A 144,179-nucleotide genomic window follows, 5' to 3' on the forward strand; every position below is an offset into this window, starting at 1 on the left:
CAAGATGACTGGCTCTTCTTACTTACTATGCTTTGAACCTTTCCTGTGAGACCGGTATTAGATTCCGATGCTTCACGTCTGGTTTACTGTATCCCCTGGACCTTCTTATTGACGACGAAACACAGAAATTTCATCGGAATTAAATAGAAAAGGCACAATGCCGACTTCTGTACAAGAAGACTGACTCTTCTTACAGACTATGCTTTGAACATTTCCTGTGAGACCAGATTTAGATTCCGATGCTTCACTATATGTTTACTGTATATCTTGGACCTTCTTATTGACGATGAAACACAGAAATTGCATCGGAATTAAATAGAAAAGGCACAATGCCGACTTAAGTACAAGAAGACTGTCTCTTCCCACCGTCTATGTTTTGAACCATTCCTGTGACACTAGTTATAGATTCCGATGCCTCACTTCAGGTTTACTGTATCCATTGCACCTTCTTTTTGACGATGAAAGACAGAAATTGCATCGGAATTAAATAGAAAAGGCACAATGCCGACTTCTGTACAAGAAGACTGACTCTTCTTACTGTCTACGTTTTGAACCATCCCTGTGACACTAGTTATAGATTCCGATGCTTCACTTCAGGTTTACTGTATCCCTCTGACCTTCTTATTGACGATGAAACACAGAAATTGCATAGGAATTAGATAGAAAAGGCACAATGCCGACATAAGTACATGAGGACTGACTCTTCTTACTGTCTATGATTTGAACCATTCCTGTGACACTAGTTATAGATTCCGATGCTTCACTTCAAGTTAACTGTATCCCTCTGACCTTATTGACGATAAAACACAGAAAATTCATCGGAATTAAATAGAAAAGGCACAATGCCGACTCAAGTACAAGAAGACTGACTCTTCTTACTGACTATGTTTTGAACCATTCCTGTGACACTAGTTATAGATTCCGATGCCTCACTTCAGGTTTACTGTATCCCATGGACCCTCGTATTGATGATGAAACACTGAAATTGCATCGGAATTAAATACAAAAGGCAGAATGCCGAGTTAAGTACAAGATGACTGACTATTCTTACTGTCTATGTTTCGAACCATTCCTGTGACACTAGTTATAGATTCCGATGCCTCACTTCAGGTTTACTGTATCCTTTGGACCTTCTTATTGACGATGAAACACAGAAATTGCATCGGAATTAAATACAAAAGGCACAATGCCGACTTAAGTACAAGAAGAATGACTCCTCCTACTGTCTATTTTTTGAACCATTCCTGTGACACTTGTTATAGATTCCGATGCTTCACTTTAGGTTTACTGTATCCCTCTGACCTTCTTATTGACGATGAAACACAGAAATTGCATCGGAATTAAATACAAAAGGCACAATGCCGACTCAAGTACAAGACGACTGACTCTTCCTACAGTCTATATTTTGAACAATTCCTGTGACACTAGTTATACATTCCGATGCTTCACTTCAGAATTACTGTATCCCTTTGACCTTCTTCTTGATGATGAAACACAGAAATTGCATCGGAATTAAATAGAAAAGGCACAATGCCGACTTAAGTACAAGAAGACTGACTGTTCTTAATGTCTACGATTTGAACCACTCCTGTGACACTAGTTATAGATTCCGATGCTTCCCTTCAGGTGTATTGTATCCCTTGGACCTTCGTATTGTCTATGAAACACAGAAATTGCATCGGGATTAAATACAAAAGGCACAATGCCGACTTAAGTACAAGTAGACTGACTCTTCTTACTGTCTATGTTTTGAACCATTCCTGTGACACTAGTTATAGATTCTGATGCTTCACTTCAGTTTTACTGTATCCCTCTGACCTTCTTATTGACGATGAAACACAGAAATTGCATCGGAATGAAATACAAAAGGCACTATGCCGACTTAAGTACAAGAAGACTGTCTCTTCCTACTGTCTATGTTTTGAACCATTCCTGTTACACTAGTTATAGATTCCGATGCCTCACTTCAGGTTTACTGTATCCCTTGGACCTTCTTATTGACGATGAAAGACAGAAATTGCATCGGAATTAAATAGAAAATGCACAATGCCGACTTCTGTACAAGAAGACTGACTCTTCTTACTGTCTACGTTTTGAACCATCCCTGTGACACTAGTTATAGATTCCGATGCTTCACTTCAGGTTTACTGTATCCCTCTGACCTTCGTATTGACGATGAAACACAGAAACTGCATAGGAATTAAATAAAAAAGGCACAATGCCGACATAAGTACAAGAAGACTGACTCTTCTTACTGTCTATTATTTGAACCATTCCTGTGACACAAGTTATAGATTCCGATGCTTCACTTCAAGTTAACTGTATCCCTCTGACCTTATTGACGATAAAACACAGAAATTGCATCGGAATAAAAATAGAAAAGGCACAATGCCGACTTAAGTACAAGAAGACTGACTCTTCCTACTGTCTATGCTTTGAACCAATCCTGTGACACTAGGTATAGATTCCGATGCCTCACTTAAGGTTCACTGAGTCCCTCTGACCCTCTTATTGACGATGAAACACAGAAATTGCATCGGAATTAAATACAAAAATCACAATGCCGACTCAAGTACAAGAAGACTGACTCTTCCTACAGTCTATGTTTTGAACCAATCCTGTGACACTAGTTATAGATTTCGATGATTCACGTCAGGTTTTCTGTATCCCTCTGACCTTCTTATTGACGATGAAACACAGAAATTGAATCGGATTTAAATAGAAAAGGCACAATGCCGACATAAGTACAAGAAGACTGACTCTTCTCACTGTCTATGATTTGAGCCATTCCTGTGACACTAGTTATAGATTCCGATTCTTCACTTCAGGTGTGCTGTATCCCTTGGACCTTCCTATTGACGATGAAACACAAAAATTGCATCGGAATTAAATACAAAAGGCACAATGCCGACTTAAGTACAAGTAGACTGACTCTTCTTACTGTCTATGTTTTGAACCATTCCTGTGACACTAGTTATAGATTCCGATGCCTCACTTCAGGTTTACTGTATCCCTCTGACCCTCTTATTGACGATGAAACACAGAAATTGCATCGGAAATTAATAGAAAAGGCACAATGCTGACTTATGTACAAGAAGACTGACTCTTCTTACTGTCTATGTTGTGAACCATTCCTGTGACAGTAGTAACAGATTCCGATGCCTCACTTCAGGTTTACTGTATCCCTTGGACCTTTTATTGACGATGAAACACAGAAGTTGCATCGAAATTAAATACAAAAGGCACAATGCCGGCTTAAGTACAAGAAGACTGACTCTTCCTACTGTCTATGTTGTGAACCATTCCTGTGACACTAGTTATAGATTCCGATGCTTAACATCAGATTTACTGTATCCCTCTGAACTTCGTATTGACGATGAAAGATAGAAATTGCATCGGAATTAAATAGAAAAGGGACAATGCCGAATTAAGTACAAGAAGACTGACTCTTCCTACCGTCTATGGTTAGAACCATTCCTGTGACACTAATTATAGATTTCGATGATTCACTTCATGATTACTGTATCCCTCTAACCTTCTTATTGACGTTGAAACTCAGAAATTGCATCGGAACTAAATAGAAAAGGCACAATGCCGACATAAGTACAAGAAGACTGACTCTTCTTACTGTCTATGATTTGAACCATTCCTGTGACACTAGTTATAGATTCCGATGCTTCACTTCAAGTTTACAGTATCCCCCTGACCTTCTTATTGACGATAAAACACAGAAATTGCATCGGAATTAAATAGAAAAGGCTCATTGCCGACTTAAGTACAAGAAGACTGATTCTTCTTACTTACTACGCTTTGAACATTTCCTGTGAGACCAGTTTTAGATTCCGATGCTTCACTGTATGTTTACTGTATCCCTTGGACCTTCTTATTGACGATGAAACACAGAAATTGCATCGGAATTAAATACAAAAGGCACTGAGGTACAAGAAGACTGACTCTTCTTACTGACTATGTTTTGAACCATTCCTGTGACACTTGTATTGGATTCCGATGCTTCACTTCAGGTTTACTGTATCCCTCTGACTTTCTTATTGACGATGAAACAGAGATATTGAATCGGAATTAAATAGAAAAGGCACAATGCCGACTTAAGTACAAGAAGACTGACTCTTCCTACTGTCAATGTTTTTGAACTATACCTGTGACACTAGTTATAGATTCCGATGGTTCACTTCAGGTTTACTGTATCCCTCTGACATTCTTATTGACGATGAAACACAGAAATTGCATTGGAATTAAATACAAAAGGCACAATGCCGACTAAAGTACAAGAAGACTGACTCTTCCTACTGTCTATGTTTTGAACCATTCCTGTGAGACTAGTTATACATTCCGATGCTTCACTTCAGGTTTACTGTAACCCTCTGACCTTCTTCTTGATGATGAAACCCAGAAATTGCATCGGAATTAAATAGAAAAGGCACAATGCCGACTTAAGTACAAGAAGACTGACTCTTCTTACTGTCTATGTTTTGAACCATTCCTGTGACATTAGTTATAGATTCTGATGCTTCACTTCAGTTTTACTGTATGCCTCTGACCTTCTTATTGACGACGAAACACAGAAATTGCATCGGAATTTAATACAAAAGGCACATTGCCGACATAAGTACAAGAAGACTGTCTCTTCCTACTGTCTATGTATTGAAACATGCCTGTGACACTAGTTATAGATTCTGATGCATTCACATCAGGTTTACTGTATCCCCTGACCTTCTTATTGACGATGAAACTTAGAAATTGCATCGGAATTAAATACAAAAGGCACAATGCTGACTCAAATACAAGATGACTGGCTCATCTTACTTACTATGCTTTAAACCTTTCCTGTGAGACCGGTATTAGATTCCAATGCTTCACTTCTGGGTTACTGTATCCCTTGGACCTTCTTATTGACGACGAAACACAGAAATTTCATCGGAATTAAATAGAAAAGGCACGATGCCGACTTACGTACAAGAAGACTGACTCTTCTTACTGACTATGCTTTGAACATTTCCTGTGAGACCAGATTTAGATTCCGATGCTTCACTATATGTTTACTGTATATCTTGGACCTTCTTATTGACGATGAAACACAGAAATTGCATTGGAATTAAATACAAAAGGCACAATGCCGACTAAAGTACAAGAAGACTGACTCTTCCTACTGTCTATGTTTTGAACCATTCCTGTGAGACTAGTTATAGATTCCGATGGTTCACTTCAGGTTTACTGTATCCCTCTGACATTCTTATTGACGATGAAACACAGAAATTGCATTGGAATTAAATACAAAAGGCACAATGCCGACTAAAGTACAAGAAGACTGACTCTTCTTACTGTCTATGATTTGAACCACTCCTGTGACACTAGTTGTAGATTCCGATGCTTCACTTCAGGTGTATTGTATCCCTTGGACCTTCGTATTGACTATGAAACACAGAAATTGCATCGGGATTAAATACAAAAGGCACAATGCCGACTTAAGTACAAGTAGACTGACTCTTCTTACTGTCTATGTTTTGAACCATTCCTGTGACACTAGTTATAGATTCTGATGCTTCACTTCAGTTTTACTGAATCCCTCTGACCTCCTTATTGACGATGGAACACAGAAATTGCATCGGAATGAAATACAAAAGGCACAATGCCGACTTAAGTACAAGAAGACTGTCTCTTCCTACTGTCTATGTTTTGAACCATTCCTGTGACTCTAGTTATAGATTCCGATGCCTTACTTCAGGTTTACTGTATCCCTTGGACCTTCTTATTGACGATGAAAGACAGAAATTGAATAGGAATTAAATAGAAAAGGCACAATGCCGACATAAGTACAAGAAGACTGACTCTTCTTACTGTCTATGATTTGAACCATTCCTGTGACACTAGTTATAGATTCCGATGCTTCACTTCAAGTTAACTGTATCCCTCTGACCTTATTGACGATAAAACACAGAAATTTCATCGGAATTAAATAGAAAAGGCACAATGCCGACTCAAGTACAAGAAGACTGACTCTTCTTACTGACTATGTTTTGAACCATTCCTGTAACACTAGTTATAGATTCCGATGGTTCACTTCAGGTTTACTGTATCCCTCTGACATTCTTATTGACGATGAAACACAGAAATTGCATCGGAATAAAATACAAAAGGCACAATGCCGACTAAAGTACAAGAAGACTGACTCTTCCTACTGTCTATGATTTGAACCATTCCTGTGAGACTAGTTATACATTCCGATGCTTCACTTCAGGTTTACTGTATCCCTCTGACCTTCTTCTTGATGATGAAACCCAGAAATTGCATCGGAATTAAATAGAAAAAGCACAATGCCGACTTAAGTACAAGAAGACTGACTCTTCTTACTGTCTATGTTTTGAACCATTCCTGTGACACTAGTTATAGATTCTGAAGCTTCACTTCAGTTTTACTGTATGCCTCTGACCTTCTTATTGACGACGAAACACAGAAATTGCATCGGAATTAAATACAAAAGGCACATTGCCGACTTAAGTACAAGAAGACTGTCTCTTCCTACTGTCTATGTATTGAACCATTCCTGTGACACTAGTTATAGATTCCGATGCTTCACATCAGGTTTACGGTATCCCCTGACCTTCTTATTGACGATGAAACTTAGAAATTGCATCGGAATTAAATACAAAAGGCACAATGCCGACTCAAATACAAGATGACTGGCCCTTCTTACTTACTATGCTTTGAACCTTTCCTGTGAGACCGGTATTAGATTCCGATGCTTCACTTCTGGTTTACTGTATCCCTTGGACCTTCTTATGGACGACGAAACACAGAAATTTCATCGGAATTAAATAGAAAAGGCACGATGCCGACTTACGTACAAGAAGACTGACTCTTCTTACTGACTATGCTTTGAACATTTCCTGTGAGACCAGATTTAGATTCCGATGCTTCACTATATGTTTACTGTATATCTTGGACCTTCTTATTGACGATGAAACACAGAAATTGCATCGGAATTAAATAGAAAAGGCACAATGCCGACTTAAGTACAAGAAGACTGTCTCTTCCTACTGTCTATGTTTTAAACCATTCCTGTGACACTAGTTATAGATTCCGATGCCTCACTTCAGGTTTACTGTATCCCTTGGACCTTCTTATTGACGATGAAAGACAGAAATTGCATCGGAATTAAATAGAAAAGGCACAATGCCGACTTCTGTACAAGAAGACTGACTCTTCTTACTGTCTACGTTTTGAACCATCCCTGTGACACTAGTTATAGATTCCGATGCTTCACTTCAGGTTTACTGTATCCCTCTGACCTTCTTATTGACGATGAAACACAGAAATTGCATAGGAATTAAATAGAAAAGGCACAATGCCGACATAAGTACATGAAGACTGACTGTTCTTACTGTCTATGATTTGAACCATTCCTGTGACACTAGTTATAGATTCCGATGCTTCACTTCAAGTTAACTGTATCCCTCTGACCTTATTGACGATAAAACACAGAAATTTCATCGTAATTAAATAGAAAAAGCACAATGCCGACTCAAGTACAAGAAGACTGACTCTTCTTACTGACTATGTTTTGAACCATTCCTGTGACACTAGTTATAGATTCCGATGCCTCACTTCAGGTTTACTGTATCCCATGGACCCTCGTATTGATGATGAAACACTGAAATTGCATCGGAATTAAATACAAAAGGCAGAATGCCGAGTTAAGTACAAGAAGACTGACTATTCTTACTGTTTATGTTTCGAACCATTCCTGTGACACTAGTTATAGATTCCGATGCCCTACTTCAGGTTTACTGTATCCTTTGGACCTTCTTATTGACGATGAAACACAGAAATTGCATCGGAATTAAATACAAAAGGCACAATGCCGACTTAAGTACAAGAAGAATGACTCCTCCTACTGTCTATTTTTTGAACCATTCCAGTGACACTTGTTATAGATTCCGATGCTTCACTTCAGGTATACTGTATCCCTCTGACCTTCTTATTGACGATGAAACACATAAATTGCATCGGAATTAAATACAAAAGGCACAATGCCGACTCAAGTACAAGACGACTGACTCTTCCTACAGTCTATATTTTGAACAATTCCTGTGACACTAGTTATACATTCCGATGCTTCACTTCAGGTTTACTGTATCCCTTTGAGCTTCTTCTTGATGATGAAACACAGAAATTGCATCGGAATTAAATAGAAAAGGCACAATGCCGACTTAAGTACAAGAAGACTGACTGTTCTTACCGTCTATGATTTGAACCACTCCTGTGACACTAGTTATAGATTCCGATGCTTCACTTCAGGTGTATTGTATCCCTTGGACCTTCGTATTGACTATGAAACACAGAAATTGCATCGGGATTAAATACAAAAGGCACAATGCCGACTTAAGTACAAGTAGACTGACTCTTCTTACTGTCTATGTTTTGAACCATTCCTGTGACACTAGTTATAGATTCTGATGCTTCACTTGAGTTTTACTGTATCCCTCTGACCTTCTTATTGACGATGAAACACAGAAATTGCATCGGAATGAAATACAAAAGGCACAATGCCGACTTAAGTACAAGAAGACTGTCTCTTCCTACTGTCTATGTTTTGAACCATTCCTGTGACACTAGTTATAGATTCCGATGCCTCACTTCGGGTTTACTGTATCCCTTGGACCTTCTTATTGACGATGAATGACAGAAATTGCATCGGAATTAAATAGAAAAGGCACAATGCCGACTTCTGTACAAGAAGACTGACTCTTCTTACTGTCTACGTTTTGAACCATCCCTGTGACACTAGTTATAGATTCCGATGCTTCACTTCAGGTTTACTGTATCCCTCTGACCTTCTTATTGACGATGAAACACAGAAATTGCATAGGAATTAAATAGAAAAGGCACAATGCCGACATAAGTACAAGAAGACTGACTCTTCTTACTGTCTATGATTTGAACCATTCCTGTGACACTAGTTATAGATTCCGATGCTTCACTTCAAGTTAACTGTATCCCTCTGACCTTATTGACGATAAAACACAGAAATTTCATCGGAATTAAATAGAAAAGGCACAATGCCGACTCAAGTACAAGAAGACTGACTCTTCTTACTGACTATGTTTTGACCCATTCCTGTGACACTAGTTATAGATTCCGATGCCTCACTTCAGGTTTACTGTATCCCATGCACCCTCGTATTGATGATGAAACACAGAAATTGCATCGGAATTAAATACAAAAGGCAGAATGCAGACTTAAGTACAAGAAGACTGACTATTCTTACTGTCTATGTTTCGAACCATTCCTGTGACACTAGTTATAGATTCCCATGCCACACTTCTGGTTTACTGTATCCTTTGGACCTTCTTATTGACGATGAAACACAGAAATTGCATCGGAATTAAATAGAAAAGGCACAATGCCGACTTAAGTACAAGAAGAATGACTCCTCCTACTGTCTATTTTTTGGATCATTCCTGTGACACTTGTTACAGATTCCGATGCTACACTTCAGGTTTACTGTATCCCTCTGACCTTCTTATTGACGATGAAACACAGAAATTGCATCGGAATTAAATAAAAAAGGCACAATGTCGACTCAAGTACAAGAAGACTGACTCTTCATACAGTCTATATTTTGAACAATTCCTGTGACACCAGTTATACATTCCCATGCTTCGCTTCAGGTTTACTGTATCCCTTTGACCTTCTTCTTGATGATGAAACACAGAAATTGCATCGGAATTAAATAGAAAAGGCACAATACCGACTTAAGTACAAAAAGACTGACTCTTCTTACTGTCTATGATTTGAACTATTCCTGTGACACTAGTTATAGATTCCGATGCTTCACTTCAGGTGTACTGTATCCCTTGGACCTTCGTATTGACTATGAAACACAGAAATTGCACCGGGATTAAATACAAAAGGCACAATGCCGACTTAAGTACAAGCAGACTGACTCTTCTTACTGTCTATGTTTGAACCATTCCTGTGACACTAGATACAGATTCTGATGCTTCACTTCAGTTTTACTGTATCCCTCCGACCTTCTTATTGATGATGAAACACAGAAATTGCATCGGAATAAAATACAAAAGGCACAATGCCGACTTAAGTACAAGAAGACTGTCTCTTCCTACTGTCTATGCTTTGAACCATTCCTGTGACACTAGTTATAGATTCCGATGCCTCACTTCAGGTTTACTGTATCACTTGGACCTTCTTATTGACGATGAAAGACAGAAATTGCATCGGAATTAAATAGAAAAGGCACAATGCCGACTTCAGTACAAGAAGACTGACTCTTCCTACTGTCTACGTTTTGAACCATCCCTGTGACACTAGCTATAGATTCCGATGCTTCACTTCAGGTTTACTGTATCCCTCTGACCATCTTATTGACGATGAAACACAGAAATTGCATCGGAATTAAATAGAAAAGGCACAATGCTGTCTTAAGTACAAGAAGACTGACTCTTCTTACTGTCTATGTTTTGAACCATTCCTGTGACACTAGTTATAGATTCCGATGCCTCACTTCAGGTTTACTGTATCCCTTGGACCTTCTTATTGAAGATGAAACACAGAAGTTGCATCGGAATTAAATACAAAAGGCACAATGCCGACTTAAGTACAAGAAGACTGACTCTTCCTACTGTCTATGCTTTGAACCAATCCTGTGACAATAGGTATAGATTCTGATGCCTCACTTAAGGTTCACTGTGTCCCTCTGACCCTCTTATTGACGATGAAACACAGAAATTGCATCGGAATTAAATACAAAAATCACAATGCCGACTCAAGTACAAGAAGACTGACTCTTCCTACAGTCTATGTTTTGAACCAATCCTGTGACACTAGTTATAGATTTCGATGATTCACTTCAGGTGTGCTGTATCCCTTGGACCTTCCTATTGACGATGAAACACAAAAATTGCATCGGAATTAAATACAAAAGGCACAATGCCGACTTAAGTACAAGTAGACTGACTCTTCTTACTGTCTATGTTTTGAACCATTCCTGTGACACTAGTTATAGATTCCGATGCCTCACTTCAGGTTTACTGTATCCCTCTGACCCTCTTATTGACGATGAAACACAGAAATTGCATCGGAAATTAATAGAAAAGGCACAATGCTGACTTATGTACAAGAAGACTGACTCTTCTTACTGTCTATGTTGTGAACCATTCCTGTGACAGTAGTAACAGATTCCGATGCCTCACTTCAGGTTTACTGTATCCCTTGGACCTTTTATTGACGATGAAACACAGAAGTTGCATCGGAATTAAATACAAAAGGCACAATGCCGGCTTAAGTACAAGAAGACTGACTCTTCCTACTGTCTATGTTGTGAGCCATTCCTGTGACACTAGTTATAGATTCCGATACTTAACATCAGATTTACTGTATCCCTCTGAACTTCGTATTGACGATGAAAGATAGAAATTGCATCGGAATTAAATAGAAAAGGGACAATGCCGAATTAAGTACAAGAAGACTGACTCTTCCTACCGTCTATGGTTAGAACCATTCCTGTGACACTAATTATAGATTTCGATGATTCACTTCATGATTACTGTATCCCTCTAACCTTCTTATTGACGATGAAACACAGAAATTGCATCGGAATTAAATAGAAAAGGCACAATGCCGACATAAGTACAAGAAGAATGACTCTTCTTACTGTCTATGATTTGAACCATTCCTGTGACACTAGTTATAGATTCCGATGCTTCACTTCAAGTTTACTGTATCCCCCTGACCTGCTTATTGACGATAAAACACAGAAATTGCATCGGAATTAAATAGAAAAGGCACATTGCCGACTTAAGTACAAGAAGACTGATTCTTCTTACTTACTACGCTTTGAACATTTCCTGTGAGACCAGTTTTAGATTCCGATGCTTCACTGTATGTTTACTGTATCCCTTGGACCTTCTTATTGACGATGAAACACAGAAATTTGCATCGGAATTAAATACAAAAGGCACTTAGGTACAAGAAGACTGACTCTTTTTACTGACTATGTTTTGAACCATTCCTGTGACACTTGTTATGGATTCCGATGCTTCACTTCAGGTTTACTGTATCCCTCTGACTTTCTTATTGACGATGAAACAGAGATATTGAATCGGAATTAAATAGAAAAGGCACAATGCCGACTTAAGTACAAGAAGACTGACTCTTCCTACTGTCAATGTTTTGAACCATACCTGTGACACTAGTTATAGATTCCGATGGTTCACTTCAGGTTTACTGTATCCCTCTGACATTCTTATTGACGATGAAACACAGAAATTGCATTGGAATTAAATACAAAAGGCACAATGCCGACTAAAGTACAAGAAGACTGACTCTTCCTACTGTCTATGTTTTGAACCATTCCTGTGAGACTAGTTATACATTCCGATGCTTCACTTCAGGTTTACTGTATCCCTCTGACCTTCTTCTTGATGATGAAACCCAGAAATTGCATCGGAATTAAATAGAAAAGGCACAATGCCGACTTAAGTACAAGAAGACTGTCTCTTGCTACTGTCTATGTATTGAAACATGCCTGTGACACTAGTTATAGATTCTGATGCTTCACATCAGGTTTACTGTATCCCCTGACCTTCTTATTGACGATGAAACTTAGAAATTGCATCGGAATTGAATACAAAAGGCACAATGCAGATTCAAATACAAGATGACTGGCTCATCTTACTAACTATGCTTTTAACCTTTCCTGTGAGACCGGTATTAGATTCCAATGCTTCACTTCTGGTTTACTGTATCCCTTGGACCTTCTTATTGACGACGAAACACAGAAATTTCATCGGAATTAAATAGAAAAGGCACGATGCCGACTTACGTACAAGAAGACTGACTCCTCTTACTGACAATTCTTTGAACATTTCCTGTGAGACCAGATTTAGATTCCGATGCTTCACTATAAGTTTACTGTATATCTTGGACCTTCTTATTGACGGTGCAACACAGAAATTGCATCGGAATTAAATACAAAAGGCACCATGCCGACTTAAGTGCAAGAAGACTGACTCTTCTTACTGACTATGTTTTGAACCATTACTATAACACTAGTTATAGATTCCGATGCCTCACTTCAGGTTTACTGAATCCTATGGCCCTTCGTATTGATGATGAAACACAGATATTGCATCGGAATTAAATACAAAAGGCATAATGCCGACTTAAGTACAAGAAGACTGACTCTTCTTACTGTCTATGATTTGAACCACTCCTGTGACACTAGTTATAGATTCCGATGCTTCACTTCAGGTGTATTGTATCCCTTGGACCTTCGTATTGACTATGAAACACAGAAATTGCATCGGGATTAAATACAAAAGGCACAATGCCGACTTAAGTACAAGTAGACTGACTCTTCTTACTGTCTATGTTTTGAACCATTCCTGTGACACTAGTTATAGATTCTGATGCTTCACTTCAGTTTTACTGTATCCCTCTGACATCCTTATTGACGATGAAACACAGAAATTGCATCGGAATGAAATACAAAAGGCACAATGCCGACTTAAGTACAAGAAGACTGTCTCTTCCTACTGTCTATGTTTTGAACCATTCCTGTGACACTAGTTATAGATTCCGATGCCTCACTTCAGGTTTACTGTATCCCTTGGACCTTCGTATTGACGATGAAAGACAGAAATTGCATCGGAATGAAATAGAAAAGGCACAATGCCGACTTATGTACAAGAAGACTGACTCTTCTTACTGTCTACGTTTTGAACCATCCCTGTGACACTAGTTATAGATTCCGATGCTTCACTTCAGGTTTACTGTATCCCTCTGACCTTCTTATTGACGATGAAACACAGAAATTGAATAGGAATTAAATAGAAAAGGCACAATGCCGACATAAGTACAAGAAGACTGACTCTTCTTACAGTCTATGATTTGAACCATTCCTGTGACACTAGTTATAGATTCCGATGCTTCACTTCAAGTTAACTGTATCCCTCTGACCTTATTGACGATAAAACACAGAAATTTCATCGGAATTAAATAGAAAAGGCACAATGCCGACTTAAGTACAAGAAGACTGACTCTTCTTACTGACTATGTTTTGAACCATTCCTGTGACACTAGTTATAGATTCCGATGCCTCACTTCAGGTTTACTGTATCCCATGGACCCTCGTATTGATGATGAAGCACAGAAATTGCATCGGAATTAAATACAAAAGGCAGAATGCCGACTTAAGTACAAGAAGGCCGACTATTCTTACTGTCTATGTTTCGAACCATTCCTTTGACACTAGTTATAGATTCCGATGCCTCACTTCAGGTTTACTGTATCCTTTGGACCTTCTTATTGACGATGAAACACAGAAATTGCATCGGAATTAAATACAAAAAGCACAATGCCGTCTTAAGTACAAGAAGAATGACTCCTCCTACTGTCTATTTTTTGAACCATTCCTGTGACACTTGTTATAGATTCCGATGCTTCACTTCAGGTTTACTCTATCCCTCTGACCTTCTTATTGACGATGAAACACAGAAATTACATCGGAATTAAATACAAAAGGCACAATGCCGACTCAAGTACAAGAAGACTGACTCTTCCTACAGTCTATATTTTGAACAATTCCTGTGAGACTAGTTATACATTCCGATGCTTCACTTCAGGTTTACTGTATCCCTTTGACCTTCTTCTTGATGATGAAACACAGAAATTGCATCGGAATTAAATAGAAAAGGCACAATGCCGACTTAAGTACAAAAAGACTGACTCTTCTTACTGTCTATGATTTGAACCACTCCTGTGACACTAGTTATAGATTCCGATGCTTCACTTCAGGTGTATTGTATCCCTTGGACCTTCGTATTGACTATGAAACACAGAAATTGCATCGGGATTAAATACAAAAGGCACAATGCCGACTTAAGTACAAGTAGACTGACTCTTCTTACTGTCTATGTTTTGAACCATTCCTGTGACACTAGCTATAGATTCCGATGCTTAACTTCAGGTTTACTGTATCCCTCTGACCATCTTATTGACGATTAAACACAGAAATTGCATCGGAATTAAATAGAAAAGGCACAAAGCTGTCTTAAGTACAAGAAGACTGACTCGTCTTACTGTCTATGTTTAAACCATTCCTGTGACACTAGTTATAGATTCCGATGCCTCACTTCAGGATTACTGTATCCCTTGGACCTTCTTATTGAAGATGAAACACAGAAGTTGCATCGGAATTAAATACAAAAGGCACAATGCCGACTTAAGTACAAGAAGATTGACTCTTCCTACTGTCTATGCTTTGAACCAATCCTGTGACACTAGGTATAGATTCTGATGCCTCACTTAAGGTTCACTGTGTCCCTCTGACCCTCTTATTGACGATGAAACACAGAAATTGCATCGGAATTAAATACAAAAGTCACAATGCCGACTCAAGTACAAGAAGACTGACTCTTCCTACTGTCTATGTTTTGAACCAATCCTGTGACACTAGTTATAGATTCCGATGATTCACGTCAGGTTTTCTGTATCCCTCTGACCCTCTTATTGATGATGAAACACAGAAATTGAATCGGATTTAAATAGAAAAGGCACAATGCCGACATAAGAACAAGAAGACTGACTCTTCTCACTGTCTATGATTTGAACCATTCCTGTGACACTAGTTATAGATTCCGATTCTTCACTTCAGGTGTGCTGTATCCCTTGGACCTTCCTATTGACGATGAAACACAAAAATTGCATCGGAATTAAATACAAAAGGCACAATGCCGACTTAAGTACAAGTAGACTGACTCTTCTTAATGTCTATGTTTTGAACCATTCCTGTGACACTAGTTATAGATTCCGATGCCTCACTTCAGGTTTACTGTATCCCTCTGACCCTCTTATTGACGATGAAACACAGAAATTGCATCGGAAAGTAACAGAAAAGGCACAATGCTGACTTATGTACAAGAAGACTGACTCTTCTTACTGTCTATGTTGTGAACCATTCCTGTGACAGTAGTAACAGATTCCGATGCCTCACTTCAGGTTTACTGTATCCCTTGGACTTTTTATTGACGATGAAACACAGAAGTTGCATCGGAATTAAATACAAAAGGCACAATGCCGGCTTAAGTACAAGAAGACTGACTCTTCCTACTGTCTATGTTGTGAACCATTCCTGTGACACTAGTTGTAGATTCCGATGCTTCACATCAGGTTTACTGTATCCCTCTGACCTTCTTATTGACGATGAAAGATAGAAATTGCATCGGAATTAAATAGAAAAGGCACAATGCCGAATTAAGTACAAGAAGACTGACTCTTCCTACCGTCAATGGTTAGAACCATTCCTGTGACACTAATTATAGATTCCGATGATTCATTTCATGATTACTGTATCCCTCTAACCTTCTTATTGACGATGAAACACAGAAATTGCATCGAAATTAAATAGAAAAGGCACAATGCCGACGTAAGTACAAGAAGACTGACTCTTCTTACAGTCAATGATTTGAACCATTCCTGTGACACTAGTTATAGATTCCGATGCTTCACTTCAAGTTTACTGTATCCCCCTGACCTTCTTATTGACGATAAAACACAGAAATTGCATCGGAATTGAATAGAAATGGCACAATGCTGACTTAAGTACAAGAAGACTGGCTCTTCTTACTCTCTATGTTTTGAACCTTTCCTGTGAGACCGGTTTTAGATTCCGATGCTTCACTTCAGGTTTACTGTATCCCTTGGACCTTCTTATTGACGACGATACACAGATATTGCATCGGAATTAAATAGAAAAGGCACATTGCCGACTTAAGTACAAGAAGACTGCCTCTTCTTACTTACTATGCTTTGAACATTTCCTGTGAGACCAGTTTTAGATTCCGATGCTTCACTCTATGTTTACTGTACCCCTTGGACCTTCTTATTGACGATGAAACACAGAAATTGCATCGGAATTAAATACAAAAGGCACCATGCCGACTTAGGTACAAGAAGACTGACTCTTCTTACTGACTATGTTTTGAACCATTCCTGTGACACTTGTTATAGATTCCGATGCTTCACTTCAGGTTTACTGTATCCCTCTGACTTTCTTATTGACGATGAAACAGAGATATTGCATCGGAATTAAATAGAAAAGGCACAATGCCGACTTAAGTACGAGAAATCTGACTCTTCCTACTGTCAACGTTTTGACCCATACCCGTGACACTAGTTATAGATTCCGATGGTTTACTTCAGGTTTACTGTATCCCTCTGACCTTCTTATTGACGATGAAACACAGAAATTGCATCGGAATTAAATACAAAAGGCACAATGCCGACTAAAGTACAAGAAGACTGACTCTTCGTACTGTCTATGCTTGAACCATTCCTGTGAGACTAGTTATACATTCCGATGCTTCACTTCAGGTTTACTGTATCCCTCTGACCTTCTTCTTAATGATGAAACAAAGAAATTGGATCGGAATTAAATAGAAAAGGCACAATGCCGACTTAAGTACAAGAAGACTGACTCTTCTTACTGTCTATTATTTGAACCATTCCTGTGACACTAGTTATAGATTCCGATGCTTCACTTCAGGTGTAGTGTATCCCTTGGACCTTCTTATTGACGATGAAACACAGAAATTGCATAGGGATTAAATACAAAAGGCACAATGCCGACTTAAGTACAAGTAGACTAACTCTTCTTACTGTCTATGGTTTGAACCATTCCTGTGACACTAATTATAGATTCTGATGCCTCACTTCAGTTTTACTGTATGCCTCTGACCTTCTTTTTGGCGATGATACACAGAAATTGCATCGGAATTAAATACAAAGTGCACATTGCCGACTTAAGTACAAGAAGACTGACTCTTCATACTGTCTATGTATTGAACCACTCCTGTGACACTAGTTATAGATTCCAATGCTTCACTTCAGGTTTACTGTATCCCCCTGACCTTCTTATTGACGATGAAACTTAGAAATTGCATCGGAATTAAATACAAAAGGCACAATGCCGACTCAATTACAAGATGACTGGCCCTTGTTACTCACTATGCATTAAACCTTTCCTGTGAGACCGGTATTAGATTCCGATGCTTCACTTCTGGTTTACTGTATCCCTTTGTACCTTCTTATTGCTGACGAAACACAGAAATTGCATCGGAAATTAATAGAAAAGGCACAATGCTGACTTATGTACAAGAAGAGTGACTCTTCTTACTGTCTATGTTTTGAACCATTCCTGTGACACTAGTTATAGATTCCGATGCTTCACATCAGGTTTACTGTATCCCTGTGACCTTCTTATTGACGATGAAACATAGAAATTGCATCGGAATTAAATAGAAAAGTCACAATGCCGAATTAAGTACAAGAAGACTGACTCTTCCTACTGTCTATGTTTAGAACCATTCCTGTGACACTAATTATAGATTCCGATGATTCACTTCATAATTACTGTATCCCTCTAACCTTCTTATTGACGATGAAACACAGAAATTGCATCGGAATTAAATAGAAAAGGCACAATGCCAACATAAGTGCAAGAAGACTGACGCTTCTTACAGTCTATGATTTGTACCATTCCTGTGACACTAGTTATAAATTCTGATTCTTCACTTCAGGTTTACTGTATCCATCTGACCTTCTTATTGACGATAAAACACAGAAATTGCATCGGAATTAAATAGAAAAGGCACAATGCTGACTTAAGTACAAGAAGACTGACTCTTCTTACTGACTATGTTTTGAACCATTCCTGTGACACTAGTTATAGATTCCGATGCTTCACTTTAGGTTTACTGTATCTGTCTGACCCTCTAATTGACGATGAAACACAGAAATTGCATCGGAAATAAATACAAAAATCGCAATGCCGACTTACGTACAAGAAGACTGACTCTTCCTACTGTCTACGTTTTGAACCATCCCTGTGACACTAGTTATAGATTCCGAATTTTCACTTCAAGTTTACTATATCCCTCTGACTTTCTTATTGACGATAAAACACAGAAATTGCATCGGAATTAAATAGAAAAGGCACAATGCTGACTTAAGTACAAGAAGACTGACTCTTCTTACTGACTATGTTTTGAACTATTCCTGTGACACTAGTTATAGATTCCGATGCTTCACTTTAGGTTTACTGTATCACTTGGACCTTCTTATTGACGATGAAACACAGAAATTGCATCGGAATTAAATAGAAAAGGCACAATGCCGACTTAAGTACAAGAAGACTGACTCTTCTTACTGTCAATGTTTTTAACCATTCCTGTGACACTAGTTATAGATTCCGATGCTTTACTTCATGTTTACTGTATCCCACTGACATTCTTATTGACGATGAAACTTAGAAATTACATCGGCATTAAATACTAAAGGCACAATGCCGACTTAAGTACAAGAAGATTGACTCTTCCTACTGTCAATGTTTTGAACCATTCCTGAGACACTAGTTATAGATTCCAATGCTTCACTTCAAGTTTACTGTATCCCTCTGACCTTCTTATTGACGATAAAACACAGAAATTGCATCGGAAGTAAATAGAAAAGGCACAATGCTGACTTAAGTACAAGAAGACTGGCTCTTTTTACTCTCTATGTTTTGAAGCTTTCCTGTGAGACGGTTTTAGATTCCGATGCTTCACTTCAAGTTTACTGTATCCCTTGGACCTTCTTACTGACGACGAAACAGAGAAATTGCATCGGAATTAAATAGAAAAGGCACATTGCCGACTTAAGTACAAGAAGACTGACTCTTCTTACTTACTATGTTTTGAACATTTCCTGTGAGACAGGTTTTAGATTCCGATGCTTCACTGTATGTTTACTGTATCCCTTGGACCTTCTTATTGACGATGAAACACAGAAATTGCATCGGAAATAAATACAAAAGGCACAATGCCGACTCAAGTACAAGAAGACTGACTCTTCCTACTGTCTATGTTTTGAACCATTCCTGTGACACTAGTTACACATTCCGATGCTTCACTTCTGGTTTACTGTATCCCTCTGACCTTCTACTTGATGATGAAACACAGAAATTGCATCGGAATTGAATAGAAAAGGCACAATGCCGACTTAAGTACAAGAAGACTAACTCTTCTTACTGTCTATGATTTGAACCATTCCTGTGACACTAGTTATAGATTCCGATTCTTCACTTCAGGTGTGCTGTATCCCTTGGACCTTCTTATTGACGGTGATACACAGAAATTGCATCGGAATTAAATACAAAAGGCACAATGCCGACCTAAGTACAAGTAGACTGACTCTTCTTACTGTCTATGTTTGAACCATTCCTGTGACACTAGATATAGATTCTGATGCTTCACTTCAGTCTTACTGTATCCCTCTGACCTTCTTATTGATGATGAAACACGGAAATTGCATCGGAATAAAATACAAAAGGCACAATGCCGACTTAAATACAAGAAGACTGTCTCTTCTTACTGTCTATGCTTTGAACCATTCCTGTGACACTAGTTATAGATTCCGATGCCTCACTTCAGGTTTACTGTATCACTTGGACCTTCTTATTGACGATGAAAGACAGAAATTGTATCGGAATTAAATAGAAAAGGCACAATGCCGACTTCAGTACAAGAAGACTGACTCTTCCTACTGTCTACGTTTTGAACCATCCCTGTGACACTAGCTATAGATTCCGAAGCTTCACTTCAGGTTTACTGTATCCCTTGGACCTTCTTATTGAAGATGAAACACAGAAGTTGCATCGGAATTAAATACAAAAGGCACAATGCCGACTTAAGTACAAGAAGACTGACTCTTCCTACTGTCTATGCTTTGAACCAATCCTGTGACACTAGGTATAGATTCTGATGCCTCACTTAAGGTTCACTGTGTACCTCCGACCCTCTTATTGACGATGAGACACAGAAATTGCATCGGAATTAAATACAAAAATCACAATGCCGACTCAAGTACAAGAAGACTGACTCTTCCTACTGTCTATGTTTTGAACCAATCCTGTGACACTAGTTATAGATTCCGATGATTCACGTCAGGTTTTCTGTATCCCTCTGACCTTCTTATTGACGATGAAACACAGAAATTGAATCGGATTTAAATAGAAAAGGCACAATGCCGACATAAGAACAAGAAGACTGACTCTTCTCACTGTCTATGATTTGAACCATTCCTGTGACACTAGTTACAGATTCCGATTCTTCACTTCAGGTGTGCTGTATCCCTTGGACCTTCCTATTGACGATGAAACACAAAAATTGCATCGGAATTAAATACAAAAGGCACAATGCCGACTTAAGTACAAGTAGACTGACTCTTCTTACTGTCTATGTTTTGAACCATTCCTGTGACACTAGTTATAGATTCCGATGCCTCACTTCAGGTTTACTGTATCCCTCTGACCCTCTTATTGACGATGAAACACAGAAATTGCATTTGAAATTAACAGAAAAGGCACAACGCTGACTTATGTACAAGAAGACTGACTCTTCTTACTGTCTATGTTGTGAACCATTCCTGTGACAGTAGTAACAGATTCCGATGCCTCACTTCAGGTTTACTGTATCCCTTGGACCTTTTATTGACGATGAAACACAGAAGTTGCATCGGAATGAAATACAAAAGGCACAACGCCGGCTTAAGTACAAGAAGACTGACTCTTCCTACTGTCTATGTTGTGAACCATTCCTGTGACACTAGTTATAGATTCCGATGCTTCACATCAGGTTTACTCTATCCCTCTGACCTTCTTATTGACGATGAAACACAGAAATTGCATCGGAATTAAATAGAAAAGGCACAATGCCGACATAAGTACAAGAAGACTGACGCTTCTTACAGTCAATGATTTGTACCATTCCTGTGACACTAGTTATAGATTCTGATTCTTCACTTCAGGTTTACTGTATCCATCTGACCTTCTTATTGACGATAAAACACAGAAATTGCATCGGATTCAAATAGAAAAGGCACAATGCTGACTTAAGTACAAGAAGACTGACTCTTCTTACAGACTATGTTTTGAACCATTCCTGTGACACTAGTTATAGATTCCGATGCTTCACTTTAGGTTTACTGTATCTGTCTGACCCTCTAATTGACGATGAAACACAGAAATTGCATCGGAAATAAATACAAAAATCGCAATGCCGACTTACGTACAAGAAGACTGACTCTTCCTACTGTCTACGTTTAGAACCATCCCTGTGACACTAGTTATAGATTCCGATGCTTTACTTCAAGTTTACTATATCCCTCTGACTTTCTTATTGACGATAAAACACAGAAATTGCATCGGAATGAAATAGAAAAGGCACAATGCCGACTTAAGTACAAGAAGACTGACTCTTCTTACTGACTATGTTTTGAACTATTCCTGTGACACTAGTTATAGATTCCGATGCTTCACTTTAGGTTTACTGTATCACTTGGACCTTCTTATTGACGATGAAACACAGAAATTGAATCGGATTTAAATAGAAAAGGCACAATGCCGACATAAGAACAAGAAGACTGACTCTTCTCACTGTCAATGATTTGAACCATTCCTGTGACACTAGTTATAGATTCCGATTCTTCACTTCAGGTGTGCTGTATCCCTTGGACCTTCCTATTGACGATGAAACACAAAAATTGCATCGGAATTAAATACAAAAGGCACAATGCCGACTTAAGTACAAGTAGACTGACTCTTCTTACTGTCTATGTTTTGAACCATTCCTGTGACACTAGTTATAGATTCCGATGCCTCACTTCAGGTTTACTGTATCCCTCTGACCCTCTTATTGACGATGAAACACAGAAATTGCATTTGAAATTATCAGAAAAGGCACAATGCTGACTTATGTACAAGAAGACTGACTCTTCTTACTGTCTATGTTGTGAACCATTCCTGTGACAGTAGTAACATATTCCGATGCCTCACTTCAGGTTTACTGTATCCCTTGGATCTTTTATTGACGATGAAACACAGAAGTTGCATCGGAATTAAATACAAAAGGCACAATGCCGGCTTAAGTACAAGAAGACTGACTCTTCCTACTGTCTATGCTTTGAACCATTCCTGTGACACTAGTTATAGATTCCGATGCTTCACATCAGGTTTACTGTATCCCTCTGACCTTCTTATTGACGATGAAAGATAGAAATTGCATCGGAATTAAACAGAAAAGGCACAATGCCGAATTAAGTACAAGAAGACTGACTCTTCCTACCGTCTATGGTTAGAACCATTCCTGTGACACTAATTATAGATTCCGATGATTCACTTCATGATTACTGTATCCCTCGAACATTCTTATTGACGATGAAACACAGAAATTGCATCGGAATTAAATAAAAAAGGCACAATGCCGACATAAGTACAAGAAGACTGACTCTTCTTACTGTCTATGATTTGAACCATTCCTGTGACACTAGTTATAGATTCCGATGCTTCACTTCAAGTTTACTGTATCCCCCTGACCTTCTTATTGACGATAAAACACAGAAATTGCATCGGAATTGAATAGAAATGGCACAATGCTGACTTAAGTACAGGAAGACTGGCTCTTCTTACTCTCTATGTTCTGAACCTTTCCTGTGAGACCGGTTTTAGATTCCGATGCTTCACTTCAGGTTTACTGTATCCCTTGGACCTTCTTATGGACGACGAAACACAGATATTGCATCGGAATTAAATAGAAAAGGCACATTGCCGACTTAAGTACAGGAAGACTGACTCTTCTTACTTACTATGCTTTGAACATTTCCTGTGAGACCAGTTTTAGATTCCGATGCTTCACTCTATGTTTACTGTACCCCTTGGACCTTCTTATTGACGATGAAACACAGAAATTGCATCGGAATTAAATACAAAAGGCACCATGCCGACTTAGGTACAAGAAGACTGACTCTTCTTACTGACTATGTTTTGACCATTCCTGTGACACTTGTCATAGATTCCGATGTTTCACTTCAGGTTTACTGTATCCCTCTGACTTTCTTATTGACGATGAAACAGAGATATTGCATCGGAATTAAATAGAAAAGGCACAATGCCGACTTAAGTACGAGAAATCTGACTCTTCCTACTGTCAACGTTTTGAACCATACCTGTGACACTAGTTATAGATTCCGATGGTTCACTTCAGGTTTACTGTATCCCTCTGACTTTCTTATTGACGATGAAACACAGAAATTGCATCGGAATTAAATACAAAAGGCACAATGCCGACTAAAGTACAAGAAGAGTGACTCTTCGCACTGTCTATGCTTGAACCATTCCTGTGAGACTAGTTATACATTCCGATGCTTCACTTCAGGTTTACTGTATCCCTCTGACCTTCTTCTTGATGATGAAACAAAGAAATTGGATCGGAATTAAATAGAAAAGGCACAATGCCGACTTAAGTACAAGAATACTGACTCTTCTTACTGTCTATGGTTTGAACCATTCCTGTGACACTAATTATAGATTCTGATGCCTCACTTCAGTTTTACTGTATGCCTCTGACCTTCTTATTGGCGATGATACACAGAAATTGCATCGGAATTAAATACAAAAGGCACAATGCCAACTCAAATACAAGATGACTGGCTCTTGTTACTCACTATGCTTTAAACCTTTCCTGTGAGACCGGTATTAGATTCCGATGCTTCACTTCTGGTTTATTGTATCCCTTTGTACCTTCTTATTGACGACGAAACACAGAAATTGCATCGGAAATTAATAGAAAAGGCACAATGCTGACTTATATGCAAGAAGAGTGACTCTTCTTACTGTCTATGTTTTGAACCATTCCTGTGACAGTAGTAACAGATTTCGATGCCTCACTTCAGGTTTACTGTATCCGTTGGACCTTCTTATTGACGATGAAACACAGAAGTTGCATCGGAGTTATATACAAAAGGCACAAAGCCGGCTTAAGTACAAGAAGACTGACTCTTCCTACTGTCTATGTTTTGAACCATTCCTGTGACACTAGTTATAGATTCCGATGCTTCACATCAGGTTTACTGTATCCCTCTGACCTTCTTATTGACGAAGAAACATAGAAATTGCATCGGAATTCAATAGAAAAGGCACAATGCCGAATTAAGTACAAGAAGACTGACTCTTCCTACTGTCTATGTTTAGAAATATTCCTGTGACACTAATTATAGATTCCCATGATTCACTTCATGATTACTGTATCCCTCTAAACTTCTTATTGACGATGAAACACAGAAATTGCATCGGAATTAAATAGAAAAGGCACAATGCCGACATAAGTACAAGAAGGCTGACGCTTCTTACAGTCAATGATTTGTACCATTCCTGTGACACTAGTTATAGATTCTGATTCTTCACTTCAGGTTTACTGTATCCATCTGACCTTCTTATTGACGATAAAACACAGAAATTGCATCGGATTTAGATAGAAAAGGCACAATGCTGACTTAAGTACAAGAAGACTGACTCTTCTTACTGACTATGTTTTGAACCATTCCTGTGACACTAGTTATAGATTCCGATGCTTCACTTTAGGTTTACTGTATCTGTCTGACCCTCTAATTGACGATGAAACACAGAAATTGCATCGGAAATAAATACAAAAATCGCAATGCCGACTTACGTACAAGAAGACTGACTCTTCCTACTGTCTACGTTTTGAACCATCCCTGTGACACTAGTTATAGATTCCGATGCTTCACTTCAAGTTTACTATATCCCTCTGACTTTCTTATTGACGATAAAACACAGAAATTGCATCGGAATTAAATAGAAAAGGCACAATGCTGACTTAAGTACAAGAAGACTGACGCTTCTTACAGTATATGATTTGTACCATTCCTGTGACACTAGTTACAGATTCCGATTCTTCACTTCAGGTTTCCTGTATCCCTCTGACCTTCTTATTGACGATGAAACACAGAAATTGCATCGGAATTAAATACAAAAGCACAATGCCGACTAAAGTACAAGAAGATTGACACTTCCTACTGTCTATGTTTTGAACCATTCCTATGAGACTAGTTATACATTCCGATGCTTCACTTCAAGTTTACTGTATCCCTCTGACATTCTTATTGACGATGAAAAACAGAAATTGCATCGGAAGTAAATACAAAGGGCACAATGCCGACTCAAGTACAAGATGACTGATTCTTCCTACTGTCTATGTTTAGAACCGTTCCTGTGACACTAGTTATAGATTCCGATGATGCACTTCATGTATACTGTATCCCTCTAACCTTCTTATTGACGATGAAACACAGAAATTGCATCGGAATTAAATAGAAAAGGCACAATGCCGACATAAGTACCAGAAGACTGACTCTTCTTACTGTCTATGATTTGAACCATTCCTGTGACACTAGTTATTGATTCCGATTCTTCACTTCAGGTGTACTGTATCCCTTGGTCCTTCTTATTGACGATGAAACACAGAAATTGCATCGGAATTAAATACAAAAATCACAATTCCGACTTAAGTACAAGAAGACTGACTCTTCCTACTCTCTACGTTTTGAACCATCCCTTTGACACTAGTTATAGATTCCGATGCTTCACTTCAAGTTTACTGTATCCCTCTGACCTTCTTATTGACGATAAAACACAGAAATTGCACCGGAATTAAATAGAAAAGGCACAATGCTGACTTAAGTACAAGAAGACTGACTCTTCTTACTGACTATGTTTTGAAATATTCCTGTGACACTAGTTATAGATTCCGATGCTTCACTTTAGGTTTACTGTATCACTTGGACCTTCTTACTGACGATGAAACACAGAAATTGCATCGGAATCAAATAGAAAAGGCACAATGCCGACTTAAGTGCAAGATGACTGACTCTTCTTACTGTCAATGTTTTGAACCATTCCTGTGACACTAGTTATAGATTCCGATGCTTCACTTCAAGTTTACTGTATCCCTCAGACCTTCTTATTGACGATAAAACACAGAAATTGCATCGGAATTAAATAGAAAAGGCACAATGCTGACTTAAGTACAAGAAGACTGGCTCTTCTTACTCTCTATGTTTTGAACCTTTCCAGTGAGACCGGTTTTAGATTCCGATGCTTCACTTCAGGTTTACTGTATCCCTTGGACCTTCTTATTGATGACGAAACACAGAAATTGCATCGGAATTAAATAGAAAAGGCACATTGCCGACTTAAGTACAAGAAGACTGACTCTTCTTACTTACTATGTTTTCAACAATTGCTGTGAGACCAGTTTTAGATTCCGATGCTTCAGTGTATGTTTACTGTATCCCTTGGACCTTCTTATTGACGATGAAACACAGAAATTGCATCGGATATAAATACAAATGCACCATGCCGACTTACGTACAAGAAGACTGACTCTTCTTACTGACTATGTTTTGAACCATTCCTGTGACACTTGTTATAGATTCCGATGCTTCACTTCAGGTTTACTGTATCCCTACATCTACATCTACATCTACATTGATACTCCGCAAGCCACCCAACGGTGTGTGGCGGTCGGCACTTTACGTGCCACTGTGATTACCTCCCTTTCCTGTTCCAGTCGCGTATGGTTCGCGGAAAGAACGACTGTCTGAAAGCCTCCGTGCGCGCTCTAATCTCTCTAATTTTACATACGTGATCTCCTCGGAGGTATAAGTAGGGGGAAGCAATATATTCGATACCTCATCCAGAAACGCACCCTCTCGAAACCTGGACAGCAAGCTACACCGCGATGCAGAGCGCCTCTCTTGCAGAGTCTGCCACTTGAGTTTATTAAACATCTCCGTAACGCTATCACGGTTACCAAATAACCCGGTGACGAAACGCGCCGCTCTTCTTTGGATCTTTTCTATCTCCTCCGTCAACCCGACCTGGTACGGATCCCACACTGATGAGCAATACTCAAGTATAGGTCGAACGAGTGTTTTGTAAGCCACCTCCTTTGTTGATGGACTACATTTTCTAAGCACTCTCCCAATGAATCTCAACCTGATACCCGCCTTACCAACCATTAATTTTATATGATCATTCCACATCAAATCGTTCCGTACGCATACTCCCAGATATTTTACAGAAGTAACTGCTACCAGTGTTTGTTCCGCTATCATATAATCATACAATAAAGGATCCTTCTTTCTATGTATTCGCAATACATTACATTTGTCTATGTTAAGGGTCAGTTGCCACTCCCTGCACCAAGTGCCTATCCGCTGCAGATCTTCCTGTATTTCGCTCTGACCTTCTTCTTGATGATGAAACCCAGAAATTGCATCGGAATTAAATAGAAAAGGCACAATGCCGACTTAAGTACAAGAAGACTGACTCTTCTTACTGTCTATGATTTGAACCATTCCTGTGACACTAGTTATAGATTCCGATGCTTCACGTCAGGTGTACTGTATCCCTTGGACCTTCTTATTGACGACGAAACACAGATATTGCATCGGGAATAAATACAAAAGGCACAATGCCGACTTAAGTACAAGTAGACCGACTCTTCTTACTGTCTATGTTTTGAGCCATTCCTGTGACGCTAGTTATAGATTCTGATGCCTCACTTCAGGTTTACTGTATCCCTCTGTCCCTCTTATTGAGGATGAAACACAGAAATTGCATCGGAATTAAATGCAAAAGGCACAATGTCGACTTAACTACAAGAAGACTGACTCTTCATACTGTCTACGTTTTGAAACATCCCTGTGACACTAGTTATAGATTCCGATGCTTCACTTCAGGTTTACTGTATCCCTCTGACCTTCTTATTGACGATAAAACACAGAAATTGCATCGGAATTAAATAGAAAAGGCACAATGCTGACTTAAGTACAAGAAGACTGACACTTCTTACTGACTATGATTTGAACCATTCCTGTGACACTAGATATAGAGTCCGATGCTTCACTTTAGGTTTACTGTAACACTTGGACCTTCTCATTGACGATGAAACACAGAAATTGCATCGGAATTAAATACAAAAGGCACAATGCCGACTTAAGTACAAGAAGACTGTATCTTTTTACTGTCAATGTTTTTAACCATTCCTGTGACACTAGTTATAGATTCCGATGCTTCACTTCAGGTTTACTGTATCCCTCTGACCTTCTTATTGACGATGAAACTTAGAAATTGCATCGGAATGAAATACAAAAGGCACAATGCCGAATGAAATACAAGATGACTGGCTCATCATACTCACAATGCTTTGAACCTTTCCTGTGAGACCGGTATTAGATTCCGATGCTTCACTTCAGGTTTACTGTATCCCTTGGACCTTCTTAGTGACGACGAAACACAGAAATTTCATCGGAATTAAATAGAAAAGGCACAATGGCGACTTAAGCACAAGAAGACTGACTCTTCTTACTGACTATGCTTTGAAAATTTCCTGTGAGACCAGTTTTAGGTTCTGATGCTTCACTATATGTTTACTGTATATCTTGGACCTTCTTATTGACGATGAAACACAGAAATTGCATCGGAATTAAATTCAAAAGGCACCATGCCGACTTATGTACAAGATGACTGACTCTTCTTACTGACTATGTTCTGAACCATTCCTGTGACACTAGTTATAGATTCCGATGCCTCACTTCAGGTTTACTGTATCCCTTGGACCTTCGTATTGATGATGAAACACAGAAATTGCATCGGAATTAAATACAAAAGGCACAATGCCGACTTAAGTACAAGAAGACTGACTCTTCCTACTGTCTATGTTTGAACCATTCCTGTGACACTAGTTATAGATTCCGATGTCTCACTTCAGGTTTACTGTATCCCTTGGACCTTCTTATTGACGATGAGACACAGAAATTGCATCGGAAATAAATACAAAAGGCACAATGCCGACTTAAGTACGAGAAGACTGACTCTTACTACTGTCTATGCTTTGAACCATTCCTGTGACACTAGTTATACATTCTGATGCTTCACTTCAGGTTTACTGTATCCCTCTGACCTTCTTCTTGATGATGAAACACAGACATTGCATCGGAATTAAATAGAAAAGGCACAATGCCGACTTAAGTACAAGAAGACTGACTCCTCTTACTGTCTATGATTTGAACCATCCCTGTCACACTAGATATATATTCCGATGCTTCACTTCAAGTTTACTGTATCCCTCTGACCTTCTCATTGACGATAAAACAAAGAAATTGCATCGGAATTAAATAGAAAAGGCACAATGCTGACTTAAGTACAAGAAGACTGACTCTTCTTACTGACTATATTTTGAACCATTCCTGTGACACTAGTTATATATTCCGATGCTTCACTGTAGGTTTACTGTATCACTTGGACCTTCTTATTGACGATGAGACACAGAAATTGCATCGGAATTAAATAGAAAAATCACAATGCCGACTTAAGTGCAAGAAGACTGACTCTTCTTGCTGTCAAAGTTTTTAACCATTCCTGTGACACTAGTTATTGAGTCGGATGCTTCACTTCAAGTTTACCGTATCCCTCTGACCTTCTTATTGACGATAAAAAACAGAAATTGCATCGGAATTAAATAGAAAAGGCACAATGCTGATTTAAGTACAAGAAGACTGACTCTTCTTACTGACTATGCTTTGAACCATTCCTGTGACACTAGTTATAGATTCCGATGCTTCACTTTTGGTTTACTGTATCACTTGGACCTTCTTATTGACGATGAGACACAGAAATTGCATCGGAATTAAATAGAAAAGTCACAATGCCGACTTAAGTGCAAGAAGACTGACTCTTCTTACTGTCAAAGTTTTTAACCATTCCTGTGACACTAGTTATAGATTCCGATGCTTCACTTCAGGTTTACTTTATCCCACAGACCTTCTTATTGACGATGAAACTTAGAAATTGCATCGGAATTAAATACAAAAGGCACAATGCCGACTTAAGTACAAGAAGACTGACTCTTCCTACTGTCAATCTTTTGAACCATTTCTGTGACACTAGTTATAGATTCCGATGCCTCACTTCAGGTTTACTGTATCCCTCTGACCTTCTTATTGATGATGAAACACAGAAATTGCATCGGAATTAAATACAAAAGGCACAATGCCGACTCAAGTACAAGAAGACTGACTCTTCCTACTGTCTATGTTTGAACCATTCCTGTGATAGTAGTTATACATTCCGATGCTTCACTTCAGGTTTACTGTATCCCTCTGACCTTCTTCTTGATGATGAAACCCAGAAATTGCATCGGAATTAAATAGAAAAGGCACAATGCCGACTTAAGTACAAGAAGACTGACTCTTCTTACTGTCTATGATTTGAACCATTCCTGTGACACTTGTTATAGATCCCGATGCTTCACTTCAGGTGTACTGTATCCCTTGGACCTTCTTATTGTTGACGAAACACAGAAATTGCATCGGAATTAAATAGAAAAGGCACAATGCCGAATCAAATACAAGATGACTGGCTCTTCTTACTCTCTATGCTTTGAACCTTTCCTGTGAGACCGGTTTTAGATTCCGATCCTTCACTTCAGGTTTACTGTATCCCTTGGACCTTCTTATTGATGACGAAACACAGAAATTGCATCGGAATTAAATACAAAAGACACAATGCCGACTGAAATACAAGAAGACTGGCTCTTCTTACTCACTATGCTTTGAACCCGTCCTGTGAGACCGGTATTAGATTCCTATGCTTCACTTCAGGTTTACTGTATCACTTGGACCTTCTTATTGACGACGAAACACAGAAATTTCATCGGAATTAAATAGAAAAGGCTCAATGGCGACGTAAGTACAAGAAGACTGACTCTTCTTACTGACTATGTTTTGAACATTTCCTGTGAGACCAGATTTAGATTCCGATGCTTCACTATATATTTACTGTATCCCTTGGACCTTTTTATTGACGATGAAACACAGAAATTGCATCGGAATTAAATACAAAAGGCACCATGCCGACTTAAGTACAAGAAGGCTGACTCATCTTACTGACTATGTTTTGAACCATTCCTGTGACACTTGTTATAGATTCCGATGCTTCACTTCAAGTTTACTGTATCCCTCTGACATTCTTATTGACGATGAAACAGAGAAATTGCATCGGAATTAATTAGAAAAAGCACAATGCTGACGTAAGTACAAGAAGACTGACTCTTCTTACTGTCTATGTTTTGAACCAAACCTGTGTCACTAGTTATAGGATCCGATGCCTCACTTCAGGATTACTGTATCCCTTGGACCTACTTATTTACGATGAAACACAGAAGTTGCATCGGAATTAAATACAAAAGGCACAATGCCGACTTAAGTACAAGAAGACCAACTCTTCCTACTGTCTATGTTTGAACCATCCCTGTGACACTAGTTATAGATTCCGATGCTTCACTTCAAGTTTACTGTATCCCTCTGACCTTCTTATTGACGATAAAAAACAGAAATTGCATCGGAATTAAATAGAAAAGGCACAATGCTGACTTAAGTACAAGAAGACTGTCTCTTCTTACTGACTATGTTTTGAACCATTCCTGTGACACTAGTTATAGATTCCGATGCTTCACTTTAGGTTTACTGTATCACTTGGACCTTCTTATTGACGATGAGACACAGAAATTGCATCGGAATTAAATAGAAAAGTCACAATGAGGACTTAAGTGCAAGAAGACTGTTTCTTCTTACTGTCAAAGTTTTTAACCATTCCTGTGAAACTAGTTATAGATTCAGATGCTTCGCTTCAGGTTTACTGTATCCCACCGACCTTCTTATTGACGATGAAACTTAGAAATTGCATCGGAATTAAATACAAGAGGCACAATGCCGACTTAAGTACAAGAAGACTGACTCTTCTTACTGACTATGATTTGAACATTTCCTGTGAGACCAGATTTGGATTCCGATGCTTCACTATACATTTACTGTATCCCTTGGACCATCTTATTGACGATGAAACACAGAAATTGCATCGGAATTAAATACAAAAGGCACCATGCCGACTTAAGTACAAGAAGGCTGACTCATCTTACTGACTATGTTTTGAACCATTCCTGTGACACTTGTTATAGATTCCGATGCTTCACTTCAAGTTTACTGTATCCCTCTGACATTCTTATTGACGGTGAAACAGAGAAATTGCATCGGAATTAATTAGAAAAGGCACAATGCTGACTTAAGTACAAGAAGACTGACTCTTCTTACTGTCTATGTTTTGAGCCATTCCTGTGTCACTAGTTATACATTCCGACGCCTCAATTCAGGTTTACTGTATCCCTTGGACCTACTTATTGACGATGAAACACAGACGTTGCATGGGAATTAAATAGAAAAGGCACAATGCCGACTTAAATTCAAGAAGACTGACTCTTCTTACTGACTATGATTTGAACATTTCCTGTGAGACCAGTTTTAGATTCAGATGCTTCACTATATGTTTACTGTATCCCTTGGACTTTCTTATTGACGATGAAACACAGAAATTGCATTGGAAGTAAACAGAAAAGGCACAATGCTGACTTAAGTACAAGAAGACTGACTCTTCTTACTGTCTATGTTTTGAACCATTCTTGTGACACTAGTTATAGATTCCGATGCCACACTTCAGGTTTACTGTATCCCTTGGACCTTCTTATTGCCGATGAAACACAGTAGTTGCATCGGAATTAAATACAAAAGGCACAATGCCGACTTAAGTACAAGAAGACTGACTCTTCTTACTGTCAATGTTTTTAACCATTCCTGTGACACTAGTTATGGATTACGATGCTTAACTTCAGGTTTACTGTATACCTCTGACCTTCTTATTGACGATGAAACTTAGAAATTGCATCGGAATTAAATACAAAAGGCACAATGCCGACTGAAATACAAGATGACTGGCTCTTCTCACTCTCTATGGTTTGAACCTTTCCAGTGAGACCGGTTTTAGAGTCCGATGCTTCACTTTAGGTTTACTGTATCCCGTGGACCCACTTATTGACGACGACACACAGAAATTTCATCGGAATTAAATATAAAAGGCACAATGCCGACTAGAGTACAAGAAGACTGACTCTTCTTACTGACTATGTTTTGAATATTTCCTGTGAGACCAGTTTTAGATTCCGATGCTTCACTATATGTTTACTCTATCCGTCGTCCCTTCTTATTGACGATGAAACACAGAAATTACATCGGAATTAAATGCAAAAGGCACCATGCCACCTTTAGTACAAGAAGACAGACTCTTCTTACTGACTATGATGTGAACCATTCCTGTGACACTTGTTTTAGATTCCGATGCTTCACTTCAGGTTTACTGTATCCCTCTGACCTTTTTATTGACGATGAAACACAGAAATTGCATCGGAATTAAATACAAAAGGCACCATGCCGACTTAAGTACAAGAAGGCTGACTCATCTTACTGACTATGTTTTGAACCATTCCTGTGACACTTGTTATAGATTCCGATGCTTCACTTCAAGTTTACTGTATCCCTCTGACATTCTTATTGACGATGAAACAGAGAAATTGCATCGGAATTAATTAGAAAAAGCACAATGCTGACGTAAGTACAAGAAGACTGACTCTTCTTACTGTCTATGTTTTGAACCAAACCTGTGTCACTAGTTATAGGATCCGATGCCTCACTTCAGGATTACTGTATCCCTTGGACCAACTTATTTACGATGAAACACAGAAGTTGCATCGGAATTAAATACAAAAGGCACAATGCCGACTTAAGTACAAGAAGACCAACTCTTCCTACTGTCTATGTTTGAACCATCCCTGTGACACTAGTTATAGATTCCGATGCTTCACTTCAAGTTTACTGTATCCCTCTGACCTTCTTATTGACGATAAAAAACAGAAATTGCATCGGAATTAAATAGAAAAGGCACAATGATGACTAAAGGACAAGAAGACTGACTCTTCTTACTGACTATGTTTTGAACCATTCCTGTGACACTAGTTATGGATTCCGATGCTTCGCTTTAGGTTTACTGTATCACTTGGACCTTCTTATTGACGATGAAACACAGAAATTGCATCGGAATTAAATACAAAAGGCACAATGCCGTCCTAAGTACAAGAAGACTGACTCTTCTTACTGTCAATGCTTTTAACCATTCCTGTGACACTAGTTATAGATTCCATGCTTCACTTCAGGTTTACTGTATCCCTTGGACCTTCTTATTGCCGATGAAACACAGAAGTTGCATCGGAATTAAATACAAAAGGCACAATGCCGAACTATGTACAAGAAGACTGACTCTTCCTACTGTCTATGTTTTGAACCATTCCTGTGACACTAGATGTAGATTCTGATGCCTCACTTCAGGTTTACTGTATCGCTCTGACCCTCTTATTGACGATGAAGCATAGAAATTGCACCGGAATGAAATACAAAAATCACAATGCCGACTTAAGTGCAAGAAGACTGACTCTTCCTACTGGCTACGTTTTGAACCATCCCTGTGACACTAGTTATGGATTCCGATGCTTCACTTCAAGTTTACTGTATCCCTCTGACCTTCTTATTGACGATAAAACACAGAAATTGCATCGGAATTAAATAGAAAAGGCACAATGCCGACTCAAATACAAGAAGACTGACTCTTCTTACTGACTATGTTTTGAACCATTCCTGGGACACTAGTTATAGATTGCGATGCTTCACTTCATGCTTACTGTATCCCTTGGACCTTCTTATTGATGATGAAACACAGAAATTGCATCGGAGTTAAATACAAAAGGCACATTGCTGACTTAAGTACAAGAAGATTGATTCTTCTTACTGATATGCTTTAAAAACCATTCCTGTGACACTAGTGATAGTTTCCGATGCTTCACTTCAGGTTTACTGCATCCCTCTGACCTTCTTCTTGATGATAAAACACAGACATTGCATCGGAATTAAATCGAAAAGGCACAATGCCGCCCTAAGTACAAGAAGACTGACTCTTCCTACTGTCTATGATTTGAACCATTCCTGTGTCACTAGTTATAGATTCCGATTCTTCACTTCAGGTGTGCTGTATCCCTTAGACCTTCTTATTGACGATGAAACACAGAAATTGCATCGGAATTAAATACAAAAGGCACAATGCCGACTTAAGTACAAGTAGACTGACTCTTCTGTCTGTCTATGTTTTGAACCATTCCTGTGGCACTAGTTATAAATTCTGATGCCTCACTTCAGGTTTACTGTATCCCTCTGACCCTCTTATTGCCGAGGAAACACAGAAATTACATCGGAAGTAAATACAAAAGGCACAATGCCGTCTTAAGGACAAGAATACTGACTCTTCCCACTGTCTACGTTTCGAACCATCCCTGTGACACTAGTTATAGATTCCGATGCTTCACTTCAGGTTTACTGTATCCCTCTGACCTTCTTATTGACGATAAAACACAGAAATTGCATCGGAATTAAATAGAAAAGGCACAATGCTGACTTAAGTACAAGAAGATTGACTCTTCTTACTGACTATGTTTTAAAAAGCATTCCTGTGACACTAGTGATGGATTCCGATGCTTCACTTTAGGTTTACTGTATCACTTGGATCTTCTTATTGACGATGAAAAACAGAAATTGCATCGGAATTAAATACAAAAGGCACAATGCCGACTTAAGTACAAGATGACTGATTTTTTTTACTGTCAATGTTTTTAACCATTCCTGTGACACTAGTTATAGATTCCGATGCTTCACTTCAGTTTCACTGTATCCCTCTGACCTTCATATTGACGATGAAACTTAGAAAATGCATCGGAATTAAATACAAAAGGCACAATGCCGACTCAAATGCAAGATGACTGGCTCTTCTTACTCTCTATGCTATGAACCTTTCCTGTGAGGTCGGTATTAGATTCCGATGCTTCACTTCAGGTTCACTGTTTCCCTTGGACGTTCTTATTGACGACGAAACACAGAAACTGCATCGGGAATTAAATAGAAAAGGCACAATGCCGACTTAAGTACAAGAGGACTGACTCTTCCAACTGACTATGTTTACAACATTTCCTGTGAGACCAGTTTTAGATTCCGATGCTTCACAATATGTTTACTGTATCCCTTGGTCCTTCTTATTGACGATGAAACACAGAAATTGCATCGCAATTAAATACAGAAGGCACCATGCCGAATTAAGTACAAGAAGACTGACTCTTCCAACTTTCTATGTTCTGAACCATTCCTGTGACATTAGTTATAGATTCCGATGCCTCACTTCAGGTTTACTGTATCCCTCTGACCTTCTTATTGTCGATGAAATACATAAATTGCATCGGATTTAAATACAAAAGGCACAATGCCACTCAAATACAAGATGACTGGCTCTTCTTACTCTCTATGCTATGAACCTTTCCTGTGAGACCGGTATTAAATTCCGATGCTTCACTTCAGGTTTACTGTATCCCTTGGACCTTCTTATTGATGATGAAACACAGAAATTGCATCGGAATTAAATACAAAAGGCACAATGCCGACTTAAGTACTAGAAGACTTACTCTTCCTACTGTCTATGTTTTAAACCATTCCTGTGACACTAGTTATAGATTACGATGCCTCACTTCAGGTTTACTGTATCCCTTGTATCTTCTTATTGACGATGAAACACAGAAATTGCATCCGAAGTAAATAAAAAAGGCACAATGCCGCCTTTAGTACAAGAAGACTGACTCATCCTACAGTCTATTTTTTGAACCATTCCTGTGACACTTGTTATAGATTCCGATGCTTCACTTCAGGTTTACTGCATCCCTCTGACCTTCTTCTTGATGATAAAACACAGACATTGCATCGGAATTAAATCGAAAAGGCACAATGCCGCCCTAAGTACAAGAAGACTGACTCTTCCTACTGTCTATGATTTGAACCATTCCTGTGTCACTAGTTATAGATTCCGATTCTTCACTTCAGGTGTGCTGTATCCCTTAGACCTTCTTATTGACGATGAAACACAGAAATTGCATCGGAATTAAATACAAAAGGCACAATGCCGACTTAAGTACAAGTAGACTGACTCTTCTGTCTGTCTATGTTTTGAACCATTCCTGTGGCACTAGTTATAAATTCTGATGCCTCACTTCAGGTTTACTGTATCCCTCTGACCCTCTTATTGCCGAGGAAACACAGAAATTACATCGGAAGTAAATACAAAAGGCACAATGCCGTCTTAAGGACAAGAATACTGACTCTTCCCACTGTCTACGTTTCGAACCATCCCTGTGACACTAGTTATAGATTCCGATGCTTCACTTCAGGTTTACTGTATCCCTCTGACCTTCTTATTGACGATAAAACACAGAAATTGCATCGGAATTAAATAGAAAAGGCACAATGCTGACTTAAGTACAAGAAGATTGACTCTTCTTACTGACTATGTTTTAAAAAGCATTCCTGTGACACTAGTGATGGATTCCGATGCTTCACTTTAGGTTTACTGTATCACTTGGATCTTCTTATTGACGATGAAAAACAGAAATTGCATCGGAATTAAATACAAAAGGCACAATGCCGACTTAAGTACAAGATGACTGATTTTTTTTACTGTCAATGTTTTTAACCATTCCTGTGACACTAGTTATAGATTCCGATGCTTCACTTCAGTTTCACTGTATCCCTCTGACCTTCATATTGACGATGAAACTTAGAAAATGCATCGGAATTAAATACAAAAGGCACAATGCCGACTCAAATGCAAGATGACTGGCTCTTCTTACTCTCTATGCTATGAACCTTTCCTGTGAGGTCGGTATTAGATTCCGATGCTTCACTTCAGGTTCACTGTTTCCCTTGGACGTTCTTATTGACGACGAAACACAGAAACTGCATCGGGAATTAAATAGAAAAGGCACAATGCCGACTTAAGTACAAGAGGACTGACTCTTCCAACTGACTATGTTTACAACATTTCCTGTGAGACCAGTTTTAGATTCCGATGCTTCACAATATGTTTACTGTATCCCTTGGTCCTTCTTATTGACGATGAAACACAGAAATTGCATCGCAATTAAATACAGAAGGCACCATGCCGAATTAAGTACAAGAAGACTGACTCTTCCAACTTTCTATGTTCTGAACCATTCCTGTGACATTAGTTATAGATTCCGATGCCTCACTTCAGGTTTACTGTATCCCTCTGACCTTCTTATTGTCGATGAAATACATAAATTGCATCGGATTTAAATACAAAAGGCACAATGCCACTCAAATACAAGATGACTGGCTCTTCTTACTCTCTATGCTATGAACCTTTCCTGTGAGACCGGTATTAAATTCCGATGCTTCACTTCAGGTTTACTGTATCCCTTGGACCTTCTTATTGATGATGAAACACAGAAATTGCATCGGAATTAAATACAAAAGGCACAATGCCGACTTAAGTACTAGAAGACTTACTCTTCCTACTGTCTATGTTTTAAACCATTCCTGTGACACTAGTTATAGATTACGATGCCTCACTTCAGGTTTACTGTATCCCTTGTATCTTCTTATTGACGATGAAACACAGAAATTGCATCCGAAGTAAATAAAAAAGGCACAATGCCGCCTTTAGTACAAGAAGACTGACTCATCCTACAGTCTATTTTTTGAACCATTCCTGTGACACTTGTTATAGATTCCGATGCTTCACTTCAGGTTTACTGTATCCCTCTGACCTTCTTATTGACGAAGAAACACAGAAATTGCATCGGAATTAAATACAAAAGGCACAATGCCTACTCAAGTACAAGTAAACTGACTCTTCCTACTGTCTATGTTTTGATCCATTAGTGTGACACTAGTTATACATTCCGATGCTTCACTTCAGGTTTACTGTATCCCTCTGACATTCTTCTTGATGATGAAACACAAAAATTGCATCGGAATTAAATACAAAACTCACAATGCCGACTTAAGTACAAGAAGACTGACTCTTCTTACTGTCTATGTTTTGAACCATTCCGGTGACACTAGTTATAGTTTCCGATGCTTCACATTAGGTTTACTGTATCACTTGGACCTTCTTATTGACGATGAAACACAGACATTGCATCGGAATTAAATACAAAAGGCACAATAACGACTCAAGTACTAGGGATCTGACTCTTCCTACTGTCTATGATTCGAACCATTCCTGTGACACTAGTTATACATTCCGATGCTTCACTTCAGGTTTACTGTATCCCTCTGACATTCTTATTGACGATGAAACACAGAAAGTGCACGGAATTAAATACAAAAGGCACAATGCCGACTCAAATACAAGATGACTGGCTCTTCTTACTCTCTATGCTATGAACCTTTCCTGTGAGACCGGTATTAGATTCCGATGCTTCACTTCAGGTTTACTGTATCCCTTGGACCTTCTTATTGATGACGAAACACAGAAATTGCATCGGAATTAAATAGATAAGGCACAATGCCGACTTAAGTACAAGAGGACTGACTCTTCTTACTGGCTATGTTTTGAACATTTCCTGTGAGCCCAGTTATAGATTCCGATGCTTCACAATATGTTTACTGTATCCCTTGGACCTTCTTATTGACGATGAAACACAGAAATTGCATCGGAATTAAATACAAAAGGTACCATGCCGACTTAAGTACAAGAAGACTGACTCTTCTTACTGACTATGATTTGAACAATTCCTGTGACACTAGTTATAGTTTCCGATGCCTCACTTCAGGTTTATTGTATCCCTCTGACCTTCTTATTGATGATGAAACACAGAAATTGCAACCGAATTAAATACAAAAGGTACCATGCCGACTTAAGTACAAGAAGAATGACTCTTCTTACTGACTATGATGTGAACAATTCCTGTGACACTAGTTATGGTTTCCGATGCCTCACTTCAGGTTTATTGTATCCCTCTGACCTTCTTATTGACGAAGAAACACAGAAATTGCATCGGAATTAAATACAAAATGCACAATGCCGACTCAAGTGCAAGAAAACTGACTCTTCCTACTGTCTATGTTTTGATCCATTCCTGTGACACTAGTTATACATTCCGATGCTTCATTTCAGGTTTACTGTATCCCTCTGACCTTCTTCTTGATGATGAAACACAGAAATTGCATCGGCATTAGATAGAAAAGGCACAATGCCGTTTTAAGCACAGGAAGACTGACTTTTCTTACTGTCTATGTTTTGAACCATTCCTGTGGCACTAGTTATAGATTCCGATGCTTCACTTCAGGTATACTGTATTCCTTGGACCTTCTTATTGACGACGAAACACAGAATTGGCATCGGAATGAAATAGAAAAAGCACAATGCCGATTTAGGTACAAGAAGACTGACTCTTCCTACTGTCTCTGTTTTGAACCATTCCTGTGACACTAGCCATAGATTCCGATGCTTCACTTCAGGTATACTGTAGCCCTCTGACCTTCTTATTGACGACGAAACAAAGAAATTGCATCGGAATTAAATACAAATGGCACAATACTGCTTTAAGTACAAGAAGACTGTCTCTTCTTTCTGACTATGCTGTGAACATTTCCTGTGAGTCCAGTTTTAGATTCCGATGCTGCACATTATGTTAATTGTATCCCTTGGACCTTCTTATTGACGATGAAACACAGATATTGCATCGGAATTAAATACAAAAGGCACAATGTCGACTTAAGTACAAGAAGACTGACTCTTTTTACTGTCTATGTTTAGAACCATTCCTGTGACACTAGTTACAGATTCCGGTGCTTCACTTCACGTTTACTGTATCACTTGGACCTTCTTATTGACGATGAAACACAGAAATTGCATCGGAATTGAATACAAAAGGCACAATAACGGCTCAAGTGCAAGAAATCTGACTCTACCTACTGTCTATGATTTGAACCATTCCTGTGACACTAGTTATACATTCCGATGCTTCACTTCAGGTTTACTGTATCCCTCTGACCTTCTTATTGTCAATGAAACACAGAAATTGCATCGGATTTAAATACAAAAGGCGCAATGCCGACTTAAGTACAAGAGGACTGACATTTTTTACTGACTACGTTTTGAACCATTCCTGTGACACTAGCTATAGATTCCGAAGCTTCACTTAGGTTTACTGTAGCCCTCTGACCGTCTTATTGACGACGAAACACAGAAATTGCATCGGAATTAAATACAAAAGGCAAAATGCCGACTTAAGTACAGGAGGAGTGTCTCTTCTTTCTGACTATGTTGTGAACATTTTCAGTGAGTCCAGTTTTAGATTCCGATGCTTCACAATATGTTTATTGTATCCATTGGACCTTCTTATTGACGATGAAACACAGATATTGCATCGTAATTAAATACAAAAGGCACAATGCCGACTTAAGTACAAGAAGACTGACTCTTCTTACTGTTTATGTTTTGAACCATTCCACTGACACTAGCTATAGTTTCCGATGCTTCACTTTAGGTTTACTGTATCACTTGGACCTTATTATTGACGATGAAACACAGAAATTGCATCGGAATTGTATACAAAAGGCACAATAACGACTCAAGTACAAGAAATCTGACTCTTCCTACTGTCTATGATTTGAACCATTCCTGTGACACTAGTTATACATTCCGATGCTTCACTTCAGGTTTACTGTATCCCTCTGACCTTCTAATTGACGATGAAACACAGAAGTTGCATCGGAATTAAATACAAAAGGCACAGTGCCGACTTACGTATAAGAAGATTGACTCTTCCTAATCTCTGCGTTTTGAACCATTTCCGTGATACTAGTTATAGATTCCGATGCTTCACTTCAGGTTTACTGTATCCCTCTGACCTTCTTATTGACGTTGAAACACAGAAATTGCATCGGAATTAAATACAAAAGGCACAATGCCGCATTACATACAAGAAGACTGACTCATCCTTCTGTCTCTGTTTTGAACCATTCCTGTGACACTAGTTATAGATGCCGATGCTTCACTTCAGGTTTCTGTATCCCTTGGACCTTCTCATTGACGACGAAACACAAAAACTGCATCGGAATTAAATAGAAAAGGTACAATGCCGACTTAAGTACAAGAAGACTGACTCTTCCAACTTTCTATGTTTTGAACCGTTCCTGTGACATTAGTTATAGATTCCGATGCTTCACTTCAGGTTTACTGTATCCCTCTGACCTTCTTATTGTCGATGAAACACAGAAATTGCATCGGATTTAAATACAAAAGGCGCAATGCCGACTTAAGTACAAGAGGACTGACTCTTTTTACTGACTATGCTTTGAACCATTCCTGTGACACTAGCTATAGATTCCGAAGCTTCACTTAGGTTTGCTGTAGCCCTCTGACCTTGTTATTGACGACGAAACACAGAAATTGCATCGGAATGATATACAAAAGGCACAATGCCGACTTAAGTACAAGAAGACTGTCTCTTCTTTCTGACTATGTTGTGAACATTTCCTGTGAGTCCAGTTTTAGATTCCGATGCTCCACAATATGTTTATTGTATCCCTTGCACCTTCTTATTGACGATGAAACACAGATACTGCATCGGAATTAAATACAAAAGGCACAATGCCGACTTAAGTACAAGAAGACTGACTCTTCTTACTGTCTATGTTTAGAACCATTCCTGTGACACTAGTTACAGATTCCGATGCTTCACTTCAGGTTTACTGTATCCCTCTGATCTTCTAATTGACGATGAAACAGAGATATTGCATCGAAATTAAATTCAAAAGGCACAGTGCCGACTTGAGTATAGGAAGACTGACTCTTCCTAATCTCTATGTTTTGAACCATTCCCGTGACACTAGTTATAGATTCCGATGCTTCACTTCAGGTTTACTGTATCCCTCTGACCTTCTTATTGACGATGAAACACAGAAATCGCATCGGAATTAAATACAAAAGGCACAATGCCGACTTACGTACAAGAAGACTGACTCATCCTTCTGTCTATGTTTTGAACCATTCCTGTGACACTAGTTATAGATTCCGATGCTTCACTTCAGGTTTACTGTATCCCTTGGACCTTCTCATTGACGACGAAATACAGAAACTGCATCGGAATTAAATAGAAAAGGCACAATGCCGACTTAAGTGCAAGAAGAGTGACTCTTCTTACTGTCTATGTTTTGAACCATTCCTGTGACACTGGTTATAGATTCCGACTCTTCACTTTAGGTTTACTGTATCTCTTGGACTTTTTTCTTGACGATCAAACACAGAAATTGCATCGGAATTAAATACAAAAGGCACAATGCCGACTCAAATACAAGATGACTGGCTCTTCTTACACTCTATGTTTGATCCTTTCCTGTGAGACCGGTTTTAGATTCCGATGCTTCACTTCATGTTTACTGTATCCCTCTGACCTTCTTATTGACGATGAAATACAGAAATTGCATCGGAATTAAATTCAACAGGCACAATGAAGACTCAAGTACAAGAAGACTGACTCTTCCTACTGTCTATGTTTTGAACCATTCCTGTGACACTAGTTATGGATTCCGATGATTCACTTCAGGTTTACTGTATCCCTCTTACCTTCTTATTGACGATGGAACACATTAATTGCATCGGAATTAAATAGAAAAGGCACAATGCCGACATAAGTACAAGAAGACTGACACTTCTTACTGTCTATGATTTGAACCATTCCTGTGACACTAGTTATAGATTCCGATTCTTCACTTCAGGTTTACTATCTCCATTGGACTTTAATATTGACGATGACACACAGAAATTGCATCGGAATTAAAAAGAAAATGCACAATGCCGACTTAAGTACAAGAAGTCTGACTCTTCTTACTGTCTATGTTTTGAACCATTCCTGTGACACTAGTTATAGATTCCGATGCTTCACTTCAGGTTTACTGTATCCCTCTGACCTTCTTATTGACGATGAAACACAGAAATTGCATCGTAATTAAATAGAAAAGGCACAATGCCGACTTATGTACAAGGAGACTGACTCTTCCCACTGTCTATGTTTTGAACCATTCCTGTGACACTAGTTATAGATTCCGATTCTTCACTTCAGGGTTACTGTATCCCTTGGACCTTCTTATTGTCGACGAAACACAGAATTTGCATCTGAATTAAATAGAAAAGGCACAATGCCGACTCAAGTACAAGAACACTGACTCTTCCTACTGTCTATGTTTTGAATCATTCCTGTAACACTAGTTATAGATTCCGATGCTTCAATTCAGGTTTATTGTATCCCTCTGACCTTCTTATTGACGATGAAACTCAGAAATTGCATCAGAATTAAATACAAATGGCACAATGCCGACACAAGTACAAGAAGACTGACTCTTCCTACTGTCTATGTTTGAAACATTCCGGTGACACTAGTTGTACATAGCGATAATTCACTTCAGTTTTACAGTATCGCTCTGACCTTCTTCTTGATGATGAAACACAGAAATTGCATCGGAATAAAGTAGGAAATGCACTATGCCGACTTAAGTACAAGATGATTGACTCTTCTCACTGTCTATGATTTGAACCATTCTTGTGGCACTAGTTATAGATTCCGATGCTTCACTTCAGGTGTACTGTATCCCTTGGAACTTCTTATTGACGATGAAACACAGAAATTGCATCGGAATTAGATAGAAAATGCACAATGCCGACTTAAGTACAAGAAGACTGACTCTTCTTACTGTCTATGTCTTGAACCTTTCCTGTGACACTAGTTATAGATTCCGATGCTTCACTTCAAGTTTACTGTATCCCTCTGACCTTCTTATTGACGATGAAACACAGAAATTGCATCGTAATTAAATAGAAAAGGCACAATGCTAACTTATGTACAAGGAGACTGACTCTTCCCACTGTCTATGTTTTGAACCATTCCTGTGACACTAGTTATAGATTCCGATTCTTCACTTCAGGGTTACTGTATCCCTTGGACCTTCTTATTGTCGACGAAACACAGAATTTGCATCGGAATTAAATAGAAAAGGGACAATGCCGACTCAAGTACAAGAACACTGACTCTTCCTACTGTCTATGTTTTGAATCATTCCTGTAACACTATTTATAGATTCCGATGCTTCAATTCAGGTTTATTGTATCCCTATGACCTTCTTATTGACGTTAAAACACAGAAATTGCATCGGAAGTAAATAGAAAAGGCACAATGCTGACTTACGTACAAGCAGACTGACTCTTCTTACTCACTATGTTTTGAACTATTTCTGAGACACTAGTTATAGATTCGGATGCTACACTTTGGGTTTACTGTATCACTTGGAACTTATTATTGACGATGAAACACAGAAATTGCATCGGAATTAAATACAAAAGGCACAATGCCGACTTAAGTACAAGAAGACTGACTCTTCTTACTGTCAATGTTTTTAACCATTCCTGTGACACTAGTTATAGATTCCGATGCTTCACTTCAGGTTTACTGCATCCCTCGGACATTCTTATTGACGATGAAACTCAGAAATTGCATCGGAATTAAATACAAATGGCACAGTGCCGACACAAGTACAAGGAGACTGACTCTTCCTACTGTCTATGTTTGAAACATTCCTGTGACACTAGTTACGCATTCCGATGCTTCACTTCAGGTTTACAGTATCGCTCTGAAATTCTTCTTGATGATGAAACACAGAAATTGCATCGGAATTAAATAGAAAAGGCACTATGCCGACTTAAGTACAAGAAGACTGACTCTTCTTACTGTCTATGATTTGAACCATTCTTGTGACACTAGTTATGGATTCCGATGCTTCACTTCAGGTGTACTGTATCCCTTGGACCTTCTTATTTACGTTGAAACACAGAAATTGCATCGGGATTACATACAAAAGGCACAATGCCGACTTAAGTACGGGTGGACTGACTCTTCTTACTGTCTATGTTTTGAACCATTCCTGTGACACTAGTTATAGATTCTGATGCTTCACATCAGTTTCACTGTATCCCTCTGACCTTCTCATTGACGATGAAACACAGAAATAGCATCGGAATTAAATACAAAACGCACAATGCCGACTTAAGTACAACGAGACTGACTCTTCGTACTGACTATGCTTTGAACCATCCCTGTGACACTAGTTATAGATTCCGATGCTTTACTTCAGGTTTACTGTATCCCTTGGACCTTCTCGTCGACGATGAAACACAGAAATTGCATCGGAATTAAATACAAAAGGCACAATGCCGACTTAAGTACAACAGGACTGACTCTTCCTACAGTCTATGTTTTGAACCATTCCTGTGACACTAGTTATGGATTCCGATGATTCACTTTACGTTTACTGTATCCCTTTGACCTTCTTATTGACGATGAAACACAGAATTTGCTTCGGAATTAAATAGAAAAGGCAACAATGCCGATTTAAGTACAAGAAGAATGACTCTTCCTACTGTCTATGTTTTGAACAATTCTTGGGACACTAGTTATAGTTTCCGATGCTTCACTTCAGGTTTACTGTATCCCTCTGACCTTCTTATTGACGATGAAACACAGAAATGGCATCGGAAATAAATACAAAAGGCACAACGCCGACACAAGTACAAGAAGACTGACTTTTCCTACTGACTGTGTTTTGAACCATTCCTGTGTCACTAGTTATACATTCCGATGCTTCACTTCAGGTTTACTGTATCCCTCTGACCTTATTAACGATGAAACACAGAAATTGCATGGGAATTAAATACAAAAGGCACAATGCCGACTTACGTACAAGAAGACTGACTCGTCTTACTGTCTATTATTTGAACCGTTCCTGTGACACTAGTTATAGATTCCAATGCTTCACTTCTGGTTTACTCTATCCCTTGGACCTTCTCATTGACGACTAAACACAGAAATTGCATCGGAATTAAATAGAAAAGGCACAATGCAGACTTAAGTACAAGAAGACTGACTCCTCCAACTGTCTATGTTTTGAACCATTCCTGTGACACTAGTTATAGATTCCGATGCTTCACTTCAGGTTTACTGTATCCCTCTGGCCTTTCTTTTTGTCGATGAAACACAGAAATTGCATCGGAATTAAATACAAAAAGCACAATGCCGACTTAAGCACATGTGGACTGACTCTTCCTACTGTCTATGTTTTGAACCATTCCTTTGACACTAGTTATAGATTCCGATGCTTCACTTCAGGTTTACTGCATCCCTTGGACCTTCTTATTGACGACGAAACACAGAAATTGCATCGGAATAAAATAGGAAAGGCACAATGCCGACTTATGTACAAGGAGACTGACTCTTCCCACTGTCTATGTTTTGAACCATTCCTGTGACACTAGTTATAGATTCCGATTCTTCACTTCAGGGTTACTGTATCCCTTGGACCTTCTTATTGTCGACGAAACACAGAATTTGCATCGGAATTAAATAGAAAAGGCACAATGCCGACTCAAGTACAAGAACACTGATTCTTCCTACTGTCTATGTTTTGAATCATTCCTGTAACACTATTTATAGATTCCGATGCTTCTATTCAGGTTTATTGTATCCCTCTGACCTTCTTATTGACGTTAAAACACAGAAATTGCATCGGAATTAAATAGAAAAGGCACAATGCTGACTTACGTACAAGATGACTGACTCTTCTTACTCACTATGTTTTGAACTATTTCTGAGACACTAGTTATAGATTCCGATGCTACGCTTTGGGTTTACTGTATCACTTGGAACTTATTATTGACGATGAAACACAGAAATTGCATCGGAATTAAATACAAAAGGCACAATGCCGACTTAAGTACAAGAAGACTGACTCTTCTTACTGTCAATGTTTTTAACCATTCCTGTGACACTAGTTATAGATTCCGATGCTTCACTTCAGGTTTACTGCATCCCTCGGACCTTCTTATTGACGATGAAACTCAGAAATTGCATCGGAATTAAATACAAATGGCACAGTGCCGACACAAGTACAAGAAGACTGACTCTTCCTACTGTCTATGTTTGAAACATTCCTGTGACACTAGTTACACATTCCGATGCTTCACTTCAGGTTTACAGTATCGCTCTGACCTTCTTCTTGATGATGAAACACAGAAATTGCATCGGAATTAAATAGAAAAGGCACTATGCCGACTTAAGTACAAGAAGACTGACTCTTCTTACTGTCTATGATTTGAACCATTCTTGTGACACTAGTTATGGATTCCGATGCTTCACTTCAGGTGTACTGTATCCCTTGGACCTTCTTATTTACGTTGAAACACAGAAATTGCATCGGGATTACATACAAAAGGCACAATGCCGACTTAAGTACAGGTGGACTGACTCTTCTTACTGTCTATGTTTTGAACCATTCCTGTTTCACTAGTTATAGATTCTGATGCTTCACATCAGTTTCGCTGTATCCCTCTGACCTTCTCATTGACGATGAAACACAGAAATAGCATCGGAATTAAATACAAAACGCACAATGCCGACTTAAGTACAACGAGACTGACTCTTCGTACTGACTATGCTTTGAACCATCCCTGTGACACTAGTTATAGATTCCGATGCTTTACTTCAGGTTTACTGTATCCCTTGGACTTTCTCGTTGACGATGAAACACAGAAATTGCATCGGAATTAAATACAAAAGGCACAATGCCGACTTAAGTACAACAGGACTGACTCTTCCTACAGTCTATGTTTTGAACCATTCCTGTGACACTAGTTATAGATTCCGATGATTCACTTTACGTTTACTGTATCCCTTTGACCTTCTTATTGACGATGAAACACAGAATTTGCTTCGGAATTAAATAGAAAAGGCAACAATGCCGATTTAAGTACAAGAAGAATGACTCTTCCTACTGTCTATGTTTTGAACAATTCTTGTGACACTAGTTATAGTTTCCGATGCTTCACTTCAGGTTTACTGTATCCCTCTGACCTTCTTATTGACGATGAAACACAGAAATGGCATCGGAAATAAATACAAAAGGCACAACGCCGACACAAGTACAAGAAGACTGACTTTTCCTACTGACTATGTTTTGAACCATTCCTGTGTCACTAGTTATAGATTCCGATGCTTCACTTCAGGTTTACTGAATCCCTCTGGCCTTTCTTTTTGTCGATGAAACACAGAAATTGCATCGGAATTAAATACAAAAAGCACAATGCCGACTTAAGTACATGTAGACTGACTCTTCTTACTGTCTATGTTTTGAACCATTCCTTTGACACTAGTTATAGATTCCGATGCTTCACTTCAGGTTTACTGCATCCCTTGGACCTTCTTATTGACGACGAAACACAGAAATTGCATCGGAATAAAATAGGAAAGGCACAATGCCGACTTAAGTGCAAGAAGACTGACCCTTCCTATTGTCTATATTTTGAACGATTCCTGTGACACTAGTTATAGATTCCGATGCTTCACTTCAGGTTTACTGTATCCCTCTGACCTTCTTATTGACGATGAAACACAGAAATTGCATCGGAATTAAATACAAAAGGCACAATGCTCACTTAAGTACAAGAAGACTGACTCTTCTTTCTGACTATGTTGTGAACATTTCCTGTGAGACCAGTTTTACATTCCGATGCTTCACTATATGTTTATTGTATCCCTTGGACATTCTTATTGACGATGAAACACAAAAATTGCATCGGAATTAAATACAAAGGGCACAATGCCGACATTAGTACAAGTAGACTGACTCTTCTCACTGTCTATGTTTAAAACTATTCCTGTGACACTAGTTATAGATTCCGATGCTTCACTTCAGGTTTACTGTATCCCTCTGACATTCTTATTCACGATGAAACACAGAAATTGCATCGGAATTAAATAGAAAAGGCACAATGCCGACTTAAGTACAAGAAGACCGACTCTTCTTACTGTATATGGTTTGAACCATTCCGGTGACACTAGTTATAGTTTCCGATGCTTCACTTCAGGTTTACTGTATCACTTGGACCTTCTTATTGACAATGAAAAACAGAAATTGCATCGGAATTAAATACAAAATGCACAATGCCGACTCAAGTACAAGAAGACTGACTCTTCCTACTGTCTATTTGTTGAACCATCCTGTGACACTAGTTATACATTCCGATGCTTCACTTCAGGTTTACTGTATCCCTCTGACCTTCTTATTGACGATGAAACACAGAAATTGCATCGGAATTAAATACAAAAGGCACAATGCCGAGTTAAGTACAAGAAGACTGTCTCTTCTTTCTGAGTATGTAGTGAACATTTCCTGTGAGACCAGTTTTAGATTCCGATGCTTCACTATATGTTTACTGTATCCCTCTGACCTTCTTATTGACGATGAATCACAGAAATTGCATCGGAATCAAATACTAAGGGCACAATGCCTACTTAAGTACAAGAAGACTGACTCTTCTTACTGTCTATTTTTTAACCATTCCTGTGACACTAGTTATAGATTCCGATGCTTCACTTCAGGTTTACTGTATCCCTCTGACCTTCTTATTGACGATTAAACACAGAAATTGCATCGTAATTAAATAGAAAAGGCACAATGCCGACTTATGTAAAAGGAGACTGACTCTTCCCACTGTCTATGTTTTGAACCATTCCTGTGACACTAGTTATAGATTCCGATTCTTCACTTCAGGTTTACTGTATCCCTTGGACCTTCTTATTGTCGACGAAACACAGAATTTGCATCGGAACTAAATAGAAAAGGCACAATGCCGACTCAAGTACAAGAACACTGACTCTTCCTACTGTCTATGGTTTGAATCATTCCTGTAACACTAGTTATTGATTCCGATGCTTCAATTCAGGTTTATTGTATCCCTCTGACCTTCTTATTGACGTTAAAACACAGAAATTGCATCGGAATTAAATAGAAAGGCACAATGCTGACTTAAGTACAAGCAGACTGACTCTTCTTACTCACTATGTTTTGAACTATTCCTGAGACACTAGTTATAGATTCCGATGCTACACTTTGGGTTTACTGTATCACTTGGAACTTCTTATTGGCGACGAAACACAGAAATTGCATCGGAATTAAATAGAAAAGGCACAATGCCGACTTAAGTACAAGAAGACTGACTCTTCTTACTGTCTATGTTTTGATTCATTCCGGTGACACTAGTTATAGTTTCCGATGCTTCACTTCAGGTTTACTGTATCACTTGGACCTTATTATTGACGATGAAAAACAGAAATTGCATCGGTATTAAATACAATATGCACAATGCCGACTCAAATACAAGAAGACTGACTCTTCCTACTGTCTATGTGTTGAACCATCCTGTGACACTAGTTATACATTCCGATGCTTCACTTCAGGTTTACTGTATCCCTCTGACCTTCTTATTGACGATGAAACACAGAAATTGCGTCGGAATTAAATACAAAAGGCACAATGCCGACGTAAGTACAAGAAGACTGTCTCTTCTTTCTGACTATGTTGTGAACATTTCCTGTGAGACCAGTTTTAGATTCCGATGCTTCACTATATGTTTACTGTATCCCTCTGACCTTCTTATTGACGATGAATCACAAAAATTGCATCGTAATTAAATACAAAAGCACAATGCCGACTTAAGTACAAGAAGACTGACTCTACTTACTGTCTATGTTTAGAACCATTCCTGTGGCACTAGTTATAGATTCCGATGCTTCACTTCAGGTTTACTGTATCCCTCTGACCTTCTTATTGACGATGAAACACAGAAATTGCATCGTAATTGAATAGAAAACGCACAATGCCGACTTATGTACAAGGAGACTGACTCTTCCCACTGTCTATGTTTTGAACCATTCCTGTGACACTAGATATAGATTCCGATTCTTCACTTCAGGTATACTGTATCCCTTGGACTTTCTTATTGTCGACGAAACACAGATATTGCATCGGAATTAAATAGAAAAGGCACAATGCCGACTCAAGTACAAGAACACTGACTCTTCCTACTGTCTGTGTTTTGAACCATTCCTGTGACACTAGTTATAGATTCCGATGCTTCACTTCAAGTTTACTGTATCCCTCTGACCTTCTTATTGACGATGAAACACAGAAATTGCATCGTAATTAAATAGAAAGGGCACAATGCCGACTTATGTACAAGGAGACTGACTCTTCCCACTGTCTATGTTTTGAACCATTCCTGTGACACTAGTTATAGATTTCGATTCTTCACTTCAGGGTTACTGTATCCCTTGGACCTTCTTATTGTCGACGAAACACAGAATTTGCATCGGAATTAAATAGAAAAGGCACAATGCCGACTCAAGTACAAGAACACTGACTCTTCCTGCTGTCTATGCTTTGAATCATTCCTGTAACACTAGTTATAGATTCCGATGCTTCAATTCAGGTTTATTGTATCCCTCTGACCTTCTTATTGACGTTAAAACACAGAAATTGCATCGGAATTAAATAGAAAAGGCACAATGCTGACTTAAGTACAAACAGACTGACTCTTCTTACTCACTATGTTTGAACTATTTCTGAGACACTAGTTATAGATTCCGATGCTACGCTTTGGGTTTACTGTATCACTTGGAACTTATTATTGACGATGAAACACAGAAATTGCATCGGAATTAAATACAAAAGGCACAATGCCGACTTAAGTACAAGAAGACTGACTCTTCTTACTGTCAATGTTTTTAACCATTCCTGTGACACTAGTTATAGATTCCGATGCTTCACTTCAGGTTTACTGTATCCCTCTGACCTTCTTATTGACGATGAAACTTAGAAATTGCATCGGAATTAAATACAAAAGGCACAATGCCGACTCAAATAATAGATGCCTACTTCTTCTTACTCTCTATGCTTTGAACCTTTCCTGTGAGACAAGTTTTAGATTCCGATGCTTCACTTCAGGTTTACTATATCCCTCTGACTTTCTTATTCACGATGATACAGAGAAATTGCATCGGAATTAAATACAAAAGGCACAATGCCGACTTAAGTACAAGAATACTGACTCTTCGTACTGTCTGTGTTTTGAACCATTCCTGTGACACTAGTTATAGATTCCGATGCTTCACTTCAGGTTTACTGCATCCCTCGGACCTTCTTATTGACGATGAAACTCAGAAATTGCATCGGAATTAAATACAAATGGCACAATGCCGACACAAGTACAAGAAGACTGGCTTTTCCTACTGTCTATGTTTGAAACTTTCCTGTGAGACTAGTTATACATTCCGATGCTTCACTTCAGGTTTACAGTATCGCTCTGACCTTCTTCTTGATGATGAAACACAGAAATTGCATCGGAATTAAATAGAAAACGCACTATGCCGACTTAAGTACAAGAAGACTGACTCTTCTTACTGTCTATGATTTGAACCATTCTTGTGACACTAGTTATGGTTTCCGATGCTTCACTTCAGGTGTACTGTATCCCTTGGACCTTCTTATTGCCGTTGAAACACAGAAATTGCATCGGGATTACATACAAAAGGCACAATGCCGACTTAAGTACAGGTGGACTGACTCTTCTTACTGTCTATGCTTTGAACCATTCCTGTGACACTAGTTATAGATTCTGATGGTTCACATCAGTTTCACTGTATCCCTCTGACCTTCTCATTGACGATGAAACACAGAAATAGCATCGGAATTAAATACAAAACGCACAATGCCGACTTAAGTACAACAAGACTGACTCTTCGTACTGACTATGCTTTGAACCATCCCTGTGACACTAGTTATAGATTCCGATGCTTTACTTCAGGTTTACTGTATCCCCTGGACCTTCTTGTTGACGATGAAACACAGAAATTGCATCGGAATTAAATACAAAAGGCACAATAGCGACTTAAGTACTACAGGACTGACTCTTCCTACAGTCTGTATTTTGAACCATTCCTGTGACACTAGTTATAGATTCCGATGATTCACTTTACGCTTACTGTATCCCTTTGACCTTCTTATTAACGAAGAAACACAGAATTTGCTTCGGAATTAAATAGAAAAGGCAACAATGCCGATTTAAGTACAAGAAGAATGACTCTTCCTACTGTCTATGTTTTGAACAATTCTTGTGACACTAGTTATAGATTCCGATGCTTCACTTCAGGTTCACTGTATCCCTCTGACCTTCTTATTGACGATGAAACACAGAAATGGCATCGGAATTAAATACAAAAGGCACAATGCCGACACAAGTACAAGAAGACTGACTCTTAATACTGACTATGTTTTGAACCATTCCTGTGTCACTAGTTATACATTCCGATGCTTCACTTAAGGTTTACTGTATCCCTCTGACCTTCTTATTGACGATGAAACACAGAAATTGCATCGGAATTAAATACAAAAGGCACAATGCCGACTTAAGTACAAGAGGACTGACTCTTCTTACTGTCAGTGTTTTTAACCATTCCTGTGACACTAGTTATAGATTCCGATGCTTCACTTCAGGTTTAATGTATCCCTCTGACCATCTTATTGACGATGAAACACAGAAATTGCATCGGAATTACATACAAAAGGCACAATGCCCACTTCAGTACAAGAAGACTGACTCTTCTTTCTGACTATGTTGTGAACATTTCCTGTGAGACCAGTTTTACATTCCGATGCTTCACTATATGTTTATTGTATCCCTTGGACATTCTTATTGACGATGAAACACAAAAATTGCATCGGAATTAAATACAAAGGGCACAATGCCGACATTAGTACAAGTAGACTGACTCTTCTCACTGTCTATGTTTAAAACTATTCCTGTGACACTAGTTATAGATTCCGATGCTTCACTTCAGGTTTACTGTATCCCTCTGACATTCTTATTCACGATGAAACACAGAAATTGCATCGGAATTAAATAGAAAAGGCACAATGCCGACTTAAGTACAAGAAGACCGACTCTTCTTACTGTATATGTTTTGAACCATTCCGGTGACACTAGTTATAGTTTCCGATGCTTCACTTCAGGTTTACTGTATCACTTGGACCTTCTTATTGACAATGAAAAACAGAAATTGCATCGGAATTAAATACAACATGCACAATGCCGACTCAAGTACAAGAAGACTGACTCTTCCTACTGTCTATTTGTTGAACCATCCTGTGACACTAGTTATACATTCCGATGCTTCACTTCAGGTTTACTGTATCCCTCTGACCTTCTTATTGACGATGAAACACAGAAATTGCATCGGAATTAAATACAAAAGGCACAATGCCGAGTTAAGTACAAGAAGACTGTCTCTTCTTTCTGAGTATGTAGTGAACATTTCCTGTGAGACCAGTTTTAGATTCCGATGCTTTACTATATGTTTACTGTATCCCTCTGACCTTCTTATTGTCGATGAATCACAGAAATTGCATCGGAATCAAATACTAAGGGCACAATGCCTACTTAAGTACAAGAAGACTGACCCCTCTTACTGTCTATTTTTTAACCATTCCTGTGACACTAGTTATAGATTCCGATGCTTCACTTCAGGTTTACTGTATCCCTCTGACCTTCTTATTGACGATGAAACACAGAAATTGCATCGTAATTAAATAGAAAAGGCACAATGCCGACTTATGTACAAGGAGACTGACTCTTCCCACTGTCTATGTTTTGAACCATTCCTGTGACACTAGTTATAGATTCCGATTCTTCACTTCAGGTTTACTGTATCCCTTGGACCTTCTTATTGTCGACGAAACACAGAATATGCATCGGAACTAAATAGAAAAGGCACAATGCCGACTCAAGTACAAGAACACTGACTCTTCCTACTGTCTATGGTTTGAATCATTCCTGTAACACTAGTTATTGATTCCGATGCTTCAATTCAGGTTTATTGTATCCCTCTGACCTTCTTATTGACGTTAAAACACAGAAATTGCATCGGAATTAAATAGAAAGGCACAATGCTGATTTAAGTACAAGCAGACTGACTCTTCTTACTCACTATGTTTTGAACTATTCCTGAGACACTAGTTATAGATTCCGATGCTACACTTTGGGTTTACTGTATCACTTGGAACTTCTTATTGGCGATGAAACACAGAAATTGCATCGGAATTAAATAGAAAAGGCACAATGCCGACTTAAATACAAGAAGACTGACTCTTCTTACTGTCTGTGTTTTGATTCATTCCGGTGACACTAGTTATAGTTTCCGATGCTTCACTTCAGGTTTACTGTATCACTTGGACCTTATTATTGACGATGAAAAACAGAAATTGCATCGGTATTAAATACAAAATGCACAATGCCGACTCAAGCACAAGAAGACTGACTCTTCCTACTGTCTATGTGTTGAACCATCCTGTGACACTAGTTATACATTCCGATGCTTCACTACAGGTTTACTGTATCCCTCTGACCTTCTTATTGACGATGAAACACAGAAATTGCAACGGAATTAAATACAAAAGGCACAATGCCGACGTAAGAACAAGAAGACTGTCTCTTCTTTCTGACTATGTTGTGAACATTTCCTGTGAGACCAGTTTTAGATTCCGATGCTTCACAATATGTTTACTGTATCCCTCTGACCTTCTTATTGACGATGAATCACAAAAATTGCATCGTAATTAAATACAAAAGCACAATGCCGACTTAAGTACAAGAAGACTGACTCTACTTACTGTCAATGTTTAGAACCATTCCTGTGACACTAGTTATAGATTCCGATGCTTCACTTCAGGTTTGCTGTATCCCTCTGACCTTCTTATTGACGATGAAACACAGAAATTGCATCGTAATTGAATAGAAAAGGCACAATGCTGACTTATGTACAAGGAGACTGACTCTTCCCACTGTCTATGTTTTGAACCATTCCTGTGACACTAGATATAGATTCCGATTCTTCACTTCAGGTATACTGTATCCCTTGGACTTTCTTATTGTCGACGAAACACAGATATTGCATCGGAATTAAATAGAAAAGGCACAATGCCGACTCAAGTACAAGAACACTGACTCTTCCTACTGTCTATGTTTTGAATCATTCCTGTAACAGTAGTTATAGATTCCGATGCTTCAATTCAGGTTTATTGTATCCCTCTGACCTTCGTATTGACGTTAAAACACAGAAATTGCATCGGAATTAAATAGAAAGGCACAATGCTGATTTAAGTACAAGCAGACTGACTCTTCTTACTCACTATGTTTTGAACTATTCCTGAGACACTAGTTATAGATTCCGATGCTACACGTTGGGTTTACTGTATCACTTGGAACTTCTTATTGACGATGAAACACAGAAATTGCATCGGAATTAAATACAAAAGGCACAATGCCGACTTAAGTACAAGAAGACTGACTCTTCTTACTGTCAGTGTTTTTAACCATTCCTGTGACACTAGTTATAGATTCCGATGCTTCACTTCAGGTTTAATGTATCCCTCTGACCTTCTTATTGACGATGAAACTTAGAAATTGCATCGGAATTAAATACAAAAGGCACAATGCCGACTCAAATAATAGATGACTATCTCTTCTCACTCACTATGCTTTGAACCATTCCTGTGAGACGAGTTTTAGATTCCGATGCTTCACTTCAGGTTTACTGTATCCCTCTGACTTTCTTATTGACGAAGAAACAGAGAAATTGCATCGGAATTAAATACAAAAGGCACATTGCCAACATAAGTACAAGAATACTGACTCTTCCTACTGTCTGTGTTTTGAACCATTCCTGTGACACTAGTTATAGATTCCGATGCTTCACTTCAGGTTTACTGCATCCCTCTGACCTTCTTATTGACGATGAAACTCAGAAATTGAATCGGAATTAAATACAAATGGCACAATGCGGACACAAGTACAAGAAGACTGACTCTTCCTACTGTCTATGTTTGAAACACTCCGGTGACACTAGTTATACATTCCGATGCTTCACTACACTTTTACAGTATCGCTCTGACCTTCTTCTTGATAATGAAACACAGAAATTGCATCGGAATAAAATAGAAAAGGCACTATGCCGACTTAAGTACAAGAAGATTGACTCTTCTCACTGTCTATGATTTGAACCATTCTTGTGACACTAGTTATAGATTCCGATGCTTCACTTCAGGTGTACTGTATCCCTTGGAACTTCTTATTGACGATGAAACACAGAAATTGCATCGGAATTAAATAGAAAATGCACAATGCCGACTTAAGTACAAGAAGACTGACTCTTCTTACTGTCTATGCTTAGAACCATTCCTGTGACACTAGTTATAGATTCCGATGCTTCACTTCAAGTTTACTGTATCCCTCTGACCTTCTTATTGACGACGAAACACAGAATTTGCATCGGAATTAAATAGAAAAGGCACAATGCCGACTCAAGTACAAAAACACTGACTCTTCCTACTGTCTATGTTTTGAATCATTCCTGTAACACTAGTTATAGATTCCGATGCTTCAATTCAGGTTTATTGTATCCCTCTGACCTTCTTATTGACGTTAAAACACAGAAATAGCATCGGAATTAAATAGAAAAGGCACAATGCTGACTTAAGTACAAGCAGACTGACTCTTCTTACTCACTATGTTTTGAACTATTTCTGAGACACTAGTTATAGATTCCGATGCTACGCTTTGGGTTTACTGTATCACTTGGAACTTATTATTGACGATGAGACACAGAAATTGCATCGGAATTAAATACAAAAGGCACAATGCCGACTTAAGTACAAGAAGACTGACTCTTCTTACTGTCAATGTTTTTAACCATTCCTGTGACACTAGTTATAGATTCCGATGCCTCACTTCAGGTGTACTGTATCCCTCTGACCCTCTTATTGACGATGAAACTTAGAAATTGCATCGGAATTAAATACAAAAGGCACAATGCCGACTCAAATAATAGATGCCTACCTCTTCTTACTCTCTATGCTTTGAACCTTTCCTGTGAGACAAGTTTTAGATTCAGATGCTTCACTTCAGGTTTACTGTATCCCTCTGACTTTCTTATTGACGATGATACAGAGAAATTGCATCGGAATTAAATACAAAAGGCACAATGCCGACTTAAGTACAAGAATACTGACTCTTCGTACTGTCTGTGTTTTGAACCATTCCTGTGACACTAGTTATAGATTCCGATGCTTCACTTCAGGTTTACTGCATCCCTCGGACCTTCTTATTGACGAAGAAACTCAGAAATTGCATCGGAATTAAATACAAATGGCACAATGCCGACACAAGTACAAGAAGACTGACTCTTCCTACTGACTATGTTTTGAACCATTCCTGTGTCACTAGTTATACATTCCGATGCTTCACTTAAGGTTTACTGTATCCCTCTGACCTTCTTATTGACGATGAAACACAGAAATTGCATCGGAATTAAATACAAAGGGCACAGTGCCGACTTAAGTATAAGAAGACTGACTCTTTCTAATCTCTATGATTTGAACCATTCCTGTGACACTAGTTATAGATTCCGATGCTTCACTTCAGGTTTACTGTATCCCTCTGACCTTATTAACGATGAAACACCGAAATTGCATCGGAATTAAATACAAAAGGCACAATGCCGACTTACGTACAAGAAGACTGACTCATCTTACTGTCTATTTTTTGAACCGTTCCTGTGACACTAGTTATAGATTCCAATGCTTCACTTCTGGTTTACTCTATCCCTTGGACCTTCTCATTGACGACGAAACACAGAAATTGCATCGGAATTAAATAGAAAAGGCACAATGCCGACTTAAGTACAAGAAGACTGACTCCTCCAACTGTCTATGTTTTGAACCATTCCTGTGACACTAGTTATAGATTCCGATGCTTCACTTCAGGTTTACTGTATCCCTCTGGCCTTTCTTATTGTCGATGAAACACAGAAATTGCATCGGAATTAAATACAAAAAGCACAATGCCGACTTAAGTACATGAGGACTGACTCTTCTTACTGTCTATGTTTTGAACCATTCCTTTGACATTAGTTATAGATTCCGATGCTTCACTTCAGGTTTACTGCATCCCTTGGACCTTCTTATTGACGACGAAATACAGAAATGGCATCGGAATAAAATAGGAAAGGCACAATGCCGACTTAAGTACAAGAAGACTGACCCTTCCTATTATCTATATTTTGAACGATTCCTGTGACACTAGTTATAGATTCCGATGCTTCACTTCAGGTTTACTGTATCCCTCTGACCTTCTTATTGACGATGAAACACAGAAATTGCATCGGAATTAAATACAAAAGGCACAATGCCCACTTAAGTACAAGAAGACTGACTCTTCTTTCTGACTATGTTGTGAACATTTCCTGTGAGACCAGTTTTACATTCCGATGCTTCACTATATGTTTATTGTATCCCTTGGACATTCTTATTGACGATGAAACACAGAAATTGCATCGGAATTAAATACAAAGGGCACAATGCCGACATTAGTACAAGTAGACTGACTCTTCTCACTGTCTATGTTTAAAACTATTCCTGTGATACTAGTTATAGATTCCGATGCTTCACTTCAGGTTTACTGTATCCCTCTGACATTCTTATTCACGATGAAACACAGACATTGCATCGGAATTAAATAGAAAAGGCACAATGCCGACTTAAGTACAAGCAGACCGACTCTTCTTACTGTATATGTTTTGAACCATTCCGGTGACACTAGTTATAGTTTCCGGTGCTTCACTTCAGGTTTACTGTATCACTTGGACCTTCTTATTGACAATGAAAAACAGAAATTGCATCGGAATTAAATACAAAATGCACAATGCCGACTCAAGTACAAGAAGATTGACTCTTCCTACTGTCTATGTGTTGAACCATCCTGTGACACTAGTTATAGATTCCGATGCTTCACTTCAGGTTTACTGTATCCCTCTGGCCTTTCTTATTGTCGATGAAACACAGAAATTGCATCGGTATTAAATACAAAAGGCACAATGCCGACTTAAGTACAAGAAGACTGTCTCTTCTTTCTGACTATGTAGTGAACATTTCCTGTGAGACCAGTTTTAAATTCCGATGCTTCACTATATGTTTACTGTATCCCTCTGACCTTCTTATTGACGATGAATCACAGAAATTGCATCGGAATCAAATACTAAAGGCACAATGCCTACTTAAGTACAAGAAGACTGACTCTTCTTACTGTCTATTTTTAACCATTCCTGTGACACTAGTTATAGATTCCGATGCTTCACTTCAGGTTTACTGTATCCCTCGGACCTTCTTATTGACGATGAAACACAGAAATTGCATCGTAATTAAATAGAAAAGGAACAATGCCGACTTATCTACAAGGAGACTGACTCTTCCCACTGTCTATGTTTTGAACCATTCCTGTGACACTAGTTATAGATTCCGATTCTTCACTTCAGGTTTACTGTATCCCTTGGACCTTCTTATTGTCGACGAAACACAGAATTTGCATCGGAATTAAATAGAAAAGGCACAATGCCGACTCAAGTACAAGAACACTGACTCTTCTTACTGTCTATGTTTTGATTCATTCCGGAGACACTAGTTATAGTTTCCGATGCTTCACTTCAGGTTTACTGTATCACTTGGACCTTCTTATTGACGATGAAACACAGAAATTGCATCGGAATTAAATACAAAAGGCACAATGCCGACGTAAGTACAAGAAGACTGTCTCTTCTTTCTGACTATGTTGTGAACATTTCCTGTGAGACCAGTTTTAGATTCCGATGCTTCACTATATGTTTACTGTATTCCTCTGACCTTCGTATTGACGATGAATCACAGAAATTGCATCGTAATTAAATACAAAAGCACAATGCCGACTTAAGTACAAGAAGACTGACTCTACTTACTGTCTATGTTTAGAACCATTATTGTGACACTAGTTATAGATTCCGATGTTTCACTTCAGGTTTACTGTATCCCTCTGACCTTCTTGTTGACGATGAAACACAGAAATTGCATCGTAATTAAATAGAAAAGGCACAATGCCCACTTATGTACAAGGAGACTGACTCTTCCCACTGTCTATGTTTTGAACCATTCCTGTGACACTAGTTATAGATTCCGATTCTTCACTTCAGGTTTACTGTATCCCTTGGACCTTCTTATTGTCGACGAGACACAGAATTTGCATCGGAATTAAATAGAAAAGGCACAATGCCTACTCAAGTACAAGAACACTGACCCTTCCTACTTTCTATGTTTTGAATCATTCCTGTAACACTAGTTATAGATTCCGATGCTTCAATTCGGGTTTATTGTATCCCTCTGACCTTCTTATTGACGTTAAAACACAGAAATTGCATCGGAATTAAATAGAAAGGCACAATGCTGACTTAAGTACAAGCAGACTGACTCTTCTTACTCACTATGTTTTGAACTATTCCTGAGACACTATTTATAGATTCCGATGCTACACTTTGGGTTTACTGTATCACTTGGAACTTCTTATTGACGATGAAACACAGAAATTGCCTCCGAATTAAATACAAAAGGCACAATGCCGACTTAAGTACAAGAAGACTGACTCTTCTTACTGTCAATGTTTTCAACCATTCCTGTGACACTAGTTATAGATTCCGATGCTTCACTTCAGGTTTACTGCATCCCTCTAATCTTCTTATTGACGATGAGACTTAGAAATTGCATCGGAAATAAATACAAAGGGCACAATGCCGACTCAAATATTTGATGACTGGCTCTTCTTACTCTCTATGCTTTGAACCTTTCCTGTGAGACCGGTTTTAGATTCCGATGCTTCACTTCAGGTTTACTGTATCCCTCTGACTTTCTTATTGACGATGAAACAGAGAAATTGCATCGGAATTAAATACAAAAGGCACAATGCCGACTTAAGTACAAGAAGACTGACTCTTCTGACTGTCTATGATTTGAACCATTCTAGTGACACTAGTTATAGATTCCGATACTTCATTTCAGGTGTACTGTATCCCTTGGACCATCTTATTGACGATGAAACACAGAAATTGCATCGGGATTAAGTAGAAAAGGCACAATGCCGACTTAAGTACAGGTAGACTGACTCTTCTTACTGTCTATGTTTTGAACCATTCCTGTGACACTACTTATAGATTCTGATGCTTCACATCAGTTTCACTGTATCCCTCTGCCCTCTTATTGACGATGAAACACAGAAATAGCATCGGAATTAAATACAAAACGCACAATGTCGACTTAAATACAACAAGACTGACTCTTCCTACTGACTATGCTTTGAACCATCCCTGTGACACTAGTTATGGATTCCGATGCTCTACTTCCGGTTTACTGTATCCCTTGGACCTTCTTGTTGACAATGAAACACAGAAATCGCATCGGAAATAAATGCAAAAGGCACAATGCCGACTTAAGTACAAGAGGGCTGACTCTTCAAACTGTCTATGTTTTGAACCGTTCCTGTGACACTAGTTATAGATTCCGATGATTCACTTTACATTTACTGTATCCCTTTGACCTTCTTTTTGACGATGAAACACAGAATTTCCTTCGGAATTAAATAGAAAAGGCACAATGCCGATTTAAGTACAAGAAGAATGACTCTTCCTACTGTCTATGTTTTGAACAATTCTTGTGACACTAGTTATAGATTCCGATGCTTCACTTCAGGTTTACTGTATCCCTCTGACCTTCTTCTTGACGATGAAACGCAGAAATGGCATCGGAAATAAATACAAAAGGCACAATGCCGGCTCAAGTACAAGAAGACTGACTCTTCCTACTGTCTATGTTTTGAACCATTCCTGTGACACTAGTTATACATTCCGATGCTTCACTTAAGGTTTACTGTATCCCTCTGACCTTCTTATTGACGATGAAACACAGAAATTGCATCGGAATTAAATACAAAAGGCACGGTGCCGACTTAAGTATAAGAAGACTGACTCTTTCTAAGCTCTATGATTTGAACCATTCCTGTGACACTAGTTATAGATTCCGATGCTCACTTCAGGCTTACTGTATGCCTCTGACCTTATTGACGATGAAACACAGAAATTGCATCGGAATTAAATACAAAAGGCACAATGCCGACTTACGTACAAGAAGACTGACTCATCTTACTGTCTATTTTTTGAGCCATTCCTGTGACTCTAGTTATAGATTCCGATGCTTCACTTCAGGTTTACTGCATCCCTTTGACCTTCTTATTGACGACGAAACGCAGAAATAGCATCGGAATTAAATAGAAAAGGCACAATGCGCAGGTAAGTACAAGAAGACTGACTCTTCCTACTGTCTCTGTTTTGAACCATTCCTGTGACACTAGTTATAGATTCCGATGCTTCACTTCAGGTTTACTGTATCCCTGTGACCTTCTTATTGACGATGAAACACAGAAATAGTATCGGAATTAAATACAAAAGGCACAATGCCCCTTTAAGTACAAGAAGACTGTCTCTTCTTTCTGACTATGTTGTGAACATTTCCTGTGAGACCAGTTTTACATTCCGATGCTTCACTATATGTTTATTGTATCCCTTGGACCTTCTTATTGACGATGAAACACAGAAATTGCATCGGAATTAAATACAAAGGGCACAATGCCGACTTTAGTACAAGAATACTGACTCTTCCTACTGTCTGTGTTTTGAACCATTCCTGTAACACTAGTTATAGATTCCGATGCTTCACTTAAGGTTTACTGCATCCCTCTGACCTTCTTATTGACGATGAAACTCAGAAATTGCATCGGAATTAAATACAAATGGCACAATGCCGACACAAGTACAAGAAGACTGACTCTTCCTACTGTCTATGTTTTGAACAATTCTTGTGACACTAGTTATAGATTCCGACGGTTCACTTCAGGTTTACTGTATCCCTCTGACTTTCTTACTGACGATGAAACACAGAAATGGCATCGGAAATAAATACAAAAGGCACAATGCCGACACAAGTACAAGAAGACTGACTCTTCCTACTGTCTATGTTTTGAACCATTCCTGTGTCACTAGTTATACATCCCGATGCTTCACTTAAGGTTTACTGTATCCCTCCGACCTTCTTATTGACGATGAAACACAGAAATTGCATCGGAATTAAATACAAATGGCACAATGCCGACACAAGTACAAGAAGACTGACTCTACTTACTGTCTATGTTTAGAACCATTCCTGTGACACTAGTTATAGATTCTGATGCTTCACTTCAGATTTACTGTATCCCTCTGACCTTTTTATATACGATGAAACACAGAAATTGCATCGAAATTAAATACAAAAGGCACATTGCCGACTTAAGTACAAGAAGACTGACACTTCTTACTGTCTATGTTTTGAACCATTCCGGTGACACTAGTTATAGTTTCCGATGCTTCACTTCAGGTTTACTGCATCCCTCTGACCTTCTTATTGACGATGAAACTCAGAAATTGAATCGGAATTAAATACAAATGGCACAATGCGGACACAAGTACAAGAAGACTGACTCTTCCTACTGTCTATGTTTGAAACATTCCGGTGACACTAGTTATACATTCCGATGCTTCACTACACTTTTACAGTATCGCTCTGACCTTCTTCTTGATAATGAAACACAGAAATTGCATCGGAATAAAATAGAAAAGGCACTATGCCGACTTAAGTACAAGAAGATTGACTCTTCTCACTGTCTATGATTTGAACCATTCTTGTGACACTAGTTATAGATTCCGATGCTTCACTTCAGGTGTACTGTATCCCTTGGAACTTCTTATTGACGATGAAACACAGAAATTGCATCGGAATTAAATAGAAAATGCACAATGCCGACTTAAGTACAAGAAGACTGACTCTTCTTACTGTCTATGCTTAGAACCATTCCTGTGACACTAGTTATAGATTCCGATGCTTCACTTCAAGTTTACTGTATCCCTCTGACCTCCTTATTGACGACGAAACACAGAATTTGCATCGGAATTAAATAGAAAAGGCACAATGCCGACTCAAGTACAAAAACACTGACTCTTCCTACTGTCTATGTTTTGAATCATTCCTGTAACACTAGTTATAGATTCCGATGCTTCAATTCAGGTTTATTGTATCCCTCTGACCTTCTTATTGACGTTAAAACACAGAAATTGCATCGGAATTAAATAGAAAAGGCACAATGCTGACTTAAGTACAAGCAGACTGACTCTTCTTACTCACTATGTTTTGAACTATTTCTGAGACACTAGTTATAGATTCCGATGCCTCACTTCAGGTGTACTGTATCCCTCTGACCCTCTTATTGACGATGAAACTTAGAAATTGCATCGGAATTAAATACAAAAGGCACAATGCCGACTCAAATAATAGATGCCTACCTCTTCTTACTCTCTATGCTTTGAACCTTTCCTGTGAGACAAGTTTTAGATTCAGATGCTTCACTTCAGGTTTACTGTATCCCTCTGACTTTCTTATTGACGATGATACAGAGAAATTGCATCGGAATTAAATACAAAAGGCACAATGCCGACTTAAGTACAAGAATACTGACTCTTCGTACTGTCTGTGTTTTGAACCATTCCTGTGACACTAGTTATAGATTCCGATGCTTCACTTCAGGTTTACTGCATCCCTCGGACCTTCTTATTGACGATGAAACTCAGAAATTGCATCGGAATTAAATACAAATGGCACAATGCCGTCACAAGTACAAGAAGACTGACTCTTCCTACTGACTATGTTTTGAACCATTCCTGTGTCACTAGTTATACATTCCGATGCTTCACTTAAGGTTTACTGTATCCCTCTGACCTTCTTATTGACGATGAAACACAGAAATTGCATCGGAATTAAATACAAAGGGCACAGTGCCGACTTAAGTATAAGAAGACTGACTCTTTCTAATCTCTATGATTTGAACCATTCCTGTGACACTAGTTATAGATTCCGATGCTTCACTTCAGGTTTACTGTATCCCTCTGACCTTATTAACGATGAAACACCGAAATTGCATCGGAATTAAATACAAAAGGCACAATGCCGACTTACGTACAAGAAGACTGACTCATCTTACTGTCTATTTTTTGAACCGTTCCTGTGACACTAGTTATAGATTCCAATGCTTCACTTCTGGTTTACTCTATCCCTTGGACCTTCTCATTGACGACGAAACACAGAAATTGCATCGGAATTAAATAGAAAAGGCACAATGCCGACTTAAGTACAAGAAGACTGACTCCTCCAACTGTCTATGTTTTGAACCATTCCTGTGACACTAGTTATAGATTCCGATGCTTCACTTCAGGTTTACTGTATCCCTCTGGCCTTTCTTATTGTCGATGAAACACAGAAATTGCATCGGAATTAAATACAAAAAGCACAATGCCGACTTAAGTACATGAGGACTGACTCTTCTTACTGTCTATGTTTTGAACCATTCCTTTGACATTAGTTATAGATTCCGATGCTTCACTTCAGGTTTACTGCATCCCTTGGACCTTCTTATTGACGACGAAATACAGAAATGGCATCGGAATAAAATAGGAAAGGCACAATGCCGACTTAAGTACAAGAAGACTGACCCTTCCTATTATCTATATTTTGAACGATTCCTGTGACACTAGTTATAGATTCCGATGCTTCACTTCAGGTTTACTGTATCCCTCTGACCTTCTTATTGACGATGAAACACAGAAATTGCATCGGAATTAAATACAAAAGGCACAATGCCCACTTAAGTACAAGAAGACTGACTCTTCTTTCTGACTATGTTGTGAACATTTCCTGTGAGACCAGTTTTACATTCCGATGCTTCACTATATGTTTATTGTATCCCTTGGACATTCTTATTGACGATGAAACACAGAAATTGCATCGGAATTAAATACAAAGGGCACAATGCCGACATTAGTACAAGTAGACTGACTCTTCTCACTGTCTATGTTTAAAACTATTCCTGTGATACTAGTTATAGATTCCGATGCTTCACTTCAGGTTTACTGTATCCCTCTGACATTCTTATTCACGATGAAACACAGACATTGCATCGGAATTAAATAGAAAAGGCACAATGCCGACTTAAGTACAAGCAGACCGACTCTTCTTACTGTATATGTTTTGAACCATTCCGGTGACACTAGTTATAGTTTCCGGTGCTTCACTTCAGGTTTACTGTATCACTTGGACCTTCTTATTGACAATGAAAAACAGAAATTGCATCGGAATTAAATACAAAATGCACAATGCCGACTCAAGTACAAGAAGATTGACTCTTCCTACTGTCTATGTGTTGAACCATCCTGTGACACTAGTTATAGATTCCGATGCTTCACTTCAGGTTTACTGTATCCCTCTGGCCTTTCTTATTGTCGATGAAACACAGAAATTGCATCGGTATTAAATACAAAAGGCACAATGCCGACTTAAGTACAAGAAGACTGTCTCTTCTTTCTGACTATGTAGTGAACATTTCCTGTGAGACCAGTTTTAAATTCCGATGCTTCACTATATGTTTACTGTATCCCTCTGACCTTCTTATTGACGATGAATCACAGAAATTGCATCGGAATCAAATACTAAGGGCACAATGCCTACTTAAGTACAAGAAGACTGACTCTTCTTACTGTCTATTTTTAACCATTCCTGTGACACTAGTTATAGATTCCGATGCTTCACTTCAGGTTTACTGTATCCCTCGGACCTTCTTATTGACGATGAAACACAGAAATTGCATCGTAATTAAATAGAAAAGGAACAATGCCGACTTATCTACAAGGAGACTGACTCTTCCCACTGTCTATGATTTGAACCATTCCTGTGACACTAGTTATAGATTCCGATTCTTCACTTCAGGTTTACTGTATCCCTTGGACCTTCTTATTGTCGACGAAACACAGAATTTGCATCGGAATTAAATAGAAAAGGCACAATGCCGACTCAAGTACAAGAACACTGACTCTTCTTACTGTCTATGTTTTGATTCATTCCGGAGACACTAGTTATAGTTTCCGATGCTTCACTTCAGGTTTACTGTATCACTTGGACCTTCTTATTGACGATGAAACACAGAAATTGCATCGGAATTAAATACAAAAGGCACAATGCCGACGTAAGTACAAGAAGACTGTCTCTTCTTTCTGACTATGTTGTGAACATTTCCTGTGAGACCAGTTTTAGATTCCGATGCTTCACTATATGTTTACTGTATTCCTCTGACCTTCGTATTGACGATGAATCACAGAAATTGCATCGTAATTAAATACAAAAGCACAATGCCGACTTAAGTACAAGAAGACTGACTCTACTTACTGTCTATGTTTAGAACCATTATTGTGACACTAGTTATAGATTCCGATGTTTCACTTCAGGTTTACTGTATCCCTCTGACCTTCTTGTTGACGATGAAACACAGAAATTGCATCGTAATTAAATAGAAAAGGCACAATGCCCACTTATGTACAAGGAGACTGACTCTTCCCACTGTCTATGTTTTGAACCATTCCTGTGACACTAGTTATAGATTCCGATTCTTCACTTCAGGTTTACTGTATCCCTTGGACCTTCTTATTGTCGACGAGTCACAGAATTTGCATCGGAATTAAATAGAAAAGGCACAATGCCTACTCAAGTACAAGAACACTGACCCTTCCTACTTTCTATGTTTTGAATCATTCCTGTAACACTAGTTATAGATTCCGATGCTTCAATTCGGGTTTATTGTATCCCTCTGACCTTCTTATTGACGTTAAAACACAGAAATTGCATCGGAATTAAATAGAAAGGCACAATGCTGACTTAAGTACAAGCAGACTGACTCTTCTTACTCACTATGTTTTGAACTATTCCTGAGACACTATTTATAGATTCCGATGCTACACTTTGGGTTTACTGTATCACTTGGAACTTCTTATTGACGATGAAACACAGAAATTGCCTCCGAATTAAATACAAAAGGCACAATGCCGACTTAAGTACAAGAAGACTGACTCTTCTTACTGTCAATGTTTTCAACCATTCCTGTGACACTAGTTATAGATTCCGATGCTTCACTTCAGGTTTACTGCATCCCTCTAATCTTCTTATTGACGATGAGACTTAGAAATTGCATCGGAAATAAATACAAAGGGCACAATGCCGACTCAAATATTTGATGACTGGCTCTTCTTACTCTCTATGCTTTGAACCTTTCCTGTGAGACCGGTTTTAGATTCCGATGCTTCACTTCAGGTTTACTGTATCCCTCTGACTTTCTTATTGACGATGAAACAGAGAAATTGCATCGGAATTAAATACAAAAGGCACAATGCCGACTTAAGTACAAGAAGACTGACTCTTCTGACTGTCTATGATTTGAACCATTCTAGTGACACTAGTTATAGATTCCGATACTTCATTTCAGGTGTACTGTATCCCTTGGACCATCTTATTGACGATGAAACACAGAAATTGCATCGGGATTAAGTAGAAAAGGCACAATGCCGACTTAAGTACAGGTAGACTGACTCTTCTTACTGTCTATGTTTTGAACCATTCCTGTGACACTACTTATAGATTCTGATGCTTCACATCAGTTTCACTGTATCCCTCTGCCCTCTTATTGACGATGAAACACAGAAATAGCATCGGAATTAAATACAAAACGCACAATGCCGACTTAAATACAACAAGACTGACTCTTCCTACTGACTATGCTTTGAACCATCCCTGTGACACTAGTTATGGATTCCGATGCTCTACTTCCGGTTTACTGTATCCCTTGGACCTTCTTGTTGACAATGAAACACAGAAATCGCATCGGAAATAAATGCAAAAGGCACAATGCCGACTTAAGTACAAGAGGGCTGACTCTTCAAACTGTCTATGTTTTGAACCGTTCCTGTGACACTAGTTATAGATTCCGATGATTCACTTTACATTTACTGTATCCCTTTGACCTTCTTTTTGACGATGAAACACAGAATTTCCTTCGGAATTAAATAGAAAAGGCACAATGCCGATTTAAGTACAAGAAGAATGACTCTTCCTACTGTCTATGTTTTGAACAATTCTTGTGACACTAGTTATAGATTCCGATGCTTCACTTCAGGTTTACTGTATCCCTCTGACCTTCTTCTTGACGATGAAACGCAGAAATGGCATCGGAAATAAATACAAAAGGCACAATGCCGACTCAAGTACAAGAAGACTGACTCTTCCTACTGTCTATGTTTTGAACCATTCCTGTGACACTAGTTATACATTCCGATGCTTCACTTAAGGTTTACTGTATCCCTCTGACCTTCTTATTGACGATGAAACACAGAAATTGCATCGGAATTAAATACAAAAGGCACGGTGCCGACTTAAGTATAAGAAGACTGACTCTTTCTAAGCTCTATGATTTGAACCATTCCTGTGACACTAGTTATAGATTCCGATGCTCACTTCAGGCTTTCTGTATGCCTCTGACCTTATTGACGATGAAACACAGAAATTGCATCGGAATTAAATACAAAAGGCACAATGCCGACTTACGTACAAGAAGACTGACTCATCTTACTGTCTATTTTTTGAGCCATTCCTGTGACTCTAGTTATAGATTCCGATGCTTCACTTCAGGTTTACTGCATCCCTTTGACCTTCTTATTGACGACGAAACGCAGAAATAGCATCGGAATTAAATAGAAAAGGCACAATGCGCAAGTAAGTACAAGAAGACTGACTCTTCCTACTGTCTCTGTTTTGAACCATTCCTGTGACACTAGTTATAGATTCCGATGCTTCACTTCAGGTTTACTGTATCCCTGTGACCTTCTTATTGACGATGAAACACAGAAATAGTATCGGAATTAAATACAAAAGGCACAATGCCCCTTTAAGTACAAGAAGACTGTCTCTTCTTTCTGACTATGTTGTGAACATTTCCTGTGAGACCAGTTTTACATTCCGATGCTTCACTATATGTTTATTGTATCCCTTGGACCTTCTTATTGACGATGAAACACAGAAATTGCATCGGAATTAAATACAAAGGGCACAATGCCGACTTTAGTACAAGAATACTGACTCTTCCTACTGTCTGTGTTTTGAACCATTCCTGTAACACTAGTTATAGATTCCGATGCTTCACTTAAGGTTTACTGCATCCCTCTGACCTTCTTATTGACGATGAAACTCAGAAATTGCATCGGAATTAAATACAAATGGCACAATGCCGACACAAGTACAAGAAGACTGACTCTTCCTACTGTCTATGTTTTGAACAATTCTTGTGACACTAGTTATAGATTCCGACGGTTCACTTCAGGTTTACTGTATCCCTCTGACTTTCTTACTGACGATGAAACACAGAAATGGCATCGGAAATAAATACAAAAGGCACAATGCCGACACAAGTACAAGAAGACTGACTCTTCCTACTGTCTATGTTTTGAACCATTCCTGTGTCACTAGTTATACATCCCGATGCTTCACTTAAGGTTTACTGTATCCCTCCGACCTTCTTATTGACGATGAAACACAGAAATTGCATCGGAATTAAATACAAATGGCACAATGCCGACACAAGTACAAGAAGACTGACTCTACTTACTGTCTATGTTTAGAACCATTCCTGTGACACTAGTTATAGATTCTGATGCTTCACTTCAGATTTACTGTATCCCTCTGACCTTTTTATATACGATGAAACACAGAAATTGCATCGAAATTAAATACAAAAGGCACATTGCCGACTTAAGTACAAGAAGACTGACACTTCTTACTGTCTATGTTTTGAACCATTCCGGTGACACTAGTTATAGTTTCCGATGCTTCACTTCAGGTTTACTGTATCACTTGGACCTTCTTATTGACGATAAGACACAGAAATTGCATCAGAATCAAATACAAAAGGCACAATGCCGACTTAAGTACAAGAATACTGACTCTTCCTACTGTCTGTGTTTTGAACCATTCCTGTAACACTAGTTATAGATTCCGATGCTTCACTTAAGGTTTACTGCATCCCTCTGACCTTCTTATTGACGATGAAACTCAGAAATTGCATCGGAATTAAATACAAATGGCACAATGCCGACACAAGTACAAGAAGACTGACTCTTCCTACTGTCTATGTTTTGAACAATTCTTGTGACACTAGTTATAGATTCCGACGGTTCACTTCAGGTTTACTGTATCCCTCTGACTTTCTTACTGACGATGAAACACAGAAATGGCATCGGAAATAAATACAAAAGGCACAATGCCGACACAAGTACAAGAAGACTGACTCTTCCTACTGTCTATGTTTTGAACCATTCCTGTGTCACTAGTTATACATCCCGATGCTTCACTTAAGGTTTACTGTATCCCTCCGACCTTCTTATTGACGATGAAACACAGAAATTGCATCGGAATTAAATACAAATGGCACAATGCCGACACAAGTACAAGAAGACTGACTCTTCCTACTGTCTATGTTTTGAACAATTCTTGTGACACTAGTTATAGATTCCGACGGTTCACTTCAGGTTTACTGTATCCCTCTGACTTTCTTACTGACGATGAAACACAGAAATGGCATGGGAAATAAATACAAAAGGCACAATGCCGACACAAGTACAAGAAGACTGACTCTTCGTACTGTCTATGTTTTGAACCATTCCTGTGTCACTAGTTATACATCCCGATGCTTCACTTAAGGTTTACTGTATCCCTCCGACCTTCTTATTGACGATGAAACACAGAAATTGCATCGCAATTAAATACAAAAGCACAATGCCGACTTAAGTACAAGAAGACTGACTCTACTTACTGTCTATGTTTAGAACCATTCCTGTGACACTAGTTATAGATTCTGATGCTTCACTTCAGATTTACTGTATCCCTCTGACCTTTTTATATACGATGAAACACAGAAATTGCATCGGAATTAAATACAAAAGGCACATTGCCGACTTAAGTACAAGAAGACTGACACTTCTTACTGTCTATGTTTTGAACCATTCCGGTGACACTAGTTATAGTTTCCGATGCTTCACTTCAGGTTTACTGTATCACTTGGACCTTCTTATTGACGATAAGATACAGAAATTGCATCGGAATCAAATACAAAAGGCACAATGCCGACCTAAGTACAAGAATACTGACTCTTCCTACTGTCTGTGTTTTGAACCATTCCTGTAACACTAGTTATAGATTCCGATGCTTCACTTAAGGTTTACTGCATCCCTCTGACCTTCTTATTGACGATGAAACTCAGAAATTGCACCGGAATTAAATACAAATGGCACAATGCCGACACAAGTACAAGAAGACTGACTCTTCCTACTGTCTATGTTTTGAACAATTCTTGTGACACTAGTTATAGATTCCGACGGTTCACTTCAGGTTTACTGTATCCCTCTGACTTTCTTACTGACGATGAAACACAGAAATGGCATCGGAAATAAATACAAAAGGCACAATGCCGACACAAGTACAAGAAGACTGACTCTTCCTACTGTCTATGTTTTGAACCATTCCTGTGTCACTAGTTATACATCCCGATGCCTCACTTAAGGTTTACTGTATCCCTCCGACCTTCTTATTGACGATGAAACACAGAAATTGCATCGGAATTAAATACAAAGGGCACAGTGCCGACTTAAGTATAAGAAAACTGACTCTTTCTAATCTCTATGATTTGAACCATTCCTGTGTCACTAGTTATAGATTCCGATGCTTCACTTCAGGTTTACTGTATCCCTCTGACTTTATTGTCGATGAAACACAGAAATTGCATCGGAATTAAATACAAAAGGCACAATGCCGACTTATGTACAAGAGGACTGACTCATCTTACTGTCTATTTTTTTAACCATTCCTGTGACACTAGTTATAGATTCCCATGCTTCACTTCAGGTTTACTGTATCCCTTGGACCTTCACATTGACGACGAAACACAGAAATTGCATCGCAATTAAATAGAAAAGGCACAATGCCGACTTAAGTCCAAGAAGACTGACTCTTCCAACTGCCTATGTTTTTAACCATTCCTGTGACACTAGTTATAGATTCCGATGCTTCACTTCAGGTTTACTGTATCCCCCTGGCCTTTCTTATTGTCGATGAAACACAGAAATTGCATCGGAATTAAATACAAAAGGCACAATGCCGACTTAAGTACAAGAAGACTGTCTCTTCTTTCTGAATATGTTGTGAACATTTCCTATGAGACCAGTTTTAGATTCCGATGCTTCACTATATGTTTATTGTATCCCTTGGACCTTCTTATTGACGATGAATCACAGAAATTGCATCGTAATTAAATACAAAAGCACAATGCCGACTTAAGTACAAGAAGACTGACTCTACTTACTGTCTATGTTTAGAACCATTCCAGAGACACTAGTTATAGATTCTGATGTTTCACTTCTGGTTTACTGTATCCCTCTGACCTTCTTATATACGATGAAACACATAAATTGCATCGGAATTAAATACAAAAGGCACAATGCCGACTTAAGTACAAGAAGACTGACACTTCTTACCGTCTATGTTTTGAACCATTCCGGTGACACTAGGTATAGTTTCCGATGCTTCACTTCAGGTTTACTGTATCACTTGGACCTTCGTATTGACGATAAGACACAGAAATTGCATCGGAATCAAATACAAAAGGCACAATGCCGACTTAAGTACAAGAATACTGACTCTTCCTACTGTCTGTGTTTTGAACCCTTCCTGTAACACTAGTTATAGATTCCGATGCTTCACTTCAGGTTTACTGCATCCCTCTGACCTTCTTATTGACGTTGAAACTCAGAAATTGCATCGGAATTAAATACAAATGGCACAATGCCGACACAAGTACAAGAAGACTGACTCTTCCTACTGTCTATGTTTGAAACATTCCTGTGACACTAGTTATACATTCCGATGCTTCACTTCAGGTTTACAGTATCGCTCTGACCTTCTTCTTGATGATGAAACACAGAAATTGCATCGGAATTAAATAGAAAAGGCACTATGCCGACTTAAGTACAAGAAGAATGACTCTTCCTACTGTCTATGTTTTGAACCATTCCTGTGACAATAGTTATAGAGTCCGATGCTTCACTTCAGGTTTACTGCATCCCTTTGACCTTCTTATTGACGACGAAACACAGAAATTGCATCGGAATAAAATAAGAAAGGCACAATGCCGACATAAGTACAAGAAGACTGACCCTTCCTATTGTCTATGTTTTGAACGATTCCAGTGACACTAGTTATAGATTCCGATGCTTCTCTTAAGGTTTACTGTGTCTCTCTGACCCTCTTATTGACGATGAAACACAGAAATTGCATCGGAATTAAGTAGAAAAAGCACAATGCCGACTTAAGTACAAGAAGACTGACTCTTCTTACTGTCTATGTTTTGAACCATTACTGTGACACTAGTTATAGATTCCGATGCTTCACTTCAGGTTTATTGTATCCCTTGGATCTTCTTATTGACGACGAAACACAGAATTTGCATCGGAATTAAATAGAAAAGGCACAATGCCGAAGTAAGTACAAGAAGACTCACTCTTCCTACTGTCTCTGTTTTGAACCATTCCTGTGACACTAGTTATAGAATCCGATGCTTCACTTCAGGTTTACTATATCCTTCTGACCTTCTTATTGACGATGAAACACAGAAATTGCATCGGAAATAAATACAAAAGGCACAATGCCGACACAAGTACAAGAAGACTGACTCTTCCTACGGTCTATGCTTTGAACCATTCCTGTGACACTAATTATAGATTCCGATGCTTCACTTCAGGTTTGCTGTATCCCCCTGGCCTTTCTTATTGTCGATGAAACACAGAAATTGCATCGGAATTAAATACAAAAGGCACAATGCCGACTTAAGTACAGGAAGACTGTCTCTTCTTTCTGACTATGTTGTGAACATTTCCTGTGTGACCAGTTTTAGAATCCGATGCTTCACTATATGTTTATTGTATCCCTTGGACCTTCTTATTGACGATGAATCACAGAAATTGCATCGCTATTAAATACAAAAGCACAATGCCGACTTAAGTACAAGAAGACTGACTCTACTTACTGTCTATGTTTGGAACCATTCCTGTGACACTAGTTATAGATTCTGATGCTTCACTTCAGGTTTACTGTATCCCTCTGACCTTCTTATTGACGATGAAACACAGAAATTGCATCGGAATTAAATACAAAAGGCACAATGCCGACACAAGTACAAGAAGACTGACTCTTCCTACTGTCTATGTTTTGAACAATTCTTGTGACACTAGTTATAGATTCCGACGGTTCACTTCAGGTTTACTGTATCCCTCTGACTTTCTTACTGACGATGAAACACAGAAATGGCATCGGAAATAAATACAAAAGGCACAATGCCGACACAAGTACAAGAAGACTGACTCTTCGTACTGTCTATGTTTTGAACCATTCCTGTGTCACTAGTTATACATCCCGATGCTTCACTTAAGGTTTACTGTATCCCTCCGACCTTCTTATTGACGATGAAACACAGAAATTGCATCGCAATTAAATACAAAAGCACAATGCCGACTTAAGTACAAGAAGACTGACTCTACTTACTGTCTATGTTTAGAACCATTCCTGTGACACTAGTTATAGATTCTGATGCTTCACTTCAGATTTACTGTATTCCTCTGACCTTTTTATATACGATGAAACACAGAAATTGCATCGGAATTAAATACAAAAGGCACATTGCCGACTTAAGTACAAGAAGACTGACACTTCTTACTGTCTATGTTTTGAACCATTCCGGTGACACTAGTTATAGTTTCCGATGCTTCACTTCAGGTTTACTGTATCACTTGGACCTTCTTATTGACGATAAGACACAGAAATTGCATCGGAATCAAATACAAAAGGCACAATGCCGACTTAAGTACAAGAATACTGACTCTTCCTACTGTCTGTGTTTTGAACCATTCCTGTAACACTAGTTATAGATTCCGATGCTTCACTTAAGGTTTACTGCATCCCTCTGACCTTCTTATTGACGATGAAACTCAGAAATTGCACCGGAATTAAATACAAATGGCACAATGCCGACACAAGTACAAGAAGACTGACTCTTCCTACTGTCTATGTTTTGAACAATTCTTGTGACACTAGTTATAGATTCCGACGGTTCACTTCAGGTTTACTGTATCCCTCTGACTTTCTTACTGACGATGAAACACAGAAATGGCATCGGAAATAAATACAAAAGGCACAATGCCGACACAAGTACAAGAAGACTGACTCTTCCTACTGTCTATGTTTTGAACCATTCCTGTGTCACTAGTTATACATCCCGATGCTTCACTTAAGGTTTACTGTATCCCTCCGACCTTCTTATTGACGATGAAACACAGAAATTGCATCGGAATTAAATACAAAGGGCACAGTGCCGACTTAAGTATAAGAAAACTGACTCTTTCTAATCTCTATGATTTGAACCATTCCTGTGACACTAGTTATAGATTCCGATGCTTCACTTCAGGTTTACTGTATCCCTCTGACTTTATTGTCGATGAAACACAGAAATTGCATCGGAATTAAATACAAAAGGCACAATGCCGACTTATGTACAAGTGGACTGACTCATCTTACTGTCTATTTTTTGAACCATTCCTGTGACACTAGTTATAGATTCCCATGCTTCACTTCAGGTTTACTGTATCCCTTGGACCTTCACATTGACGACGAAACACAGAAATTGCATCGCAATTAAATAGAAAAGGCACAATGCCGACTTAAGTCCAAGAATACTGACTCTTCCAACTGCCTATGTTTTGAACCATTCCTGTGACACTAGTTATAGATTCCGATGCTTCACTTCAGGTTTACTGTATCCCCCTGGCCTTTCTTATTGTCGATGAAACACAGAAATTGCATCGGAATTAAATACAAAAGGCACAATGCCGACTTAAGTACAAGAAGACTGTCTCTTCTTTCTGAATATGTTGTGAACATTTCCTGTGAGACCAGTTTTAGATTCCGATGCTTCACTATATGTTTATTGTATCCCTTGGACCTTCTTATTGACGATGAATCACAGAAATTGCATCGCAATTAAATACAAAAGCACAATGCCGACTTAAGTACAAGAAGACTGACTCTACTTACTGTCTATGTTTAGAACCATTCCAGAGACACTAGTTATAGATTCTGATGCTTCACTTCTGGTTTACTGTATCCCTCTGACCTTCTTATATACGATGAAACACATAAATTGCATCGGAATTAAATACAAAAGGCACAATGCCGACTTAAGTACAAGAAGACTGACACTTCTTACCGTCTATGTTTTGAACCATTCCGGTGACACTAGGTATAGTTTCCGATGCTTCACTTCAGGTTTACTGTATCACTTGGACCTTCGTATTGACGATAAGACACAGAAATTGCATCGGAATCAAATACAAAAGGCACAATGCCGACTTAAGTACAAGAATACTGACTCTTCCTACTGTCTGTGTTTTGAACCATTCCTGTAACACTAGTTATAGATTCCGATGCTTCACTTCAGGTTTACTGCATCCCTCTGACCTTCTTATTGACGTTGAAACTCAGAAATTGCATCGGAATTAAATACAAATGGCACAATGCCGACACAAGTACAAGAAGACTGACTCTTCCTACTGTCTATGTTTGAAACATTCCTGAGACACTAGTTATACATTCCGATGCTTCACTTCAGGTTTACAGTATCGCTCTGACCTTCTTCTTGATGATGAAACACAGAAATTGCATCGGAATTAAATAGAAAAGGCACTATGCCGACTTAAGTACAAGAAGAATGACTCTTCCTACTGTCTATGTTTTGAACCATTCCTGTGACAATAGTTATAGAGTCCGATGCTTCACTTCAGGTTTACTGTATCCCTCTGACCTTCTTATTGACGATGAAATTCAGAAATTGCATCGGAATTAAATACAAATGGCACAATGCTGGCACAAGTCCAAGAAGACTGACTCTTCCTACTGTCTATGTTTTGAACCATTCCTGTGACACTAGTTATAGATTCCGATGCTTCACTTCAGGTTTACTGTATCCCTCTGACCTTCTTATTGACGATGAAACACAGAAATGGCAACGGAAATAAATACAAAAGGAACAATGCCGACTCAAGTACAAGAAGACTGACTCTTCCTACTGTCTATGTTTTGAACCATACCTGTGACACTAGTTATACATTCCGATGCTTCCCTTAAGGTTTACTGTATCCCTCTGACCTTCTTATTGACGATGAAACACAGAAATTGCATCGGAATTAAATACAAAAGGCACAGTGCCGACTTAAGTATAAGAAGACTGACTCTTTCTAATCTCTACGATTTGAACCATTCCTGTGACACTAGTTATAGATTCCGATGCTCACTTCAGGTTTACTGTATGCCTCTGACCTTATTGACGATGAAACACAGAAATTGCATCGGAATTAAATACAAAAGGCACAATGCCGACTTACGTACAAGAAGACTGACTCATCTCACTGTCTATTTTTTGAGCCATTCCTGTGACACTAGTTATAGATTCCGATGCTTCACTTCAGGTTTACTGCATCCCTTTGACCTTCTTATTGACGACGAAACACAGAAATTGCATCGGAATAAAATAAGAAAGGCACAATGCCGACATAAGTACAAGAAGACTGACCCTTCCTATTGTCTATGTTTTGAACGATTCCTGTGACACTAGTTATAGATTCCGATGCTTCTCTTAAGGTTTACTGTGTCCCTCTGACCCTCTTATTGACGATGAAACACAGAAATTGCATCGGAATTAAGTAGAAAAAGCACAATGCCGACTTAAGTACAAGAAGACTGACTCTTCTTACTGTCTATGTTTTGAACCATTACTGTGACACTAGTTATAGATTCCGATGCATCACTTCAGGTTTATTGTATCCCTTGGATCTTCTTATTGACGACGAAACACAGAATTTGCATCGGAATTAAATAGAAAAGGCACAATGCCGAAGTAAGTACAAGAAGACTGACTCTTCCTACTGTCTCTGTTTTGAACCATTCCTGTGACACTAGTTATAGATTCCGATGCTTCACTTCAGGTTTACTATATCCCTCTGACCTTCTTATTGACGATGAAACACAGAAATTGCATAGGAAATAAATACAAAAGGCACAATGCCGACACAAGTACAAGAAGACTGACTCTTCCTACTGTCTATGTTTTGAACCATTCCTGTGACACTAATTATAGATTCCGATGCTTCACTTCAGGTTTGCTGTATCCCCCTGGCCTTTCTTATTGTCGATGAAACACAGAAATTGCATCGGAATTAAATACAAAAGGCACAATGCCGACTTAAGTACAGGAAGACTGTCTCTTCTTTCTGACTATGTTGTGAACATTTCCTGTGTGACCAGTTTTAGAATCCGATGCTTCACTATATGTTTATTGTATCCCTTGGACCTTCTTATTGACGATGAATCACAGAAATTGCATCGCTATTAAATACAAAAGCACAATGCCGACTTAAGTACAAGAAGACTGACTCTACTTACTGTCTATGTTTTGAACCAATCCGGTGACACTAGTTATAGTTTCCAATGCTTCACTTCAGGTTTACTGTATCACTTGGACCTTCTTATTGACGATAAGACACAGAAATTGCATCGGAATCAAATACAAAAGGCACAATGCCGACTTAAGTACAAGAATACTGACTCTTCCTTCTGTCTGTGTTTTGAACCATTCCTGTAACACTAGTTACAGATTCCGATGCTTCACTTCAGAATTACTGCTTCCCTCTGACCTTCTTATTGACGATGAAACTCAGAAAATGCATCGGAATTAAATACAAATGGCACAATGCCGACACAAGTACAAGAAGACTGACTCTACCTACTGTCTATGTCTGAAACATTCCTGTGACACTAGTTATACATTCCGATGCTTCACTTCAGGTTTACAGTATCGCTCTGACCTTCTTCTTGACGATGAAACACAGAAATTGCATCGGAATTAAATAGAAAAGGCACTATGCCGACTTAAGTACAAGAAGAATGACTCTTCCTACTGTCTATGTTTTGAACCATTCCTGTGACACTAGTTATAGATTCCGATGCTTCACTTCCCGTTTACTGTATCCCTCTGACCTTCTTATTGACGATGAAACACAGAAATGGCATCGGAAATAAATACAAAAGGCACAATGCCGACTCAAGTACAAGAAGACTGACTCTTCCTACTGTCTATGTTTTGAACCATTCCTGTGTCACTAGTTATAGATTCCGATGCTCACTTCAGGTTTACTGTTTGCCTCTGACCTTATTGACGATGAAACACAGAAATTGCATCGGAATTAAATACAAAAGGCACAATGCCGACTTACGTACAAGAAGACTGTCTCATCTTACTGTCTATTTTTTGAGCCATTCCTGTGACACTAGTTGTAGATTCCGATGCTTCACTTCAGGTTTACTGCATCCCTTTGACCTTCTTATTGGCGACGAAACACAGAAATTGCATCGGAATAAAATAGGTAAGGCACAATGCCGACTTAAGTACAAGAAGACTGACTCTTCCTATTGTCTATGTTTTGAACTATTCCTGTGACACTAGTTATAGATTCCGATGCTTCTCTTCAGGTTTACTGTATCCCTCTGACCCTCTTATTGACGTTGAAACACAGAAATTGCATCGGAATTAAATAGAAAAGGCACAATGCCGACTTAAGTACAAGAAGACTGACTCTTCTCACTGTCTATGCTTTGAACCATTCCTGTGACACTACTTATAGATTCCGATGCTTCACCTCAGGTTTATTGTATCCCTTGGATCTTCTTATTGACGACGAAACACAGAATTTGCATCGGAATTAAATAGAAAAGGCACAATCCCGACTTATGTACAAGAAGACTGGCACTTCTTACTGTCTATGCTATGAACCATTCCGGTGACACTAGTTATAGTTTCCGATGCTTCACTTCAGGTTTACTGTATCACTTGGACCTTCTTATTGACGATGAAACACGGAAATTGCATCGGAATCAAATACAAAAGGCACAATGCCGACTTAAGTACAAGAAGACTGACTCTTCTCACTGTCTATGTTTTGAAACATTCCGGTGACACTAGTTATAGTTTCAGATGCTTCACTTCAGGTTTACTGTATCACTTGGACCTTCTTATTGACGACGAAACACAGAAATTGCATCAAAATTACATAGAAAAGGCACAATGCCGACTTAAGTACAAGAAGACTGACTCTTCCTACTGTCTCTGTTTTGAACCATTCCTGTGACACTAGTTATAGATTCCGATGCTTCACTTCAGATTTACTGTATCCCTCTCACCTTCCTATTGACGATGAAACACAGAAATTGCATCGGAATTAAATACAAAAAGCACAATGCCCATTTAAGTACAAGAAGACTGTCTCTTCTGTCTGACTATGCTGTGAACATTTCCTGTGAGACCAGTTTTAGATTCTGATGCATCACTATATATTTATTGTATCCCTTGGACCTTCTTATTGACGATGAAACACAGATATTGCATCGCAATTAAATACAAAAACACAATGCCGACTTAAGTACAAGAAGACTGAGTCTACTTACTGTCTATGTTCAGAACCGTTCCTGTGACACTAGTTATAGATTCCGATGCTTCACTTCAGGTTTCCTGTATCCCTCTGACCTTCTTATTTACGATGAAACACAGAAATTGCATCGGAATTAAATACAAAAGGCACAATCCCGACTTATGTACAAGAAGACTGGCACTTCTTACTGTCTATGCTTTGAACTATTCCGGTGACAGTAGTTATAGTTTCCGATGCTTCACTTATGGTTTACTGTATCACTTGGACCTTCTTATTGACGATGAAACACGGAAATTGCATCGGAATCAAATACAAAAGGCACAATGCCGACTTAAGTACAAGAAGACTGACTCTTCTTACTGTCTATGTTTTGAACCATTCCGGTGACACTAGTTATAGTTTCAGATGCTTCACTTCAGGTTTACTGTATCACTTGGACCTTCTTATTGACGACGAAACACAGAAATTGCATCAAAATTACATAGAAAAGGCACAATGCCGACTTAAGTACAAGAAGACTGACTCTTCCTATTGTCTATGTTTTGAACTATTACTGTGACACTAGTTATAGATTCCGATGCTTCTCTTCAGGTTTACTGTATCCGTCTGACCCTCTTATTGACTATGAAACACAGAAATTGCATCGGAATTAAATAGAAAAGGCACAATGCCGACTTAAGTACATGAAGACTGACACTTCCTACTGACTATGTGTTTAAACCATTCCTGTGACACTAGTTATAGATTCCGATGCATCACTTCAGGTTTACTGTATCCCTTGGACCTTCTTATTGACGATGAAACACACAAATTGCATCGGAATTAAATACAAAATGCACAATGCCGACTTAAGTACAAGAAGACTGACTCTTCCTACTGTCTATGCTTTGCACCATTCCTGTGACACTAGTTATAGATTCCGATGCTTCACTTCAGGTTTACTGTATCCCTCAGACCTTCTTATTGACCATGAGACACAGAAATTGCATCGGAATTAAATACAAAATGCACAATGTCGACTTAAGTACAAGACGACAGACTTTTCTTACTGTCTATGTTTTGAACCTTTTCTGTGACACCAGTTATAGATTCCGATGCTTTACTTCAGGTTTACTGCATCCATCTGACCTTCTTCTTGATGATGAAACACAGAATTTACATCGGAATTAAATACAAAAGGCACAATGCCGACTTACGTACAAGAAGACTGACTCATCTTACTGTCTATTTTTTGAACCATTCCTGTGACACTAGTTATAGATTCCGAAGCTTCACTTCAGCTTTACTGTATCCCTTGGACTTTCTCATTGACGACGAAACACAGAAATTGCATCGGAATTGAATAGAAAAGGCACAATGCCGACTTAAGTACAAGAAGACTGACTCTTCTTACTGTTTATGATTTGAGCCATTCCTGTGTGACAAGTTACAGATTCCGATGCTCACTTCAGGGTAACTGTATCCCTTGGACCTTCTTATTGACATGACGACGAAACACAGAATTTGCATCGGAATTAAATACAAAAGGCACAATTCCGACTTAGGTCCAAGAAGACTGACTCTTCTTACTGTCTATGTTTTGAAAGATTCTGGTGACACTAGTTATAGTTTCCGATGATTCACTTCAGGTTTACTGTATCACTTGGACCTTCTTATTGACGATGAAACACAGAAATTGCATCGGAATTAAATACAAAATGCACAATGCGACTGAAGTACAAGAAGGCTGTCTCTTCTTTCTGACTATGTTGTGAACATTTACTGTGAGACCAGTTTTAGATTCCGATGCTTCACTATATGTTTATAGTATCCCTTAGACCTTCTTATTGACGATGAAACACAGAAATTGCATCGGAATTAAATACAAAAGGCACAACGCCGACTTAAGTACAAGAAGACTGTCTCTTCTTTCTACTATGTTGTGAACATTTCCTGTGAGACCAGTTTTAGATTCCGATGCTTCACTATATATTTATTCTATCCCTTGGACCTTCTTATTGACGATGAAAAACAGAAATTGCATCGGAATTAAATACAAAAGCACAATGCCGACATAAGTACAAGAAGACTGACTCTTCTTACTGTCTATGTTTAGAACCATTCCTGTGACACTAGTTATAGATTCCGATGCTTCACTTCAGGTTTACTGTATCCCTCTGACCCTCTTATTTACGATGAAACACAGAAATTGTATCGGAATTAAATACAAAAGGCACAATGCAGACTTAAGTAGAAGAAGACTGACTCTTCTTACTGTCTATGTTTTGAAAGATTCTGGTGACACTAGTTATAGTTTCCGATGATTCACTTCAGGTTTACTGTATCACTTGGACCTTCTTATTGACGATGAAACACAGAAATTGCATCGGAATTAAATGCAAAAGGCACAATGCCGACTTAAGTACAAGAAGACTGACACTTCTTACTGTCTATCTTTTTCAACAATACCTGTGACACTAGTTATAGATTCCGATGCTTCACTTCAGGTTTACTGCATCCCTTGGACATTCTTATTGACGACAAAACACAGAAATTGCATCGGAAATAATAGGAAAGGCACAATGCTGACTTAAGCACAAGAAAACTGACCCTTCCTATTGTCTATGTTTTGGACCATTCCTGTGACACTAGTTATAGATTCCGATGCTTCACTTCAGGTTTACTGTATCCCTCTGACCCTCTTATTGGCGATGAAACACAAAAATTGCATCGGAATTAAATAGAAAAGGCACTATGCCGACTTAAGTACAAAAAGACTGACTCTTTCTACTGGCTCTGTTTTGAACCATTCCTGTGACACTAGTTATAGATTCCGATGCTTCACTTCAGGTTTACTGTATCCCTCTGACCTTCTTATTGACGATGAAACACAGAAATTGTATCGGAATCAAATACAAAAGGCACAATGCCGACTTAAGTACAAGAAGACTGTCTCTTCTTTCTGACTATGTTGTGAACATTTCCTGTGAGACTAGTTTTAGATTCTGATGCTTCACTATATGTTTATTGTATCCCTTGGACCATCTTATTGACGATGAAACACAGAAATTGCATCGGAATTAAATACAAAAGGCACAATGCCGACTTAAGTACAAGAAGACTGACTCTTCTTACTGTCTATGCTTAGAACCATTCCTGTGACACTAGTTATAGATTCCGATGCTTCACTTCAGGTTTAATGTATCCCTCTGACCTTCTTATTTACGATGAAACACAGAAATTGCATCGGAATTAAATAGAAAAGGCACTATGCCGACTTAAGTACAAGAAGACTGACTCTTTCTACTGTCTCTGTTTTGAACCATTCCTGTGACACTAGTTATAGATTCCGATGCTTCACTTCAGGTTTACTGTATCCCTCTGACCCTCTTATTGGCGATGAAACACAAAAATTGCATCGGAATTAAATAGAAAAGGCACTATGCCGACTTAAGTACAAGAAGACTGACTCTTTCTACTGTCTCTGTTTTGAACCATTCCTGTGACACTAGTTATAGATTCCGATGCTTCACTTCAGGTTTACTGTATCCCTCTGACCTTCTTATTGACGATGAAACACAGAAATTGTATCGGAATCAAATACAAAAGGCACAATGCCGACTTAAGTACAAGAAGACTGTCTCTTCTTTCTGACTATGTTGTGAACATTTCCTGTGAGACTAGTTTTAGATTCTGATGCTTCACTATATGTTTATTGTATCCCTTGGACCATCTTATTGGCGATGAAACACAGAAATTGCATCGGAATTAAATACAAAAGGCACAACGCCGACTTAAGTACAAGAAGACTGACTCTTCTTACTGTCTATGCTTAGAACCATTCCTGTGACACTAGTTATAGATTCCGATGCTTCACTTCAGGTTTAATGTATCCCTCTGACCTTCTTTTTTAATATGAAACACAGAAATTGCATCGGAATTAAATACAAAAGGCACTATGCCGACTTAAGTACAAGAAGACTGACTCGTCTTACTGTCAATATTTTGAACCATTCCGGTGACACTAGTTATAGTTTCAGATCCTTGACTTCAGGTTTACTGTATCACTTGGACCTTCTTATTGACGATGAAACACAGAAATTGCATCGGAATTAAATTCAAAAAAGGTACAATGCCGACTTTAGTACAAGAAGACTGACTCTTCTTACTGTCTGTGTTTTGAACAATTCCTGTGACACTAGTTATAGATTCCGATGCTTCACTTCAGGTTTACTGTATCCCGTGGACCTTCTTATCGACGATGAAACACAGAAATTGCATCGGAATAAAATACAAGAGGCACAATGCCGACACAAGTACAAGAAGACTGACTCATCTTACTGTCTATGTTTTGAACCATTCCTGTGACACTAGTTATGGATTCCGATGCTTCATTTTAGGTTTACTGTATCCTTTTGACCTTCTTATTGACGACGAAACACAGAAATTGCATCCGAATTAAATAGAAAAGGCACAATGCCGACTTTAGTACAAGAAGACTGACTCTTCTTACTGTCTATGTTTAGAACAATTCCTGTGACACTAGTTATAGATTCCGATGCATCACTTTAGGTTTACTGTATCCCTTGGACCTTCTTATCGACGATGAAACACAGAAATTGCTTCGGAATGAAATACAAGAGGCACAATGCCGACACAAGTTCAAGAAGACTGACTCTTCTTACTGACTATGTTGTGAACATTTCCTGTGAGACCAGTTTTAGATTCCGATGCTTCACTATATGTTTACTGTATCCCATGGACCTTCTTATTGACGATGAAAAACAGAACTTGCATCGAAATTAATTACAAAAGGCACAATGCCGACTTAAGTACAAGAAGACTGACTCTTCCTACTGTCTATGTATTAACCATTCCTGTGACACTAGTTATAGATTCCGATGCTTCACTTCAGGCTTACTGCTTCCTTCTGACCTTGTTATTGATGATGAAACGCAGAAACTGCATCGGAATTAAATTCAAAAGGCACAATGACGACTCAAATACAAGATGACTGGCTCTTCTTAATCTCTATGTTTTGAACCTTTCCTGAGAGACCGATTTTGGATTCCGGTGCTTCACTTCAGGTTTACTGAATCCCTTGGACGTTGTTATTGACGACGAAACACAGAAATGGCATCGGAATTACATAGAAAAGGCACAATGCCGACTTTAGTACAAGAAGACTGACTCTTCTTACTGTCTATGTTTAGAACAATTCCTGTGACACTAGTAATAGATTCCGATGCATCACTTTAGGTTTACTGTATCCCTTGGACCTTCTTATCGACGATGAAACACAGAAATTGCATCGGAATGAAATACAAGAGACACAATGCCGACTCAAGTACAAGAAGACTGACTCTTCTTACTGACTATGATTTGAACATTTCCTGTGAGACCAGTTTTGGATTCCGATGCTTCACTATGTGTTTACTGTATCCCTTGGACCTTCTTATTGACGATGAAACACAGAAATTGCATCGAAATTAAATACAAACGGCACAATGCCGACTTAAGCACAAGAAGACTGACTCTTCTTACTGTCTATGTTTAGAACCATTCCTGTGACACTAGTTATAGATTCCGATGCTTCACTTCAGGTTTACTGTATCCCTCTGACCTTCTTATTTACGATGAAACACAGAAATTGTATCGGAATTAAATACAAAAGGCACAATGCAGACTTAAGTAGAAGAAGACTGACTCTTCTTACTGTCTATGTTTTGAAAGATTCTGGTGACACTAGTTATAGTTTCCGATGATTCACTTCAGGTTTACTGTATCACTTGGACCTTCTTATTGACGATGAAACACAGAAATTGCATCGGAATTAAATGCAAAAGGCACAATGCCGACTTAAGTACAAGAAGACTGACACTTCTTACTGTCTATCTTTTTCAACAATACCTGTGACACTAGTTATAGATTCCGATGCTTCACTTCAGGTTTACTGCATCCCTTGGACATTCTTATTGACGACAAAACACAGAAATTGCATCGGAAATAATAGGAAAGGCACAATGCTGACTTAAGCACAAGAAAACTGACCCTTCCTATTGTCTATGTTTTGGACCATTCCTGTGACACTAGTTATAGATTCCGATGCTTCACTTCAGGTTTACTGTATCCCTCTGACCCTCTTATTGGCGATGAAACACAAAAATTGCATCGGAATTAAATAGAAAAGGCACTATGCCGACTTAAGTACAAAAAGACTGACTCTTTCTACTGGCTCTGTTTTGAACCATTCCTGTGACACTAGTTATAGATTCCGATGCTTCACTTCAGGTTTACTGTATCCCTCTGACCTTCTTATTGACGATGAAACACAGAAATTGTATCGGAATCAAATACAAAAGGCACAATGCCGACTTAAGTACAAGAAGACTGTCTCTTCTTTCTGACTATGTTGTGAACATTTCCTGTGAGACTAGTTTTAGATTCTGATGCTTCACTATATGTTTATTGTATCCCTTGGACCATCTTATTGACGATGAAACACAGAAATTGCATCGGAATTAAATACAAAAGGCACAATGCCGACTTAAGTACAAGAAGACTGACTCTTCTTACTGTCTATGCTTAGAACCATTCCTGTGACACTAGTTATAGATTCCGATGCTTCACTTCAGGTTTAATGTATCCCTCTGACCTTCTTATTTACGATGAAACACAGAAATTGCATCGGAATTAAATAGAAAAGGCACTATGCCGACTTAAGTACAAGAAGACTGACTCTTTCTACTGTCTCTGTTTTGAACCATTCCTGTGACACTAGTTATAGATTCCGATGCTTCACTTCAGGTTTACTGTATCCCTCTGACCCTCTTATTGGCGATGAAACACAAAAATTGCATCGGAATTAAATAGAAAAGGCACTATGCCGACTTGAGTACAAGAAGACTGACTCTTTCTACTGTCTCTGTTTTGAACCATTCCTGTGACACTAGTTATAGATTCCGATGCTTCACTTCAGGTTTACTGTATCCCTCTGACCTTCTTATTGACGATGAAACACAGAAATTGTATCGGAATCAAATACAAAAGGCACAATGCCGACTTAAGTACAAGAAGACTGTCTCTTCTTTCTGACTATGTTGTGAACATTTCCTGTGAGACTAGTTTTAGATTCTGATGCTTCACTATATGTTTATTGTATCCCTTGGACCATCTTATTGACGATGAAACACAGAAATTGCATCGGAATTAAATACAAAAGGCACAACGCCGACTTAAGTACAAGAAGACTGACTCTTCTTACTGTCTATGCTTAGAACCATTCCTGTGACACTAGTTATAGATTCCGATGCTTCACTTCAGGTTTAATGTATCCCTCTGACCTTCTTTTTTAATATGAAACACAGAAATTGCATCGGAATTAAATACAAAAGGCACTATGCCGACTTAAGTACAAGAAGACTGACTCGTCTTACTGTCAATATTTTGAACCATTCCGGTGACACTAGTTATAGTTTCAGATCCTTGGCTTCAGGTTTACTGTATCACTTGGACCTTCTTATTGACGATGAAACACAGAAATTGCATCGGAATTAAATTCAAAAAAGGTACAATGCCGACTTTAGTACAAGAAGACTGACTCTTCTTACTGTCTGTGTTTTGAACAATTCCTGTGACACTAGTTATAGATTCCGATGCTTCACTTCAGGTTTACTGTATCCCGTGGACCTTCTTATCGACGATGAAACACAGAAATTGCATCGGAATAAAATACAAGAGGCACAATGCCGACACAAGTACAAGAAGACTGACTCATCTTACTGTCTATGTTTTGAACCATTCCTGTGACACTAGTTATGGATTCCGATGCTTCATTTTAGGTTTACTGTATCCTTTTGACCTTCTTATTGACGACGAAACACAGAAATTGCATCCGAATTAAATAGAAAAGGCACAATGCCGACTTTAGTACAAGAAGACTGACTCTTCTTACTGTCTATGTTTAGAACAATTCCTGTGACACTAGTTATAGATTCCGATGCATCACTTTAGGTTTACTGTATCCCTTGGACCTTCTTATCGACGATGAAACACAGAAATTGCTTCGGAATGAAATACAAGAGGCACAATGCCGACACAAGTTCAAGAAGACTGACTCTTCTTACTGACTATGTTGTGAACATTTCCTGTGAGACCAGTTTTAGATTCCGATGCTTCACTATATGTTTACTGTATCCCATGGACCTTCTTATTGACGATGAAAAACAGAACTTGCATCGAAATTAATTACAAAAGGCACAATGCCGACTTAAGTACAAGAAGACTGACTCTTCCTACTGTCTATGTATTAACCATTCCTGTGACACTAGTTATAGATTCCGATGCTTCACTTCAGGCTTACTGCTTCCTTCTGACCTTGTTATTGATGATGAAACGCAGAAACTGCATCGGAATGAAATACAAGAGACACAATGCCGACTCAAGTACAAGAAGACTGACTCTTCTTACTGACTATGATTTGAACATTTCCTGTGAGACCAGTTTTGGATTCCGATGCTTCACTATGTGTTTACTGTATCCCTTGGACCTTCTTATTGACGATGAAACACAGAAATTGCATCGAAATTAAATACAAAAGGCACAATGCCGACTTAAGCACAAGAAGACTGACTCTTCTTACTGTCTATGTTTTGAACCATTCATGTGACGCCAGTTATAGATTCCGATGCTTCACTTCAGGTTTACTGTATCCCTTGGACCTTCTTATTGACGATGAGACACAGAAATTGCATCGGAATTAAATAGAATAGGCACAATGCCGACTTAAGTACAAGAAGACTGACTCTTCTTACTAACTTTGTTTTGCACCGCCCCTGTGACACTAGTTAGAGATTCCGATGCTTCACCTCAGGTTTACTGTATCCCTCTGACCTTCATATTGACGATGAAACACGGAAATTGCATCGGAATTAAATAGAATAGGCACAATGCCGACTTAAGTACAAGACGACTGACTCTTCTTACTATTTATGTTTTGCACCGCTTCTGTGACACTGGTTATAGATTCCGATGCTTCATTTCAGGTTTACTGTATCCCTCTGACATCCTTATTGATGATGAAACACAGAAATTGCATCTGAATTAAATACAAAATGCACAATGCCGACTTAACTACAAGAAGACTGACTCATCTTACTGACTATGTTGTGAACATTTCCTGTGAGACCAGTTTCAGGTTCCGATGCTTCACTATTATTACTGTATCCCTTGGACCTTCTTATTAACGATGAAACACAGAAACTGCATCGGTATTAAATACAAAAGGCACAATGCCGATTCAAATACAAGATGACTGGCCCTTCTTACTCTCTATAATTTGAACCATTCCTGAGAGACCGGTTTTAGATTCCGGTGCTTCACTTCAGGTTTTTCTGTATCTCTTGGACCGGCTTATTGACGACGAAACACTGAAATTGCATCGGAATTAAAAAAAAAGGCACAATGGCGACCTAAGTACAAGAAGACTGACACTTCCACCTGTCTATGTTTTGAACCATTCCTGTGGCACTAGTTATAGATTCCGATGCGTCACTTCAGATTCACTGTATCCCTTGGACCTTCTTATTGACGATGAAACACCCAAATTGCATCGGAAATAAATACAAAACGCACAATGCCGACATAAGTACAAGACGACAGACTCTTCTTACTGACTATGTTTTGAACCTTTTCTGTGACACTAGTTATAGATTCCGATGCTTCACTTCAGGTTTACTGCATCCCTCTGAACTTCTTCTTGATGATGAATCACAGAAATTGCATCGAAATTAAATAGAAAAGGCACAATGCCGACTTAAGTACAAGAAGACTGACTCTTCTTACTGTCTATGATTTGAACCATTCCTGTGACACTAGTTATAGATTCCGATGCCTCACTTCAGGTGTACTGTATTCCTTGGACCTTCTTATTGACGATGAAACACAGAATTTGCACCGGGATTATATACAAAAGGCACAATGCCGACATAAGTACAAGTAGACTGACTCTTCTTACTGTCTATGTTTTGAACCATTCCTGTGACACTAGTTATAGATTCTGATGCTTGACTTCAGTTTTACTGTATCCCTCTGACCTTCGTAATGACGATGAAACACAGAAATTGCATCGAAATTAAATACAAAAGGCACAATGTCGACTTAAGTACAAGACGACAGACTCTTCTTACTGTCTATGTTTTGAACCTTTTCTGTGACACTAGTTATAGATTCCGATGCTTCACTTCAGGTTTACTGCATCCCTCTGACATTCTTCTTGATGATGAATCACAGAAATTGCATCGGAATTAAATAGAAAAGGCACAATGCCGACTTAAGTACAAGAAGACTGACTCTTCTTACTGTCTATGATTTGAACCATTCCTGTGACACTAGTTATAGATTCCGATGCCTCACTTCAGGTGTACTGTATTCCTTGGACCTTCTTATTGACGATGAAACACAGAAATTGCATCGGGACTATATACAAAAGGCACAATGCCGACATAAGTACAAGTAGACTGACTCTTCTTACTGTCTATGTTTTGAACCATTCCTGTGACACTAGTTATAGATTCTGATGCTTGACTTCAGTTTTACTGTATCCCTCTGACCTTCGTAATGACGATGAAACACAGAAATTGCATCGGAATTAAATACAAAAGGCACAATGCCGACTTAAGTACAAGAAGACTGACTCTTCTTACTAACTATGTTTTGAACCGCTCCTGTGTCACTAGTTATAGATTCCGATGCTTCACTTCAGGTTTACTGTATCCCTCTGAGATTCTTATTGATGATGAAATACAGAAATTGCATCTGAATTAAATACAAAATGCACAATGCCGACTTAAGTACAAGAAGACTGACTCATCTTAATGACTATGTTGTGAACATTTCCTGTGAGACCAGTTTTAGATTCCGATGCTTCACTATATGATTACTGTATCCCTTGGACCTTCTTATTGACGATGAAACACAGAAATTGCATCGGAATGAAATAGAATAGGCACAATGCCGACTTAAGTACAAGAAGACAGACTCCTCCCACTGTCTATGTTTTAACCATTCCTGTGACACTAGTTATAGATTCCGATGCTTCAATTCAGGTTTACTGATTTCCTCTGACCTTCTTATTGACGATGATACACAGAAACTGCATCGGAATTAAATACAAAAGGCACAATGCCGACTCAAATACAAGATGACTGGCCCTTCTTACTCTCTATATTTTGAACCATTCCTGAGAGACCGGTTTTAGATTCCGGTGCTTCACTTCAGGTTTTTCTGTATCACTTGGACCGTCTTATTGACGAGGAAACACTGAAATTGCATCGGTATTAAATAGAAAACGCAAAATGGCGACTTAAGTACAAGAAGACTGACTCTTCTTACTGACTATGATTTGAACACTTCCTGTGAGACCAGTTTTAGATTGCGATACTTTACTATGTGTTTACTGTATCCCTTAGACCTTCTTATTGACGATGAAACACAGAAATTGCATCGAAATTAAATACGAAATACACAATGGCGACTTAAGTACAGGAAAACTGACTCTTCTTACTGTCTATGTTTTGAACCATTCCTGTGTCTCTAGTTATAGATTCCGATGCCTCACTTCAGGTTTACTGTATCCCTTGGACCTTCTTATTGACGATGAAACACAGAAATTGCATCGGAATTAAATACATAAGGCACAATGCCGACTTAAGTACAAGAAGACTGACTCTTCCTACTGTCTATGTTTTGAACCATTCCTGTGACCCTAGTTATAGATTCCGATGCATCACTTCAGGTTTACTGTATACCTTGGACCTCCTTATTGAGGATGAAACACAGAAATTGCATTGGAAGTAAATAGAAAAGGCACAATGCCGACTTAATTACATGAAGACTGACTCTTCCTACTGTCTATGTTTTGAACCATCCCTGTGACACTAGTTAGAGATTCCGATGCTTCACCTCAGGTTTACTGTACCCCTCTGACCGTCATATTGACGATGAAACACAGAAATTGCATCGGAATTAAATAGAATAGGCACACTGCCGACTTAAGTACAAGAAGACTGACTCTTCTTACTAACTATGTTTTGAACCGCTCCTGTGACACTAGTTATAGATTCCGATGCTTCACTTCAGGTTTACTGTATCCCTCTGACATTGTTATTGATGATGAAACACAGAAATTGCATCTGCATTAAATACAAAATACACAATGCTGACTTAAGTACAAGAAGACTGACTCTTCTTACTGACTATGTTGTGAACATTTCCTGTGAGACTAGTTTTAGATTCCGATGCTTCACTATATGATTACTGTATCCCTTGGACCTTCTTATTGACGATGAAACGCAGAAATTGCATCGGAATTAAATAGAAAAGGCACAATGCCGACTTAAGTACAAGAAAACAGACTCCTCCCACTATCTATGTTTTAACCATTCCTGTTACACTAGTTATAGATTCCGATGCTTCACTTCAGGTTTACTGATTCCCTCTGACCTTCTTATTGACGATGAAACACAGAAACTGCATCGGAATTAAATACAAAAGGCACAATGCCGACTTAAGTACAAGAAGACTGACTCTTCCTACTGTCTATGCTTTGCACCATTCCTGTGACACTAGTTATAGATTCCGATGCTTCACTTCAGGTTTACTGTATCCCTCAGAACTTCATATTGACGATGAAGCAAAGAAATTGCATCGGAAATAATTACAAAAGGCACAATGTCGACTTAAGTACAAGACGAAAGACTCTTCTTACTGTCTATGTTTTGAACCGTTTCTGTGACACTAATTATAGATTCCGATGCTTCACTTCAGTTTACTGCATCCCTCTGACCTTCTTCTTGATGATGAATCACAGAAATTGCATCGGAATTAAATAGGAAAGGCACAATGCCGACTTAAGTACAAGAAGACTGACTCTTCTTACTGTCTATGATTTGAACCATTCCTGTGACACTAGTTATAGATTCCGATGCTACACTTCAGGTGTACTGTATTCCTTGGAACTTCTTATTGACGATGAAACACAGAAATTACATCGGGATTATATACAAAAGGCCCAATGCCGACATAAGTACAAGTAGACTGACTCTTCTTACTGTCTATGTTTTGAACCATTCCTGTGACACTAGTTATAGATTCTGATGCTTGACTTCAGTTTTACTGTATAGCTCTGACCTTCGTGTTGACGACGAAACACAGAAATTGCATCGAAATTAAATACAAAAGGCACAATGTCGACTTAAGTACAAGACGACAGACTCTTCTTACTGTCTATGTTTTGAACCTTTTCTGTGACACTAGTTATAGATACCGATGCTTCACTTCAGGTTTACTGCATCCCTCTGACATTCTTCTTGATGATGAATCACAGAAATTGCATCGGAATTAAATAGAAAAGGCACAATGCCGACTTAAGTACAAGAAGACTGACTCTTCTTACTGTCTATGATTTGAAATATTCCTGTGACACTAGTTATAGATTCCGATGCCTCACTTCAGGTGTACTGTATTCCTTGGACCTTCTTATTGACGATGAAACACAGAAATTGCATCGGTATGAAATAGAATAGGCACAATGCCGACTTAAGTACAAGAAGACAGACTCCTCCCACTGTCTATGTTTTAACCATTCCTGTGACACTAGTTGTAGATTCCGATGCTTCACTTCAGGTTTACTGATTCCCTCTGACCTTCTTATTGACGATGATACACAGAAACTGCATCGGAATTAAATACAAAAGGCACAATGCCGACTCAAATACAAAATGACTGGCCCTTCTTACTCTCTATATTTTGAACCAATCCTGATACCCCGGTTTTAGATTCCGGTGCTTCACTTCAGGTTTTTCTGTATCACTTGGACCGTCTTATTGAGGACGAAACACTGAAATTGCATCGGAATTAAATAGAAAAGGCACAATGGCGACTAAAGTAGAAGAAGACTGACTCTTCTTACTGACTACGATTTGAACACTTCCTGTGACCCTAGTTATAGATTCCGATGCATCACTTCAGGTTAACTGTATTCCTTGGACCTTCTTATTGACGATGAAACACAGAAATTGCATCGTAATTAAATACAAAAGGCACAATGCCGACATAAGTACAAGACGACAGACTCTTCTTACTGTCTATGTTTTGAACCATTCCTGTGACCCTAGTTATAGATTCCGATGCATAACTTCAGGTTACCTGTAGCCCTTGGACCGTCTTATTGACGTGAAACACAGAAATTGCATCGGAATTAAATACAAAAGGCACAATGCCGACTTAAAGTACAAGAAGACTGACTCTTCTTGCTGTGTATGTTTTGAACCATTCCTGAGACACTAGTTATGGATTCCGATGCTTCACTTCAGGTTTACTGTATCCCTCTGACATCTTATTGATGATGAAACACAGAAATTGCATCTGTATTAAATACAAAATGCACAATGCGACTTAAGTACAAGAAGACTGACTCATCTTGCGTGACTATGTTGTGAACATTTCCCTGTGAGACCAGTTTAGATTCCGATGCTTCACTATATGATTACTGTATCCCTTGGACCTTCTTATTGACGAAGAAACACAGAAATTGCATCGGAATTAAATAGAATAGGCACAATGCCGACTTAAGTACAAGAAGACAGACTCCTCCCACTGTCTATGGTTTAACCATTCCTGAGACACTAGTTATAGATTCCGATGCTTCACTTCAGGTTTACTGATTCCCTCTGACCTTCTTATTGACGATGAAACACAGAAACTGCATCGGAATTAAATACAAAAGGCACAATGCTGACTCAAATACAAGATGACTGGCCCCTTCTTACACTGTATATTTTGAACCATTCCTGTGAGACCGGTTTTAGATTCCGGTGCTTCACTTCAGGTTTTTCTGTATCACTTGGACCGTCTTATTGACGACGAAACACTGAAATTGCATCGGAATTAAATAGAAAAGGCAAAATGGCGACTTAAGTACAAGAAGACTGACTCTTCTTACTTACTATGATTTGAACACTTCCTGTGAGACCAGTTTTAGATTGCGATGCATTACTATGTGTTTACTGTATCCCTTAGACCTTCTTATTGACGGTGAAACACAGAAATTGCATCGAAATTAAATACGAAAGACACAATGCCGACTTAAGTACAGGGAGACTGACTCTACTTACTGTCTATGTTTTGAACCATTCCTGTGACACTAGTTATAGATTCCGATGCCTCACTTCAGGTTTACTGTATCCCTTGGACTTTCTTATTGACGATGAAACACAGAAATTGCATCGGAATTAAAAACATAAGGCACAATGCCGACTTAAGTACAAGAAGACTGACTCTTCCTACTGTCTATGTTTTGAACCATTCCTGTGACCCTAGTTATAGATTCCGATGCATCACTTCAGGTTTACAGTATACCTTGGACCTTCTTATTGACGATGAAACACAGAAATTGCATCGGAAGTAAATACAAAAGGCACAATGCCGACTTAAGTACAAGAAGACTGATACTTCATGCAGTGTGTGCTTTGAACCATTCCTGTGACACTAGTTATGGATTCCGATGCTTCACTTCAGGTTTACTGTATCCCTCTGACCTTCTTATTGATGACGAAACACAGAAATTGCATTGGAAGTAAATAGAAAAGGCACAATGCCGACTTAAGTACAAGAAGACTGACTCTTCTTACTGTCTATGATTTGAAATATACCTGTGACACTAGTTATAGATTCCGATGCCTCACTTCAGGTGTACTGTATTCCTTGGACCTTCTTATTGACGATGAAACACAGAAATTGCATCGGTATGAAATAGAATAGGCACAATGCCGACTTAAGTACAAGAAGACAGACTCCTCCCACTGTCTATGTTTTAACCATTCCTGTGACACTAGTTATAGATTCCGATGCTTCACTTCAGGTTTACTGATTCCCTCTGACCTTCTTATTGACGATGATACACAGAAACTGCATCGGAATTAAATACAAAAGGCACAATGCCGACTCAAATACAAGATGACTGGCCCTTCTTACTCTCTATATTTTGAACCAATCCTGATACCCCGGTTTTAGATTCCGGTGCTTCACTTCAGGTTTTTCTGTATCACTTGGACCGTCTTATTGAGGACGAAACACTGAAATTGCATCGGAATTAAATAGAAAAGGCACAATGGCGACTAAAGTAGAAGAAGACTGACTCTTCTTACTGACTACGATTTGAACACTTCCTGTGACCCTAGTTATAGATTCCGATGCATCACTTCAGGTTAACTGTATTCCTTGGACCTTCTTATTGACGATGAAACACAGAAATTGCATCGTAATTAAATACAAAAGGCACAATGCCGACATAAGTACAAGAAGACTGACACTTCCACCTGTCTATGTTTTGAACCATTCCTGTGGCACTAGTTATAGATTACGATGCGTCACTTCAGGTTCACCGTATCCCTTGGACCTTCTTAACGACGATGAAACACACAAATTGCATCGGAAATAAATACAAAAGGCACAATGCCGACATAAGTACAAGACGACAGACTCTTCTTACTGTCTATGTTTTGAACCTTTTCTGTGACACTAGTTATAGATTCCGATGCTTCACTTCAGGTTTACTATATCCCTTTTACCTTCTTATTGACGATGAAACACAGAAATTGCATCGGAATTAAATACAAAAGGCACAATGTCGACTGAAGTACAAGAAGACTGATTCTTCCTACTGTCTATGTTTTGAACCATTCCTGTGACCCTAGTTATAGATTCCGATGCATCACTTCAGGTTACCTGTAGCCCTGTGAGCGTCTTATTGACGTGAAACACAGAAATTGCATCGGAATTAAATACAAAAGGCACAATGCCGACTTAAGTACAAGAAGACTGACTCTTCTTGCTGTGTATGTTTTGAACCATTCCTGAGACACTAGTTATGGATTCCGATGCTTCACTTCAGGTTTACTGTATCCCTCTGACATTCTTATTGATGATGAAACACAGAAATTGCATCTGTATTAAATACAAAATGCACAATGCCGACTTAAGTACAAGAAGACTGACTCATCTTGCTGACTATGTTGTGAACATTTCCTGTGAGACCAGTTTTAGATTCCGATGCTTCACTATATGATTACTGTATCCCTTGGACCTTCTTAGTGACGAAGAAACACAGAAATTGCATCGGAATTAAATAGAATAGGCACAATGCCGACTTAAGTACAAGAAGACAGACTCCTCCCACTGTCTATGGTTTAACCATTCCTGAGACACTAGTTATAGATTCCGATGCTTCACTTCAGGTTTACTGATTCCCTCTGACCTTCTTATTGACGATGAAACACAGAAACTGCATTTGAATTAAATACAAAAGGCACAATGCTGACTCAAATACAAGATGACTGGCCCTTCTTACACTGTATATTTTGAACCATTCCTGAGAGACCGGTTTTAGATTCCGGTGCTTCACTTCAGGTTTTTCTGTATCACTTGGACCGTCTTATTGACGACGAAACACTGAAATTGCATCGGAATTAAATAGAAAAGGCAAAATGGCGACTTAAGTACAAGAAGACTGACTCTTCTTACTTACTATGATTTGAACACTTCCTGTGAGACCAGTTTTAGATTGCGATGCTTTACTATGTGTTTACTGTATCCCTTAGACCTTCTTATTGACGGTGAAACACAGAAATTGCATCGAAATTAAATACGAAAGACACAATGCCGACTTAAGTACAGGGAGACTGACTCTACTTACTGTCTATGTTTTGAACCATTCCTGTGACACTAGTTATAGATTCCGATGCCTCACTTCAGGTTTACTGTATCCCTTGGACTTTCTTATTGACGATGAAACACAGAAATTGCATCGGAATTAAAAACATAAGGCACAATGCCGACTTAAGTACAAGAAGACTGACTCTTCCTACTGTCTATGTTTTGAACCATTCCTGTGACCCTAGTTATAGATTCCGATGCATCACTTCAGGTTTACAGTATACCTTGGACCTTCTTATTGACGATGAAACACAGAAATTGCATCGGAAGTAAATACAAAAGGCACAATGCCGACTTAAGTACAAGAAGACTGATACTTCATGCTGTGTGTGCTTTGAACCATTCCTGTGACACTAGTTATGGATTCCGATGCTTCACTTCAGGTTTACTGTATCCCTCTGACCTTCTTATTGATGACGAAACACAGAAATTGCATTGGAAGTAAATAGAAAAGTCACAATGCCGACTTAAGTACAAGAAGACTGACTCTTCCTACTGTCTATGCTTTGAACCATTCCTGTGACGCTAGTTATAGATTCCGATACTTCACTTCAGGTTTACTGTATCCCTCTGACCTTCTTATTGACGATGAAACACAGAAATTGCATCGGAATTAAATAGAATAGGCAGAATAACGACTTAAGTACAAGAAGACTGACTCTTCTTACTAACTATGTTTTGAACCGCTCCTGTGACACTAGTTATAGATTCCGATGCTTCACTTCAGGTTTACTGTATCCCTCTGACATTCCTGTTGATGATGAAACACAGAAATTGCATCTGAATTAAATACAAAATGCACAATGCCGACTTAAGTACAAGAAGACTGACTCATCTTACTGACTATGTTGTGAACATTTCCTGTGAGACCAGTTTTAGATTCCGATACTTCACTAAATGATTACTGTGTTCCTTGGACCTTCTTATTGACGATGAAACACAGAAATTGCATTGTAATTAAATAGAAAAGGCACAATGCCGACTTAAATACAAGAAGACAGACTCCTCCCACTGTCTATGTTTTAACCATTCCTGTGACACTAGTTATAGATTCCGATGCTTCACTTCAGGTTTACTGATTCCCTCTGACCTTCTAATTGACGAAGAAAAACAGAAACTGCATCGGAATTAATTACAAAAGGTTCAATGCCAACTCAAATACAAGATGACTGGCCCTTCTTACTCTCTATACTTTGAACCATTCCTGAGAAACCGGTTTTAGCCTCCGGTGCTTCACTTCAAGTTTCTCTGTATCACTTGGACCGTCTTATTGGCGACGAAACACTGAAACTGCATCGCAATTAAATAGAAAAGGCACAAAGGCGACTTAAGTTCAAGAAGACTGACTCTTCTTGCTGACTATGAATTGAACACTTCCTGTGAGACCAGTTTAAGATTGCGATGCTTCACTATGTGTTTACTGTATCCCTTGGACATTCTTATTGACGATGAATTACAGAAATTGCATCGAAATTAAATACTAAAGACACAATGCCGACTTAAGTACAGGAAGACTGACTCTTCTTACTGTCTATGTTTTGAACCATTCCTGTGACACTAGTTATAGATTCCGATGCATCACTTCAGGTTACCTGTATCCCTTGGACCTTCCTATTGACGTGAAACACAGAAATTGCATCGGAATTAAATACAAAAGGCACAATGCCGACTTAAGTACAAAAAGACTGACTCTTCTTGCTGTGTATGTTTGAACCATTCCTGTGACACTAGTTATGCATTCTGATGCTTCACTTCAGGCTTACTGTATCCCTCTGACCTTCTTATTGATGACGAAACACAGAAATTGCATCGGAATTAAATAGGAAAGGAGCAATGCCGACAAAAGTACAAGAAGACTGACTCTTCCTACTGTCTATGCTTTGAACCATTCCTGTGACACCAGTTATAGATTCCGATGCTTCACTTCAGGTTTACTGTATCCCTCTGACCTTCTTATTGACGATGAAACACAGATATAGCATCGGAATTAATTACAAAAGGCACAATGCCGACTTAAGTACAAAAAGACTGACTCTTCCTACTGTCTACGTTTTGAACCATCCCTGTGACACTAGTTAGAGATTCCGATGCTTCACTTCAGGTTTACTGTATCCCTCTGACCTTCGTATTGACGATGAAACACAGAAATTGCATCAGAATGAAATAGAATAGGCACAATGCCGACTTAAGTACAAGAAGACTGACTCTTCTTACTAACTTTGTTTTGAACCATTCCTGTGACACTATTTATAGATTCCGATGCTTTTCTTCAGGTTTACTGTTTCCCTTGGACCTTCTTATTGACGATGGAACACAGAAATTGCTTTGAAATTAAATACATAAGGCACAATGCCGACTTAAGTACAAGAAGACTGACTCTTCCTACTGTCTATGTTTTGAACCATTCCTGTGACACTAGTTATACATTCTGATGCTTCACTTCAGGTTTACTGTATCCCTCTGACATTCTTATTGATGATGAAACACAGAAATTGCATCGGAATTAAATACAAAAGGCACAATGTCGACTTAAGTACAAGACGACAGACTCTTCTTACTGTCTATGTTTTAACCTTTTCTGTGACACTAGTTACAGATTCCGATGTTTCACTTCAGGTTTACTGCATCCCTCTGACCTTCTTCTTGATGATGAAACACAGAAATTGCATCGGTACTAAATAGAAAAGGCACAATGCCGACTTAAGTACAAGAAGACTGAGACTTCTTACTGTCTATGATTTGAACCATTCCTCTGACACTTGTTGCAGATTCCGATGCTTCACTTCAGGTGTACTGTATGCCTTGGACCTTCTTATTGACGATGAAACACAGAAATTGCATCGGGATTAAATACAAAAGGCACAATGACGGCTTAAGTACAAGAAGACTGACTCTTCCTACTGTCTATGTTTTGAACCATCCCTGTGACACTAGTTAGAGATTCCGTTGTTTCACTTCAGGTTTACTGTATCCCTCAGACCTTCTTATTGACGATGAAACAGAGAAATTGCATCGGAATTAAATAGAATAGGCACAATGACGACTTAAGTACAAGAAGACTGACTCTTCCTACTGTCTATGTTTTGAACCATCCCTGTGACACTAGTTAGAGATTCCGATGTTTCACTTCAGTTTTACTGTATCCCTCTGACCTTCTTATTGAAGATGAAAGACAGATATTGCATCGGAATTAAATACAAAAGGCACAATGCCGACTTAAGTACAAGAGGACTGACTCTTCTTACTGTCTATGTTTTGAACCATTCCTGTGACACTAGTTATGGATTCCGATGCTTCACTTCTGGTTTACGGCATCCGATGACCCTTCTTATTGACGACGAAACACAGAAATTGCATCGGAATTAAATAGGAAAGGCACAATGCCGACTTAAGTACAGGGAGACTGACTCTACTTACTGTCTATGTTTTGAACCATTCCTGTGACACTAGTTATAGATTCCGATGCCTCACTTCAGGTTTACTGTATCCCTTGGACTTTCTTATTGACGATGAAACACAGAAATTGCATCGGAATTAAAAACATAAGGCACAATGCCGACTTAAGTACAAGAAGACTGACTCTTCCTACTGTCTATGTTTTGAACCATTCCTGTGACCCTAGTTATAGATTCCGATGCATCACTTCAGGTTTACAGTATACCTTGGACCTTCTTATTGACGATGAAACACAGAAATTGCATCGGAAGTAAACACAAAAGGCACAATGCCGACTTAAGTACAAGAAGACTGATACTTCACGCTGTGTGTGCTTTGAACCATTCCTGTGACACTAGTTATGGATTCCGATGCTTCACTTCAGGTTTACTGTATCCCTCTGACCTTCTTATTGATGACGAAACACAGAAATTGCATTGGAAGTAAATAGAAAAGGCACAATGCCGACTTAAGTACAAGAAGACTTACTCTTCCTACTGTCTATGCTTTGAACCATTCCTGTGACCCTAGTTATAGATTCCGATGCTTCACTTCAGGTTTACTGTATCCCTATGACCTTCTTATTGACGATGAAACACAGAAATTGCATCGGAAATAAATAGAATAGGCAGAATAACGACTTAAGTACAAGAAGACTGACTCTTCTTACTAACTATGTTTTGAACCGCTCCTGTGACACTAGTTATAGATTCCGATGCTTCACTTCAGGTTTACTGTATCCCTCTGACATTCCTGTTGATGATGAAACACAGAAATTGCATCTGAATTAAATACAAAATGCACAATGCCGACTTAAGTACAAGAAGACTGACTCATCTTACTGACTATGTTGTGAACATTTCCTGTGAGACCAGTTTTAGATTCCGATACTTCACTAAATGATTACTGTGTTCCTTGGACCTTCTTATTGACGATGAAACACAGAAATTGCATCGTAATTAAATAGAAAAGGCACAATGCCGACTTAAATACAAGAAGACAGACTCCTCCCACTGTCTATGTTTTAACCATTCCTGTGACACTAGTTATAGATTCCGATGCTTCACTTCAGGTTTACTGATTCCCTCTGACCTTCTTATTGACGACGAAAAACAGAAACTGCATCGGAATTAATTACAAAAGGTTCAATGCCAACTCAAATACAAGATGACTGGCCCTTCTTACTCTCTATACTTTGAACCATTCCTGAGAAACCGGTTTTAGCCTCCGGTGCTTCACTTCAAGTTTCTCTGTATCACTTGGACCGTCTTATTGGCGACGAAACACTGAAACTGCATCGCAATTAAATAGAAAAGGCACAAAGGCGACTTAAGTTCAAGAAGACTGACTCTTCTTGCTGACTATGAATTGAACACTTCCTGTGAGACCAGTTTAAGATTGCGATGCTTCACTATGTGTTTACTGTATCCCTTGGACATTCTTATTGACGATGAATTACAGAAATTGCATCGAAATTAAATACTAAAGACACAATGCCGACTTAAGTACAGGAAGACTGACTCTTCTTACTGTCTATGTTTTGAACCATTCCTGTGACACTAGTTATAGATTCCGATGCCTCACTTCAGGTTTACTATATCCCCTGGACCTTCTTATTGACGATGAAACACAGGAATTGCATCGGAATTAAATACAAAAGGCACAATGTCGACTGAAGTACAAGAAGACTGATTCTTCCTACTGTCTATGTTTTGAACCATTCCTGTGACCCTAGTTATAGATTCCGATGCATCACTTCAGGTTACCTGTATCCCTTGGACCTTCCTATTGACGTGAAACACAGAAATTGCATCGGAATTAAATACAAAAGGCACAATGCCGACTTAAGTACAACAAGACTGACTCTTCTTGCTGTGTATGTTTGAACCATTCCTGTGACACTAGTTATGCATTCTGATGCTTCGCTTCAGGCTTACTGTATCCCTCTGACCTTCTTATTGATGACGAAACACAGAAATTGCATCGGAATTAAATAGGAAAGGAACAATGCCGACAAAAGTACAAGAAGACTGACTCTTCCTACTGTCTATGCTTTGAACCATTCCTGTGACACCAGTTATAGATTCCGATGCTTCACTTCAGGTTTACTGTATCCCTCTGACCTTCTTATTGACGATGAAACACAGATATAGCATCGGAATTAATTACAAAAGGCACAATGCCGACTTAAGTACAATAAGACTGACTCTTCCTACTGTCTATGTTTTGAACCATCCCTGTGACACTAGTTAGAGATTCCGATGCTTCACTTCAGGTTTACTGTATCCCTCTGACCTTCGTATTGACGATGAAACACAGAAATTGCATCAGAATTAAATAGAATAAGCACAATGCCGACTTAAGTACAAGAAGACTGACTCTTCTTACTAACTTTGTTTTGAACCATTCCTGTGACACTATTTATAGATTCCGATGCTTTTCTTCAGGTTTACTGTTTCCCTTGGACCTTCTTATTGACGATGGAACACAGAAATTGCTTTGAAATTAAATACATAAGGCACAATGCCGACTTAAGTACAAGAAGACTGACTCTTCCTACTGTCTATGTTTTGAACCATTCCTGTGACACTAGTTATACATTCTGATGCTTCACTTCAGGTTTACTGTATCCCTCTGACATTCTTATTGATGATGAAACACAGAAATTGCATCGGAATTAAATACAAAAGGCACAATGTCGACTTAAGTACAAGACGACAGACTCTTCTTACTGTCTATGTTTTAACCTTTTCTGTGACACTAGTTACAGATTCCGATGTTTCACTTCAGGTTTACTGCATCCCTCTGACCTTCTTCTTGATGATGAAACACAGAAATTGCATCGGTACTAAATAGAAAAGGCACAATGCCGACTTAAGTACAAGAAGACTGAGACTTCTTACTGTCTATGATTTGAACCATTCCTGTGACACTTGTTGCAGATTCCGATGCTTCACTTCAGGTGTACTGTATGCCTTGGACCTTCTTATTGACTATGAAACACAGAAATTGCATCGGGATTAAATACAAAAGGCACAATGACGACTTAAGTACAAGAAGACTGACTCTTCCTACTGTCTATGTTTTGAACCATCCCTGTGACACTAGTTAGAGATTCCGTTGTTTCATTTCAGGTTTACTGTATCCCTCAGACTTTCTTATTGACGATGAAACAGAGAAATTGCATCGGAATTAGATAGAATAGGCACAATGACGACTTAAGTACAAGAAGACTGACTCTTCTTACTGTCTATGTTTTGAACCATCCCTGTGACACTAGTTAGAGATTCCGATGTTTCACTTCAGTTTTACTGTATCCCTCTGACCTTCTTATTGACGATGAAAGACAGATATTGCATCGGAATTAAATACAAAAGGCACAATGCCGACTTAAGTACAAGAGGACTGACTCTTCTTACTGTCTATGTTTTGAACCATTCCTGTGACACTAGTTATGGATTCCGATGCTTCACTTCTGGTTTACCGCATCCGATGACCCTTCTTATTGACGACGAAACACAGAAATTGCATCGGAATTAAATAGGAAAGGCACAATGCCGACTTAAGTACAAGAAGACTGACTCTTCCAATTGTCTAAGTTTTGAACCATTCCTGTGACACTAGTTATAGATTCCGATGCTTCACATCAGTTTTACTGTATCCCTCTGACCTTCTTATTGACGATGAAACACAGAAATTGCATCGGAATTAAAAAGAAAAGGCACAATGCCGACTTAAGTACAAGAAGACTGACTCTTCTTATTGACTATGTTTTGAACCATTCCTGTGACACTAGTTATAGATTCCGATGCTTCACATCAGGTTTACTGTTTCGCTTGGACCTTCTTATTGACGATGAAACACAGAAATTGCATCGGAATTAAATACAAAAGGCACAACGCCGACTTAAGTACAAGAAGACTGACTCTTCTTACTGACTATGAATTGAACATTTCCTGTGAGACCAGTTTTAGATTCCGATGCTTCACTATATGTTTACTGTATCCCTTGGACCTTCTTGTTGACGATGAAACACAGAAATTGCATCGGAATTAAATACAAAAGGCACAACGCCGACTTAAGTACAAGAAGACTGACTCTTCTTGCTGTGTATGTTTTGAACCGTTCCTGTTACACTAGTTATAGATTCCGATGCTTCACTTCAGGTTTACTGTATCTCTCTGACCTTCTTATTGACGATGAAACACAGTAATTGCATCGGAATTGAATACAAAAGGCACAATGCCGACTCATGTACAAGAAGACTGACTCTTCTTACTGTCTATGTTTTGAACCTTTCCTGTGACACTAGCTATAGATTCCGATGCTTCACTTCAGGTTTACTGTATCCTTCTTACCTTCTTATTGACGACGAAACACTGAAATAGCATCGGAATTAAATAGAAAAGGCACAATGCCGACTTAAGTACAAGAAGACTGACTCTTCCAACTGTCTATGTTTTTGAACCATTCCTGTGACACTAGTTATGGGATTCCGATGCTTCACTTCAGGTTTACTGTATCCCTCTGACACTCTTATAGACGATGAAACACAGAAATTGCGTCGGAATTAAATACAAAAGGCACAATGCCGACTTAAGTACAAGAAGACTCACTCTTGTTACTGCCTATTTTTTGAACCATTCCTGTGACACTAGTTATAGATTCCGAAGCTTCACTTCAGGTTTACTGTATCCTTTGGACCTTCTTATTGACGATGAAACACAGAATTTGCATCAGAATTAAATACAAAAGATACAATGCCGACTTAAGTACAAAAAGACTGACTCCTCCTACTGTTTATGTTTTGATCAATTCCATTGACACTAGTTATAGATTCCGTTGCTTCACTTCAGGTTTACTGTATCCTTTGGACCTACTTTTCAACGATGAAACACAGAAATAGCATCGCAATTACATACAAAAGGCACAAAGCCGACTTAAGTACAAGAAGACTGACTCTTCTCACTGTCTGTGATTTGAACCAATCCTGTGACACTAGTTATAGATTCCGATGCTTCACTCCAGGTTTACTGTATCGCTTGGACCTTCTTATTGACGACGGAACACAGAAATTGAATCGGGATTAAATACAAAAGGCACAATGCCGACTTAAGTACAAGAAGACTGACTCTTTCTACTGTCTATGTTTTAACCATTCCTGTGACACTAGTTATAGATTCCGATGCTTCACTTCAGGTTTACTGTATCCCTCTGAACTTCTTATTGACGATGAAACACAGAAATTGCATCGGAATTACATACAAAAGCACAATGAGGCCTTAAATACAAAAAGACTGACTCTTCTTGCTGTGTATGTCTTGAACCATTCCTGTGACACTAGTTATAGAATCCGATGCTTCACATCAGGTTTACTGTATCCCTTGGACCTCGTAATTGACGATGAAACACAGAAATTGCATCGCAATTAAATATAAAAGGCACAATGCCGACTTAAGTACAACAAGACTGACTCTTCTTGCTGTGTATGTATTGAACCATTCCTGTGACGCTAGTTTTAGATTCCGATGCTTAACTTCAGGTTTACTATATCCCTCTGACCTTCTTATTGACGACGAAACACAGAAATTGCATCGGGATTAAATACAAAACGCACAATACCGACTTAAATACAAGAAGACCTAGTCCTCCTACTGTCTATGTGTTAACCATTCCTGTGATACAAGTTATAGATTCCGATGCTTCACTTCAGGTTTAATATATCCGTCTGACCTTCTTATTGACGATGAAACAAAGAAATTGCATCGGAATTAAATACAAAAGGCACAATGCTGACTCAAATACAAGATGACTGGCTCTTCTTACTTGCTATGTTTTGAACCTTTCCTGTGTGACCGGTTTTAGATTCCGATGCTTCACTTCAGGTTTACTGTATCCCTTGGACCTTCTTTTTGACGATGAAACACAGAAATTGCATCGGAATTAAATACAAAAGGCACAATGCCGACTTAAGTACGAGAAGACCTACTCTTCTTGCTGTGTATGCTTTCAACCATTCCTGTGACACTATTTATAGATTCCGATGCTTCACATCAGGTTTACTGTATCCCTCTGACCTTCTTATTGACGATGAAACACAGTAATTGCATTGGAATTAAATACAAGAGGCACAATGCCGACTCATGTACAAGAAGACTGACTCTTCTTACTGACTATGTTTTGAACCTTTCCTGTGACACCATATATAGATTCCGTTGCTTCACTTCAGGTTTATTGTATCCCTCTTACCTTCTTATTGACGACGCAAGACTGAAACAGCATCGGAATTAAATAGAAAAGGCACAATGCCGACTTAAGTACAAGAAGACTGACTCTTCCAACTGTCTATGTTTTGAACCATTCCTGTGGCACTAGTTAAAGATTCCGATGCTTCACTTCAGGTTTACTGTATCCCTCTGACACTCTTATTGACTATGAATCACAGAAATTGCATCGGAATTAAATACAAAAGGCACAATGCCGACTTAAGTACAAGATGTCTCACTCTTCTTACTGTCTATGCTTTGAACCATTCCTGTGACACTAGTTATAGATTCCGAAGCTTCACTTCAGGTTTACTGTATCCTTTGGACCTTCTTCTTGACGATGAAACACAGAATTTGCATCGGAATTAAATACAAAAGGTACAATGCCGACTAAAATAAAAGAAGACTGATTCTTCGTACTGTCTATGCTTTGAGCAATTCCATTGACACTAGTTATAGATTCCGATGCTTCACTTCATGTTTACTGTATCCCTCTGACCTTCTTATTGACGATGAAACACAGAAATTGCATCGGAATTAAATAGAATAGGCAGAATAACGACTTAAGTACAAGAAGACTGACTCTTCCTACTGTCTATGCTTTGAACCATTCCTGTGACCCTAGTTATAGATTCCGATGCTTCACTTCAGGTTTACTGTATCCCTCTGACCTTCTTATTGATGACGAAACACAGAAATTGCATTGGAAGTAAATAGAAAAGGCACAATGCCGACTTATGTACAAGAAGACTGACTCTTCCTACTGTCTATGCTTTGAACCATTCCTGTGACCCTAGTTATAGATTCCGATGCTTCACTTCAGGGTTACTGTATCCCTCTGACCTTCTTATTGACGATGAAACACAGAAATTGCATCGGAATTAAATAGAATAGGCAGAATAACGACTTAAGTACAAGAAGACTGACTCTTCTTACTAACTATGTTTTGAACCGCTCCTGTGACACTAGTTATAGATTCCGATGCTTCACTTCAGGTTTACTGTATCCCTCTGACATTACTGTTGATGATGAAACACAGAAATTGCATCTGAATTAAATACAAAATGCACAATGCCGACTTAAGTACAAGAAGACTGACTCATCTTACTGACTATGTTTTGAACATTTCCTGTGAGACCAGTTTTAGATTCCGATACTTCACTAAATGATTACTGTGTTCCTTGGACCTTCTTATTGACGATGAAACACAGAAATTGCATCGTAATTAAATAGAAAAGGCACAATGCCGACTTAAATACAAGAAGACAGACTCCTCCCACTGTCTATGTTTTAACCATTCCTGTGACACTAGTTATAGATTCCGATGCTTCACTTCAGGTTTACTGATTCCCTCTGACCTTCTTATTGACGAAGAAAAACAGAAACTGCATCGGAATTAATTACAAAAGGTTCAATGCCAACTCAAATACAAGATGACTGGCCCTTCTTACTCTCTATACTTTGAACCATTCCTGAGAAACCGGTTTTAGCCTCCGGTGCTTCACTTCAAGTTTCTCTGTATCACTTGGACCGTCTTATTGACGACGAAACACTGAAACTGCATCGCAATTAAATAGAAAAGGCACAAAGGCGACTTAAGTTCAAGAAGACTGACTCTTCTTGCTGACTATGAATTGAACACTTCCTGTGAGACCAGTTTAAGATTGCGATGCTTCACTATGTGTTTACTGTATCCCTTGGACATTCTTATTGACGATGAATTACAGAAATTGCATCGAAATTAAATACTAAAGACACAATGCCGACTTAAGTACAGGAAGACTGACTCTTCTTACTGTCTATGTTTTGAACCATTCCTGTGACACTAGTTATAGATTCCGATGCCTCACTTCAGGTTTACTATATCCCCTGGACCTTCTTATTGACGATGAAACACAGGAATTGCATCGGAATTAAATACAAAAGGCACAATGTCGACTGAAGTACAAGAAGACTGATTCTTCCTACTGTCTATGTTTTGAACCATTCCTGTGACCCTAGTTATAGATTCCGATGCATCACTTCAGGTTACCTGTATCCCTTGGACCTTCCTATTGACGTGAAACACAGAAATTGCATCGGAATTAAATACAAAAGGCACAATGCCGACTTAAGTACAACAAGACTGACTCTTCTTGCTGTGTATGTTTTGAACCATTCCTGTGACACTAGTTATGCATTCTGATGCTTCACTTCAGGCTTACTGTATCCCTCTGACCTTCTTATTGATGACGAAACACAGAAATTGCATCGGAATTAAATAGGAAAGGAACAATGCCGACAAAAGTACAAGAAGACTGACTCTTCCTACTGTCTATGCTTTGAACCATTCCTGTGACACCAGTTATAGATTCCGATGCTTCACTTCAGGTTTACTGTATCCCTCTGACCTTCTTATTGACGATGAAACACAGAAATAGCATCGGAATTAATTACAAAAGGCACAATGCCGACTTAAGTACAAGAAGACTGACTCTTCCTACTGTCTATGTTTTGAACCATCCCTGTGACACTGGTTAGAGATTCCGATGCTTCACTTCAGGTTTACTGTATCCCTCTGACCTTCGTATTGACGATGAAACACAGAAATTGCATCAGAATTAAATAGAATAGGCACAATGCCGACTTAAGTACAAGAAGACTGACTCTTCTTACAAACTTTGTTTTGAACCATTCCTGTGACACTATTTATAGATTCCGATGCTTTTCTTCAGGTTTACTGTTTCCCTTGGACCTTCTTATTGACGATGGAACACAGAAATTGCTTTGAAATTAAATACATAAGGCACAATGCCGACTTAAGTACAAGAAGACTGACTCTTCCTACTGTCTATGTTTTGAACCATTCCTGTGACACTAGTTATACATTCTGATGCTTCACTTCAGGTTTACTGTATCCCTCAGACATTCTTATTGATGATGAAACACAGAAATTGCATCGGAATTAAATACAAAAAGCACAATGTCGACTTAAGTACAAGACGACAGACTCTTCTTACTGTCTATGTTTTAACCTTTTCTGTGACACTAGTTACAGATTCCGATGTTTCACTTCAGGTTTACTGCATCCCTCTGACCTTCTTCTTGATGATGAAACACAGAAATTGCATCGGTACTAAATAGAAAAGGCACAATGCCGACTTAAGTACAAGAAGACTGAGACTTCTTACTGTCTATGATTTGAACCATTCCTGTGACACTTGTTGCAGATTCCGATGCTTCACTTCAGGTGTACTGTATGCCTTGGACCTTCTTATTGACGATGAAACACAGAAATTGCATCGCGATTAAATACAAAAGGCACAATGACGGCTTAAGTACAAGAAGACTGACTCTTACTACTGTCTATGTTTTGAACCATCCCTGTGACACTAGTTAGAAATTCCGTTGTTTCACTTCAGGTTTACTGTATCCCTCAGACCTTCTTATTGACGATGAAACAGAGAAATTGCATCGGAATTAAATAGAATAGGCACAATGACGACTTAAGTACAAGAAGACTGACTCTTCCTACTGTCTATGTTTTGAACCATCCCTGTGACACTAGTTAGAGATTCCGATGTTTCACTTCAGTTTTACTGTATCCCTCTGACCTTCTTATTGACGATGAAAGACAGATATTGCATCGGAATTAAATACAAAAGGCACAATGCCGACTTAAGTACAAGAGGACTGACTCTTCTTACTGTCTATGTTTTGAACCATTCCTGTGACACTAGTTATGGATTCCGATGCTTCACTTCTGGTTTACCGCATCCGATGACCCTTCTTATTGACGACGAAACACAGAAATTGCATCGGAATTAAATAGGAAAGGCACAATGCCGACTTAAGTACAAGAAGACTGACTCTTCCAATTGTCTAAGATTTGAACCATTCCTGTGACACTAGTTATAGATTCCGATGCTTCACATCAGTTTTACTGTATCCCTCTGACCTTCTTATTGACGATGAAACACAGAAATTGCATCGGAATTAAAAAGAAAAGGCACAATGCCGACTTAAGTACAAGAAGACTGACTCTTCTTACTGACTATGTTTTGAACCATTCCTGTGACACTAGTTATAGATTCCGATGCTTCACTTCAGGTTTACTGTTTCGCTTGGACCTTCTTATTGACGATGAAACACAGAAATTGCATCGGAATTAAATACAAAAGGCACAACGCCGACTTAAGTACAAGAAGACTGACTCTTCTTACTGACTATGATTTGAACATTTCCTGTGAGACCAGTTTTAGATTCCGATGCTTCACTATATGTTTACTGTATCCCTTGGACCTTCTTGTTGACGATGAAACACAGAAATTGCATCGGAATTAAATACAAAAGGCACAACGGCGACTTAAGTACAAGAAGACTGACTCTTCTTGCTGTGTATGTTTTGAACCGTTCCTGTGACACTAGTTATAGATTCCGATGCTTCACTTCAGGTTTACTGTATCTCTCTGACCTTCTTATTGACGATGAAACACAGTAATTGCATCGGAATTGAATACAAAAGGCACAATGCCGACTCATGTACAAGAAGACTGACTCTTCTTACTGTCTATGATTTGAACCTTTCCTGTGACACTAGATATAGATTCCGATGCTTCACTTCAGGTTTATTGTATCCTTCTTACCTTCTTATTGACGACGAAACACTGAAATAGCATCGGAATTAAATAGAAAAGGCACAATGCCGACTTAAGTACAAGAAGACTGACTCTTCCAACTGTCTATGTTTTTGAACCATTCCTGTGACACTAGTTATGGGATTCCGATGCTTCACTTAAGGTTTACTGTATCCCTCTGACACTCTTATAGACGATGAAACACAGAAATTGCGTCGGAATTAAATACAAAAGGCACAATGCCGACTTAAGTACAAGAAGACTCACTCTTGTTACTGCCTATTTTTTGAACCATTCCTGTGACACTAGTTATAGATTCCGAAGCTTCACTTCAGGTTTACTGTATCCTTTGGACCTTCTTATTGACGATGAAACACAGATTTTGCATCAGAATTAAATACAAAAGATACAATGCCGACTTAAGTACAAAAAGACTGACTCCTCCTACTGTTTATGTTTTGATCAATTCCATTGACACTAGTTATAGATTCCGTTGCTTCACTTCAGGTTTACTGTATCCTTTGGACCTTCTTTTCAACGATGAAACACAGAAATAGCATCGCAATTACATACAAAAGGCACAATGCCGACTTAAGTACAAGAAGACTGACTCTTCTCACTGTCTGTGATTTGAACCAATCCTGTGACACTAGTTATAGATTCCGATGCTTCACTTCAGGTTTACTGTATCGCTTGGACCTTCTTATTGACGACGGAACACAGAAATTGAATCGGGATTAAATACAAAAGGCACAATGCCGACTTAAGTACAAGAAGACTGACTCTTTCTACTGTCTATGTTTTAACCATTCCTGTGACACTAGTTATAGATTCCGATGCTTAACTTCAGGTTTACTATATCCCTCTGACCTTCTTATTGACGACGAAACACAGAAATTGCATCGGGATTAAATACAAAACGCACAATACCGACTTAAATACAAGAAGACTGACTCCTCCTACTGTCTATGTGTTAACCATTCCTGTGATACAAGTTATAGATTCCGATGCTTCACTTCAGGTTTAATATATCCGTCTGACCTTCTTATTGACGATGAAACAAAGAAATTGCATCGGAATTAAATACAAAAGGCACAATGCTGACTCAAATACAAGATGACTGGCTCTTCTTACTTGCTATGTTTTGAACCTTTCCTGTGTGACCGGTTTTAGATTCCGATGCTTCACTTCAGGTTTACTGTATCCCTTGGACCTTCTTTTTGACGATGAAACACAGAAATTGCATCGGAATTAAATACAAAAGGCACAATGCCGACTTAAGTACGAGAAGACTGACTCTTCTTGCTGTGTATGCTTTCAACCATTCCTGTGACACTATTTATAGATTCCGATGCTTCACATCAGGTTTACTGTATCCCTCTGACCTTCTTATTGACGATGAAACACAGTAATTGCATTGGAATTAAATACAAGAGGCACAATGCCGACTCATGTACAAGAAGACTGACTCTTCTTACTGTCTATGTTTTGAACCTTTCCTGTGACACTATATATAGATTCCGTTGCTTCACTTCAGGTTTATTGTATCCCTCTTACCTTCTTATTGACGACGAAACACTGAAACAGCATCGGAATTAAATAGAAAAGGCACAATGCCGACTTAAGTACAAGAAGACTGACTCTTCCAACTGTCTATGTTTTGAACCATTCCTGTGGCACTAGTTAAAGATTCCGATGCTTCACTTCAGGTTTACTGTATCCCTCTGACACTCTTATTGACTATGAATCACAGAAATTGCATCGGAATTAAATACAAAAGGCACAATGCCTACTTAAGTACAAGATGACTCACTCTTCTTACTGTCTATGTTTTGAACCATTCCTGTGACACTAGTTATAGATTCCGAAGCTTCACTTCTGGTTTACTGTATCCTTTGGACCTTCTTCTTGACGATGAAACACAGAATTTGCATCGGAATTAAATACAAAAGGTACAATGCCGACTAAAATAAAAGAAGACTGATTCTACGTACTGTCTATGCTTTGAGCAATTCCATTGACACTAGTTATAGATTCCGATGCTTCACTTCATGTTTACTGTATCCTTTGGACGTTGTTATGGGCGATGAAACACAGATATAGCATCGCAATTAAATACAAAAGGCACAATGCTGACTTAAGTACAAGAAGACTGACTCTTCTTACTGTCTATGTTTTGAACCATTCCTGTGACACTAGTTATAGATTCCGATGCTTCACTTCAGGTTTACTGTATCCCTCTGACCTTCTTGTTGACGATGAATCACTGAAATTGCATCGGAATTAAATACAAAAGGCACAATGCCGACTCAAATACAAGATGACTGGCTCTACTTACTCTCTATGTTTGAACCTTTCCTGTGAGACCGGTTTTAGATTCCGATGCTTCACTTCAGGATTACTGTATCCCTTGGACCTCCTTATTGACGACGAAACACAGAAATTGCATCGGAATTACATTGAAAAGGCGCAATGCCGACATAAGTACAAGAAGCCTGACTCTTCTTACTGACTATGATTTGAACATTTCCTGTGAGACCAGTTTTAGATTCCGATGCTTCAGTATTTGTTTACTGTATCCGTTGGACCTTCTTGTTGAAGATAAAACACAGAAATTGCATCGGAATTTCATACAAAAGGCACAATGCCGACTTAAGTACAAGAAGGCTGACTCTTCTTGCTGTGTATGACTTGAACCATTCCTGTGACACTAGTTATAGATTCCGATGCTTGTCTTCAGGTTTACTGTATTCCGCTGACCTTCGTGTTGATGATGAAACACAGTAATTGCATCGGAATTAAATACAAAATGCACAATGCCGACTCATGTACAAGAAGACTGACCCTTCCTACTGTCTATGCTTTGAACCATTCCTGTGACACTAGTTATAGATTCCAATGCTTCCCTTCAGGTTTACTGTATCCCTCTGACATTCTTATTGACGATAAAACACAGAAATTGCATCGGATTTAAAAACAAACGGCACAGTGCCGACTTAGGTACAAGAAGACTGACTCTTCTTATTGACTATTATGTGAACATTTCCTATGAGACCAGTTTTAGATTCCGATGCTTCACTATTCGTTTACTGAATCCCTTGGACCTTCTAATTGACGAAGAAACACTAAAATTGCATCGGAATTAAATACAAAAAGCACAATGCCAACTTAAGTCAAGAAGACTGACTCTTCTTACGGTCTATGTTTTCAACCACAACTGTGACACTAGTTATAGATTCCGATGCTTCACTTCAGGTTTACTGTATCCCTTGGACCTTGTTATTGACGATGAAACACAGAAATTGCATCGGAATAAAATGCAAAAGGCACAATGCCGACTTAAGTACAACAAGACTGACTGTTCTTGCTGTGTATGCTTTGAAATCTTCCTGTGACACTACTTTTAGATTCCGATGCTTCACTTCAAGTTTACTGTATCCCTCTGACCTTCTTATTGACGACGAAACACAGAAATTGCATCGTAAATAAATAGAAAAAGCACAATGCCGACTTAAGTACAGGAAGACTGACTCTTCCTACTGTCTATGTTTTGAACCATTCCTGTGACTCTAGTTATAGATTCCGATGCTACACTTCAGGTTTACTGTATCCCTTGGACCTTCTTATTGACGATGAAACACAGAAATTGCATCGGAATTAAATACAAAAGGCACAATGCCGACTTAAGTACAAGAAGACTGACAGTTCTTACTGTCTATGTTTTGAACCTTTTCTCTGACACTAGTTACAGATTCCAATTTTTCACTTCAGGTTTACTGTATCCCTTGGAGCTTCTTATTGACGACGAAACACAGAAATTGAATCGGGATTAAATACAAAAGGCACAATGCCGACTTAAGTACAAGCAGACTCACTCTTCTCACTGTTTATGATTTAAACCATTCCTGTGACACTAGTTATAGATTCCGAAGCTTCACTTCAGGTTTACTGTATCCCTCTGACCTTCTTACTGACGATGAAACACAGAAATTGCAACGGAATTAAATACAAAAGGCACAACGCCGAATTAAGTACAAGAAGACTGACTCTTCTTACTGTCTATGTTTTGAACCTTTTCTGTGACACTAGTTATAGATTCCGATGCTTCACTTCAGGTTCACTGTATCCCTTGGACCATCTTATTGACGACGAAAGACAGAAATTGCATCTGAATTAAACAGAAGAGGCACAATGATGAGTTAAGTACAAGAAGACTGACTCGTCCGTGTCTATGTTTTGAACCATTCCTGTGACACTAGTTATAGATTCCGATGCTTCTATTCAGGTTTACTGTATGGCTATGACACTCTTATTGACGATGAAACTCAGAAATTGCATCGGAATTAAATACAAAAGGCACAATGCCGACTTAAGTACAAGAAGACTGACTCTTCCAAATGTCTATGTTATGAGCCATTCCTGTGACACTAGTTATAGATTCCGATGGTTCACTTCAGGTATACTGTATCCCTCTGACACTCTTAGTGACGATAAAACACAGAAATTGCATCGGAATTAAATACAAAAGGCACAATGCCGACTTCAGTACAAAATGACTGACTCTTCCTACTGTCTACGTTTCGAACCATTCCTGTGACACTAGTTATAAATTCCGATGCTTCGCTTCAGGTTTACTGTATCCCTCTGACACTCTTAATGACGTCGAAACACAGAAATTGCATCGGAATTAATTACAAAAGGCACAATGCGGACTTAAGTACAAGAAGACTGACCCTTCCAAATGTCTATGTTTTGAACTATTCTTGTGACACTAGTTATAGATTCCGATGCTTCACTTCAGGTTTACTGTATCCCTCTGACACTCTTATTGACGATGAAACACAGAAATTGCATCGGAATTAAATACAAAATGCACAATGCCGACTTAAGTACAAGAAAACTGACTCTTCTTACTGCCTATGTTTTGAACCTTTCCTGTGACACTAGTTATAGATTCCGAAACTTCACATCAGGTTTACTGTATCCTTTGGACCTTCTTATTGACGATGAAGCAAAGAATTTGCATCGGAATTAAATACAAAAGGTACAATGCCGACTTAAGTACAAGAAGACTGACTCTTCTTACTGTCTATGTTTTGAGCAATTCCATTGACACTAGTTACAGATTCCGATGCTTCACGTCCGGTATACTGTATCCCTTGGACCTTCTTATCGACGACGAAACACAGAAATAGTATCGGAATTAAATACAAAAGGCACAATGCCGACTTAAGTACAAGAAGACTGACTCATCCTACTGTCTATGTATTAACCATTCCTGTGACACTAGTTATAGATTCCGATGCTTCACTTCAGGTTTACTGTATCCCTCTGACCTTCTTATTGACGATGAAACACAGAAATTGCATCGGAATTATGTACAAAAGGTACAATGCCTACTCAAATACAAGATGACTGTCTCATCTTACTCTCTATGTTTTGAACCTTTCCTGTGAGACCGGTTTTAGATTCCGATGCTTCACTTCAGGATTACTGTATCCCTTGGACCTCCTTATTGACGACGAAACACAGAAATTGCATCGGAATTAAATACAAAATGCACAATGCCGACTTCAGTACAAGAAGACTGACTCTTCTTGCTGTGTATGTTTTGAACCATTCCTGTGACACTAGTTGTAGATTCCGATGCTGCACTTCAGGTTTACTGTATCCCTCTGACTTTCTTATTGACGATGAAACGCAGTAATTGCATCGGAATTAAATACAAAATGCACAATGCCGACTCATGTAAAAGGAGACTGACTCTTCTTACTGTCTATGTTTTGAACCTTTCCTGTGACACTAGATGTAGATTTCGATGCTTCATTCACGTTTACTGTATCCCTTGGACATTCTTAATGACGACGAAACACAGTAATTGCATCGGAATTAAATAGAAATGGCACAATGCCAACTTAAGTACAATAAGACTGACTCTTCCTACTGGCTATGTTTTGAACCATTCCTGTGACACTAGTTACAGGTTCCGACGCTTCACTTCAGGTTTACTGTAACCATCTGACATTCTTATTGACGATCAAACACAGAAATTGCATCGGAATTAAATACAAACGGCACAGTGCCGACTTAAGTACAAGAAGACTGACTCTTCTTACTGACCATGTTTTAACCATTCCAGTGACACTAGTTATAGATTCCGATGCTTCACGTCAGGTTTACTGCATCTCTCTGACCTTCTTATTGACGATGAAACACAGAAATTGCATCGGAATTAAATACAAAAGGCGCAATGCCGACATAAGTACAAGAAGATTGACTCTTCTTACTGACTATGATTTGAACATTTCCTGTGAGACCAGTTTTAGATTCCGATGCTTCACTATATGTTTACTGTATCCCTTGGACCTTCTTATTGATGATGAAACACAGAAAGTGCATTGGAATTAAATACAAAAGGGACAATGCCGACTTAAGTATAAGAAGACTGACTCTTCTTACTGACTATGATTTGAACATATCCTGTGAGACCAGTTTTAGATTCCGATGCTTCACTATATGTTTACTGTATCCCTTGGACCTTCTTGTTGACGATGAAAGACAGAAATATCATCGGAATTACATACAAAAGGCACAATGCCGACTTAAGTACAAGAAGACTGACTCTTCTTGCTTTGTATCTTCTTACTGTCTATGTTTAGATCCTTTCCTGTGACACTAGATGTAGATTCCGATGCTTCACTTCAGGTTTGATGTATCCCATGGACCTTCTTATTGACGACGAAACACAGAAATTGCATCGGAATTAAATAGAAATGGCACAATGTCGACTTAAGTACAAGAAGACTGACTGTTCCTACTGTCTATGCTTTAAACCATTCCTGTGACACTAGTTATAGATTCCGATGCTTCACTTCAGGTTTACTGTAACCATCTGACATTCTTAATGACGATCAAACACAGAAATTTCATCGGAATTAAATACAAACTGCACAGTGCCGACTTAATTACAAGAAGACAGACTCTTCTTACTGACTATGTTTTAACCATTCCAGTGACACTAGTTATAGATTCCGATGCTTCACTGCAGGTTTACAGTATCCCTTGGACCTTCTTTTTAACGATGAAACACAGAAATTGCATCGGAATTAAATACAAAAGGCACAATGCCGACTCATGTACAAGAAGACTGACTCTTCTTACTGTCTATGTTTTGAACCTTTCCTGTGACACTAGATATTGATTCCGATGCTTCACTTTAGGTTTAGTGTATCCCTTGGACCTCCTTATTGACGACGAATCGCAGAAATTGCATCGGAATTAAATAGAAAAGGCACAATGCCGACTTAAGTACAAGAAGACTGACTCTTCTTGCTGTGTATGTTTTGAACCATTCCTGTTACACTAGTTATAGATTCCGTTGCTACACTTCAGGTTTACTGTATTCCTCTGACCTTCTTATTGACGATGAAACACAGTAATTGCATCGGAATTAAATACAAAATGCACAATGCCGACTCATGTACGCGAAGACTGACTCTTCTTACTGTCTATGCTTAGAACTTTTCCTGTGACACTAGATATAGATTCCGATGCTTCACTTCAGGTTTACTGTATCCCTCTGACATTCTTATTGACGACGAAACACAGAGATTCCACCGGATTTAAATACAAACGGCACAGTGCCGACTTAAGAACAAGAAGACTGACTCTTCTTACTGACTATGTTGTGAACACTTCCTATGAGACCAGTTTTAGATTCCGATGCTTCACTATATGTTTACTGTATCCGTTGGACCTTCGTATTGATGATGAATCACAGAAAGTGCATCGGAGTTAAATAGAGAAGGCACAATGCCGACATAAGTACAAGAAGACTGACTCTTCCGTGTCTATGTATAGAACCATTCCTGTGACACTTGATATAGATTCCGATGCTTCACTTCAGGTTTACTGTATCCCTTGGACCTTCTTATTGACGACGAAACACAGAAATTGAATCGGGATTAAATACAAAAACAGAATGCCGACTTAAGTACAAGAAGACTCACTCTTCTTACTGTCTATGTTTTAAACCATTCCTGTGACACTAGTTATAGATTCCGAAGCTTCACTTCAGGTTCACTGTATCCCTCTGACCTTCTTATTGACGATGAAGCTTAGAAATTGCATCGGAATGAAATACAAAAGGCACAATGCCGACTTAAGTACAAGAAGACTGACTCTTCTTACAGTGTATGTTTTGAACCTTTTCTGTGACACTAGTTATAGATTCCGATGCTTCACTTCCAGTTTGCTGTATCCCTTGGACCATCGTATTGACGACGAAACACAGAAATTGCATCGGAATTAAATAGAAGAGGCACAATGCCGACTTAAGTAGAAGAAGACTGACTCGTCCGTGTCTATGTTCTGAACCATTCCTGTGACACTAGTTATAGATTCCGATGCTTCACTTCAGGTTTACTGTATCCCTCTGTCACTCTTATTGACGATGAAAACAAAATAATTGCATCGGAATAAAATACAAAAGGCACAATGCCGACGTAAGTACAAGAAGTCTGACTCTTCGTACTGTCTATGTTTTGAACCATTGCTGTGACACTAGTTATAGATTCCGATGCTTCACTTCAGGTTTACTGTATCCCTCTGACACTCCTATTGACGATGAAACACAGAAATTGCATCGTAATTAAATACAAAAGGCACAATGCCGACTTAAGTACAAGAAGACTGACTCTTCTTACTGTCTATGTTTTGAACTTTCCTGTGACACTAGTTATAGATTCCGAAGCTTCACTTCAGGTTTACTGTATCCCTTGGACCTTCATATCGACGACGAAACACAGAAATAGCATCGGAATTAAATACAAAAGGCACAATGCCGACTTAAGTACAAGAAGACTGACTTTTTTTACTGACTATGATTTGAACATTTCCTGTGAGACCAGTTTTAGATTCCGATGCTTCACTATATGTTTACTCTATCCCTTGCACTTCTTGAACCTTTTCTCTGATACTAGTTACAGATTCCGATGCTTAACTTCAGGTATACTGTATCCCTTGGACCTTCTTATTGACGACGAAACACAGAAATTGCATCAAAATTAAATAGAAAAGCACAATGCCAACTTAAGTACAAGACGATTGACTCTTCCGTGTCCATGTTTAGGACCATTCCTGTGACACTTGATATAGATTCGGATGCTTCACTTCAGGTTTACTGTATCCCTTGGACCTCCTTATTGACGACGAAACACAGAAATTGCATCGGAATTAAATAGAAAACGCACAATGCCGACATAAGTACAAGAAGACTGACTCTTTTTACTGACTATGATTTGAACATTTCCTGTGAGACCAGTTTTAGATTCCGATGCTTCACTATATGTTTACTCTATCCCTTGGACTTCTTGTTGACGATGAAACACAGAAATTGCATCGGAATTAAATACAAAAGGCACAATGCCGACTTAAGTACAGGAAGACTGTCTCTTCTAGCTGTGTATGTTTTGAACCATTTCTGTGACACTAGTTATAGATTCCGATGCTTCACTTCAGGTTTACTGTATCCCTGTGACCTTCATATTGACGATAAAACACAGTAATTGCATCGGAATTAAATACAAAATGCACAATGCAGACTCATGTACAAGAAGACTGACTCTTCTTACTGTCTATGTTTTGAACCTTTCGTGTGACACTAGATATAGATTCCGATGCTTCACTTCAGGTTTACTGTATCCCATGGACATTCTTAATGACGACGAAACACAGTAATTGCATCGGAATTAAATAGAAAAGGCACAATGCCGACTTAAGTACAAGAAGACTGTCTCTTCTAGCTGTGTATGTTTTGAACCACTCCTGTGACACTATTTATAGATTCTGATGCTGCACTTCAGGTTTACCGTATCCCTTGGACCTTGTTATTGACGGTGAAACATAGAAATTGCATCGGAATTAAATACAAAAATCACAATGCCGACTTAAGTACAAGACGACTGACTCTTCCAACTGTCTATGTTTTGAACCTTTCCTGTGACACTAGTTATGGATACCGATGCATCACTTCAGGTTTACTGTATCCCTTGGACCTTCTTATTGACGATGAAACCCAGAAATTGCATCGGAATTAAATACAAAATGCACAATGCCGACTTAAGTACAACAAGATTGACTCTACTTGCTGTGTATGTTTTGAACCAATCCTGGGACGCTAGTTAAAGATTCCGATGCTTCACTCAGGTTTACTGTATCCCCTGGACCTTCTTATTGACGATGAAACACAGAAATTGGATCGGAATTAAATACAAAAGGCACAATGCCGACTTAAGTACAAGATGACTGACTCTTCTTACTGTCTATCTTTTGAACCTTTCCTCTGATACTAGTTACGGATTCCGATGCTTAACTTCAGGTTTACTGTATCCCTTGGACCTTCTTATTGACGACGAAACACAGAAATTGCATCGGAATTAAATAGAAAAGGCACAATGCCGACTTAAGTACCAGAAGACTGACTCTTCCGTGTCTATGTTTACAACCAGTCCTGTGACACTTGATAAAGATTCCGATGCTTCACTTCAGGTTTACTGTATCCCTTGGACCTTTTCATTATCGACGAGACACAGAAATTGCATCGGGATGAAATACAAAAGGCTCATACCGACTTACTTACAAGAAGACTGACTCTTCCTTCTGTCTATGGTTTAACCATTCCTGTGACACTAGTTACAGATTCCGATGCTTCACTTTAGGTTTACTGTATCCCTCTGACCTTCTTATAGACGATGAAAAACAGAAATTGCATCGGAATTAAATACAAAAGGCACAATGCTGACTCAAATACAAGATGACTGGCTCTTCTTACTCTCTATGTTGTGAACCTTTCCTGTGAGACCGGTTTTAGATTCCGATGCTTCACTTCAGGTTTACTGTATCCCTTGGACCTTCTTATTGACGACGAAACACAGAAATTGCATCGGAATTAAATAGAAAAGGCACAATGCCGACATAAGTACAAGAAGACTGACTCTTCATGCTGTGTATGTTTTGAACCATTCCTGTGACACTATTTATAGATTCCGATGCTTCACTTCAGGTTTACTGTATCCCTCTGACATTCTTATTGACGATGAAACACAGTAATTGCATCGGAATGAAATACAAAAGGCACAATGCCGACTCATGTACAAGAAGACTGACTCTACTTACTGTCTATGTTTTGAACCTTTCCTGTGACACTAGATATAGATTCCGAAGCTTCATTTCAGGTTTACTGTATCCTTTGGACCTTCTTATTGACGATGAAACACAGAATTTGCATCGGAATTATATTCAAAGGCACAATGCCGACTTAAGTATAAGAAAACTGACTCTTCTTACTGTCTGTGTTTTGAGCAATTCCACTGACTCTAGTTATGGATTCCGATGCTTCACTTCAGGTTTACTGTATCCCTTGGACCTGCTTATCGACGATGAAACACAGAAATAGCATCGCAATTAAATACAAAAGGCACAATGCCGACTTAAGTACAAGAAGACTGACTCTTCTTCCTGGCTATGTTTTGAACCACTCCTGTGACACTAGTTATAGATTCCGATGCTTCACTTTAGGTTTACTGTGTCCCTCTGACCTTCTTATAGACGATGAAACACAGAAATTGCATCGGAATTAAATACAAAAGGCACAATGCTGACTCAAATACAAGATGACTGGCTCTTCTTACTCTCTATGTTTTGAACCTTTCCTGTGAGACCGGTTTTAGATTCCGATGCTTCACTTCAGGTTTACTGTATCCCTTGGACCTTCTTATTGACGACGAAACACAGAAATTGCATCGGAATTAAATAGAAAAGGCACAATGCCGACATAAGTACAAGAAGACTGACTCTTCATGCTGTGTATGTTTTGAACCATTCCTGTGACACTATTTATAGATTCCGATGCTTCACTTCAGGTTTACTGTATCCCTCTGACATTCTTATTGACGATGAAACACAGTAATTGCATCGGAATTAAATACAAAAGGCACAATGCCGACTCATGTACAAGAAGACTGACCCTTCATACTGTCTATGTTTTGAACCTTTCCTGTGACACTAGATATAGATTCCGATGCTTCACTTCAGGTTTATCGTATCCCTATTACCTTCTTATTGACGACGAAACACTGAAATAGCATCGGAATTAAATAGAAAAGGCACAATGCCGACTTAAGTACAAGCAGACTAACTCTTCCAACCGTCTACGTTTTGAACCATTCCTGTGACACTGGTTATAGATTCCGATGCTTCACTTCAGGTTTACTGTATCCCTCTGACACACTTATTGACAATGAAACACAGAAATTGCATCGGAATTAAATACAAAAGCACAATGCCGACTTAAGTACAAGAAGACTGACCCTTCTTCCTGGCTATGTTTCGAACCACTCCTGTGACACTAGTTATAGATTCCGATGCTTCACTTCAGGTTTACTGTATCACTTGGACCTTCTTATTGACGACGAAACACAGAAACTGAATCAACATTTAATACTAAAGGCACAATGCCGACCTAAGTACAAGAAAACTGACTCTTCCTACTGTCTATGTTTTAACCATTCCTGTGACACTAGTTATAGATTCCGTTGTTTCACTTCAGGTTTACTGTATCCCTCTGACCTTCTTATTGACGATGAAACACAGAAATTACATCGGAATTAAATACTAAAGGCACAGTGCCGACTTAAGTACAAGAAGACTGACTCTTCTTGCTGTGTATGTTTTGAACCATTCCTGTGACACTAGTTATAGATTCCGATGCTTCACTTCAGGTTTACTGTATCCCTCTGACATTCGTATTGACGATGAAACACAGAAATTGCAACGGAATTAAATACAAACGGCACAGTGCCGACTTAAGTACAAGAAGACTGACGCTTCTTACGGACTATGTTGTGAACATTTCCTGTGCGACCAGTTTAAGATTCCGATGCTTCACTATATGTTTACTGTATCCCTTGCACCTTCTTATTAACGAAGAAACACAGAAAATGCATCGGAATTAAATACAAAAGGCACAATGCCGACTTAAGCACAAGAAGACTGACTCTTCTTACTGCCTATGTTTTGAACCATTACTGTGACACTAGTTATAGATTCCGATGCTTCACTTCAGGTTTACTGTATCCCTTGGACCATCTCATTGACGATGAAACACAGAAATTGCATCGGAATTAAATACAAAAGCACAATGCCGACTTAAGTACAAGAAGGCAGAATCTACTTACTGTCTATGTTTTGAGCAATTCCTGTGACACTAGTTATAGATTCCGATGCTTCACTTCAGGTTTACTGTATCCCTCTGACACTCTTATTGACGATGAAACACAGAAATTGCATCGGAATTAAATACATAAGGCACAATGCCGACTTAAGTACAAGAAGACTCACTCTTCTTACTATCTATCTTTTAAACCATTCCTGTGACAATAGTTATAGATTCCGAAGGTTCACTTCAGGTTTACTGTATCCTTTGGACCTTCTTATTGACGATGAAACACAGAATTTGCATCGGAAATAAATACAAAAGGCACAATGCCCACTTAAGTACAAGAAGACTGACTCTACTTACTGTCTATGTTTTGAGCAATTCCTGTGACACTAGTTATAGATTCCGATGCTTTACTTCAGGTTTACTGTATCCCTTGGATCTTCTTATCGACGATGAAACACAGAAATAGCATCGGAATTAAATACAAAAGGCACAAGGCCGTCTTAAGTACAAGAAGGCTGACTCTTCTTACTGTCTATGTTTGAACCATTCCTGTGACACTACTTATAGATTCCGATGCTTCACTTCAGGTTTACTGTATGGTTTGGACCTTCTCATTGACGACGAAACACAGAATTTGATTCGGGATTAAATACAAAAGGCTCAATGCCGACTTAAGTACAAGAAGACTGACTCTTCCTACTGTCTATGTTTTAACCATTCCTGTGACACTAGATATTGATTACGATGCTTCACTTCAGGTTCACTGTATGCCTCTGACCATCTTATTGACGATGAACCACAGAAATAGCATCGGAATTAAATACAAAAGGCACAGTGCCGACTCAAATACAAGATGACTGGCTCTTCTTACTCACTATGTTTTGAACCTTTCCTGTGAGACCGGTTTTAGATTCCGATGCTTCACTTCAGGATTACTGTATCCCTTGGACCTTCTTATTGTCGACGATACACAGAAATTGCATCGGAATTAAATAGAAAAGGGCACAATGCCGACATAAGTACAAGAAGACTGACTCATCTTACTGACTATGATATGATCATTTCCTGTGAGACCAGTTTTTGATTTGGATGCTTCACTATTTGTTTACTGTATCCCTTGGACCTTCTTGTTGACGATGAAACACAGAAATAGCATCGGAATTAAATAGAAAAGGCATAATGCCGACTTAAGTACAAGAAAACTGACTCTTCCAACTATCTACGATTTGAACCATTCCTGTGACACTAGTTATAGATTCCGATGCTTCACTTCAGGTTTACTGAATCGCTCCGATACTCTTATTGACGATGAAACACAGAAATTGCATCGGAATTAAATACATAGGGCACAATGCCGACTTAAGTACAAGAAGACTCTCTCTTCTTACTGTCTATGTTTTAAACCATTCCTGTGACACTAGTTTCAGATTCCGAAACTTCACTTCAGGTTTACTGTGTCCTTTGGACCATCTTATTGACGATGAAACACAGAATTTGCATCGGAAATAAACACAAAAGGCACAATGCCGACTTAAGTACAAGAAGACTGAATCTACTTACTGCCTATGTTTGATCAACTCCTGTGACACTAGTTATAGATTCCGATGCTTCACTTCTGGTTTACTGTATCCCTTGGACCTTCTTATCGACGATGAAACACAGAAATTGCATTGGAATCAATTACAAACGGCACAATGCCGACTTAAGTGCAAGAAGACCGACTCTTCTTACTGACTATGTTTTTAACATTCCCTGTGAGACCAGTTTTAGGTTAAGATGCTTCACTATATGTTTACTGTTTCCCTTCAACCTTCTTATTGACGATGAAACACAGAAATTGCAACGGAATTAAATACAAAAGGCACAATGCCGACTTAAGTACAAGAAGACTGACTCTTCTTACTGCCTATGTTTTCAACCATTCCTGTGACACTAGTTATAGATTCCGATGCTTCACATCAGGTTCACTGTATCCCACTGACCTTCTTATTGACGACGAAACACAGAAATTGTAACGTAATTAAATAGAAAATGCACAATGCCGAATTAAGTACAATAAGACTGACTCTTCCTACTGTCTATGTTTTGAACCATTCCTGTGACACTAGTTATAAATTCCGATGCTACACTTCAGGTTTACTATATCCATGTGACCTTCTTATTGACGATGAAACACAGAAATTGCATCCGAATTAAATACAAAAGGCACAATGCCGACTTAAGTACAAGTAGACTGACTCTTCTTACTGTCTAAGATTTGAACTTTTCCTGTTACACTAGTTATAGATTCCGATGCTACAATTCAGTTTTCCTGCATTTCTTAGACCTTCTTATTGGCGACGAAACACAGAAATTGCATCGGAATTAAATAGAAAAGGCACAATGCCGACTTAAGTAAAGAAGACTGACTCTTCCTACTGTATAAGATTTGAACCATTCCTGAGACACTAGTTATAGATTCCGAAGCTTCACTTCAGGTTTACTGTATCCCTCTGACATTCTTATTCACGATGAAACACAGATATTGCATCGGATTTAAATAGAAAAGGCACAATGCCGACTTAAGTACAAGTAGACTAAATCTTCTTACTGTCTATATTTTGAACCATTCCTGTGACACTAGTTATAGATTCCGATGCTTCACTTTAGGTTCACTGTATCCCCTGGACCCTCTTATTGACGTCGAAACACAGAAATTGCATTGGAATTAAATAGAAAAGGCACAATGCCAACTTAAGTACAAGAAGACCGTCTCTTCTTGCTGACTTTGTTTTGAACATTTCCTGTGAGACCAGTTTTAGATTCCGATGCTTCACTGTATGTTTACTGTATCCCGCTGATCTACGTATTGACGACGAAACACAGAAATTGCATCGGAATTAAATACAAAAGGCACCAGGCCGACTTATATACAAGAAGACTGAATCTTCCTACTGTCTATGTTTTGAACCATTCCTGTGACACTAGTTATAGATTCCGATGCTTCACTTCAGGTTTACTGTATCCCTCTGACTTTCTTATTGACGATGAAACACAGAAATTGCATTGGAATTAAATACAAACGGCACAATGCCAACTTAAGTACAAGAAGACCGACTCTTCTTACTGAGTATGTTTTGAACATTCCCTGTGAGACCAGTTTTAGATTTAGATGCTTCACTATATGTTTACTGTTTCCCTTGGACCTTCTTATTGACGATGAAACACAGAAATTGCATCGGAATTAAATACAAAAGGCACAATGCCGACTTCAGTACAAGAAGACTGACTCTTCTTACTGCCTATGTTTTGAACCATTCCTGTGACACTAGTTACAGATTTCGATGCTTCACTTCAGGTTTGCTGTATCAGACTGACCTTTTTATTGACGACGAAACACAGAAATTGTTGCGGAATTAAATAGAAAAGGCAAAATGCCGAATTAAGTACAATAAGACTGACTCTTCCTACTGTCTATGTTTTGAACCATTCCTGTGACACTAGTTGTAAATTCCGATGCTACACTTCAGGTTTACTATGCCCCTCTGACCTTCTTATTGACGATGAAACACAGAAATTGCATCCGAATTAAATGCAAAAGGCACAATGCCGACTTAAGTAAAGAAGACTGTTTCTTCCTACCGTATATGATTTAAACCATTCCTGAGACACTAGTTATAGATTCCGATGCTTCTCTTCAGGTTTACTGTATCCCTCTGACATTCTTATTGACGATGAAACACAGATATTGCATCGGAATTAAATAGAAAAGGCACAATGCCGACTTAAGTACAAGTAGACTAAATCTTCTTACTGTCTATAATTTGAACCATTCCTGTGACACTAGTTATAGATTCCGATGCTTCACTTCAGGTTCACTGTATCACCTGGACCCTCTTATTGACGTCGAAACACAGAAATTACATCGCAATTAAATAGAAAAGGCATAATGCCGACTTATGTACAAGAAGACTGACTCTTCTTACTGACTATGTTTTGAACATTTCCTGTGAGACCCGTTTTAGGTTCCGATGCTTCACTATATGTTTACTGTATCCCTTGGATTTTCTTATTGCCGACGAAACACAGAAATTGCATCGGAATTAAATAGAAAAGGCACAATGCCGACTTAAGTTCAAGAAGACTAACTCTTCCTACTGTCTATGTTTTGAACCATTCCTGTGACACTAGTTAAAGATTCAGATGCATCACTTCAGGTTTACTGTATCCCTTGGACATTCTCAAGACGATGAAACACAGAAATTACATCGGAATTAAATACAAAAGGCAAAATGCCGACTTAAGTACAAGAAGACTGACTCTTCTTGCTGTGTATGGTTTGAACCATTCCTGTGACACTAATTATAGATTCCGATGCTTCACTTCAGGTTTACTGTATCCCGATGACCTTCGTATTGACGACGAAACACAGAAATTGCATCGGAATTAAATAGAAAATGCACAATGCCGACTTAAGTACAAGAAGACTGACTCTTCCTACTGTCTATGTTTTGAATCATTCCTGTGACTTTAGTTATAGATTCCGATGCTTCACTTCAGGTTTACTGTATCCCTTGGACACTCTTATTGACGATGAAACACAGAAATTGCATCGGAATTAAATACAAAAGGCACAAAGCCGACTTAAGTACAAGAAGACTGTCTCTTTTTACTGTCTGTGTTTTAAACCTTTTCTGTGACACTAGTTATAGATTCCGATGCTTCACTTCAGGTTTACTGTATCCCTTGGACCTTCTCATTGACGACGAAACACAGATATTGCATCGGAATTAAATAGAAAATGCAAAATGCTGACTTATGTACAAGAAGACAGACTCTTCCGTGTCTAAGTATTGAACCATTCCTGTGACACTAGATATAGATTCCGATGCTTCACTACAGGTTTACTGTATCCCTTGGACCTTCTTATTGAGACGAAACACAGAAATTGCATCGGGATTAAATACAAAATGCACAATGCCGACTTAAGTACAAGAAGACTGACTCTTCCTACTGTCTTTGTTTTAACCATTCCTGTGACACTAGTTATAGATTCCGATGCTTCACTTCAGGTTTACTGTATCCCTCTGACCTTCTTATTGACGATGAAACACAGTAATTGCATCGGAATTAAATACAAAATGCACAATGCCGACTCATGTACAAGAAGACTGACTCTTCTTGCTGTGTATGTTTTGAACCATTCCTGTGACACTGGTTATAGATTCCGTTGCTTCACTTCAGGTTTACTGTAACCCTCTGACCTTCTTATTGACGATGAAGCACAGTAATTGCATCGGAATTAGATACAAATGGCACAATGCCGACTCATGGCCAAGAAGACTGACTCTTCTTACTGTCTATGTTTTGAACCTTTCCTGTGACACTAGATATAGATTCCGATGCTTCACTTCAGGTTTTTCTGTATCCCTCTGACCTCCTTATTGACGACGAAACACAGAAATTGCATTAAAATTAAATAGAAAAAGCACAATGCCGACTTAAATACAAGAAGACTGACTCTTCCTACTGTCTTTGTTTTAACCATTCCTTTGACACTAGTTATAGATTCCGATGCTTCACTTCAGGTTTACTGTATCCCTCTGACCTTCTTATTGACCATGAAACACAGTAATTGCATCGGAATTAAATACAAAATGCACAATGCCGACTCATGTACAAGAAGACTGACTCTTCTTGCTGTGTATGTTTTGAACCATTCCTGTGACACTGGTTATAGATTCCGATGCTTCACTTCAGGTTTACTGTAACCCTCTGACCTTCTTATTGACGATGAAGCACAGTAATTGCATCGCAATTAGATACAAATGGCACAATGCCGACTTAAGTACAAGTAGACTAAATCTTCTTACTGTCCATAATTTGAACCATTCCTGTGACACTAGTTATAGATTCCGATGCTTCACTTCAGGTTCACTGTATCACCTGGACCCTCTTATTGACGTCGAAACACAGAAATTGCATCGCAATTAAATAGAAAAGGCACAATGCCGACTTAAGTACAAGAAGACTGACTCTTCTTACTGACTATGTTTTGAACATTTCCTGTGAGACCCGTTTTAGGTTCCGATGCTTCACTATATGTTTACTGTATCCCTTGGACCTTCTTATTGCCGACGAAACACACAAATTGCATCGGAATTAAATAGAAAAGGCACAATGCCGACTTAAGTTCAAGAAGACTAACTCTTCCCACTCTCTATGTTTTGAACCACTCCTGTGTCACTAGTTATAGATTCCGATGCTTCACTTGAGGTTTACTGTATCCCTTGGTCCTTCTTATTGACGACGAAACACAGAAATTGCAACGGATTTAAATAGGAAAGGCACAATGCCAACTTAAGTACACGAAGACTGACTCTTCTTACTGACTTTGTTTTGAACATTTCTTGTGAGACCAGTTTTAGATTCCGATGCTTGACTGTATGCTTACTGTATCCCTGGGACCTTCTTATTGACGACGAAACACAGAAATTGCATCGGATTTAAATAGAAGAGGCACAATGCTGACTTAAGTTCAAGAAGACTGACTCTTCCTTCTGCTATGTTTTGAAAGATTCCTTTGACACTAGTTATAGATTCCGATGCTTCACTTCAGGTTTACTGTATCCCTCTGACATTGTTATTGATGATGAAACACAGAAATTGCATCTGCATTAAATACAAAATACACAATGCCGACTTAAGTACAAGAAGACTGACTCTTCCTACTGTCTATGCTTTGAACCATTCCTGTGACACTACTTTAAGATTCCGATGCATCACTTCAGGTTTACTGTATCCCTTGGACACTCTCAAGACGATGAAACACAGAAATTGCATCGGATTTAAATACAAAAGGCAAAATGCCGACTTAAGTAAAAGAAGACTGACTCTTCTTGCTGTGTATGGTTTGAACCATTCCTGTGACACTAATTATAGATTACGATGCTTCACTTCAGGTTTACTGTATCCCGATGACCTTCGTATTGACGACGAAACACAGAAATTGCATCGGAATTAAATAGAAAATGCAGAATGCCGACTTAAGTACAAGAAGACTGACTCTTCCTACTGTCTATGTTTTGAATCATTCCTGTGACTTTAGTTATAGATTCCGATGCTTCACTTCAGGTTTACTGTATCCCTTGGACACTCTTATTGACGATGAAACACAGAAATTGCATCGGAATTAAATACAAAAGGCACAATGCCAACTTAAGTACAAGAAGACTGACTCTTCTTACTGTCTATGTTTTGAACCTTTTCTGTGACACTAGTTATAGATTCCGATGCTTCACTTGAGGTTTTCTGTATCCCTTGGCCCTTCTTATTGACGACGAAACACAGAAATTGCATCGGAATTAAATAGAAAAGGCAAAATGCCGACTTAAGTACAAGAAGACTGACTCTTTTCTATTTAATTCCGATGTAATTTCTGTGTTTCATCGTCAATAAGAAGGTCCTAGGGATACAGTAAACCTGAAGTGAAGCATCGGAATCTATAACTAGTGTCACAGGAAAGGTTCAAAACATAGGCAGTAAGAAGAGTCAGTCTTCTTTTACTTAAGTCGGCATTGTGCCTTTTCTACTTATTTACGATGCAATTTCTGTGTTTCATCGTCATTAAGAAGGTCCAAGGGATACTGTAAACCTGAAGTGAAGTTTCGGAATCTATAACTAGTGTCAAAGGAATCTTTCAAAACATAGCAGAAGGAAGAGTCAGTCTTCTTGAACTTAAGTCGGCATTGTGCCTCTTCTATTTAAATCCGATGCAATTTCTGCGTTTCGTCGTCAATAAGAAGGTCCAAAGGATACAGTAAACATACAGTGAAGCATCGGAATCTAAAACTGGTCTCACAGGAAATGTTCAAAACATAGTCAGTAAGAAGAATCAGTCTTCTTGTACTTAAGTTGGCATTGTTCCTTTTCTATTTAATTCCGATGCTATTTCTGTGTTTCGTCGTCAATAAGAAGGACGATGGGATACAGTAAACCTGAAGTGAAGCATTTGAATCTATAACTAGTGTCACACGAATGGTTCGAAACATAGGCACAATGCCTACTCAAGTACAAGTAGACTGTCTCTTCTTACTGTCTATGTTATAAAGCTTTCTTTTGAGACCGCTTTCAGATTCCGATACTTCACTTTAGGTTTACTGTATCCCTTGGACCTTCTTACTGATGACGAAACACAGAAATTGAATCAGAATTAAATAGAAAATACACAATGCTGACTTAAGTACAAGAAACCTAACTCTTCTTACTGTCTATGTTTTGGAACCTTTCCTGTGACACCATTTCCTGTGCTTCATTTCAGTTTTACTGTATGACTTGGACCTTCCATATTGACGAAGAAACACAGAAATTGCATCGGAATTAAATACAAAAGGCACAATGCCGACTTAAGTACTTGAAGACTGACTCTTCTTACTGACTATCTTTTGAACACTTCCTGTGAGACCAGTTTTAGATTCCGATGCTTCACTATATGTTTACTGTATCCCTTGGACCTTCTTATTGACGATGAAACACAGAAATTGCATCGGAATTAAATACAAAAGGCACAATGCCGACTTATGCAAAACAAGACTGACTCTTCTTACTGACTATCTTTTAAACACTTCCTGTGAGACCAGTTTTAGATTCCGATGCTTCACTATATGATTACTGTATCCCTTGGAGCTTCATATTGACGATGAAACACAGAAATTGCATCGGTATTAAATACAAAACGCACAATGCCGACTTAAGTACAAGAAGACTGAGACTTCTTACAGATTACGTTTTGAACATTTTTTGTTAGACCAGTTCTAGATTCCGATGCTTCACTATATGTTTACTGTATCCCTTGGACCTTCTTATCGACCATAAAACACAGAAATTGCATCGGAATTACATAGAAAAGGCACAATGCCGACTTAAGTACAAGAAAACTGACTCTTCTTACTGTCTATGTTTTGAACCATTCCTGAGATACTAGTTACACATTCCGATGCTTCACTTCAGGTTTACTGTATCCCTCTGACCTTCTTATTGACGAAGAAACACAGAAATTGCATCGGAATTAAATACAAAAGGCAAAATGCCGACTTAAGTACAAGAAAACTGACTCTTCTCACTGTCTTTGTTTTGAACCATTCCTGTGACACTAGTTACGGATTTCGATGCTTCACTTAAGGTTTACTGTATCCCTCTGACCATCTTATTGACGATGAAACACAGAAATGCATCAAAATTAAATACAATAGGCACAACGCCGACTTAAGTATAAGAAATCGAACTCTTCTTACAGTCTGTTTTTTGAACCATTCCTGTGACATTAGTTATCGATTCCGATGCTTCACTTCAGGTTTACTGTATCGCTCTGACCCTCTTATTGACGATGAAACACAGAAATTGCATCGGAGTTAAATACAAATGGCACAATGCCAAATTAAGTACAAGAAAACTGACTCTTGTTACTGTCTATGTTTTGAACCATTCCTGTGACACTAGTTATAGTTTCCGATGCTTCACTTCAGGTTTACTGTATCTCTCTGACCTTCTTATGGACGATGAAACACAGAAATTGCTTCGGAATTAAATACAAAAGGCACAATGCCGACTTAAGTACAAGAAGACTGACTCTTCCTACTGGCTATGTTTTGAACCATTCCTGTGACACTAATTATAGATTCCGATGCTTCACTGTATGTTTACTGTATCCCTCTGACCTTCTTATTGACGACGAAACGCAGAAATTGCATCGGATTTAAATAAAAGAGGCACAATGCCGACTTAAGTTCAAGAAGACTGACTCTTCCTTCTGCTATGTTTTGAAAGATTCCTTTGACACTAGTTATAGATTCCGATGCTTCACTTCATGTTTACTGTATCCCTTGGACCTTCTTATTGACGATGAAACACAGAAATTGGATCAGAATTAAATACAAAAGGCACAATGCCGACTTAAGTACAATAAGACTGACTCTTCTTACTGTCTATGATTTGAACCTTTTCTGTGATACTAGTTATAGATTCCGATGCTTCACTTCAGGTTTACTGTATCCCTTGGACCTTCTTATTGACGATGAAACACAGAAATTGCATCGGAATTAAATACAAAAGGCACAATGCCGACTTAAGTACAAAAGACTGACTCTTCTTGCTGTGTATGTTTGAACCATTCCTGTGACACTAGTTATAGATTCCGATGCTTCACTTCAGGATTACGGTATCCCTCTGACCTTCTTATTGACGATGAAGCACAGTAATTGCATCGGAATTAAATACAAATGGCACAATATCAACTCATGTCCAAGAAGACTGACTCTTCTCAGTGTCTATGTTATGAACCTTTCCTGTGACACTAGATATAGATTCCGATGCTTCACTTCAGGTCTTACTGTATCCCTCTGACCTTCTTATTGACGATGAAACACAGAGATTGCATCGGAATTAAATACAAAAGGCACAATGCCGACTCAAATACAAGACGACTGACTCTTCTTATTCTCTATGTTTTGACCCTTTCCTGTGAGACCGGTTTTCGATTCCGATGCTTCACTTCAGGTTTACTCTCTCCTTTGTACCTTCTTATTGACGACGAAACACAGAAATTGCGTCGGAATTAAATAGAAAAGGCACAATGCCGACATAAGTACAAGAAGACTGACTCTTCTTACTGACTATGATTTGAACATTTCCTTTGAGACCAGTTTTAGATTCCGATGCTTCACTATATGTTTTCTGTATCCCTTGGACCTTCTTGTTGACGATGAAACACAGAAATTGCATCGGAATTAAATACAAAAGGCACAATCCCGACTTAAGTACAAGAAGACTGTCTCTTCTTGCTGTGTATGATTTGAATCATTCCTGTGACACTAGTTATAGATTCCGATGCTTCACTTCAGGTTTACTGTATTCCTCTGACCTTCTTATTGACGTTGAAGCACAGTAATTGCATCGGAATTGAATACAAATGGCACAATGCCGACTCATGTCCAAGAAGACTGACTCTTCTTGCTGTCTATGTTTTGAACCATTCCTGTGACATTAGATATAGATTCCGATGCTTCACTTCAGGTTTAGTGTATCCCTCTGACCTTCTTATTGACGACGAAACACAGATATTGCATTTGAATTAAATATAAAAGGCACAATGCCGACTTAAGTATAAGAAGACTGAATCTTCCTACTGTCTATGTTTTTAACGATTCCTGTGACACTAGTTATAGATTCCGATCCTTCACTACAGGTTTACTGTATCCCTCTGACTTTCTTATTGACGATGAAACACAGAAATTGCATCCGAATTAAATACAAACGGCACAATGCCGAATTAAGTACAAGAAGACTGACTCTTCTTACTGACTATGTTGTGAACATTTCCTGTGAGACCAGTTCTAGATTCCGATGCTTCACTGTATGTTTACTGTATCCCTTGGACCTTCGTATTGACGATGAAACACAAAAATTGCATCGGAATTAAATACAAAAGGCACAATGCCGACTCAAATACAAGATGACTCTCTCTTCTTACTCTCTATGTTTTGAGCCTTTCCTGTGAGACAGGTTTTAGGTTCCGTTGCTTCACTTCAGGTTTACTGTATCCCTTGGACCTTCTTGTTGACGACGAAACACAGAAATTGCATCGGAATTAAATACAAAAGGCACAATGCCAACTTAAGTAAAAGAAATCGAACTCTTCTTACAGTCTGTGTATGAACCATTCCTGTGACATTAGTTATCGATTCCGATGCTTCACTTCAGGTTTACTGTATCGCTCTGACCTTCTTATTGACGATGAAACACAGAAATTGCATCGGAATTAAATACAAATGGCACAATGCCGAATTAAGTACAAGAAAACTGACTCTTCTTACTGTCTATGTTTTGAACTATTCCTGTGACACTAGTTATAGATTCCGATGCTTCACTTCAGGTTTACTGAATCTCTCTGACGTTCTTATTGACGATGAAACACAGAAATTGCTACGGAATTAAATACAAAGGGCACAATGCCGACTTAAGTACAAGAAGAGTGACTCTTCTTACTGTCTATGTTTTGAACCATTCCTGTGACACTAATTATAGATTCCGATGCTTCACTTCAGGTTTACTGTATCCCTCTGACCTTCTTATTGACGACGAGACACAGAAATTGCATCGGAATTAAATAGAATAGGAACAATGCCGACTTAAGTACAAGAAGACTGACTCTTCCTACTGTCTATGTTTTGAACCATTCCTGTGACTCTAGTTATAGATTCCGATGCTTCACTTCAGGTTTAATGTATCCCTTGGACCTTCTTATTGACGATGAAACACAGAAAGTGGATCGGAATTAAATACAAAATGCACAATGCCGACCTAAGTACAATAAGACTGACTCTTCTTACTGTCTATGTTTTGGACCTTTTTTGTGACACTAGTTATAGATTCCGATGCTTCACTTGAGGTTTTCTGTATCCCTTGGCCCTTCTTATTGACGACGAAACACAGAAATTGCATCGGAATTAAATAGAAAAGGCAAAATGCCGACTTAAGTACAAGAAGACTGACTCTTCCGTGTCTATGTTTTAAACCATTCCTGTGACACTAGATATAGATTCCGATACTTCACTCCAGGTTTACTGTATCCCTTGGACCTTCTTGTTGACGATGATACACAGAAATTGCATCGGGATTAAATACAAAAGGTACAATGCCGACATAAGTTCAAAACGACTGACTCTTCCTACTGTCTATGTTTTAGCCATTCCTGTGACACTAGTTATAGATTCCGATGCCTCACTTCAGGTTTACTGTATCCCTCTGACGTTCTTATTGACGATGAAACACAGAAATTGCATCGGAATTAAATACAAAGGGCACAAAGCCGACTCAAATACATGATGACTGACTCTTCTTACTCTCTATGTTTTGAACCTTTCCTGTGAGACCGGTTTTAGATTCCGATGCTTCACTTTACGTTTACTGTATCCCTTGGGCCTTGTTATTGACGACGAAACACAGAAATTGCATCGGAATTAAATAGAAAAGGCACAATGCCGACATAAGTACAAGAAGACTGACTCTTCTTACTGACTATGATTTGAACATTTCCTGTGAGACCAGTTTTAGATTCCGATGCTTCACTATATGTTTACTGTATCCCTTGGGCCTTCTTGTTGACGATGAAAAACAGAAATTGCATCGGAATTAAATACAAAAGGCACAATGCCGACTTAAGTACAAAAAGACTGACTCTTCTTGCTGTGTATGCTTTGAACCATTCCTGTGACACTAGTTATAGATTCCGATGCTTCACTTCAGGTTTACTGTATCCCTCTGACCTTCTTATTGACGATGAAGCACTGTAATTGCATCGGAATTAAATACAAATGGCACAATATCGACTCATGTCCAAGAAGACTGACTCTTCTTAGTGTCTATGTTATGAACCTTTCCTGTGACACTAGATATAGATTCCGATGCTTCACTTCAGGTCTTACTGTATCCCTCTGACCTTCTTATTGACGATGAAACACAGAGATTGCACCGGAATTACATACAAAAGGCACAATGCCGACTCAAATACAAGTTGACTGACCCTTCTTATTCTCTATGTTTTGAACCTTTCTTGTGAAACCGGTTTTAGATTCCGATGCTTCACTTCAGGTTTACTCTCTCCCTCGTACCTTCTTATTGACGACGAAACACAGAAATTGCATCGGAATTAAATAGAAAAGGCACAATGCCGACATAAGTACAAGAAGACTGACTCTGGTTACTGACTATGATTTGAACATTTCCTGTGAGACCAGTTTTAGATTCCGATGCTTCACTATATGTTTTCTGTATCCCTTGGACCTTCTTGTTGACGATGAAACACAAAAATTGCATCGGAATTAAATACAAAAGGCACAATGCCGACTTAAGTACAAGAAGACTGACTCTTCTTACTGTCTATGTTTTGAACCATTCCTGTGACACTAATTATAGATTCCGATGCTTCACTGCAGGTTGACTGTATCCCTCTGACCTTCTTATTGACGACGAAACACAGAAATTGCATCGGAATTAAATAGAAAAGCACAATGCCGACTTAAGTACAATAAGACTGACTCTGCTTACTGTCTTTGTTTTGGACCTTTTCTGTGACACTAGTTATAGATTCCGATGCTTCACTTGAGGTTTTCTGTATCCCTTGGCCCTTCTTATTGACGACGAAACACAGAAATTGCATCGGAATTAAATAGAAAAGGCAAAATGCCGACTTAAGTACAAGAAGACTGACTCTTCCGTGTCTATGTTTTAAACCATTCCTGTGACACTAGATATAGATTCCGATACTTCACTCCAGGTTTACTGCATCCCTTGCACCTTCTTATTGACGATGAAACACAGAAATTGCACCGGGATTAAATACAAAAGGCACAATGCCGACTTAAGTACAAAACGACTGACTCTTCCTACTGTCTATGTTTTAGCCATTCCTGTGACACCAGTTATTGATTCCGATGCCTCACTTCAGGTTTACTGTATCCCTCTGACGTTCTTATTGACGATGAAACACAGAAATTGCATCGGAATTAAATAGAAAGGGCTCAAAGCCGACTCAAATACATGATGACTGACTCTTCTTACTCTCTATGTTTTGAACCTTTCCTGTGAGACCGGTTTTAGATTCCGATGCTTCACTTCACGTTTACTGTATCCCTTGGACCTTCTTATTGACGACGAAACACAGATATCGCATCGGAATTAAATAGAAAAGGCACAATGCCGACATAAGTACAAGAAGACTGACTCTTCTTACTGACTATGATTTGAACATTTCCTGTGAGAC

Source organism: Schistocerca americana, chromosome X (assembly GCF_021461395.2).
Source record: "Schistocerca americana isolate TAMUIC-IGC-003095 chromosome X, iqSchAmer2.1, whole genome shotgun sequence".
Lineage (NCBI taxonomy): Eukaryota > Metazoa > Arthropoda > Insecta > Orthoptera > Acrididae > Schistocerca > Schistocerca americana.